Consider the following 122,599-nt stretch of genomic DNA (forward strand, 5'->3'; position numbering starts at 1 on the left):
TGCGGGATCTTTTTTTTTAGTTGTGGCATGCGGACCCCTTGGTTGCGGCATGCAGGATATAGTTCCCTGACCAGGGATTGAACCTGGGCCCCCTGCATTAGGAGCACAGAGTCTTACCCACTGGACCACCAGGGAAGTCCCACATTTCACTCCTTTAAAATGGACTTAGTGAGACTTCTGATTCCAGCCAAGATGAAGTAACAGGGACCAGAATTACCCTTTCACCTTTAACAACTAAAAAATCATACAAAATATGTGAAATAACAGTTCCAAATACATTGGCTGTAATGCAATGAAGGGCCATGACCTCTGAGAGAAAGGAAAGAAACGAATTGAGTTCTGTGGCTGCTCCAGCTTACTGTCTGGAGGATTTTCAGGATGCAGAGCGAGGAGGAGGGACTCAGGCAGAGCCCAGTATTGTCCTGAGTTAAGTGGATGGATCTGGGAGGCCAAGATGGCTGGAGTTTGGGGGGCAGAACACAGAATAAGAAAGAGGATGTGAAGATCTATAGCTGAGGACTGACTAGTGTGTGTGTGAGGGAATCACCAGGCCAAGAAAGGAGCCAACAAACAGGATTAGAGGCAAGACTCCTCAGAGTTCAAGCAGGGCCAGGAGCAGTGTCTCTGACAACCAGCCAGAGTGCAAACCTACCCCCGGGGCACCGATTACACATGTATCAGCTGCTGGAGGTTGCCCCACAACCTGATGCTCTGTTTATTTTTTCTCTTTCATTTTGTTTTGCTTTTCTGTTTCATTTATACTTTTTATTTATATGTCTTCAATTTCACTAACCTTCTCTTCTTCAACGTCTAATCTACCATTAAACCCATCCAGTATATTTTTCATATCAGATATTTTAGTGCAATGTATAAGAGAACAAGTTGGTAAATTGTACTTTATCAAACTTAAGAACTTTTGTCCTTCGAAAGACATTGATGGGAGAACAAGACGAACCACAGGGAGAAAATATCTACATATCACATATCTGGAATATATATACATAAACTTAATAACAACACAATGATAAATGCACAAATGATTTGGACATCTCAGCAAAGAAGACATAGTGACGGCAAATAAGCACTCGAAATTATGCTCCATTTCATTAGTCACTAGGTAAATACACACACTAAGATACCATGAGGTACCTCGTCTAAAAATGTCTAAAACTGAAAAGACTAATCACATCAAATGCTGGCAAGGATGTGGAGAACCTGGAACACTGCTCATGGGAATGTAAAATAGTGCATCTACGGGACTTCCTTGGCAGTAAGACTCCATGCTTCCAATGCAAGGGGCGCAGGTTCGACCCCTGGTCGGGGAACTAAGATCCCACGTGTGGCGTGGCACAGCCAAGAAAATATGAAGGAAAAAAATAGTACATTGCTTTGTAAACAGTTTAGCAGCAGTCTCTTAAAAAGTTAAACGTACATCTAAACTTATGATCCAATCATCCTACACCCAAGCATTAAGCCAAGAGAAATGAAACAATACGTCCATACTAAGACTCATTCGTGGGGACTTCCCTGGTGGCGCAGTGGTTAAGAATCCCGCTGCTAATGCAGGGGACACGGGTTCAAGCCCTGGTCCGGGAAGATCCCACATGCTGTGAAGCAACTAAGCGCGTACGCCACGACTACTGAGCCTGCACTCTAGAGCCCGAGAGCCACAAGTACTGAGCCCGTGAGCCATAACTACTGAAGCCTGCATGCCTAGAGCCCGTGCTCCGCAACAAAAGAAGCCACCGCAACGAGAAGCCCGTGCACCACAACGAAAAGTAGCCCCCGCTCGCCACAACTAGGGAAAGCCCACGCACAGCAATGAAGACCCAACGCAGCCAAAAAAAAAAAACAGACTCATTCATGCATGTTCACAGCAGCCTTATTTGTAATAGCTAGAAGCTGGAAACAACCCAAATGTCTATCAACAGGTTAATGGATAAACAAAATGGGGTACATCCATATAATGGCATACTTCTCAGCAACAGAAATGAACTATTTATACATGCAACATTATGGGTGAATCTCAAAATGATTATGCTGAGTGACAGAAACAAGACCCCCCCCGAACCCCCCCAAAAAAGTACTCTATGATTCCATTTATATAAGATTCTGAAAATTACAAACTAATCTATACAACAGGAAGCAGCTCAGTGGTCACCCGGTGAGATGGGGGGTCAGGTGGAGGGGAGTGCAGGAAGGAATTACAAAGGGGTATGAAGAAACTTTTGAAGGTGATAAATACTATCTTGTTGCTATTTTTTAAAATAAATTTAATTAATTAATTAATTTATTTATTGGCTGCGTTGGGTCTTTGTTGCTGCGCGCCGTCTTTCTCTAGCTGCGGGGAGCGGGGGCTACTCTTCGTTGTGGTGCGCAGGCTTCTCATAGCGGTGGCTTCTCTTGTTGTGGAGCACGGGCTTTAGGCACCTGGGCTTCAGTAGTTATGGCGCGTGAGCTCAGTATAAGGAACGGCACCAAGAAACGGAGGAGAGCTTAAACAAGCTTTATTTGGGAACGCTCCCGGGCGAGGTTCACTGGTCCCAGAGAAAGGGGCCAGATAAGTCGCGCCCGGGCGAGGGTTTGGTAAGAATTTATAGGGGAAGAAGGGAAAGGGGTGTGGTGAATCCGGGAGGGCGCAGGTTATTCCTTATTTGGTGGTCTCTTCGGTATCGTGGCAATATCCGGTGCCGGTTGCATCAGTCTTGGGACCGTTAGTCCCGCCCCTCGAATGGCGGGAAGGCTGGGCCGGATGGAAAATCCCCACTGGAACTGGGTGGTCCGGAAAGTCTCCAGGTCAGTTTCTGGAACTGGGTGGTCCGGAAAGTTTCGGTCTGATGCATCCTGTGAGTCTGATTGCGTTCCCCTGCCTCGGGCCAGTTGGCCTTACAAGTAGCTGTGGCTCGCAGGCTCAGTAGTTGTAGCGCACGGGCTTATTTGCTCTGAGGCATGAGGGATCTTCCCGGACCAGGGCTCGAACCCGTGTCCCCTGCACTGGCAGGCGGATTCTCAACCACTGCGCCACCAGGGAAGTTCCCAAGGCTAGTTATATTTCAGCTTGGGGTTCCCACATCATGATGAAAGTATAAAGTTCATCAGATGCTGGTAGCATAAGCACAGACAGTGCACAGAGGGCTCTGACAACCACCTGGGCACCTTCTCCCTCATGTACCTGCCCGACGAGTACTCAGTGAGTGCCTCTAGAGGAACATTTCTAAATGCACCACACATAAGGCAAAAAAGCCATCTGGGCTGGAAGTGGAGTCCCTAGCCCTTTGGAGCTCAGAGTCTATGAATGCAGTGGGGTAGAGATGCACAGAATGCTAACAGTGTTCAGAACCATAAGAGTTAAGTTGAGGGTGGTACTGGGAGCAGAGAAAGGCCAGCAGGAGAAGAGGAGGACGCAGGTAAGCTTTCTTGAGGCTGGTGACATCTATCTGAATCTCAGTGCCTGGACTACGACTTGAGGTATGGGGGTGGCGTACACAGAGGTAAGAAAGGCATGGGACAGTTTCCAGCTGGTGCTCCCTTAAGTTCTAAACAAGAAGCAGGGAGAGGTGAGGTAGGAGAGCTCGGTATTGCACCGGTACCGTCAGACCATAATGTCTTTGAATTCAGGAGCACATACTGGGGAAGCCATGGAGGGGGCCTTCCTTTCAAAATGTAAACAGCGCTATTATTTGTGGTGGGGATAAGAGAAAATACATGTTCATCATAAAATACAAAGTTAAGGAATTCAAAAAAGTATAACGGGCATTCAAAGCACTGTTAACCCTACCACCCATAAATGCCCTCTTTCCGGGGCGTCCCTGGTGGTGCAGTGGTTGAGGGTCTGCCTGCCAATGCAGGGGACACGGGTTCGAGCCCTGGTCCGGGAAGATCCCACATGCCGCGGAGCAACGAAGCCCGTGCGCCACAACTACTGAGCCTGTGCTCTAGAGCCCGTGCTCCGCAACAAGAGAAGCCACCGCAATGAGAAGCCCATGCACCGCAATGAAAAGTAGCCCCTGCTCGCCAAAACTGGAGAAAGCCCGCAGCCCGCGTGCAGCAACGAAGACCTAACACAGCCAAAAATAAATAAATAAAATAAATAAATTAAAATAAATGCCGTCTTTCCCACTGCCAATTTCAGTGTATGTCTTCCTGGATTTATGTTCTGCATATATTCAAATACATACAGAGCAGAGTGCGGGGAGCGGGGGAAGATGCCCTCATTCGTCCTCATTCATCCCTCAACCCCCAGGTCCTTCCAAGTAAATGCTTCCTTCTTGCAGTCACGCACTGTCCCTCCCATACACTGCGCCCGAGGGTCCTTAAGTATTCTGAGCGTCTGGTTCTCAGCTTTTTTCTCTGTGAAAACATCAGGAGCAATGGTAGGACATCAGTGAGGGTGGGCCCTCACTGCCCTGGCTTCTGAGTTTCTCCCTCTCCAACAGGAAGACTCTCTTCTGCCCTTGCCTGTGGTCACGCTTAGCCTATAGGTATTCAAAAGGCGGCCCCCTCCACACCCTGTTTCAAGTATCCTGCTCTACCACCGTTTGGCTCTGGTGACATTTCTTCCACTGGGATCTCCAATCCAGAGCACACAGTACCTTTCCACTGCCGCCACCCCTTCATGTCCCTTCATGTCTCATCATTTCTGGATCCACGGCGGAGAATCGCCATTCCCTTGCCCCCTCCCTTTGCTGCGCTCCCAGATCAAAACATCAGTTCATTTGGCCATTCCAAGCGGCCGGACGTGGCTGGAGAACAACAAAACCGGGTTGATTAGTTTCACTGTCATATCATGACCCCAAACCTCACGCCCGCAGCGCCTCCAAACCAACCCAAGGATCTAAGTCAATTTGCTCTCCCAACCCGAGAGGTTTCCTCACACCTCCTTACGCCTCCTCTCTAATCATCTCTTCAAATACTTTCACAACATCACTTAAATGTCAAACTTCCCAGGGCTTTCAGAGGACAGCCACGCGCTGGCGTCTGCGCGAGCTTGGGGACGGGAGGCCGGTAAGAGGCCGTGGCAGTCGTCCCAGGAGGGGCGCGGGGGCTCGGCCTAGAGCGGTGGAGGCGCGCAAGGAGCGACATGGAGGATCTCGGGGACTGGCTGAGGGCGAGCGGAGAGCGGGCGAGGGAGGATCGCCGGCTCGGGCGGCAGGTGCGAAAACAACCGGGATGGACGGAGCGCGCAGATCGGTACCTGGAGACGCCGGGCACGACCAGTCACCTCCAACGCCCGCCTCAGGGGCCGCGGCGCCTCTCACGTCACTCCAGGCGACGGCGACGGCGCGCGTGACGTCACAGGAGCCGGCGCGACGCCTTGCGCGTCAGTAGCGGCGACGGCGGCGGGGGCTTGTGACGTCAGGACGCCAACGCAGGGCGCCAGGAGGCTTCCGTGCCAAGCGCCGGCCTCGGCGCTCGCGCCCGAAGCAGCGGCGCGCTCGCTGGCCGGTCTGGCGCCCGGGGAGCTGGGCCTCCCACGGCCCGCGGTCCAGCTCTCTGGGCCGGCGCTGGGAAGCCGCTGGGACGCCGTACACACGCCAGCGCCGCGCGTCCTGACGCGCTACGTCGCCGGCGCCGCCGCTTCGCGTAATGACTTCCGGGCGCCGGGGCCGCCATCTTGCTCGCGCGGAAGCGGCGCGGCTGGGTGGGAGTCCCGAAGCGGGAGTCGCGGACCGTGCGGCCGCCGCCATGCCGTCATCGCCGCTGCGGGTGGCGGTGGTGTGCTCGAGCAACCAGAACCGGAGCATGGAGGCGCACAACATCCTCAGGTAGTTGGGGCCTCCGCCCTGGCCCAGCGCGCCCCGCGGACGCCGGCCGACCGGCCGTCCCTCCGGCCGACCGGCCCGTGCTGGGCGGTTCCGGCTCCCGGCCCGTGCTGTGTGGCGGCGGCCGCGGTTCCCGGCCCCGGTTCTCCCTGACCCGTGCTGGGCGGCCCAGGTTCCCAGGCGGGCGGTGCGCGGCGGCCCCCGAAGGACGGCCGAGAGGCCTCGCCGCCTCCAGGCTCGTTGGCTACAGGGCCGAGCGCAGCGAGGAATCGACAAAACTCGGTCCGCCGCGCGGTCCCCCACGTGTGCTTAGCGTCGCGAAAAATTCACATTCTGAGCCGAAATGTTTCCGGGTCGCTGAAACCTCAAACTGCTAGTAAACCTGAAAGGCTGATGCTGTTCGCGTCTACTTCGTACGCACGTCTGTGTATCTGAAAATCATGGCCTCTGTAAAATGCTCAGCAGTGAGGCGGTAAGTTGCAAGACGAAGGTTAGGGTCCACGAGAGGATAGGCCGGTTGTGTCCAGGGCGTGTCGCCTTTTTATCAAATATGGAAAACATGCGCGACAGGATCTCAGGATAGAACAAGTCGTAAAAACACGGAAATGGCCTATTTTAATTTCATGCATTTGTGTATTTGCTTCTATCTACATTTTTCAAGTCTCATGCAAAAAAATCCTTTCTTCTCCCTTGGAAAATCTCCAGTCGATAATTTCTGAACCACACGTGAGTTTGGTTTCACGTTTCAGTGCTAACTCCCCTTTTGTGACGCCGGTGTTGTATATGTTTAATAAAATTTTATTCCCGTTTGATAAATTTTTTTTCGTTCAAAATCACTTTACAGAATGTGAAATTGACACCTTGCATTACAGTTAAAGTTTGGTGTACATGTCAACTTTGATAGTAAAAGTTGAAACTGCCGTTTCTTCTGAAGTTTTCTTATGTGGACATTACAGGACAACCATGCCTCGCTGCTTCTCCTACTACGGCAGTCAGCTTTGACTCTCCTGGGGAAATCAGAATTCTCCCTCGCCCCTCGTTTTTAATGAAGCTGGACGCACCAGGTGTCCACGATCTGCTAGTTATGAGTTTAATTCTTCCTAACATCTACCACACTGTCTGCAGTATTCAGTTAATGTTGTTTTTTGGTCTAGTGTGATATGCTTCGAACCTTACAAACCAATGTGGAGTTCGTTTCTAAACTAGAATTTTTTAAACTGTAAAGTTGTTTTAAAATTGGAAAAGTGCAAGAATTACAGTGTGCTGGATCTGATCCCCAAACTGCATTTATCTGTTCAGAGTCACTAAAAGTGGTAACTTCAAGGAAAAGATTGCAAGGTTCACGCTCCAGGAAAATTATTCAAGGAAAATAAAATTTAATGTCTTTAATTAGAATGACAAGTGATCTGGAGACCACCTCATTCTGCTGGTTCTGGCTGGTGATCCTTTATTTAAGCTCTTCTCTATCTGCATAACAAAGTTGGGGTGAAATCTTACAAAAGGAAATGTTTTTAAATTTCCTGTAGCAACTTTGTTAGTAAATCAGTTCCAAAGTCTTGCCTATCTGATAGCCCTGAGACAGTCACCAGCAAGATTTAAGCCCTTGCTTAGTTCAAAGTAACTGACACAGCCTTGGGTCTCCTGCGGAAATGAGGGTGCAGAAGAGCCTCCAAATAATCACCAAGTAGGAATGCTTGTGTACTTTTACCCATTTTACTATTTTTCAAATTTACTCATGAGAAAAGTAGATTCAGAATGAGGGCAAAAGGAGGTAAGTTTAGGGTAACATACATTATTTGTACATTGAATGTGAAGTTATTTTAGACGTGAATCTTTAATTTCTAAAATGCTTATATTTGGGGGGTATTTTCCTTTGTTAAAATGATAGTATTTGCTTGTTGCAAAAAATCCTCGCTGTAGAAAATATAGAAGATGAAGAAGATAAGGATCACGGTACCATTTTGGGGTACACCCTTCTTTCTGGATGTTCTTGCAGGCATCCGGACACACACTGAAGGGAGGCCAGAGCACTGTTAGGTAATCTCTCCACAGAACGTGAACATAGTTTGATTTCAATATTCATTTCTGCTTTTATTTTTATACATTGGATTTGAACATATCTATTCATGTTGAGTAGTAGCAGTGGTTACAAAACCATGAGCCAGTACTCAGAGCAATCCTGTGCAGCAGTCACTTTGGTAACCACTCCCCGTAACAGGTGGTTGGTTTTCAGTTTTATAATGTCCACATTCTTGTGCCATTTTAAGTATCTTTGTACACTTTTCTAGTTATTTCCTTGGCATAAATTGCTGAGTCAAAAAGTAGGCATATTTTACATTTTCATACATTCTGCCAAACTGCCTTCCAGAAAAGTACCTGTTTATAGAATTCCCATTTCCTCACAATATGGGCATTATTTATATCTTTTCATGCTGCTGGGGCAGAAGTATCTCGCCCTTTAGTTTTAAAATTGCTGTTGAGATTGAACAACTTTTTGTGTCGTTTTCACTTTTGAAAATTATTTATGGCTTTATCTCTTTCGATAACTTACAGGGTTTAAAAGGATGTTTAAGAAATTTATATGATGGTTTTTGTTACAACTAGTAGAGCTTATAAAAGATTTAGAGACTTAGGCCTTGAAGATGATTGTGAAAAGCATTTAAAAATGGCACGATTAAATAAATAAATAAATTTTAAAAAATGGTACGATAGGGCTTCCCTGGTGGCACAGTGGTTGAGAGTCCGCCTGCCGATGCAGGGGACACGGGTTCATGCCCCAGTCCGGGAAGATCCCACATGCCGCAGAGCGGCTAGGCCCGTGAGCCATGGCCGCTGAGCCTGCGCGTCCGGAGCCTGTGCTCCGCGTTGGGAGAGACCACAACAGTGAGAGGCCCACGTACCGCAAAACAAAAACAAAAACAAAAAAAAAGGTACCATGAGGGGCTTCCCTTGCGGTCCAGTGGTTAAGACTCCGAGCTCCCAATGCAGGGGGCACAGGTTCAATTCCTGGTGGGGGAACTAAGATCCCACATGCTGCAGGGCATGGCCAAAAAAAAAAATGTATAAGTGAAAACAGGAAAATTGTGTATGCAGTTTGGTTACAACTAAATAAAACTATGCATAGGAAAACTTCTGAAATGAACTATCATAAGGAATGTAGTTGATCAAGCATGCACGCTAGGTCATTTATTAGTGAGACCCAATTTTATTTTTGCCCCCTTGAAAATCTGCTCAGGCTGTATTTTTCTGAGAAGTCAAATACAAGTGTTAATAAATGTTGGCGTTTTCTAGAGCTAGTCATAATGTTCCCTGGGGTGATCATTTTTGATCTTTTGAGACTAAATTGTTTGAAATACTAGTCCTGGAGCCATTCAGGTTTTTTAAGGGGTGCAGGAAGACTATGTTTATTTCCACAGAGCCTCCTGTTCTTTGTACTCTGTGGATTAAGGTGTCCCTTTGGAACCAATTAATTTATTTTTTTGTTCCAAACTCTCTGTTAGAGGTCAAGGGGCCTGCTGATTTTTGGAAGCTGGTTTTTTTTTTTTTTTTTTGCTGTACGCGGGCCTCTCACTGTTGTGGCCTCTCCCATTGCGGAGCACAGGCTCCGGACGCGCAGGCTCAGCGGCCATGGCTCACGGGCCTAGCGGCTCTGCCGCATGTGGGATCTTCCCGGACTGGGGCATGAACCCGTGTCCGCTGCATTGGCAGGCGGACTCTCAACCACTGCGCCACCAGGGAAGCCCTGGAAGCTGTTTTTAATCGTAGCAATTCAAAACAGATTTTAAAGAAAGACTTCTCTAAATTACTGTTTTCAATCATAATTTCCTGGGCAGTTTGATTTTGGGAAGATGAGCAGAGAGGCTGCAGATGTGGAAGAAAAAAGGTTAGAATCAGTCTCTTGAGTTCCTCTGTGCCAGGTGCTTTGCAAATGCCATCTGATTTCGTCCTCACAACTCTTAGGATGTGCACACGTACACAGGTGAGGAGATAATACCCAGAGCAAGAAGCCCCAGCTCATGAGTGACAGCAAGGATCTGGCTACAAGGGGCTCCAGTGCTGACGGATGAGTGACAGAACTGATGGGATAGAACGCGGGCTGGAGGAGGATCTAGGCTGCGGGGAGTGCAACAGTCAGCTGAGGTCCTGTGATTCTCCGATTTGGGGTGGCGCGCTCAAGTCTTAATGTCATGAGTAGAGTATGTGGACCCTAGCCACACTGGGATGGAGGTGCTCAGACAGCCTCTCCCAGAGGGGACTGAGTCTCAGGGCTGCTGGGATCTGAACACAGGACCTGAGTGAGCCCAGGCGGCTTGACACAGCACTCTCCCAGACGGTGCTAAACTCTCCCCTTGTCTTGAACACATTTCCAGAAGCCTCTTGTTCTAAACCGGGGAGGGATTGTCCGCTATCCCCTGCGGCCCCTTTGGCTGCATTTTTGATACTTTGTTTCTGGGTACACTTGAGGAAGGTAAACTGGAAACTATCTGGGGAGGTGGAAGATTTGAAATTGTGTGTATAAGGATAGAAGAGGTGCCTACAGGGGACACGTTTGCCATCATAGATTTTAAGGGACTCTGCATTGTTTTTTTGCTTTTTGTCTTCAGGAGGCAGAACTAAGACCAGAAGGCTTGGTTGGAAGAAGGTAGATTTCTGTTTGGATGTGAACATTGAGACGAAACTGGGTAGACCAAGCATGGTATCAGTTCCAGCAGCTAAAACATTTTCCCCTGCCTTAAGGATCATCATCTCCAACCTTCTGTAGGTGAGAACAGGTCGAGCCCAGGGAAGATAGTTGAGCGGGTTCACCATGGTTAGTAGCGCTTAGGGCAGTGCTGGGACTGGAACAGCTGAAGTACCAGATCTTGAGGCCCTACTCTGCTGGCCCTGCACCCTGGGGAGGCCGACAGTGGCCGGCAGAGCAAGCTGGCCTTCGAGAAGCCAGGGTCGAGGAAGAGCTGGCCTGGAGCAGGGACATCTAAGCAGGAGCTCTCTTGCTAAACAAAGTGGCACATTTGACAAGCTCCATGCTGAGAGGCCTTTTGTTTTCTTCTTGACCTATGGGAGGGTGAGAATAAAATAAACCCTAGAAAACATTGGGAAGTGCTTAGGCTGACCGTTTTACTAGGGGTGACATCAACTTTACTGGAATATTAACATTTCAGGAAGTTGATCTTCCCAGCTTGTGGCTATACCACAGTGAAACTGCAGGCAGGCGTTATAGTGTGATGGTGCTTGAGCAGTTGATCTGTGTTGGGTAAGCATGAGGTCATTGTGTAGCTAGAAACGGCTGATTAAGCAGTGGGCGATTTTACCTGTAGTAAAGGTGACTTATGCTCGTAAGCATCTTGTGTCCTACTCAGAGACAGGTCCTACTTTCAGAAGGTTTGCAGTGGTCTAGGATTTCAGTCTTAGCCACAATAATGCTCTGAATTAGGTTAATAACCACACTATAGAAAATAGAAAAAAAATGGTATAATCCATACTGTAAATTTGGGTGTTTTCTTTTTTTTTTTTGCGGTACGCGGGCCTCTCACTGTTGTGGCCTCTCCCGTTGCAGAGCACAGGCTCCGGACGCGCAGTCTCAGCGGCCATGGCTCACGGGCCCAGCCGCTCCGCGGCATGTGGGATCTTCCCGGACCGGGGCATGAACCTGTGTCCTCTGCATCGGCAGGCGGACTCTCAACCACTGCGCCACCAGGGAAGCCCTGGGTGTTTTCTTGATTGGTATTCATTTTAACTTTATTATTTTACCTTTAGGCATCAGGATAACAACTGAAACAATTCTGTTTCCCAAAATTCAACTTTTTTTTTTTTTTTTTTTTGCGGTACGCGGGCCTCTCACTGCTGTGGCCTCTCCCGTTGCAGAGCACAGGCTCCAGACGCGCAGGCTCAGCAGCCATGGCTCACGGGCCCAGCCGCTCCGCGGCATATGGGATCCTCCCGGACTAGGACACGAACCTGTGTCCCCTCCATCGGCAGGCGGACTCTCAACCGCTGTGCCACCAGGGAAGCCCCAATGTTTTTTATGATAGTGTAATCTTTTCTATAACTTAACATTTCTGTATCTTAATGTGTAACATAATTTCTATATTTTTCTGATAGATTTTTGATACCTATAAAGACAAGTTTGATAAATACTTGTCTGGAAGATTTGTTTAACATACAAAATAATTGGCCCCTGAGACAAAGCCTTTCGGTGGTCAGCAATATTTTTACAGCGCTCAGTCCTTTTATGTGAGAAACACATCGTCACTGTACATAGTCACACACAAGATGGGCTGTTTTGTCAGTTGCATGAGCTTAGAAGAAACAGGGCTTCTGTTGTTAACTAGCCTTTTTGCCACTTGTGACCATTTTGTTGGGGGAAGAACAAACTGGGTTTCATTTTGTGTGTGCAGTTTAAATTCTTCTGCCAGTAAATTCCTCTTTTGGGGTTTCATTTTATTTTTAAATATGCTTGAGTAACATTTCAGGCAGTTAGGGAGGGCAGTGAGGAGAGGGCAGCTGCGGCCCCCCTCCCCCGACAGTTTCTAGTAGGAGAGACCTCACCCAGCCTTTCAGAGACCTAGCAGGCATCCTCTTAGAAGCCCTGTTAGGGATCAGCCGTGTGGAAAATGGGCCCAGGTTATCTTTGGGGTGATCTACTTTTAGGGATATGGACAGTGTTTCACTTGGACACCTAGCGCACGCCTCAGCCCCTGTTGTGACAGGAGGTGAGGGAAGGAGATTGTCCACCCGGGCAGTTCAGGCTCGCTGCCCCGGCAGGAGGCAGGGGCATGTGAGACCCTGTGCTGGGACCTCTCCACCTAGGGCCTCTTGGGAACCCTGTGGGCAGTTTTTCAGTGGCACACATGCCCTACGCCAACCCCAGGAACACCCTGGGGTCCTGTCTGGGGCCTGCATTACGGGGTGCAGGATGTGTTGGGAGCCCCCAGGCACCCTGTTTCCCATCACCCCCAGCCCCACAGCTTTGCCATCTCTGCGCTTCCCCCGTCCTGTGTCCTGGAGGGTTACCTACTTTGTTCCCACTCCCAGAGCATCTGAGGAGAGGGATTTAGGTCTGTCTCAATCACTGCTGAATCCCCAGCACATATAGTAAGCTCCAGAAAATATCATTGATCAAAAATGGAATGGCTAACCTGCCACCAGTAGAAGTGGTGGTGGTTTTTCAGTCTTAAAACTTTAGCCATTGGGGATTTAACAGTCTCCTTTGCTGCTGCCTGGCTAAATTAAGACTTATTCAGTATATATTTCATTAATGTATTTCAAGAGTAGTTGTGCTTGGGCTCATTTTAATAAATTTGAACTTAGGTTTAAGAGTTGGGCTCATGTAAATAAGTTCTTTAATTATGAGTAAGTATCTCAAAGGGATGACTGAGATGTAGAAATACTGATTTTTTTTTTAAAAAGTGATGGAGGAACTGTGTCTAAATGAATCTTTCACTTATTTTTGTTGGGAAGCGTTTTGTTTTTCCACTGTTCCCCCAAATGATTTTTGGGACCCCTTTTGGAGCAGGCTTCTTGGGTAGCTAGCTGAGAAAAGTGGTCTCAGCCGTGGTTTCTTATTCTGACCTATAAAGGCACTCTCTCTCACATATTTAACTTACTCATTATTTGGTTTCAAATGATTTGTTTTAAAGCATCCACCAGAAGACAGGCCTTTCTCCCAAGATCTTGTGAACAGATACGTGGCCTTTGGAGACAGGCCCGGGGTGGCCCCAGGAGTGTGTCGAGCAGTTGGATTCACGCAGTCACTGTGTCGCTTCCTGGCAGGGTCACACCTTGGGCTCCCTCTGCAGGGACTGGACTCAGCTCCAAGCCCTCAGGGACCTTGCTTCTGTGGGTTAGTGTTTTTCCATAGCACACGTTCCTCTCTCAAGGACCTGCTCCCTCCAGGGTATTTTTGGGGTGAGGGGCTTGGCACTATGAGGATAAGCTCTCTGTTTCGGGCAGTTCTTGTGGAGTAGTGGCAAATCATGAAGCCAGCAAGACAAGCGTGGCCCACTGCTGTGTGTTCCCATGGCGCCCGTGGCCGTGACCTGTTCCCGGTCACTGTCTTGGGAGAGTGTGACCCCCGCGCGGCTGTTGTCAAGGGGGCCTTCATCCCTGCCTTGTTGGTCCTTTGACAGAGAACATTTCTTTTATTGTACGTACCTGACCTGGTGAGGAAACAGGTTGGGTGACGTGGTCTGTTGGGCACCTGCTGGAGCCTGTGGGTGGAGGTGCCCGCGTGGCTGGGCCCTTGCATCCCAGCCTCCGTGTCCCCGGGGCCCGGAGCTGCACGTAAACTGGGGCTGGGTTGGTTGTTGTCCATTTACAGCTCAGGTGGCCATGGCCCCATTCACTCCTCAATCGTGCCTGTTGTCCCCCGTGTTCTCCATCACAGTGACCTCTGGGGCCTGGTTGAGGGCACAGCTCGGGCCTTCCAGGGACAGAGGGACATTACCAGCTTCAGAGGACTCAGGCAAGGTGTTTGACCCAAACCGGATGAGAAGTGCTTTAAAAACGTGTGTCTGTGAGGCTCTGTCACACCAGGCGCAGTGGCTGCGCTCCTCGCGTCCCTCCCCGTTCTCACAGTGACAGCAAGTGACCTGTGGGTCCTTCCTGTCTTTTGTGGGAGGGACAGTGACTCTCGGGCTGGGCTTCTAGAAGTGCTGTGTCTGCTGGGAGAGACCACGGGTCTCGCTCCACAGGCGCTGGGGGCCGAGTGAGGTTTCCTCCCTTATTTGTCCGCCTTTCAGCAGAGAGGCATCGGTGCCCACGAGGGATTGGGGGAGTGGCGCCTGCAGACCTGGGCTTCCCCACGTGCTGGGACATGTGTGCATGGACACGCTCGCTCCTCCGTGGGCCTCCAGATGTGGCCAGACACCCCTGAGCTGCAATAAAATGTACAAAAAAGCTTGAGACAGTGACCGCGGCCGCCTCAGAGCCTGCGGGGCCGTGAGGAGAACGTCGGGGCTGGTGGGTCTGGGGCCTGCTCCCGAGTTGGCAGGCAGGGATGCTTCCACACGGACGTTTTAGTGATGTATAAACACGAGGTTAGGATGAGAAGGCCGTTTCACGTAGACGCTTTGAACACTCCCAGTGTTGGCTTTCACCGCTTGTGAGTTTGAGGGAACATGGGGTCTGCAGCTGGGTTCTGAGTGAGGATGGCGTTGGGGCCGCAGTGTGTGTGATGATCTTTCTTGCTTAGGGTGCAATTGTGGCTCGTGGACGCTGCCTGTCAAGGAGGTTCCCTCAGTTTATTAGGAGACACTCAGCCATTCCCTTATCTCTGGCCCTCGCAGCTGGCACCTCGAGGTAGGAGGCCGGGGGAGTGTCCCTCTGCTCCGGGGCTCCAGAAACTCTATTCTTGGTCCTGGGAAGCCTGCATCACGGCAGCTGGAAACCTGGACAAATGGTTTCCTTCTAGAGACCAGGACAGGAGTCAGATGACAAGACGTTCTAGGTGAAATCTTCCCTCTACCACGTGTCTATCCTGTGGCCATCACAGACATCCACCTCGTTCCCCTGCGTTCCAGGATCCTTTGTCTCCTGTTGGGATTGGCTTCACCTAGCTTTTGTGTAACGTGCTACAGGATTTTTTTAAATTTGCAAATAAAATACTTAGAGTTAAGAATTGAGAAACGTGTTCTTTGAGACCAACAAAATTGTTCATATAGTCCATTTCCCATTTCATTTTCCTTTTTAGCATTTTGTGTCTCATTTAGTCCAACTGTGATTCTCTGTCGTTTTGTGTCTTTCAGCAAACGAGGATTCAGCGTCCGGTCCTTTGGAACAGGAACTCATGTGAAGCTTCCAGGACCAGCACCCGACAAGCCAAACGTTTATGATTTCAAAACCACATATGACCAGATGTACAACGATCTCCTTAGGAAAGACAAAGAACTGCATCCCAGTGGTTGCCCTTTAACCCTGTGTGCTTGTCTCTGACAGGTGTCACCTGTGGGCACCACTCAGGGGCACCTGTGAGGCAGGGGACGCGGCAGCCCATTTGAGGTGTGCGGGGTCACTGGGTTTCTGTTCTGGTGCTCACGGGACCGTCCAGAGGTTGGAGCCACTCGGGGCCGTGGGCTGCAGTCCACGTGGACACAGTCGGGGAAGGTTGTGATACAGTATTAGAGCAGCTTAGGTGAGGAAGGTGGGACCCCGCCATCCGTGGCTTTGCACACTGCAGGTAGGTGTGGGCGTGGGTGTGCACTGGTTCACGGGCGGCTGCCTCACACTCTGGTGCTCTTTCTGGAGGGTCAGCTCATGAGAGGGCCACATTGGGTGCCGAAGGAAGCATGTTAGAAGCAGGGAATTTGAGAGGACTTGACTTCCTTTCAGGAAGAGACAAAACAGACTTTGTCTGCTTCCTAAGACTCACGGGAAAGGAAGGTATTTTAAAGCCAGATTCGTTTGAATGTGACCCCAGGCTGTGGATATTAAGATCATCCTTGCTGGCTGGGTTTTGACCAGACACTTCATGGTCACCCCGGGCTGCTTTAAATTCCTGGGACACCTCATGTTACCATGAGTGACGGTGGTTCTCAGGATGGAGACCAGACACATCCCAAGCGAGAGGAGTATAGACACCAGGTGGAAAGCTTCCTTCACTTCGGCGTTCTTGCAATTGTGAATAAACTACGAATGTTCTCTGTACACCTATAGATTACTTAGCTGCGAGGGGCCCCGGAGGTCATTCCAGCAAAACGCACTGGACGCTGGTGGTTGCTGCACGCTCCACCCCGTGCCCGCTCCTCCCCAGCTGCAAGGGAAAATGTCGGGTGGGGGCATTGGGGCAGAAATGCAGGTATTTCTCGTCAGTGCCCCAGCCGGGCACTGATGCTGGGGGTCCAGGACTCACGCCCACCAGAACCAGCACCCCCTGCTGCCCCATGCAGTCCCAAGGCCCTCCCGGGGGTGTGGGAGCCCCAAGAGACCCTGCAGCGCACCTTGCGCACACACTCCTTTCTCAGAAGGCGCAGACCACGTTAGGAACAGCTCTGCATACTGCCGGGGAGATGCCAGCCGTGTCCTGGGCTCCGCGTGGCGGTGCCGTGTGGTGAGAGCCGTCCTAACCTTGTGGAGAGGCGCCAGCCACGGCCGCTCCCCTGGGAAAGCTGTGATCCAACTCCAGGCTTTTGGTTCTTGCACTGAAAACTCTCTGTTGATAAGCTTAACTTGAGACCCCATCTAGTGAGTTGGCCAGAAATTTCTTTGGGCTTTTCTGTAGGGTAAGATGTTACAGAAAAACCGGAGAGAACTTTTTGGCCAACCCAGTATTTTTTAAGATTATTGTTCAGTTAGCACCATTCGTTTTTTAAAGACTTAAACTCAACAAGAGAAACGACAACAGATAATGCACTTACTTGTCTGTACTCCCTTAATTATTGTAAGTTAGGTCTTTCACATCAGAGCTACTTCTGGGAATGGGCAGCATTTACACACTGTAGACCAAATCTGGAGGGATTTTGTGCGTGTCCCTGGTGGCTCTAAACGAAGGGGCAGAGCCCAGCCTCTCAGAACTCAGACTCTCCTCTCGGGGTGACTGTACAGGCCCGTGGTCTCCCCAGCAGCATCCAGTCCAGGGGCTGGTTGTGCCTGCTGTCCGAGCCCCATGTAGGGAAGTTGCCTCCGTAGACCCCCCTGCCTTGGCTGCCCTTCACGAGCCTCTGGGAGGGAGCCTTTTCGCTTTGCTGGCTTCACTTGGGTGGGATTTCTACCTTCTGGATGGGGTGGGAAGGGGCAAAACAAGGCTGTGTCTGGCACTATGCTCAGCTCTGCCTGAGTCAGCCCTTGGCCAGTAACAGAGGAGCATCTGCCGGCAGTGGGGGACGGGGAGTCCACTGGGACGCTGGCAGGATGCCAGGGGGTGGGGGGCCGGAGACCTTGCCAACTTGGGCAGGGTTGGTGATCAGGTGTGGGGCAGGGAGCCCCGCGTTTCCCCATGTGCTCAGGACACAGCAGACAAGAGGTAAAAACCTAAATCTGTAGCATAGAATACCTGGACATTTGCAGAAGTGGCTTTTGTAACTTACAGTGCAAAGCTAGGAAAATATTGTAAGATGAAACCCAAGGATAAAACAACATTCAGTAAATGTTTGAATTTTCAGGGAAGAGAAGATGCCCCTTGTTGGGCAGAGCCGGGGAGTTGAGGCCAAGTGGCTGGCAGGGACAGATGGGCCCTGGAGACGTCTGCGGGCTTTGCCTGGGCACCGCTCTGCCCTGTGGGCTGGGACCCTGTGGTTCTTGAGCCCTCAGTGGGTTCTGGTCTGTAGTCGTTAGTAGCCTAGCAGTTTATTTGTTAATTTTTGGCTGTAAATAGGGGTTTTGCTTTTGGTTTTCTCGTCACAAGCAGGAGTGGGCTGGGTTGAGAGGCTACAGCCTCGGTCCTGCGGTGACAGGTGTGGCCGCAGAGCACCTGCCTGATGTCGCCCAGCCCTGTGAGGAGCTAGACAGCCTGGCGAGGTTTACGTTTCCCTCCCCCTGTGGGAATTCTCAACGATAGTGCAGGAAATCTGGGTTCACCTGACCCTCCCCGGGCATGTAAGAGGGTCTTCTCTTCGGACGCCTCTAAGGCGGGAGCTGTCCTTGACTGTGAGACGATCTACCTGCTTCAAGTGCACGGCTTCGCGGGTCCACGGGGCTGTGCGCTCAGCAGACTGTAGGATGATTTCCCCCCAGGAAGCCCCCTGGCAGCTGCTGGCCCAGTCCCCGCCTGTGGCTCTGCCTCTTCTGGACGTTTCTGATCCACAGGTCGTACAGCACGGGTCTTTAGGAGCTAGCTTCTGCCTAACGTCCGAAGTTGAGCTGTCCTTTTGTCGTTGTCGTTGAGCTGTCCTCTTTTATGTGTAAATGTTCCCGTGGACCTTAAGTTTTTTCATCCCTTTGCCTTGGAGTCCTTTTGAATATAGAGCAGCTTCAAACTTGGTGTTCCGTTTGGGGGCTGTAGTGTACCTCCTGTGTCAGGTTGGTAGAGGCTTCCAGATCTTTCCATTTTCTGCCTGAGCCACTTTCCACACCTGAGCTTCCTCCCGGGCTCTCCAGCATCAGTTGAGCAGAATCTGCAGCTGAACCTCAGCCTACTTGGAGGACTTTTGGGGGAAGATAAGTCATTTTCTTCTAAATGTAAGACTGGCCAATCTGTGACCTAAGGAACAGGGTCCCTGGGCCCAGTCACGGAGGAGGGGCCGCCAGGAAAGGTGAGGCTGGCAGTATCCTCACGGCTCCAGGAGAGCTATCTTTCCTTGGTTTTGGATAATTGCTTTCTGAGTTACAAAACCACTTGTCATAAAAAGCAAGTGAATGTGTGGCTCTAAATATAGTTCATGTGATTTTTAATACATGTGACCAATTGCTCCCCAAACAGTGAGTTTCAGTGCAGATATAACTAACACTCGCGCAGATCCTGACTTTACCCTGTAAGTGGAGGCTGCGTGTTGAACTTGTATCTCGCATACTTTCCCTCTTGCTCTTGTGGCTCTTTTGTAATTAAATACCTCTGGGGTTAGATTGTTTTTTAACTATTTGTTTATTCATTTTCAGTTTCTCAATTTCATTGTCTTTTAGGCCTTAGATTAATTTATGTGTATACTCACTTCTCCACTGTGTAATTTTTGTTGTCTTGGGGTAAAAGGTAATAATAAATGTGATTTCTAAGAGTATAAATCCCACAGCCTCTGGGCCTCCATCCTGGGTACGAGGTTAGTGGACACAGCAGCTCCGTCCTGCTCAAGGCCCCTGGGCTTTTCCAGAACCTTGTTCTTGGGGTCTCGTCAGACCCTCCTCGCCTTCTCTTGCTGCGCTCAGTGGCATGGGGTGGCTGCCCGGCCCTGCCCTGAGGACACTTCCTGCACTTCAAGTCCAAGCCCCTTGGGCTCCCACCTTCAGCGTGTCCTGCCTGACGCCCGTCGTGGGCGGTCCCTGGTCACCCTCACTGGCCCCGTGCGTGCCTGGCGTGAGCTCGCCTATCTGACCCCATCTCATTTCACCCTGGTTGGCAGCTGTGGTTTCAAGTGGTTACTGAAAACAGTGTCTGTTTAACATATGAGTGTGTTCCTAAGCCAGACACTGGTTCCCAGGGAAACTCTGATCTAGTTTTACTGATGCTTAAGCTTTTGGATTTTAGAAAAGCACTCAGGCTTAAAATAAAAGTTAAGGCCTTCAGGTATTTCAGATGTGGCCGGAAGAGAAGCTTGCATGTCTGACAGGCATTGCCCCGAGTCGAGCAGCTGGCTGCCCGAGGTGGCTGCAGGGTCGCTCCTGAGGCGACAGGGCAGGTCGGGGTCCCCACAGCCTGCGACAGGTGGGGTGCAGACGCAGCGTGTAGCCGGTGGGTGACGCCGCAGCCCGCGTTGGTGGGTTCACTTTGACTGGGGACCGGGGTGGCGAGGCCATTGCAGACCACGCCAGAGCTCCCGCCGCCAGCCTCAGGAGCGGTGGGGCCTCGTGACAGCTGTGGTGCCTCGGCTCTTCATGTTCGAGTGTCCCAGCAGTCGCCACAACCCTTTGAGAGTATTTCAAGCCTAAAGCTCTTTGCTGTCAGCCTTGCTCATACCCAGGTGTGCTGAGGACGCCGCTCCCACGGCTGGTGGCTGAGTGTTCTCGTGACCACGCACAGCAGCTGCAGCGCCACCCGCCCGCCTGCCGGCCTGCTCTTGCCCTGGCTTCGCCCCCCGGCTCCAGGGAGGAAGGGGCCCGATTCAGAGCCATGGGGGGCTGCAGTTGGGCCCCTGTGCTGCCCCAGCCCCGTGGCTCGAGGGAGACCTCTTGCATCCATGCTGCTTTGCCGTGAAAACACAGACTGGGTGCCTTGGAGGGGAGGGTGTCTCCATCCATAACAGGTGAGGGGTTGTCAGGGTTCCCTGGGGGGGGGGAGCAGTAGTCAGCTCTGGCCCCCTCCCGTTGGCACCTGGCATGTGTCTGGAGTCTGAATTCGAGGTGGCCGTGGCCTGTGGCCAGTGTTGGAGGGCTGGCCGGCTGGTGGGAATCCGGGTGAGCTGTGTCAGCTCCGAGGTCGGGGGCCGGGTGGGCATCAGGAATGCCCTCCCCCCCCCCTCAGGGCAGGGCTTCTGAGGAGGTGTGGGAGTGGGCTGGGCGGGCCTTGCCGTGGGCGGGTGTGGGTCTAGGTGCCAGCACCGCGTGGGTACGGCTTTCCCCCTGGCCCTGAACCCTGACGGGGTCCAGCCATGTCCACCTCGGCACTGACCGCTCCTCATGTGGATGGAGACTGAAGGAGTGCGTACACCAGCGGCCTTGTGCCCAAGCTGCGTCGCCATTAGGTGCCCCAGGCTCCTGCCCCCGAGATGCCCCGTCCACACGTGAACCTGCACCTTCCTGATGCCATCCTCTAAAGCGAGGGACTTGAGCAGGGCGTCTTTGGGGACACACATCCTGGAAACTAGAGAAGCACTGTCATGGGGGCCTTCAGGGAGGGTCTGGGTCGCACGTCCGTGTCTGAGGGCAGGGCCTCTCCCTGGCACGTGGTTGGGCTCGAGGAATCTGGCCCCAAAGCACCATCTCCGCGGACACTTCGTGGAGCATCTCCCTGGTGCGTGGGCGTCACCTGTAAGCTCCTGAACTCCGCCGTCGGCCTTTCCCTGGCTCGTGTGCAGGACCACAGCCACCCCGCCCCAGCCCCATCAGGACAGGCAGGGCGTCACCATGACCACCAGAATAAGAACGGACAGTCTGTCAGGACAGGCTCTGCCAGGCCATGTCGGGCAGCCCTTGGTGTGTCCCAGGTAGCTGGGGACACTCGGCAGCGCTCCTCCTCTCGGCTGCTTCCTGCCTGGGAGGCTTGCGGCCCTTCCTTCCTCTGCTGTGTTTCTCAGAGGCCTCTCGACCCTGGCTGCTCCCGCGGGTCCCCATGGGGAACCCTGCTGGGCACAGGTGGGTTGGTTTGCAATGACCACTGGCCTCTTGGGCCAGCCCCCCACCCTCCCTCCATCTTAGCCAGACGGTTTGGTTTCTTGTGCAAACTGCGTGGTCTCGAGAACGCCAAGCTTGGCCAGGGCTCGGCAGGGAGCACGGGGGGTCATCCAGGGACATCTGGGTCGGTGGCCACCCTGGGGTTGGTACTGTTCCTGCTTAAATCACTCAGTAAGTGGAATTTCAGTGAGGGTGGGGGTCATTTTATTTTTCCTTGAACTCACAGTGTTTGGGGTGGATCTCGGGCACTGCTTGGAGGTGGGCGGTAGGCGGCCAGGAGATCGGCACCTAGAGCATCACCATGTTGTTCCCCACCGCACCCTCCCCACCCCCCCGCCACCCTGTGATGTTTGGGATTTAGTCTGTTTTGAACCATTTATGTAGAAGTGATTTGGTATTTGCAGACTAATTCATGATCTGAGAGTTTTTTCTCAAAAAGTAAGTAAAATGCTCCAGCCTAGGACTTAGGTTTTCTCTTTTGTTTTGAGATCAAAATTTTTATGATGTCACACAGCTGGAGGGTAGGTACGTGTCTATTTGAAACAAAACACTTAGACTAAAGATATTTTTCCCATTGCATTTTTATTCAGCCAATTTATTAAAAAATATTTTCTTGAGCTTCCTCTTAAATTTAAATAAATGTAGCATTTTACCCTATTTGGACAAGTGGTCTACCACTTTTATTTATTTTTAAAAATAAATTTATTTATTATTTTTGGCTGCATTGGGTCTTCGTTGCTGCACGCAGGCTTTCTCTGGTTGCAGCGAGCAGGGGCTACTCTTCGTTGCGGTGCACGGGCTTCTCATTGCGGTGGCTTCTCTTGTCGTGGAGCACGGGCTCTAGGCACGCAGGCTTCAGTAGTTGTGGCACACGGGCTCAGTAGTTGTGGTTCGCGGGCTCTAGAGCGCAGGCTTCAGTAGTTGTGGCGCACGGGCTTAGTTGCTCCACGGCATGCAGGATCTTCCTGGACCAGGGCTCAAACCTGTGTCCCCTGCATCGGCAGGCGGACTCTCAACCACTGCGCCACCAGGGAAGCCCTACTTGTATTATTTAAAGTCTGCTAAAGCCACACCTGGTTAGACGGTGTTGTCTGTCTCTGCCATCTGTCCCCTTCAGGCTGACTTAAGGCGGCTTCTGAGGTCGGGTTTCTGAGGAGGAGACATTGGACTGGAGGGTTGCAGAGTCTGCTTTCTGGCTGTCACTGTTTTGTTTTGTTTCTAACACCATTGTGCAGGGAGTGTTTCCTTTGAAGAAGAGGGATGGCGGGTTCTTGCCTCCCGGGCCCCAGGCCCCGTGCAGAAGAGGCCGGGCGAGCAGAGCCCCTAGGATGCTGCGCCCGTCCCGGGAGGGCTGGTGGAGGGGCCCTGGTCGATCAGACGGGTGAGTGTTCCTCGCCTTCCGGTCCAGGCTGTGTTCTTGGCGGGGGGTGGGGGGGATGGCAGCTGCCCTCCGGGGGGCTCCACACGACCGGGACGTGCTCTGGAAGCCGGGCCTGTGACTAGTGTGTGTAGAACATGATTACGGATGAAACGTATTTGCTACTTCCCAATTCATTTTTTGCTGACTTTGGCCCGACCGAAGCGACCTCGCTGCCTGGTTGCAGTCTGGGGAGTTGTAGTCGCTCCTCTGCTTCGGTTTGTCCTGCCCTTTCCTGGCTGCCTGTGGCCCTGCTCGCCCGGCCCCACGGGTGGCTCACGAGACAGAGGCTTCTGGTCCCTGCGGGCCTCAGGCCGTTTGGAGCACCCTCTCTGCACATGCTGCTCAAGAGGTTTGTTTTTCTAATTTTCATCATTCTTTTTCTACGTGACACCTGTTCCAAAAAGCGGCCCAGTTATGCATCCCGTGGCTCCCTGCGCTGTCCTCCAGGGCGTCCTTTGTGCAGCACGTGTGTCTGAGGCACCCAGTTTGTTCTTAAGTTTTCTGTCTGGGGATGTGGCCGTTTCACAGACACGAGGTTGTCACCCGTCCTGCCCCCCCCAGTGGCCAGTGACTGTGCTTCTTGGGCTGTGCTTTTCACGAGGCCTATGAGGCTAATGGCTCTGACACAAAACCCTGGGGGTATTGTGACAGCAGACTGTTGGCGGCACAGGGAAGGCATGGGTGAGGGCTGGACCCGTGCAGCTGCGGTTGGTGCCCATCTGAAATGAAGGTGGCGAGGTTGTCATTAGGTAGTGAGGCTAAAATTTGAGCAAAATGATTAAATTGTTCCCAAGATGGGTGGCCCATTTCCCTGCAGAGCTGCGCATCCACTCAGTGCCCAGGAGGCTTCATGTGTAGGGAGGGAGCTCCTGGCTGCCCCCCCTTCCCCGGGACGGGCACCCCAGAGGGAAGCCCCACAGGTGGGCAGGGCTCTGGGTGGATTCTTGAATCCAGCAGAGAAGAGCGCAGGGCCGCTGAGCAAGGGTCCGGACTCCTGGATTTGGAGCTGGGAGGCCACCGTGGGCTTCCAGAGGCACGAGGTCCTGCTTACCTTGGTGCTGCGCTCGGCCCAGTGCGTTTGCGGAAGCCCCAGCCCTTGCCCGTGGCTGGCCAGTGGTCACCCGTCCAGGCCAGCGGAGGGCTGGTCCTTGTCTTTGAGGACCTTCCCCCAGAGGCACTTGAGGGGTTTTGCATCTTCTGTTTCAGTTGGATCAAGCTCAGTACTGGAGGTAGAATTAGGTTGGAGGATGCCTGGGATGAGCGTGTTCTGGGGCACAGCCCACTTGGCCAGCTCCAGCCGTGGGATTTGGGTTCACACCCCGGGCTAAGCCTCGAGGCGGGAAACGCCTGGTGCCGTTGGGGGGCAGAGGTGCTGATGCCGAAAGTCCCTGGGCTCCGTTTGGTCAGCATCCGAGGAACAGCTCGGACGAGGGCATCCTCTCTCGGTGAAGCACACACCGCAACGGTCCAGCCAGGGCCTGCCCGAGCCGCCCCCTGCCCGCTCCATTCCCAGAGCCCCAGTGCGGGGGCAGAGCTGGGCTCCCGGGCCTGGCTGTTGGGAGAGAACACAGGTGGTGGCGGCCGGCGGGCCTGGGAGGCCACTTGCCGGAAGCGCCTTCCCGACAGGGCTCGGCTGGCACTGCCCCTGGCCCCCTCGCCCACTTCCTCGGGGTTCTGACTCCACCTGGAGATCCTGCTTCTGTTCTCGGTGTTCCGAGGCTGTCTCTTCCCAAGTTTGTCTCCATCACGTGCGCTGGGTGATGTTTGTGGGCGACCAGGCTGAGGTGTGTCACTTCCGACCCTGGGAAGGGAAGTACTTCTGTCCCTGGGGGAGCGGGAGCCTGGCCGGTCCTCGGCAGAGGCCTGGGCCCTGGGCTGGGAGGGGACGTGGGGGCGTGGGCTCCACTGTTAAACCTCCGAGGGAGCGTCTGACCCCGTATGTGGGTTCTGTCGGCGCCTCACCCCTGCCCTGGAATCGGCGCATCCGTCTCCTCACTGGTCTGGCCCCAGCCTCTGCCCTCAGCCACCTGCCTTCACAGGGGGCATCTCTGCTTTGACCCCAGGTTCCCAGCATGGGCTCCGCGCACCGGGGCCTGCTCTGTGCCGGCCTGGCCCCCTCTGCCCACCTCCCGGGCCCTCCTTGTCCGACGGGAAGCAGAGCCGCATCCTCGCCGAATCCCCCCACTTAGCTGGGCTGGGGCAGCAGGAGGAATGATGTGCTTGCGCTCCGAGGGCTCGGGAAGGCATTGCCTCGGGCGCCCAGAAGTCACGTCTGCCAGACGCACTGTCAGGCCCGTATCTCTCAGCATCACTGTTGAGACAGAAGCGTTCAGCTGAACCTGTTTTCCGTGCTGAGCACACGTATGTAGGATGAACTCGTGGTTGGGGGCTAAACCTCACATCTGAGAAGTTGCCTTGAACTAGAACAGACTGGAGCCCTCGGGCACCCGGGTCAGAGCAGGTTCTGCCATTCCGGACGGGCAGCCTCCAGGCCCAGGTCCTGGCTCAAGGCCGGTCTGTGGTCCCTTTGGGTGCATCTCAGACCCTCCGGTATGTTTGCCTTTTGCCCTTGAACTTTGGACACAAGCCCCCTGTGCCTGCCATGTTCCCCTCAGGACAGTCCCTGGGCCCATCCTGAATCTGAGTGCCCCCCGCGGGGTCGCTCCAGCAGGCTTGCCGGTGCTCATGTAGCAGTTTCGAGAGCACGTGCTCTCCGCTGACAGGGTCTGCATCGTTTGATGGGTAGGACCCCAGAGTGTTTCAGAACGATCCTTTGTTGTCGTACTTCCTGTGGCAGCAGACAGAACCTCTCGTCTTTCTGGGGCCCCCACTCTTGAGGAGCTGCGGATCTGCACCGCAGAGGAGGTGCCCACACCGCCCTTCATCTGTCCCAGGTGATTGGGGGAGACCCGCCCTCTGACGGTGCAGCGGCTCCAGGCGTGAGCTGGGGCGCACAGCCGCAGCCCAGGAGACGTGGGGCAGGGGCAGGGGCCCAGACACCGTGTTCTCTGCCTGCACCCACCTCGGCCTCCGTCCGCCTGGGTTGGGCTCTTGAGCTAGCTTTCCCCGCCTGGGGGGTTTATTTCTGACAAGCGTGTGAGCTCAAAGGGAGGCCCCAGCCAGCTCTCCCTCCCTAAAGGAGGCTTCCTGCCTTGGCAGGTCGGCTGGCCCTTTACCCACTGTGGTCAGCCAGGCCTGCCGCTGCCTCTGGGCCCAAGGTTGCTGTTGGCTGGGGGAGCACCCATGTGGGGTGGGAGTGGTTCTAGGGGCCTAACGTGTCCTTCCCACCTGGCAGGGGCCCAGGGGGTGGTCCTGGCTGCCCGGCTCCCTGGCAGCTCTGGTCCACGGGCTTGGCCTTGATGGGTTCGGTGCAGATGCCTCGAGTGGCCGGGGCCCTGCTGCCTTGGCCCCTGCAGGTCGTGGCTCAGCTAGGAGTGCTCGGCCCCTGAGTCTGCAGCATCCCAGCCTCCGTGGGGTGAGCACGCCCCCTGCCTCCCTCCCTCCCTCCCTCCGTGCACAGAGCGTGGGCCTTCCCTCAGAAGCCAGGCCCTAATGAAGGCTTTGTCTTGGTGGCAGACAGCTGTCGCCATCTTGATCCCCACTTTTCCTGTCTCACCCTGGTGTGAGGCGGGAGTTCAGGCAGGTCCCTGGGAATCCAGTGTTTCGTCGTTTCATCCTCAAGGACCCACACCCGCACCCAGCATGCGCTGTCCTTGGTCCTGCCTGCCACGGCCTGGGCCCTGCGTATCCGGGATTTGCCAGAAAATAGTCTCAAAATGTCCCTGTTACTCCTTCCTTGTTACACTGATGAAGGTGAGGCTTTGATCTCTGAACTAGGCCTTTTGTCCTCAGTTATGTGCAGCTGACTTTCATTTGTTACATCATCTGTGTGCATAACTGAGGGTCAAGGAAAGAAGGAAGGGGCTTTGCAAGACTGCTGGGGACCCTGAGGAGCCCCCCGAGCACCTGGTGGCCTCCCCTCTGAGGGAGCCGTCACCATGAGCCTTGGTGTCACCTGAAGCCGGGCTGTCTGGGTGGCCGGTCTTGGAGCCACTGTGGGAGTGCAGGGAGCCTCCACCACCAGCCCTGCACCACGTGGGGCCTCCCTGGCCTGTGTCTTTCTGCCGGACGTAGATGCCAGGTGTCCGAAGGACCAGGTTCTGGGGAGGAAGACCTAGATGTAGCAGCGCAGCCGCTGTGGGCAGCCAGGAGGCGGCAGGGCCAGCCCGGGGACGCAGGCCATCATGAGGTGGCCGTGGTTATTAACGCTTGTCTAAAAAATGGCAAGAACCAAAAACGCCCCACAGCTAACAGTCAAGTGTCTTTTCAAGTGAAAACTCTTAATTAAATGTATTTTAAAAGCCGTTTTCACCATCCAAGAAGGTAGGAAATGTATTTTGAGTAATACGAGCCCATTGAAATAAACTCTCATAACTTAAAATCTGGGAAAGACAGTAAATGTATCCCTCAGAGTTCCTAAATCAGCTCATCTGTGTCCGAGTAGAGTGGACAACATGCTTGTTTCAAACTATCCAGAATGACCCTTAGAGACCACGGGCTTCGTCTTTGGGGCAGTGAGCCCTCTCCTGGGGCCGAGGACACAGCCATCGGGGTTGGGGGTGGGGGTGGGGTCCTGTCTGGAGGGTCCCAGAGGAGGCACTTCCAGCTCAGGGCCACCTGCTTGGCACAGACCTTGACTGCGGGACCTGTGTGGCCCATCCGAGCTCCGAGGGACTCGGCCCTTCCAGGTCCTGGGGCTGGGCTCCCCTCACTCTGCCCTCAGTTCACCCAAGGCTTCTCCCTCCTGGACGCTCTTCGTGTCCTCCCTTGCGTGGGCTTCCGGATTCTCTCACTGCCATGCTGAGCTAGGCTTGGGATTGGGTTTCCAGGTTAGCTTTGTCTTTGCCGAAGGGCTTGGGTTCAGTATGAGCGTTTGCCAAGACTCTGCAGGATGAAAAAGGCCATCAGTGACTTCCTGGCGGCCCAGTGGTTAAGACTCTGAGCTTCCACTGCAGGGGGTGCAGCTTCAATCCCTGGTTGGGGAAACACGGACCTGGGAGAAGGCTGCAGACACTAGGTCTGCTTTCTGGAGAGGTGTGGGTCCAAGGGCAGCCGGTAGGCTGGGCTGGGGGCGAGCACCCTCACCTGACTTGTCTCCTGCGGGATGGGGGATTGCGGCCCAGCCTGCCCCCACGTGCCTCCGTCGCCCTGATGCTCCTGCTGGGGGGGGGGCGGGCGGGTGGCTGCACCTACGCGGATGCTGGGGGGGGAGCGGGGCCTTTATCCAGAGTTCCTTAACTCGGGCACTCAGCTACACGCAGAATGGCATTTTACACATGCTGGACAGAAATAAGAGGATCAAGCCCCGGCCAGAAAGGTTCCAGAACTGCAAAGATCTGTTTGATCTGATCCTCACCTGTGAAGAGCGGGTGTACGACCAGGTGGTGGAAGGTAAGCGCAACAGCTGCAGCGCCAGGCCCTGTGCCGTGCCCTCTGTCCTGCTGTGCGTCCAGCGCCTCTGAGGCAGCCGGGCCGTCCTGTGCGTGGTGTCTGTTCCTGGCTCAGGGCTGGAGAAGGGTTCCCGGTGCGTCTGTGGGCTCCGGCAGGCGGGGGAAATGGGGCAAGGCCACAGAGAGGTGGACAGAGGGCCCCTGACCTGTGTGGGCCCTGGGAGGGGGTGGGGGCAGGAGATGGTGGCCTTGGGGCTGACCGTGTTCACCAGGGCAAAACCACCTGTGCCAGCCAACAGCACAGTGCAGGTTCAGGGCCTTTGTGGCACAGCAAGAGCACGTGTGGTGCAGAGGGACTAGGGCCTGGTGCTTTGTAAGTGAGGGTGCTGTCAGCTGCTGTCCCGCGGGACAGGCTGGAGTTGGCGGGTGTGACCAGGTGGCCTGGGGTCCAGCTTCATGAGCGCGAGCTTTCCTGCGGTCCCAGCCGTATTTGGCGTGAGGCTCCTCCCGGGGTTGGGGGTGGGGGGGAGTGCTCGGCCTGGTCAGATGCTCTGATGTTGGTCCTTAACTGCATCCCCAAAGGAAGACTGGGCAGCGCACAGCCTCCTGCGCTCTGTTCTGAGGCCTCTGACTTCCGTCCTCTTGTCACGGTCAGATCTGAATTCTAGGGAGCAGGAAACGTGCCAGCCTGTGCATGTGATCAACGTGGACATCCAGGACAACCACGAGGAGGCCACCCTGGGGGCGTTCCTCATCTGTGAGCTCTGCCAGTGCGTGAGTATCGGGCCCTGGGCGGGCCTGCGTCGTGCACACAGGGGCTTCAGCATGAACGTGACGAGCACACCGCTCGGTTCACGGTCCGCTTACTGCCAAACGTTAAAACCCATAAATGCAGAGGTGCCCACAGGTGAGAGTCACCGAGTCAGCTCTGGCTAAAGAATCCACCTTTGAATGTTTTAGGTTGATTGCAGGGGTGAGTGACCTGCCGGGGTCTGGCTTCTGTGGAGATGGCTCCCAGGACCTAGGCCCCCTGCCAAGACCCCAAACAGCTAGAGGAGCCCGGGAGCCCCCAGAGATGGCGTCAAAGGGCTCTGGTCCTCTCTGCCCCCGCACTTCTCATTCCAGACGTCCAGCCCTCCCCGAGTGGCCCTGGGCATCTTCCCTTGTACAGGAAACCCCAAGAGCTTTTGCAGCCACTGTGCAGCTGTGCTCAGAGCCAAACATTTCCTCTTAGATGGGACAAAAGGACCGACCCAACTCATATGTCTGGTCATATCTTTGGCCTGTGGCTTCTGCATTTAGGCCAACTAACTGTGAGTGATAGAAAAGTGAAGAAAACGAGGCTTAACCAAGAAGTCTGGAGACAGGCAGGCCTGGACGGGTTTGCTGTGTGAGGGGCCCAGGCCCCTGCTCTCTTGTTACTTTGCCCGGCACAGCTTCTGTTCCCAAGGTGTCTCATGGTCCAGGGTGGCTGCTGAAGCTCCAGCAGTTGTTCCCATGGTCTGGCCATCATGCAGAAGACAGGGCTGAAGGGGCTGACACGTCCCAGAAACAGCACACGTGACAGCCACTTGGGTCGGGCTGGCGAGAGCTTGCAGAGGAGAGGCACTGCTCACAGGCCGAGACGGGGGGCAGCGAGGGGCCTCGGCCGCAGGCCAGCCCCTGCCAGGACAGGCGGGCTGAGGAGCTGGCCCCGGACCACCCTGGGGCTGTCCCCTGGCAGGGCCACCTCCTTCCAGGGCGGTGGTTCTCCACCAGGGGACATCTAAGCGCACACACGGTGGGCCTCACAGCCGGGAGAGACGCTAGTGGCAGCTGGCGGGTGGGGGCCACAGGCGCTGCTTAACCCGCTACAGTGCACGGGACGGCCCCTAGGCTTCCTTGCTGGCTGACCGGGCCCGCGACGGTACTGTCTGGGTCGGGTCTGCTCATTTTCAGGGTGGGGGCAGTGCAGGCGGCGAGCGTCTGCAGTGCGCGTATGTGTGGCATCTGAGGCCACCCGCCCTGCTGCAGCCACTCCGTGTCCCGTCCCTGTCGGGCTCCCCTCCGCCCCGCCTCGCACGCACGGGCGGCACCAGGCCGGGGCGGGGTGGGGCTGCCTGTTGGGCGCGGGCGGCTCAGGGCGGCTCTCCTCTGGCTCCAGATCCAGCACACGGAGGACATGGAGAACGAGATTGACGAGCTGCTGCAGGAGTTTGAGGAGAAGAGCGGCAGGACCTTCCTGCACACCGTCTGCTTCTACTGATGGCCCCCGCCCGCCTGGAGCCACCTTGCTGAGCTTCCTTTTGTTAATACTTCTTCCTTCCTGATATTTGTTTTTACCTTTAGGTATTCTGCCGATGGACGGACGGTAGCAGTGCCCAAATAAACTGTACATATGAAATGAGAAGATATACATAAATGCCAGATTACAATCAAGTGTTTCCCATCCCACTTTTACTTATGAGTGGGATATTGATTATAGTTTTTTTTCTTTAACCAAAAAAGAAAAAAACGGTTGATAGCACATTTCCCCCCAGCCATCTGCCTCTCACTGAGCACCCCTTTCCCGTCTCCCCTAACTGGCTGCAATGTACAAATCCCTGAATAAAGCAACAGGCTGTACTTTTTGGGAAAGAACCTGCCATTGTCTCATCAGTAGATGTTGCTGGTCGTCCTGGCTTCATCCAGAGTACCCTGCCTGGCCTGGACCTCCCGTCAGGGTCCTCAGACGGCAGTCCGGGCCTGTGGGTCAAGCTGAGCTCTCTAGCACCACCCCGAGGGCCTCCCGTCCACTGGGACTCTGGAGGGATGTGGCACCTGCTCCCTGGGCGGGGACCGCTCTTGCCTGGTGACCCCTCCTGGTCTCCGTGGCACAGAGGTGTTCCGGGGACTCCTCTGTGGGCAGTGCTGTCCCCCGGCCTGTGGATGGTGGGCTGGCTCAATGACCCCTCCCCAGCCCCCAGCAACATGGGGCAGCCACATCAGGGCTACGACGCGGGCCTCTGAGCTTCGTGGCCCACCCCTGAGGAGAGCCGGGGCTTGAGGCTGGCCCTGCCCCCGCAGTAGGGGATCCTTTAGCCTTTGTTGGGCCCCATCCTTGTGCCATGTGGCCATGGCTCCGGAGTGACCTCCCTGGCAGCGACCCTGCGGCCCCTCTGCTAAAGGCAGCCTCTTGCCGGAGGAGGCTGGGTGCTGACCAGTCTGCCCGCAGCCCCTCACCCGGCGACCCCGGGCGGGCGGGGAGGAGGGGCCTCCAGCTGAGAAGTGGGGAGGAGGAGAGCGGAAGGAAGCCCGGGGCCTCTCCGGGATCGCCCCGGCGGGTCGGGACGGGACGCGGCCCGTGGTCCAGGGGCGCTGGGCAGGCAGCCAGGGCCGGCACTGGGCAGATGGGGGCGAGCGGGCCCTGCGGCCCCCGGGGAGGGGTCCGGCCGGCGTCGCGGGGGCGAGCGGCCGCGGGCGGCGAGGTCCCTCCCGGGAGGCGGACGCGGGGGAGGCCGCGGGGGGAGGGGGCCGGAGCCGCGCCGCGCGCAGAGCGGGAGGCAGAGCCGAGGGCGGAGCGGAGCGCGGCGGGCGCGGCGAGCGCGCGGGCCGGGCGGCCGAGGACCCCGGGAGCGCCGCGTCCCCTGCCCCGCGCCGGCCCCGCGCCTCCTCCCCGGCCGGCGGCGGTGGGTGCGCGGCGGGCTGACCTCTGCAGAGGCGGCGGGGGCTCAGCATCGGGCCGGGGCCGGGGGGGCGCCGGGGCCGGGGGGCGGCGCTCCGGCCCGGCCCGGCCCCGCCCGATGTCCATGAGCGCCAACACCATGATCTTCATGATTCTGGGGGCGTCGATCGTGATGGTGAGCGGAGGGGCTTCCCGCGCGCCCGCTCCCCGCACCCGCTCCCGCCTCCGCGCCCGCGCGCCGCCTCCCCCTCCCGCGCCTTGTTTACCGGCCCGGGCGGCCTGCGCTCCCCCATCCCCAGCGCGTCGGCCCCCGCCTGGGGGCGCCGGCCCAGCCTCTCGCTCCTCGGCGCTGACCGGTCATGGGCTCTTCCAGGCCATCGCGTGCTTGATGGACATGAACGCGCTGCTGGACCGATTCCACAACTACATCCTCCCGCACCTGCGGGGCGAGGACCGCGTCTGCCACTGCAACTGTGGCCGGTGAGTCTGCACCCAGAGGGGCACACGCGTGATCACACATGTGGGGTGGAGGTGGGGCCCACTGGGGCTCCAGCGAGCGCCATGCAGGCCGGGCTGCAAGGCCCAGCTGGGCCAGGCCGGTGGGGGCTGCTGAGGCTGGCGCCAGGCCGGGTGGGGGAAGGACCGGCCAGCTTCCGTGGCACAGAGGTGTTCCGGGAGTGGGGAGCATGCCCGAGGCAGTAGGACCCCCTCCCAAATTGCCTTTAGAGAAAGGGCCCGCGGGTGACGGGCAGAACGGGTCCAGGGCCTCCTGGCCCGGGGCGTGGAGACCAGGAGAGCAGCAGCCCAGCCTGGTGTCCCGGGAGGGATCCTGCGCACGGCTATGCCCACAGAGGACACCATCCTCCTCCCTGGGCCCTGAGCTGTGTCCATGAAATTTCCTGGGAGCCAGCTAGGGGGAAGAGCAGAAGGTCAAGGTGGGCAGGGCCTACCTTGAGGGGCATCTGGCCCACCCCCCTCGCTGTCCACGGGAGGAACTGAGGCCGGGGGTAGAGTCTGCTCAAGGTCACACAGAGAGAGGGGAGAGCCCAGGTCCCTACACCCACTTTGTGACCCCCCCCATTCTGTGCACATGTAGTGATGGAGTCTTCCTGGCCATGCATGTTTGTATGTCCATGTACGAAATAAACATCTTCTCATGAGACGCGCATGTGTGTACCGTCTGTGCATATACATGTGCGCACACGCAGCAGCCCCTCAGCCCCACGCACGCTGGGGCCCCCGAGAGAGCGGACAGAGGCTGAGCAGACAGACTTGCCCAGGGCCATGCGGCCGGCAGGGAACTCGTGTTCTTGACCCTGCCCTGTGCTGCTGCTCCAGGGACGTGTGCACACGTACTGGGCGAGGGGTGTGTGAGAGACAGGACAGTTTCATGCCTCACTAAGCATGCTACATGCCTGTGTGTGCAGACCGGGTGTCGAAGCAGAACATGGGCAGCAGGGCAGATGGAGATGGGCGTGTAAACGGCCCTCACGAGTGTTGGCCAGGAATCATCCGGAGTGCTGGCTGGGTGGCCACACCCTCGCGGAGATCCGCGTGTTCCTGCGTGGTGCGCACGGCCCGAGGCCAAGGAGCGGCAGGAGGTCAGCTCCACGCTCCCTGGGCCGACCCAGCCTGGGGGTGTGAGCGGGGGTCTTGAGACCCTCCCGGAGACCGGAGGTGTGCCCGCCACCGGCCCAGGGTTCAGCTCCCTAAACATTAGTGAGGCCCATTTTCCGTGCAGGGCTGTTGCAGTGTGACCTGCACATGTGTGCCTAAGACCTCACACTGAGGCCCTTCTGGGCAGACAGGGTGTGTTTTCAGAGTGTATTTGCTCCGGGGATGTGTGTGGGTCATATGTAGTGTCCAGAGTACACGTGGATTGTGTAAAACAAGTGCCCATGGAGTGCAAGCCACAGCGGGGCCTGAGTGCACAGCTTAGACACAGACAACACGAGAGCCACGCCTGCTGTAGGCGTAGAGTGTTTCCGTGTGTGTATGTGTCCATGTATGTGTGCTTTGTACACATCACTACATAGAGGATGTGTAAATTCCGTGTACAAAGTATTCTTGTATATTGACAACATGCATGTGTATGCGCAGTACATGTGTGTAACACAATATACAGCACCCATGTGCGCCCTGTGGGCACAGTGAATGTCTGCAGGGTACAGTCTGGCATATCAGGCCTCTGTGTACGAACCATGTACACATGTTGCCACAATGGACTCTACTTGTGTGTACACCCCGTTTGCAGAGAAGGCGCACACACACTTGTGTGCCTTCTACATGCCGATACGGAGAATTTTATACAGAGGACACGTGTGTAAATGCTGTGAAGCGTGCGTGCCAGCAGGCTGTGTCTGTGGGTGCACACCCGTGCATATGCCACGGTGCCCACAGAGAGGATGGCTGTGCGCAAAGCCCAGTGCATGTGCATCTCCATGTGACACGCACCGTGCTCGTGCCCGGGCGAGCGTGCACATGCACACATGTGGAGCTCATGGGCCGAGTCCATGGTATACACGCCATGTCCTGTGCATGTGGCCGGCGTGTATACACAACATGCGTCCGACCTCAGGTAGACACATGCAACATGCGTGGCCCAGGCAGGACACATGTATGTACACATCACGGAAATATGTGTGCACGTGGGTGACCTGAGCCCCCACCTGCCCCCCACCCCCACCCCGGGGCCTGCCTGACTTGGAGGAAGGAGGAGGGCAAGGAGCAGGGGAAGAGCGGCAGGTGCTAGGACAGCGATGGGGGCACAGGTCATGACCTTTGACCCCCTGGAGGTCCCACCCCCACCCCCCACCCCCGGGGCAGTCGGGGCCCTGGCCTTGTCCTACTTGCAGGGGCGTTTCTGGCTTCCTCGGTGACTCCATCTTCAAGTTTCCTGCCCTGTCCAGGGGTAGGAAGTCGTGGTCCCGAGGAAGACCCTCCCTGTCGGGGTCCGGAAGGCAGGAGGGCAGGAAATGGCGGCGACGCTCAGTGTTATCAGCTGCTGGAGGCCTGGCCTGGCCAGGGTGATGAAGGGCGTCCTCTGCTGCTACGCATTCCGGGCGCTCATCAATGGTTCTCCATCTCCTATTGATGATTGATAAGGGCCATTGGCGAGCTGTGGCCACATGAGCTACGGCCGCCACCATGTGTCAGGCAGTCCTCTCCAACTAACCCAGGTGTGGTGGTCCCTGCTCAAGGGGCCGTGGTGGCTGAGGCCCCACCTACTCTGGACAAGCTGAGCCGGATGGGCTCCAGGAGTCTCCAGGGGAGCGGGAGGGGGGTAACATGGGGCCTGCCCGCTGCTGTCTCCACAGGGTGGAAAGCACTGTGTGGCCCCCACTGGCACAGGGATGTCGGTGATGGACGGGCAACAGGGGCCTGGGGTCAGGGATGTCCTGGGGGGTTTCCGTTTGTGAGGAGGTCCCTGGGGGGCCGGGGAGGGTGGCTCATGTCCAGTTGCGAGGGGGGGACGGGGACCCATCTCAGCTGGAAACCAGGCAGAGGTGTCGACATGTAACCGAGGGAAGATGGGGAGAAGCAGGTTGGGGAGGGAGGAGCTATTTTTAGGTGCAAATTTGAGGTGTCTGTAGATCCCACGTGGAGACGCCATGCAGGCAGCTGGAGCTCAGAGCAGACGTGGGGTGCCGCGGGGACGTGCTGGGGGTGGAGAGTTGGAGAAGCCAGCTGAGGGGCTCGGTAGGAGGGGAGCCAGGCAGGCGCACCCCAAGGTGGCTCCTGCACTTCGGGGAAGGAGGGGCCCCAGGGTGACTGGGGGCTCAGGGTGCACGGACCCCACACGCCTCCGGCACCCAGGTCCTGCAGCTCCTTCTCCCCGGCCCTCCTGTCGGTGGGGGGGGGGGGGGGGGCGTGGAGCCCAGAGTCTGTTGCCCTGGGTACTGGTCTCTGGACAGGGCCACCCAACCCGGGATTGTGGGGCCCAAAGGGCTTCCTGGAGGAAGAGAGGATCCACGCAGGCCTGAGACTGGAGGGAGCCTTGTGGGGAGGGTTCAGTGTGGCCTCCGCCTGGATTGTCAAGGGAGGGGAGGCTGAGGGGAACGGCCCAGGCCTCAGTGGGTGCTGGGATGCAGGGGACAGACCATGGTCCAGGGTCTGTCCCAGGAGCCGGGATCTGTGTGGGGCACGGTTAAGGGGGTGCCCCCGGGCCTCAAGCACAGAGAACTGGGGCAGGGGAGGTTCCTGCAAGGGACAGAGGGGCAAAAGGAAGACCAGAGGCCCAAGGCAGGGCTCATCCCACGCGGCTTTCCTTGGAGGGGAAGCTGAGGAAAGGGCGGAGTGACTGCAGGGTGGGAGGGAGAGGCCAGAGGGGCAGTACCCCAGGAGCCAGTGGCGGCCTCTGGGCACAGGCCCACGGGCGGGCTGTGACCCTGTCACTGGGCGGGGGCACCCCGCCTGGGCCCTCGCCCCGGTACGCCTTCTCCACCTGCGCTGTGCTCCTGTCACCGTGTCAGGGTTGCCTCTGAGCCCCGGGCTGGGCAGAGGAGGGAGGAGGGTGATGCGTGGAGGCCAGCCACTGGACTTCACGCTGACCTATGACCTCGCACACTCCCATCCTGCGGGCAGCCTCCCACCTGGTGACCCGGGTCCTGGGCGAGTGCGCTGGCCCCTCCCGACCTCAGCACCCCACAAGGTCTGCTTCAAAGACCCCTGCAGGCAAACGGGTGCAGCTTGCCCGCCCCGCGGGACAGGTGCCAGCCCGCCCTGCCGCCCCCAGGCACCACGTCCACTACGTGATCCCGTACGACGGGGACCAGTCTGTGGTGGACGCCTCCGAGAACTACTTCGTGACAGACAACGTCACCAAGCAGGAGATCGACCTCATGCTGGGGCTGCTGCTCGGCTTCTGCATCAGCTGGTTCCTGGTGTGGATGGACGGCGTCCTGCACTGCGCCGTGCGCGCCTGGAGGGCGGGCCGGCGCTACGGTGAGTGCGCGGCGCGGGGACCCGGAGACAGCCTCGTCCGCGCCGGGGCCACGCCCTCTCCCACGCCCACGCCATGCCCACTCCCGGCCCCGCCCACCAGCCCACGCCCTGACCGCGCCCCCCGCCCCGCAGACGGCTCGTGGACCTGGCTGCCCAAGCTGTGCAGCCTGCGGGAGCTGGGCCGGCGGCCACACAGGCCGTTCGAGGAGGCGGCCGGGAACATGGTGCATGTGAAGCAGAAACTCTACCACAACGGTCACCCGAGCCCGCGGCACCTCTGAGCCGCGCGCAGGACTCGCGGGGCCGCCGGCCACCGCGCCCACGCTCACGGGACTGGACGGCCGGCCCGGGCCAGGGCGCCCGCGGCCGTCGGGCGCGTCCGGCGGAAGGTGCTGTCTCCTCTTCTTTTTATAAAGGGGGTCGGGGTGGGGCCGGGGCGGGGGCGCGGGGACAGCGGCACCGGGGGCGCGGGTGGGACCGCCCGCCCAGCCCAGGACCACGTCCGCCGCTGGAAACCGGCGGCTTCCTGTGCGCCCGCGTCTGTCTCTCCGTCCGTCCGTCTGGTTTCCGGAGCCGGAGCCAGTTCTGCCGGAGGCAAGCACGGCCGGGAGCCGGGTGCGCCCACGTCTGCACACGGGGGCACGTGCATGAGGCGTGTGCGCCCGCGGCCCGCAGTGGGGGCGCGGGCAGGGGTCCGGGGGAGGCCCGGGCCCAGCAATAAGGCTTCTGAGCCCCGCGGCGGCAGCCCGGGTCGGGCGCCTCACTGTGACTCCCACCCCTGCTGGTCAGTAAATTCTCTAGAAAGCTCCAGCCTCTGCCTCTTCTTTTTGCCTCTGACCCAGGGGTCCGCACATCAGCCATGAGACAGACACTGAGACGTATCTGTCAGTTTTTATTAGATTCTGGATAAAAAGACCCCCAATTCCAATCCGGGAGAGCTTTGCCTTCCGTGGGCTGGCAGTCCCCCCGCTCCACACATCCTTGGCCATCGCGGGTCGCTGGGCTGGTTCTTGGCACCCGGCTTTATGGGTTCACAGACCTCAAGGGCACTGCCCTCCCGAGGACAGCTGGGCTGCACAGAGGCCAGCTCTGCTCATCACGGGCTCGGGTCTGGCCCTGGGAGGGACTGGGCAAGGTCAGGTCCTTGGCCGGGCCCCCTACTGCTGGTCACTGCTGCAGCAGCCAGCATCTGCCTGGGACGCTGTGCTGCCAGCTTGGCCGCTGCCCCGGGCATGGCGGACAGTGCCTGCTCCCCGTCTGGGCCGGGCTTGGAGGGACATGTCTCCCAGGAGTGTCCTGGGGGCGGCTGCGGGGTCAGGGGAACCAACCCCACCTCGAGGCTGCACCGCACAGCTGATCCTGAGCAGAGGCCTTTAATGCTGCCCTGCCGCCCTGGGCCTGACCAGAGGAAGGTTACACACGCCGGGAGGGGGGCGGCTGTGTGGTGTCACCACGTCCGCTGGGAGCTGGGGCACCTGGTCAGTGTGCTGCAGGTGTCCAGGCCCGGCTCACTCGGCCTGTGAACTTGGGAGCAGGGGCCGGCTCCCCTCTGCCTTCAGCCACTGCATCTTCTGCTTGTGCTGCTGGATGGCATCCTGGACCCGGGCGTCCATCATGGCCTCGGTGAGGACCCCATCCTCAGAGGCATACGCCATGGCCTGGCAGGGGAAGAGAGCACTGAGGCAGGGCAGCACAGGGGCTGCCTGCGTGGGGGAAGGGCCTCAGCCTGAGGCTCCTCAGGGCCCACCAGTCACCACTCACCCGTGTAGGCCAGGCCTGACCCAGGGACAAGGCAGCCTGGCCAGCCCCATCCTTGCTGCACTCGCCGCCCAGAACCCACCTCCTCTGGGGCAGGGGCAGGTGGGGCAAAGCGTGGGCTGCTCTCCTGGGCCTGCGCTCAGCTGCAGGAGGGGCCTGGCCGCTCAGCATGAGGCGCACGCCGACATGCGGCAGCACACATGTGCTCGCAGGCGACCCTGCAGCCCAGAGCAGCCACCATCCCTGCAAAACCCGGGGCCCTGCCCGCGCCCCCGGCTGGTGCCAGTGCTGGCTGCTCCACTGGCTTTCTCAGTGGCTTTCGAAGAAAAGAAACCCAGAGGCCCGCTGTCAGGGGGCAACCCAGCCCCCAACCGCAGACCGGAGGGCCCTGCCCTGTGGACAGCAGGGCTCAGGGCCAACGAGCAGCCAACAGAACCACCACAGGCCACGCAGACACCAGGAGAGGCAGAGCCCCCGGGGCCAAACTGCCCTCCACGCAGAGCGCTCGGGGCCCCACTGTCTGCAGACGGTCCTCCCAGAACCGCGGGCTGCCGCGGTCCGGGCTGTCGGCGGCGCTCTGCACCCGCGATGCCCGGGCTCCCAGGCCGTGCACGTGGGCGGGGTGACCACAGTTTGGCTCACCGGGCCCCAGCGTGGGCCACAGCACTTCAGCTGCCAAGGCAGGTCTCCTCTGGCCAGGCTGCGTGCCTCCTGGGTGACCCCGGGCCCCACTGCTTCCTGTCACCCAGCTGTGGCTCTGACATGTGCACTCAAGTGTCCACCGAGCAGGGAGCCCAAGCCAGTCCAGCTGTTTCTCTCTAGGTCCCTAGGAGCCTCAGCCCACGCAGGACACAGGAAGCAAGTTCCCCCATCCGAGATGACCAGTCACTTTGCTCCCCACACGGCTGTTCTCAGCGCCTGGCTGAAGCTGCAGAGGGAGGGGCCGTCCCTGAGGCCTCCCGCGAGGAGCCCGAGTTCTGCAAAGCAGCTGAGGAGGTGGGGTGGCAGCCAGAGGGGGTCCCTGATGGGGAGGGGCAGGTAGAGGGTGTGCAGCGACTTTACCACGGAGAAGCCAGGTGGGCACCACGGACACCAGGGGATCCAGGCCAATATCCCTGTGATGTCGTGTGGATGTCTGGTGCCCCCTGATACGATATGACCAGAAGGGGCCCTCACCTCTGGTTTCCTCCAAAAACCCACAATCCCATTCCACTCATGAGAAAGCCATCAGACAGACCCAACGAGGGATGTCCTACAGGACTCCTCAAAACTGCCGGGATCGTCAGAAACAAGGGACGCCTGAGAACTGTCACAGCCCAGAGAAGCCCGAGACAGGAGAACTGAATGTCATGGGCATTTGGGTGGGTTCTGGGAGAGATCACGTCTGAGGTGGAATTGAGGGATGTGGTGAGACGGCCAGTGTGGAGGGAGCTGTGCTAGCCTTGCGACTTTTCTGTGAACCTGGAATTATTCAAAAACAAAAAAAATTCACTGAAAAAAAGCTTAAAGGAGAGCTAACACCCATCCTTCTCAAACTCTTCCAAGCACTGGAGAGGAAGAAACACTTCCTACTCACTCTGAGGTCAGCATCACCCTGATACCAAAACCAGACAAAACACCACACAGAACCAGACCCTCTGTGAAAACTGATGCAAAACGCTCAACGAAATACTAACAACCAAACTCGGTAGCGTATTGAAAGGATTATACACCACAACCACGTGGGCTTTTTTTCCCTGGAGTGCAAGGATGGTTCACCTAGGGAAAAATCAACCTAGGTAAGTAATTAAGAGAATGAAGGACAAAAAGCACTTGATTGTCTCAATTAATACAGGAAAACATCTGGCAAAATTCAACACCCTTTCTTGATGAAAACAATAAACGAGGGGGAATTTCCTGGCAGTCCAGGGGTTAGGACTCCACACTTTCACTGCCGAGGGCCCAGGCATGATCCCTGGTCAGGGAACTAAGATCCCGCAAGCCGTGCAGCACAGCCAAACAAACAATAAACTAGGAATACGAGGAAATTTCCTCATCCTGATAAAAGCCAGATAAGAAAACATCAGCAAACGTCGTCTCAGTGGTGAGAGACTGAAAGCTTTTCCTCTGAGATCAGGATCAAGGCAAGGATGCCCGTTTTCACCACTTCTAGTCAACAGAGCACTAGAGATTGTAGACAGATCAATCAGGCAGAAAAAAGAAATAAAAGACATCCAGACTGGAAAGGAAAAAGTAAAATTAACTGTCTGCAGGTGATATGATCTTATCATATATAGTAAATCCGAAGTAATAAATTCAGCAAAGTTGCTAGACACAAAATTAATGCACAAAACCATTTGTGTCTCTACACAGTAACACTGAATAATTGGCAAAGTAATTAAGAAAACAATTCTATTTACAACACCATCGAAAAGAATAAAATACTTAGGAATTACCTTACCTAAGAAGGTGAAAGCCTTGTACACTGAATGTTGCTAGAATTAAGGACATGAAAACACAGAAAAATATCTGCGTTCATGCATTGGAAGACAACGTTGTTATGAGGTCAGTACTACCCAACGCAATCTACAGATTCAACGCAATCCCTATCAAAATTTCAATGATGTTTTTTGCAGAAATTAACACACAAAAAATCCACCCCAAAATTCATATGCAATCTCACGGGGCCCCAAGCAGCCAGAACAATCTTCAATAAGAATATGTTGGAAGTCTCCCATATCCCGGTTTTAAAATCTACTACAAAGCTACAGTGATCAAGACAGTGTGGTACTGGCACTAAGACAGACACAGGCCAGTGGAATAGAACAAAGAGCCCAGAAATAAACCCTCACATATGGTCAAGTGACCTCCAACAAGGATGCTGAGATCACTGAATGGAAACGACAGTCTTTTCAACAAGTGGCTCTGGGAAAACTGGATATTCATATACAGAAGAACAAAGTTGTACCCTATATACAAAAATCAACTCTAAATGGATCAGAGATCTAACCATAAGACCTCAAACTATAAACCTCATAGATAAAAACAGATGGGAGAAGCTTCCAGACATTGTATTTAGCAATGACTTGTTGGCTATGACAGTAAAAGCAGGTGACAAAAGAAAAAAATAAATAAATATTGGACTTCATCAAAATTAAAAAGTTTTGTGCTTCAAAGGACACTATCAACAGAGTAAAAAAGGCAACCTGCAGAAAAGAGGAAAATGTTTGCAAACTACTATCTGAGACAAGGTTAATATCCAGAACACATAAAGAACCCCTACAATTCAACAAGAAAACCTCAAACAACCCAGTTAAAAAAAGGTCAAAGGACTCGAACAGACCTTTCTCAGAAGAAGACACACGCACGGCCAACAGGCTCAAGACAAGATGCTCAGCATCACTGATCATCAGGGAGCGCGAGTCAACAGCACAGCGAGACACCACCTCACACCCATCAGAATGGCCACTACCAAAAAACAGAAACCAGGGCTTCCCTGGTGGCGCAGTGGTTGAGAGTCTGCCTGCCGATGCAGGGGACACGGGATCGTGCCCCGGTCCAGGAAGATCCCACATGCCGCGGAGTGGCAGGGCCAGTGCGCCATGGCCGCTGAGCCTGCGCGTCCGGAGCCTGTGCTCCGCAACGGGAGAGGCCACAACAGTGAGAGGCCCGCGTACCACAAAAAAAAAAAAAAAAAAGTTAAAATAATGAGTTTTATGTTTAAAAAAAAAAAACAGTAGGTCCCCATGATAGGTAGCTGCAGGGTGAGAAGCACGGACCTGCACTGACAAAACCATCGCACGGGGGTGGCAGCTGCAGCGGGGTCCATGCGACACCAGCAGGTGGGCTTCGGGGAGCAGGTGCACAGGTCCCCGGCTGCTCAGCCTGGAGGGAGGAGGGTGGGCAGGAGCCACCACAGTGGCCCAGCCCTGTGCACCTGGGGCCACAGGGGAGAAACTCCAAAGGGACACACTGACATGTCCTGTCCCAGACGGTGGGACCCCCAAGGCATTCTGGCCCTCTCTCACAGGGGGTGGGGGTGGGGACTAGCAGACGTGCCCAGGGCCCGGCTGCCCAGGGGCTGGACACACAGGGAGCGCACCCACGGGCTCTGGGCCTCCACGCGCAAACACTCACCCTCACATGCGCGTGCGGGGGCCACTATCCTCAGCTCCCCACACGCAGGCACACACAGGCCTGTCCCCTGGTTCCCCAACGAGCAGGGAGGGCAGGGCAGGGCGGGGGAGGGGAGGTGCGCCAGGGCGCTCCCCACCACTGGGACTGGGCACCACTGGGACTGAGCCTTTGTCGCCCCCCAGTTCACGCTGAAGCCCTAACCCCCAGTGTGGCTGCACATGGAGATGGGGCTTCTAAGGAAGCGATTCAGGTTGGGTGAGGTCCTAAGGGTGGGGCCCTGATCCTACAGGACTGGTGTCCTTGTACGAAGATACCCCCAAGGGCTCTGCACAAGCACACAGCAAGAAAGCGGCTGGAAGGCAGCCAGGAAGCGGACCCGCATCGGAACCCCCCTCACTGGCATCCTGATTTGGGACCTCCAGCCTCCAGAACCACGAGATGAATGTCTGTTCAAGCGCCTGGCTGCAGCATTTTGTCACGGCCGCCCAGGCTAAGACACCCTGTTCGCCACTCTGTTGGTCGTGGAAACAGCCAACCTCGTGAGGCCTGGTTCCTGAGTGAGGCCAGCCTGGAGCAGGGCACCCTGTGACTCACATGAGGACAGAGTTTGTAATCTGGGGCTGTCCGTTACAGCAGCAGGACCTAGTTCATTCTGACTAATACAGCCCCCCTGTGCATCTGGCAAGGATGTTCAAATCCAAGCAGATGTCTGCGTAGCATTCGTGCTAAGTTAACAGTGGCCAGGTTGTCACGTGGCCACACATGAGCCACTCAGCACCCTCCACCTGGCAAGGACCATGGGGAAACTTGTTCTGAATGGCTGCACCCAAGGCTCCCGGGAGTCAATGGGCTTCCCTGCCCTGGGCACCCATGGAACCACTGCTGGGACGTTTCAGATGAAAGCCTGGCTATTGGGAATGACAAGGGCCACTCTGGCCTCTGTGCCCTGAGCCACAAGGTGAAGATGGAATCACCTCCCGTGGTCCAGCTGTCCTCAGGCCCTCAGGACTCAGCAAACCCATCCAAAAAGCCAGAACGCCTGAGGCCTTCACGCCCCCGCAGACAGCCCCGAAAGCAGCAGTCTGCCTCTAGGGGCTGGGAAGGCGACGCCCGACTCCTTATCAGGTCAGTCGCCTCCTGGCTCCTCACGTCCTGCGCCCTCGGGTGAGCCCACCGACAGCTCACGATGCTCCATCCCTGGCCCAGGCAGTGTCCCCCAGACCCTCCACCCGTCTGCAGTTTGCTGTGCCAACTGTCCTGGGCCCCAGCTTGGGACAAAGCCCAGGTTCCTTAGACCCTGAGCTTGATGACCACCGGACACGCTGCTGATTTGAGAGGGCCACGCCTGACCTGGGCCAGAATGACACTGGGAAGGACCATAACGCGCGAAGCCACAGACGGCCCTGGCCCATCCTCCCTGCTGCGGGGGGCAGAGGGTGGTGGCGGGAAGGGAGGGCATCATGTCACGTCTGTGCAAAAAATCACTCAGAAACACCCTGGTGGGGGGAGGTGCAGGTGCCAGCCCAGTCACCTTTCGACAACTCTGAGGGTCCCTGGCTCGGTCGGGCTCTGGCCTGCGGGGCGCATCCCCAGCTCACCTGCCACGCCACAGCAAGCTGGGAGATCTCCCGGCCCGACATGCCCTCTGTCAGCTGTGCGATCTCTGAGCACTTCTTCCCGTAGTCAAACTGGGCCAGCTTCAAGCGCCTGGTAAAGAATTCCCAAGTGATGCCTGGGCCAGAGCAGAGGCCCGTGAGGGACCCAGGCTCCCACACAGACGGAGAGCAGGAGCCTGTGCTGGGAAACCCCAGGCGGGACACGTCCGACCCCCTCACTTTAATGAGCTACCCCCTGCCCAACGTCCACTGCTGGGGCCAGGTCTGGCTGTTCCACCTTCCTACCCTGCTGGGCAAATGTCCCTTCCTCGTGGAGCCCAAGATGGGGCCTGGGTGGGGCACATGCTGGGCTCAGGGGCAGCCGTGGGGCCGTTCAGGGTGTGGGAGAACGGAGGAGCTCTGGGGGCCTGTTCCCAGCTCCACCGCCTGCCTGGGGGCAGGGACCCCGCCCAGCACTCAGACAGCGGCCAGCTCCTAATCCCGCCCCCGCAGGCGGATGCCAGGCCCAGTCAGGCCTGGCTGAAGGCCCAAGAGAGCCCGCTCAGACTCCTGTGAAAAAGTGCTCAGAAACTCAGGCTGCACGCAGTGTCCAGGCTGCAGCTGGGCTAGGATGCGCCATCGGGAGCTGGAGCAGGGTGGGGAGGTGGGGGACTGGGGCCAGCCAGGGGCAAAAGGAAAGAGACCCAGATAAGAGAGCTTGGGGGCAGCTGTCAGACGGGTGGCAGGGGCAGGCAAAGCCCGCCGCAGAACAGAAGACGGCTCAGCAGCGCCAGGCGGGAACCAGGTCGGTGGGGCTGAGATCTGGTCCCCGGAGAGGGTTACAAATAGACCAGCGCTGGCTTATCTGGAACGCTCCCGACAACAGCGAGAGAGGGCCTGGACGAGCAGGGAGGGCACCCCTGGCCTGGTGGGCCCCGCCGTGTGCTGGGGAGGGGCCCCAGAGGGAGGCTCAGCAAGGCCAGAAGTGGGCCGGCACAGCCCGCCACTGCCAGGGCCTGACTGTGGCCTGGATCTGAGCGTTTCAAAGGCAGGACGGGGCAGCAGGGCCTCCAGTGATGGGCGATCATGACCCCACACGTGAAACCCAGGGGCAGGGGCACGGGCGGGGAGCGGCCGTGGTGGCGGGGACACTTACTGCTTTCCTTCTGTGGCTGGTTTAAGAACATACTTGTCAAAATACAGCCTCACCAGGCGCTCTCGCGCCTCTCGCCGCGGCAGCTCGAAGCCGACCATCTCGCCGATGCGGTCGTTGATGGCCCAGTCCAGCTGCTCGGGCTGGTTGGTGGCCAGGACCAGCATGAACCTGCAGCCAGCACACGGCGAGGGCTCAGGGCTCGGGGCCAGCAGAACCCGCCGTGCGGCGCCCTCCCACGCGAGACCCCGCTGCGCCGGCGCCGCCCTCTGCCTCCCATCCCTCCGTCTTGCCCCAGCTCGTGCCTCTCCCCGACTGGTGGCCCAGCCATGGAAGCCTCCCTGTGTGCAGGAGGGACGGGGACCCAGGCACCCAGGTCTGAGACAGATCCCTGCCCCTCCCACACCAAGTGCTGGGGTCTTGAAGCCTGGGGCTCAGCTAAGCAGACGTGCCAACTCAGCAGGAACTCGACACGCCCCTGGGGGTCTCAGTGGGGGTAGGGTCTCCACCGGCAGCAGCTGCAGCGGGCAAGGCTAGTGAGTCTGGCGTGGTAGCCACGTTGGCTGACCGGCAGGGCTAGATGCCACCAGCGGGCAGGGGGCTGGAGGGACCTCACCCACCTGGAGGAGCAGGATTAGGGGGCCCAGAAAGGCCAGCCCAATCCTAGGGCAACCTGTGACCTGGGGCCCCTGGCTGTGGGGTGAGCCCCTGACAATGTATCTCATGGGCAGCCGGAAATGCCCAGGGCCTGAGCCAAGGGCAGTGGCCTGTGGACGAGCCTGTGCCCCTCGGCTCTGCCTCAGAGACCCCAGCACATTGTTTCCGCAGCTCCACAGACGCCCCACGGCGCCCATCGGGCCGTCCCACTGCGTCCGGCCACGTGGGTCAGGCGTGAGCCTGCTCGGTCGGCCGCCCCGCAGCAGCCACATGAGCTGAGGCAGTGCCACGGCCCCCGCACACGGGCTCTCCTCACTTGCTGCTGTGCTGGCCTGTCCGGTGCAGGAACGCGTTCAGGGTGGCCCTGAGGTCCTCGCTGATCTTCTCCTGCAGAGACAAAAGTCCGGCGTCAGGTCCGCACGCCGGAGTTCTATAAGCAGCCACGGGGGCGCTAAGGAAAGGCTCCGCAGAAAGGCACAGCCCCCGCTCGTCCACGACAGAATGAATCTAAGTTCGAAGGCTGAAGCTTGACTCCAAAGAGGCTGAACTTCCACTTTTCAAATAAAATGGACGAAGAAAGCGCAGCTGAGGAGCAGGTTCCCGGTGACCTTTCCAGGAAGTGCAGACACCGCGGCCCAGGCCGCCCGCCCTGCCAGCTCCCCGCCCGCCCTGCCCACTCCCCAGGCCAGAGGGTGGTCTCCAGACACTCACAGTCGCTCGCTTCCTGAGAAAGGCATCTGCTTCGTCCACGAAGAGCAGGAGGCTGCAAGGGCAGGGCCACGTGAGGCAGGCAGGGCACGGCCCCGCAGGAACCCCAAACTTTGCACTGCCCCCACCGGGACCCAGACCTTGGCCATAGACGGGGGCGTGTGAAGTACCAGTGTCACGAGAAAGTAACTAAAAATAGGCTGGTGACCCCTTGTCTTAAACGGTTTAAAGTCTCTGGGACTGGGCCTCCCTGGTGGCGCAGTGGTTAAGAATCCGCCTGCCGATGCAGGGGACACGGGTTCAGGCCCTGGTCCGGGAAGATCCCACATGCCGCGGAGCAACTAAGCCCGTGTGCCACAACTACTGAGCCTGTGCTCTAGAGCCCATGAGCCACAACTACTGAGCCCACGTGCCACAACTACTGAAGCCCACGCACCTAGAGCCTGTGCTTCGCAACAAGAGAAGCCACCACAATGAGAAGCCCGCACACCGCAATGAAGAGTAGCCCCCGCTCACTGCAACTAGAGAAAGCCCGCACGCAGCAACCCTAACCCTAACCCTAACCCAAACCCAATGCAACCAAAAATAAATAGATAAATAAGTAAGATTTAAAGAAAAAGAAAAAAAAGAAAGAAAAGAATCTGCCGGCCAATGCAGGGGACACAGGTTCAAGCCCTGGTCCGGGAAGATCCCACATGCCGAGGAGCAACTAAGCCCGTGCGCCACAACTACCGAGCCTGCGCTCTAGAGCCCGTGAGCCACAACTACTGAGCCCGTGAGCAACAACTACTGAGCCTGCACCCTACGGCCCACGAGCCACAACTACTGAGGCCGTGCACCGCAACTACTGAGCCTGCATGCCACAACTACTGAAGCCCACGCACCTAGAGCCCGTACTCCGCAACAAGAGAAGCCACCACAATGAGAAGCATGCACACCACAACGAAGAGTAGCCCCCGCTCGCCACAACTAGAGAAAGCCCACGCGCAGCAACGAAGACCTAACGCAGCCAAAAATAAAATAAAACAAAGTCTCTGGGACCAAGAGGCTCCCGGACCTTGGGGACAGGCTGTGGGGAAAGTCACCAACCCCCCTTCCCAGCAGGAGCCCCAGGGCCACCCAGGAGGCACCCAGCTCACCCTCGCCGGCTGGTGTTGGCCCAGTCAAAGACCTTGTGCATGGCGGTCACGCCGTCCCGCCCCATGGGGGCCACATCCCCACCCGTCATGATGGCGTAGTCCATGCCTGAGTGCAGCGCGAGTTTCTGGGTGGGAAAGGCACTTTAACGCCTGCTCCGTCTGCCCTCCAGCCCACCGCGCCGGTCGCTGGGGACCAGACCGCGTGTGGGGAGACGCCCTTCCTGGAAGAGCTGGGCAGGGGCCGCCTCCCATGTGCCCACGGCACCTCTCCCCGGTAGGTGAGACTCCACAACCCCCAGCTACTGTGCCCTCACCTTGGCAAACAGTGTCTTGCCCGTCCCAGGTGGCCCATACATCAGGATGTTCCGGTACACACTCCTGTTCTTCCTGGTGTTCCTCGTGGCAATGGCGATGTCCCGCACACGAGCCTCCAGGCTGGGCTGCCAGAGGACACGAGGTTTGGGGACGCTGTGCCGCTGAGTCCATCCCTCCTGAATGCCTGGGTCAGTGCGAGAGGCCGCCTCTCCCTGGCTGGGGCTCAGCCAGTAAACCGGACTCCAGGAAGGCCGAGCAGCCCCGCCCGGGCAGGAAGGTCCCAGGGACAGGCAGCCCCACTTACGCTGAGAACGACGCCCTCCAATGCGTCCTGAGGCTTACTGAGGAGCCGCCTGCTGACCTGCGGGGCGCGGGGGGGTATCAGGGTCAACGGCGGCGCCCACGGTGCAGCCGCCCCAGAACACGCGTTACCAGCTGTCCTGGAGAAGGCCGGCAGGGGAGACTGTCGGCGACACTGACCTCTAGCGACAGCCCACAGCACTGCCCGTGGGTGCACAGCACCCAGGCCAGGCAGGAAGCCTGGCTCCCCTCGAGGAAGGCAGCCGACACAGGGCTGCTTCCAGCGACTTATCTTACGGGTAGATGGCTTGCTGGAGCCCCAGAAGTTTGTATACAACCTCCAGTCCACCCAGGGGGACGGTCATGCCCACAGACCCACAGAGGGACGGAGCAGACTGGCGTGAGGGTCCCCCCAGTGCTGACGCCACAGGGCCAGAGGAATAGCGTCAGGAAGAGAAAGCCAAATGCAAATCTGTGAGCAGGGGAACAGGGCAGTATTGAGTAAAAAGGGGAAAAGGGGCCACGTGTGCGACTCGGCCGTAAGGCCACACGGACCCAGGAGGCCCGCGGTCACCTGCACAGGGTGCCTCAGCAGCTCCAGCACCGTGATTCGAGAGGTCTCCCGCACCAGGGACGGCTTCCCCAGCCGCGTCTCCACGTAGCGCCCTATGGCCGACGTGGCATTCTTGGCGGAATAGATGCCGACGGCCAGCAGCGTCAGCCCAGCCACCTGGAACAGGGCGGGGGAGGCAGGTGGCGCCCACCCCATCCCCGGCAGAAAAGAGGGGCTCCCCCACCAGCTCCCTGAGTCTCAGCCGGGCCCCACCAGTACCTTTCCAAAGGGCAGGCACTGGTGTGGAGATGAAACGGACGCCTGGCACCCCTCCCACACCCTCCTCCCAGCCCCACCAGGGCCAACACTGAGCTGTTCCGAGCGCCCCAAACCCAAAGGCTGCGTCACTTGTGGCTTTCCAGTGGCAGTGGGGGGCGCGGGGGCAGCGACCGCCTCAGCCGTAGGTCTGTGAACGCTCAGAGCGCCAGGCGCCTCTCACAGCCAGCAGAGACCCCGACACGTGACACAGACCGCAAGGAAAACGGCAGCGTTGTTTACCGTGGCTGTCACTTTGTCCCAGTCTGTCACAAAGGCCTGGAATCCTTCACCAAACACGGTGCCAGCCGTCCTGCAGGGGAAGCAGTGGCATGACTGGGAAGGAATCGGGCTGTGCCCGTGCGCCTAGCCCAGGCTCCAAGGTCAGCCCCAAAGGTCACCACAGAAGGACCGGCCAGGGGAGTAGTGGGGTGCCTGCTCAGGGGAAGGGGCGAGAGGATGCCCGCTGGGCACGGCCTCACCTGATGGACTCCAGGATGGTCTGGCGCTGCTCAGCAGCCTTCAGGCGGATCTGCTCGCGGGTGATGTCAGCATTGTCGCGCTCAGCCTTGGCCCGGGCACGCGCCTCGGCCTCCACCCGCAGCATCTCGTTCTTGTGCCGAAGCTCCATCTCCCGCTCCACGGTGGCTGCCCAGGGAGAGCGGGGAGCAGCGCTCAGCCCGAGGCCCCCCGACCCAGGATGAAGCGCAAGCGCAGGGTACCCCCCGGGTACCCCCCCACCCCCCTCTCCCAAGGGTCTCTGCGCCCGCTGCTTCACGCTGCTTGGGAAGCACAGGGCCTGAAGCAAGGCCCGCGGCCCTTGGCCCGTGAGCTCCCAGGCCAGGGCCCTACCTCGCCGCAGGGCCTCCTGCTTCTGCACGGACTCCTCCTGCTTCCGTAAGTTCTCCTCGTTGAGAAGTTGCTGAAAAGGAGCCACAAGGGAGAGGGAAGGGCTTCGAGTTTAGGAAACGGTCAACATCACACCAGCAGGTTAGCTGCTCTGGCCTCAGAGATGTCCCCATCGCCCCAGGGGCTCCGACCCCAGGGGATGGTCACCTTGAGGCCTGCAGGCTGTACAGCCTGAGGCAGGAGCCGCGGCTCCCAGCCTAGCTCGGCCTCAGAGCAGGCCTAACCCACAGCTGTCCTCACAAAACAGGCTTTCTGCTGGACTGTTTAATTTAAAAACTAAAACGCCCACAACAGGCTCGACGTTTGAATGCCCCCCCCCCACAGACCCGTTTGAATGACCCCCACAGACCCGTCAGTCAGGGTCCCACCCGGGAGACCCTTGGGGCGGTGCGGGCAGATCCCCACCCCTCCAAGGTAGTGGTTACTGCCGGGCAGACCCCAGGCTCTGGCCCCCACCCGCCCCAAGGGATGCCCACGCCCTCGGGGAAGACAGGCGGCTGGGCAGAGTTCACCTGCTGCTTCAGCTGGTCCTCATAGCGCTGCCGGGACAGCTTATCCTGGTACTGGGCCCTCTAGGGAGGGAAAGAGCGGTGTGCACACGGCCCGGGCACAGAAGCCACGGTCCAGGGTGGGACTCGGCGGGCGCGGGGCCCAAGGAGCGCCCCGCGTGCCCCACCCCCGCCGCCTTACGGCCTGGTGCTGCCGCGTCTCCTCACTCAGGGTCTTCCTCCGCTCCTCGGCCTGCACCCGGACCTGCTCGCCCTTCAGCTGCTCCACGGCGGCCTCATACTCCTGCGCGACACACCAGCCGCCCTGAGCCCAGGGCCTGGCCAGGCCTCCCACCCCAACGCCCCTCCCCTGCGTGGGCTCCAAGGAGCCGGACAGCCTGTGCAGCGCCTGGGCAGGGATGCAGCCTGGTCTGCACCCCACAGGCCTGTGGGTGCTCAGCTGTAGCCTCACCTAGGCCCAGGAGGACCCAGACCCACAAGCAGAGAGAAGCCAGGAAAACGGACAGGGCCAGGCCCCAAAGCAGCCAGACGGTCTCCTGGGGCACCTGTCACTCCCCCAGCCCCCTACACCGTTTCCGCTGCGCTTATGCCACGTGCTTGCTTTCTGATTCGCTTTACAACAGCCCGTGGTGGAGGGTAGAGCCTGTGCCTTTCCTACGCTCGCTCACTACGTGCTCAGAGTGACGGCAGGAGTCCCCCTTCGGGGAGACCAGACTCCTCACCCACATGTGCCCTTCCAGATAGTTCTGTACAAAACTCAGGCCACACACCTGTCTTTGATCCCCGCTTCCCTCAAATCCTAGAGGGAGGAGCTGCACCCACCGCCCATGTTCTGTCTGTCTGGGGGCCCCTCAGCCTCGAGGCTGCAGCCCACCTCTGCCAGCACCACACCCACACTCACCTTGAGCTTGGCCTGATGTTCCAGTTGAAGTGTCTGCTCCTGCATCTGTGCCAGACTCAGCGCCTCCTTGGCGTGTCCTGCAGCGGGGGCAGGTGTGTGGGCATCAGGACACTGGGCGAGTGTTCACAAGTGCCAGGGGCTGCTCAGGGACACCACAGCCCACCTCGACCTGAGCGCACGCGTGGCCACCCTGGTCGGACCTGCTCAGCCACCCCTCCCTCCAAGGGCCACCTGTGTATGCTCCATCCCCAGCGGAAAGCGTGTGTGTGCGGTCTGCCCCCAGGGGACTGTCACACTCCAAAGGGTTCCATCAGAGAGGCTGTCCCCCGCCCGCCTGTTGACAGCAGGAGGGTCAACATGGTGGTCGTTTCCCCATTAAACAAAAAGCAAGCCTGTGGCTAGAACGTCCTTTATTTTTCCAGTGCGAACATTTTTCCTGAGCCTCTGATACCTGTTACTGATTCACAGACAGGCAAGCACAGGCAGGCAAGAACGTAAGGGGCAAACAAGGATTAAACCAGAAGGAAGGGACTTCCCTGGTGGTCCAGTGGCTAAGACTCTGTGCTCCCAGTGCAGGGGTCTAGGTCCCTGGTCAGGGAACTAGATCATACATGTCACAACTACGAGTTCGCATGCCGCAACTAAGACCTGGTGCAGCCAAATAAATAAATGTTAAAAAAAAACCCCCAAAACCCAGAAAGAAGCCGATGCACATAGGCTGACAGCTCTTCACAGGCCACACGTTAGAAACACGTGTGTGCGTGATTGACAGCTTCCAGGTGTATTCTCTTCATCAGCGGAATTCACATGTGGAAATATGTGGGTATCCGGTGCTCTCCTTGCTAAAAAAGCCTGCACGTCGGGCCTCTCTAATAGATCCGTGATGACAGAGTTCTCCTGTGCGCCACGCTTCACTACAAAAACTTTCTAACACATAAAAGCACGGAGAGAAGGTTGGGACCCCATGAGCCCACCTCCCTGATGCTACCACGCTCCCAGGTTGCTGCCCACACGTCCACCCTTCTACCCCCCCACCACAATCTGTCTTATTTTTTGAGGCCTTCAAGGTAAGCAGCAGACCCCAGGACCCCAAGCTGCAGCACCTGCATCACTGACTACAGCGTAACCCCTGGGGCTCGCTGGCTCCAAGCACGTGTTAGGCACGTGGTGGAAGCTCTAGGGCTGAGGTAGGCTGGGGCTCGCGGTTTGGCTTCAGAGTATGGGGAGGACCTGCAGCTGGCCTGCTTACTCACGCCGTGACCTTTGACAGGTAGGCTGACTGCTCCGAGCACCTTGCCTGCCAATGGAGCAGGGCGCTCCCTCCCCCGACCCGTGGAGTAGGGTGGAGAAAGCACGTAAATCGCTCAGCACAGGAACCCGCGAGCCCCCGATCACAAGCTACGACCTCAGTGCTGACGATGATGACTGTCACCTCGAAGTCGTCCTACACCGAGAGATGTGCGAGCCGCCACGTTAACTGCACCCACCACAGGCAGGCACCCTGTACGTGCGTGGAGCACACAGCTCAAGGCCAACGTGCTGCTCTGGCGTCCAAGGAGGGCCTGGGAAACCTGGGGAACTGGGTAGCATCAGGCTGGGCCCCGAAGGACACAGACAGTGGTCAGGCTGTAAGAAGCAGCTGGGGACGTCTCTGGTTTGCGTGGAGAGAGCAGTGAGGTGAACAAGAGCGGGTACAGGCCAACCAGGGCAGGCACTCTGGCTGTGAACTGGGAGCATTTCCAGACAACAGGCCTGCAGAGGGGCTAAGGACAGAAGGGGCTCAGGCACCCTGGGAAGGAGGGTATGGGGACAGAAGGGGCGGCAGCCCAGGGTGAAACCTCCCCCATCGGCCAGCAGAAAAGCCAGGAAGGATGGCAGGAACAGAAATGAAGTAGAGTCCACACTTGAGACAGTATCACTGGATGTGGACGCCAGTGGGGTGGACCATGCCTCTAGGTGGTGGTAGCTAGGGACTCTGCAGGAGATGCTGCTTGCTGGGGAAATGGGGGAGCAGAGGCCAAGGCTCTGGGGACCCAGGTGGAGAATGTCCTGGGGCAAGAGCTCTGGGGCAGCCAGTGCAGGAGACCTGGGAGCAATTCACAGGCAGGAGCAGAGAGGAAGTCGCTGCTACCCTCAGACACACCCAAGGCTATTCACACCAGCCTGTACGTACAACTGTGCGGGTTTCAGAGGCCAAGAGTCGGCCTTCACATTTCAAAAGGAGGCAAACTTTGAAATTCTGGGCACGGTGAATGGGCCAACCCCCCCAACAAACCTAAAGTATTAGGTCTCATGTCAGAAGTCTCTCATCATCTGAGGTTTCTTGAAGCCCAACCGTTGTCTCTCAAGCTCCTCTGCAAGCCTCTCTTCAGTCATCAAGTGATAACTGAAATTATCTTGCAAACCTAATACATCTAATATACTTAACACCCACTCTGAACAGGGGCGTGTTCCAGCTAGGCCTAAGGAAACAGGCTGTTCTGTTTTGAATGTCCCTCCCAGGATCTGAGAACCAGAAAGGCTGGAGACCTTTGCCCAGGATGTTCTCGTGGCCCCAGCGGGAAGGTGGGGACTGAGCCACAAAGTGCCAGGCCACCCCCTCCTCAGACAGGAAGACTGTGCTCACCTCTGCTCACAACAAGACTGCTCCATAAAGTCTTGAGAATAGAGCACCTCTGCTTAAAAGTTTAAGAGCTACTGTATTCTTCCAGCTATTACCTACTCAGCATGTGCTATATTCCAGACCCTTAATCTTGATCTTGACACGAACTGTTAAAGCCACAAGAAAAAAGAAGGTTGTGAAAAAACCCATGGGCTTAGTGAAGGTACACTCACCGCTGATGTCTTGAGGGCCTGGGTCAGGAAGGTCATCAACTGGCCCAGGGCTGCTTGATCTGTTGCTTTATAGACCTCGCCTACCTTAACGCTACCTTTTTCCAATGATAAATGCAAATCTGCTTTATTTCCCTTAAGACCAACGCCCCTCAAACACGTTTCCCTTCTTAAGCGGAAAACTGCCCAGCAACCACCACGGACGGATCCCCTACCAGGCCACCCTTGGCCGTTCCGCGTGGAGACGGCAAGAGGCGGTAACTGGAGACCAGGGTGCAGCCCTGCCAGCTGCTGCCTCTACCCTCTGAGTCCCCTCGGCACCAGTTTCCCCACTTGAAGGACGCGTGGCAACTGGGAAGATGCCAGAGGATCAGGGGATCCCGAACCTCCCTGCACGCAGGGTGGCTCCGGCTGGCTTACCGCTGGAGACCGGTTTCCCCCCGACGGCCACTCGCCGCTCGATCCCTCAGACCACTAAGGGCCACCGTGCCCCCGAGCCCGCCGCCCGGCCGCCCTCCCCGCGCCCAACCCCCGCACTCACGCGAGTGCTCCAGCTCGCGTGCCGCCTTGGCCGCGCGCTCCAGGCCCGTCGGGTCGAAGTTGCTCCATTTGTCCTTGGGCGCAGTCCGGTCCCCCGCGCCGCGATCCCCGCCGCCCTCGGCCCCGGGCTGCACGGGCGGCAGCGGAAGCGGCGGCCCCGCGCCTTCGCCCTTGGGGCCCTTGATGCCGAAGAGCCACGACATGGCTCGCGAGCTCCACGCGCCGCCGCCGGAACCCGTAGCCGTGCGGACGCGCGCGACGCAGAGCACGGTCCACGCGCCGCGAGCCGGCGGCAGAGACTGCGCAGGCGCGGCGGCGGCCCTTCCTCCAGGGCGACGGATGCGCGTGAGGTCCATGTCCCCCCCCGCGCGGCCCTTGGATTGGCTGCGAGGACCGTGACGTCACGGCATCGCTGCAGCGATTGCAGGAGCTGACTCGGTGGGGGGGGCGGGTAGGACGTCAGCGGGCGGGGCGAGGTGCCAGGTGACCGCGGTTGGTCAGGGACGAAATTGAGGGTCTGGGCGCGTGCGCGCCCTTGGGTTCGTCATTTCCGCGTGGCAACGACACTGGCCCCGTTGCTATGGGCGCCCACAGAGTTCCGGCCCCCGGGGCCGCAGAGAGGCCAGTGCTGGAGCCGAGGCCACTTGATGCGCGGCGTCCCGACCGAGGGAGAGGCCTACGAGAGGAAGAGTGTGGGAGGCGGCCGATAGGCGGGGGAGGACCCCGCCCGAGGCGGGCGCGGGGTCGGGGGTCTGGGGACCGGGCCCGAGAGCAGGCGCCGGCGCCGCGGGCTGAGCGGCCCCCTCGGACAGCGGAGCACGGGCTGGCCGTGTCCAGCGCAGGGCGAACCGCCCTACGGGCCGGGCGTGTCTGGCGCGGGGCAAGCCGGCCCGGTGCTTAGTGGGTCTCGGTGCTAGCGCATACAGTCAGTGCTACGGAGATGATGGAAGAGCGGAAGCGCGGCCCCGGCCAATCTCCCGCAACCGTCAGTAGAATGAAGGGCTCTCCCGAGCCTCCTCTTCGGCGTCACAACAAAACTCAGCGGTCCGTGGTTGTAGGTAAAGTGGCTCCCAAGGGAGGGGACAGAGCTCTGCAACCCCAGAAGTATGGGACGGCAGAGCCCCCGAGGCCCCACAGAGGGCGCCGTCGCGGAAGGAGAGCTCCTCAAGGCCCAGGGGTCCTGGCTCTGGTCTCTGCCTGGTGAGGTTTCTCCTTGGGAACCCCCAGAGGCCACGTGCCTGCTTCAGGGACCAAGGTGCAGGCTGGACCGCCTGGGGCAGAGAGAGACAAGGATGGACAGAGGCCAGCGTTGCTCTAGAACCCAGTGTCCAAAGTTAGCAGAGTTTGCTTCTTGGGCCAATATCCAAGTTGCCCCTGCGTTCTTTCCCTGATGGAATTTGTTGAGTTCCCAGTATTATACGGAGTTTCTCCACTAGATTGAAAACAGTCTTAATCTTAAGCCTGAAGAAAAATAGGAACAAAAAAATTCTAAGATAATTCTGTCTGGGGTTTGTTGTTTGTTTCGTTTCCCCAAATCAAGAGAAAAACCAAAGATGTCCCTCATTGGCCATAATCAAGGTCTCTACAGATCAGCTACAAACCACACAACCAATAGAACTCCGGGCTGGCTTTGCTGGGTAAAGAAGAAATGGGTAAGAGAAGTGAGGTCCTGGGTCACAGGCAACTCTCTAGCTCCATCCACAGGCCAGCATTTGGAAAGCTTGTGTACTTTTGTATGACAAGGAATAATTGAAAATAAAGTTCTGCGTTTAAAAAGTCAGTGTCAGGGACTTGCCTGATGGTCCAGCAGTTAAGACTCCATGCTCCCAATGCAGGGGGCCTGGGTTGGATCCCTGGTTGGGGAACTAAGATCCTACACACCCCAACTACTGAGCCTGCATGCCGCAACACAGAGCCCGCATGCTGCAACAAAGACCCAGCGCAGCCACAATAAATTAAAAAATAACAAAAAATTAAAAAGTAATAATAATAAAAATTATTTAAAAATAAAGATCCCACATGCCGCAACTAAAGATTCCGCACGCTGCAACTAAAACGAACAAACAAAAGATCCCACACGCTGCAACTAAGACCCAGGGCAGTCAAACAAATAAATAAATTTTAAAGTCAGTTTCACAAAAAAGTCAGTTTCGTTTAACTTGGCTTAAACAGAAATCTTAAGATTTAGGTGCTTGCACCGCACCCCCTTTGATGGAGGGGTTCCTTCCGGGTTCCCTCGCCACAGCGGTGCTGCTCACACTTTCCGGTTTCCAGTGGGCCCACAGAATGTCCGGTCCGCTTGTGTTTGTCACTTAAAGTCTTAGGTGGAAGCCACTAGGCAGGACAGACACCGCTTTCCTAAAGACACTAAGTTAATAAAAGGGAATTAGGATGATGCTTTCTACCTGACGTGTTCATGTTTTGTTCTTTTTTTTTTTTTTGCGGTACGCGGGCCTCTCACTGTTGTGGCCTCTCCCGTTTCAGAGCACAGGCTCCGGACGTGCAGGCTCAGCGGCCATGGCTCACGGGCCCAGCCGCTCCATGGCATGTGGGCTCTTCCCGGACCAGGGCACGAACCCGCGTCCCCTGCATCGGCAGGCGGACTCTCAACCACTGCGCCACCAGGGAAGCCCCGTGTTCATGTTTAATTGACAAACGTGGGGTTCTCAGCCGCCCATGCTGCGCTGTTTTGCTGACGGGATTCCCCCAACATCCCCCCTCCCCACAGGACGTTTTTTTTCTCTGAAGGAGTCCTCCACCTTTGAAGACCTGGAGGACAGACTGCAGAAGTTAAAGGTGCAGGTGGACAGCTTGGCCTCCAGCCTGACCTTGAGCCCAGGGTGAGGGGACACAGCTGCCCCCGAGAGCCCAGGCCAGCAGGAGCAGAGTGGTCCCCACCCAGGCCCAGTGCAGAGGACTCTGCCCCCAGAGCCTGGGCAGCAGGTGTGGTTCCTGAGTTCCCTGCATCTGGCCAGACCCTTGGGGAGCTGGGGCCTTCCGTCAGGCCCCAGGACTTCCCAGCACTGAGGCTGCAGCGCCAGCTGCCCAACCTGCCCAGTGTCTCCCAGGGACAGAAGCCTCTCCACTTGAGTCTGGAGCCCCCCAGCATCACTCTTCGGTCTTGCTCTCCTAGGACAGTTGGGCCTTCAGGGGCTGATCTCTCTCCCTCACCCAGGTGGGGCCCTTCCGCTCCCATTCTCTCTTCAGGCTCCAAAAGGACCTGCTGGTTCCAGTCTCTGGAGCCCCAGCTCATGCGCCCCAGTCCAGCCGAAAGAAAAGCTGCTGGCTCGGCCTGGTCCTCCTGGGCCCGAGCCCCCAGGGCAGGGCCTCCTGGCTGCTGGTCCCCACCCTACCCACCGAAGCCCTCTCCTAGGGCCCCTGCAGCCCCTCCCCTCCTGGCTCCAGGGTGAAGAGGCTAGAGGGGAGGGAGCACGGAGCCCTCAGGGCCTCATTTTCCCCGCATTGTGTTTGCTCTTGGCGAGCAGGCGGCTCTCTCCTCCCCCCGGAGCCGCACCGCACCTCCCCACCAGCTGGACCGACAGGCCCACCCAGCAGAAGGCCAGCACAGCCAGGCCATCCCGAGGCACGCGAGGTGGGGGGACCCTCAGCACAGGGGCTCAGCTGCCTGGCCACCACGCTGAGGACAGGAGACATGCCGTGAGCGTTGGCCTGCCCCTTGAAGGGCTGAGCTGGGACCTCTGCCTTCCCAGGAGAAGAGCAGGGTCAGCTGCATGGTCTGGACAGACCTTGGAAGCAAGTCGCTCAAGCCCTGTGGCACTGATGGAGCCCCGGGGTCGTCTGGGAGGGGCTGGGAGTGGCGCCTTTGGGACCGGCCTCCAGTGCCCTCACGTCCAGTAGGGGCTGGCCCTGGCGAAGAAGCGGGACTGGGAGCTGGCCAGGGCCCCAGGCCCACAGCAAGTTGAGAAGCTCGTGGCTCTCACTCCCTCCCCTAGTAAGTGCTGTGCACCCCACGTGCAGCACCAGAGCCGGGTGGTTGTGGCCTCCGCTCCCGTGGACACTGTGGTCAGGGGCTCAGGCAAGCCGCTGGCCACCCACTGCTCTCCCTGTGCTTGTGCACACACCTGGTGGGCACGAGGGCCTGTCCTTCCTGCTAGGCTTTAGTGTCTGTGGCTAGGACGATATGATCGTCATGGGTGCATTCACAGACACTTCTGAAACATAAGCAATGAGTGGCAGGAGTTTTAACTCCTGGTGAGAACATGTCAGTGAACAGGGTTCCCGCCTGCCCCACCCTGCCCCTGCCTGGGAGACCTCAGCCCTCTCCCTTCCCAAGAAGGGCTCCGGCCTGGGAGCCCCCTGCCGGTGGCCGGCAGCCAGAAGCACACCCTGCCCTCTCCACCTCCCACCCAAGGATTGGGACCTGCGGGGGAGGGTCTCCTGGGGGCCCCTCCTCACCACACTCACCTCTAGGGGGAGCTATGACTTCCATTGGCATTTTTGTTTTAATGGATGTTGGAAGAAAATTTTTCATCCCAGAAGAAAAGCACAGACACACAGCTGTCAGCCTCAAGCTTCCTGAGCTGCCCCCTCACCACAGCAGGAGGCTGTGAGGACACACATCTCACACAGCAGCCCGACACCATTTCTTTCTGTCGCCATGGTAACAGTTGGTGCTCCAGGGAGCTACCAGTGGCTGCACCACCCACTTCTGGACACCCATCTCCAGAGGCCTGATCCAGACCCAGCAGCCATCTGGCCTTCTCACAGACAGCCTTTGTCCATTACCTGGCCCTCGCAGCTTCCTGCCGTCGGGCAAGCCCTGGGCTGCAGGGAAGAGCCCACACGGGATGAGTGGGACATGCAGCCTTGGGGAAATCCTTAGCTTCTCCTCGTCAAGTTAGGAAGCAGCAGCAACCTTCGTGAGTGTAAGAACTGTGCCCGCCCAGCATCACCAGAGGAGCCTCCCTTTGGGGTCCCCTAGAAGCAGCAGGATCCTCCCCTGCCTGGCCCACTCCTGCTGCATGGACCTGGGCTGCCATGTGGATCATAAACTCTCGCACGGCCCTTTCTGACTTTCACGTGCTTCCAGAAGCTCGTAGTTGCCTTAGGAAGTGGCATGTGTAAGTCCCTGCAGGCCTCAGCCTGGGCCCCAGACCCAGAGTGGACCACGGAGCCAGGGCCTGCGAGTCAGGGGATGTAGAGGGAAGGGGTGGAGACCGGGACAAAGCTGTTTCCGGGAGACTCTTTCCAGACGTGGCCCAGACTCCACGACCTTTAAGAACTGCCTGGGATGATGCAAGGGCGGCACTTCCGAGACAAGGGCTTCCAGGAGGGGCGTTCCTTGGCCTGGAGGTAGATTTGGGGCTCTCTCTGGGCCTCAGCGTCCAGCAGAGAGGAGGCGAGGCTGGAGCTTCTTCCAGGGGGTGGGGGCGTGCGTCTTCCAGCTGCTCTGCCTCCTCTCGGGGTTGGAGGCATGTTTGGGGGGCAGGGGCTCACAGCTCAACTCGTCTTTAGTGTGTGACTGAGCCACTAGGAAACGCCCCGCCAGCACCTCCTGCTTTTTCTCCTGCCACCCGCACGGTGTGCTGCAAGCTGGGCTCAGGGGTGCAGCGTGAAAGGGGGTGCCTCTCTGGGTGCCCAGTGGGCTGTGACCCGCGAGCACCCAGGGGATTGGAGTGGGGGATGCAGGCCTCCACAGGGGGAATTCTGCCCATCAGGGATGGATCAGGCCCAGGTCCCAGCAATGCCCTCAGAAACGGGGCCTGCGCTCTCTGAAGAGGAGATGCACAGGGCGGCCGCAGGGGGCACAGTGGCCTGAGTCCCAGCACTGGGAGGGGGAGGCTCTGCCCTCCTCTTCTCCAGCACCAGCCGGGGTACCATCCGTCCTCCACCCAAGACGTTTTTTTTAACTTGCAACCTTTTATGGGGCTGGCGTGTTTTGACAAGGAATACACTCTCAGGAGACTGCAGGACTAAGTTTACATCTGATTTACTGTATTTTAAAGTCTGGAGTGTTAGTGGGGAAAAGGCAAAGTGAGCACTGAGTCAGCGCAGGCGGAGGAGGAGGTGCGGGGTGGGGCTGAGGGAGCGCAGCACTGCCTGCCCTTGGGACTTGCCTGGTGGCCCCAGGATAAGAGCAGTGACAGGAGGTGGGGTCAGAAGGCCCTGCAGAGAATGGCTGGGGTGCATCACCCAGGGGAACCTTGCTTGTCCCTGCCCCTGCCCGGAGGCCCTCCAGCCAGAAGCAGGGAAAGCTCCCTGCAAGTTCCAGCCTTGGGGTCCCGCAAGAACAAGCTCGCCCATCTCCAGGGTCCCAAATGCCAAGCTCCTGTCCCATTCCTCCCAAAAGGCGCCATCTGCGTCCCAGTGGCTGTGGCTGGGCCCAGTGGGGTCCTGGATAGGTAGGAAGGGCCACTGTTCCCAGCAAGCACTTCCCCCAAGCCGGCTGAGCATGCCGGTGAAGACTGTCCCTCCAGCCACCCAGCTGCTGACCACACGATCAACTCCCAGCACTTCCCCTCCCCTTTCCCAGACCCTGCGCCCTCCAGGAAGCCTCTGAGGACCTGGCCAGAGCCACCTCCTTCCTTTCCTATCCAGGACCTGAGTGGCTGGAGGGGACTCGGAGCTGTCACGGAGACCAAGCTCCTTCAAACAAATGCTAGCCTTTGCCACCAGAGGGTGTGGCCCTTAATACAAGTGTGAGGTCCGGCCGCCCCGGCGCCCTGTGGTCCTGGGCCCAGAGCCATCTCGGGCCTCGACGTTCTCAACGGGACCCTGACTCCTTGTCTATCTCCCCGCTAAATCCTGCCCAAGCTCTGGGCCGGGCAGGGGAGGGAGTCGCGAGGGCACGCGCCGCTGCCAGAGCTGCCGCGGAGGGTCAGGCGAGGCCGCGTCCTGGAGGGCCGACGCCGGAGCAGGGCGCCCTCTTGCGCGGGGGTCCCGCGGGACAAAGGCCGGCCAGCATCCCACCCCTGGGGCAAGACCCACCGAGCTCGGGAGAAGGGCGCCCTCGGGTGCGCGGGCGCGGCCTGCTCACGGCTCCCGGCCCCCAGCGCCCGGCGACTGGGGGCGCGGGGCGCGGCTGCGCTCGCCGTCGGGCGTGCAGGCCTTGGCCGACAGCGCCCTCTCGCGGCCGGAGCGGAAGGCCGCCGTCACGGTCACCAGGTAGGCGGTGCCCGGCGCCAGGCCCTGCAGCGTGGTGCTGTTCCGGCCCGCGGGCACCTCCAAGATCTGCGCCGCGCCACCCCGCAGGGGCCCGACCTGCACGTGGTAGCCGAGCGCGGCGGCTGGGCCCAGCGCCGGGGCCCAGCTCACGCGCAGGCTGCGCGGCCTGGCGTGCGAGATGACGATGCGCTCCGGCCCGGTCTCCTCTGGGGGGGAAGTGCCTGTGAGCTGGGAGGGGGCCGCGCCGCCCGGCCCCGCGCCCTGCCCGGCCGCGCCGGCACCCCCAGCCCGCCCGGCCCCGCGTCCCGCCTCACCCGGCAGAGTGCGCACCCGCAGGTGCTGTGGCCTCAGGAGCCGCACGTTGGACTCCGGCACCAGCGCCACGTCGTAGTCCGTGTCAGGGTCCAGGCCGGCCCAGGCCCAGCCCGTGGCGTTCCCTGGCAGCTGCTGGCGGCGCGCCGTTCCCGGCTCGGCGCTGGGCGCCAGCTCCAACAGGTAGTAGCCCGAGTCGGCGGTCAGTAGGGGCGGCCAGGCCAGACGGAAGCCGCTGGACGTGACCTCGGAGGCACGGAGCTGATGCGGCCACATCGCGTCTGCGGGGGGACAGGGCAGAGAACAGAGATGCCTCCTCGCAGCGGACCCAGGGGCACTGACTGTTGACTCCCGGAAGACACCCAGAGGCGGGGAGCAGGGCGCGGGGCGCCCGGCCAGCCCCGGCCACGTCCACCAGATGCTAAGGATCCGCAGAAGGACATAAGTGCAGCCAGCCCCCTACTTTGCCCCATCAGGAGCTTCCCTCCTGTCCTCAGCTCCAGGCTCAAACTAGTGCGGAGGTATAGCAGCCACCTCCCACCCAGTCCAGTGGCCTGGACAAGGGCCCCTCAAAGGTGGCAGGATCCAAACTGATGTCACGATGTCAGAGAACAGAGGACCAGCCCCCCATCCAGCCTGAGAGACCAGCACAGAGTCCGGGGTCAGCTCAGCTCCGAACAGTCAAGGAAAACGGGGCCCACGGTACAGCCAAGAGACGGGGAGCCACTGGAGAATGCCCCGAGGGGCAGGAGAGATGTGACAACCCCAGGAGCAGCTGGACCTGGAGTTTCAGGTGCTGCCGGCGTCCAGTCCCCAGGAGAGTGTGTTGGGAGCACTCCAGGGTGGGACCCCCCAAACGTGTGTTACTCCTGGGCTTTGATGCCGAGCACCACGGGGCTGTCTGAGTGACGGTGCAGGGGGGGTGAAGCTGATGAATGCCTGGACAGGGTTAAGCCCTTCGGGACCCCATGCTGCCTTCTTTACTGCTGGGTGTGCAGCTGCCCGGCTGGCACGCCCCTCGCCCATCCCCCACACTCAGACCCTGCCCCCACTCCCAGGAGCCCCCGCCCTACTGCCTCACTGCCCTGCAGCCTTGGGTTTTTCCTGTCCAGCTGCTTGCCCTTTCTCCTGCTGCCGCCTCCAGGCTCAGCCACAGTGGTTGACCCAGGGGCCACCAGGGCCAGGTGTCCTGGAGTAAATCTTCGGAAGGACACTCTACCTCCCTCCAACCCACAGTTCAACCCCTTCCGGTTTCAGGTGGACGATTAACCACAGGTGGAGACTTGGGAGGACCCTGGGGTTGTTGGCATTTTTCAGTGGCTACAGCCAACCTTGCCAGTGGCCAGGCCCTTCAACACCAGCTCCCTCTCCCGCCAGGTTTAGCTGGGTCAGGGCGTTCCACAAGAAACTCGGAGGGGAGCTGCTAGCCCCCGCAGCGGGCCCTCCAAGGTCCGGCCTCCTCTCCAGCAATCCCCACAACCGCCTGCAGTGCAGTCCCACTCCAACCCCTCCGCGGCTGCCCTTGCCCCTAGCTCTTGGGGGGCAGTCTCGGCCCTTCCTGACCTGGCCCTCCCCCTCCCTCCAGGCTTGGTGGGCCCCTCTGCAGAGTCTCCAGGCTTGGAACCTCCTACACTTCCTCTCCAGGTAGACACATTCCACCAGATGCAGCGCCTGAGTCCCTCAGCCCACACCAAGTCCCCCACTCTCCAGCAGAGAGCCCCACCTGGAGGTGTTTACTCAAGCCTGCCCCTCTGTCCCGCCTCAGCCCAGGTTGGGGGGCACCTGGGGTGAACAGCTGGAGTGTGTCCCTGGAGAAGCCGCGTGTGCACCCCTGTCCCTGCAGCCCTGGCCTCTGCTCCAGGCATGTGAGGTCCTCCTGGAGGCTCACCTGGCCCTCTTCCTGAGTTCCCCACTGGGGCTCCCCGGGCTCCGCCTCCTCCCACCTACCAAGAATGGAGCCCCTCAGCGCCTGGGTGATGATGTGCAGGTCATCCACATCCACAAAGTGCAGATGCTTCTCAGCGGGGGCCGAGGCAGCGGCCGACAGCTCCAGGAGGTTGCCTCGGCCAGTGCTGACGACGAAGACGGTGACGCCCAGGTTCTTCAGCTCCTGCATGGGGGGCCCCACGGGGTCGCTGGAGCCGCCGTCTGTCACCCACACCAGCACCTTGGGCACCCCCGGCCGGGCCCCCGCCGCCTTGGCAAACAGTTGCTCCTTGGCATATGCCAGCGCCAGGCCAGTGTTGGTGTCACCCATGCGCTGGGCTGCAGCGCGTATGGCGTCCTGGATGGCCGAGCCTGAGCTGTGCTGGCCGAAGGGGAACTCGGTGTGCGGCCGACTGCCCACGTGCACCAGGCTGGCACGCAGGGCCCCAGGGCCCAGGGGCAGCAGGGCCGCCAGCCGCCCCAAAAACTCCCGAACTCGGGAAAACTCATAATGAGACACGCTGGCCGAGCTGTCCAACAGAAACAGCAGGTCCCCCTGGGGGGCAGATGCCGGGGGGCCTGGGGGAGAGGGAAGGGTTCAGCCCCAGGTGGTGGCCCCCAGACAGCCGCACACCCAGGTCAGAACCCCCAGGGCCTGAGCCTTCCCTAAGCTGGCGCTTGCCCTCACCCAAGAAAGCCCTGAAAGCCTGCTCAGCCACACCCCAAACGTCCTGGGGTGGCACCCGGGGGAGAGGGGCCCTAAGCCAAGAGGGGTCCACACTCTCAGCAGTTCCAACTCTGCATCCTGGCCGCATGCCTGTGGCACCCCCTGGGCTCCTGTCTCGTCTGCAAAGGAGAGCTGACCCCTCCAAGCCCCCACACCCTCCCTGTCTTCAGCAGACTCTGCGCAGGCTGGACCCAGCCCAGCCCCCAGGAGTGGTGGGTGGATGGGTCTGGGCCACCAGGGCTTGGCTTTCAAGAAGCAGCCTACACCGCTCAGCCTCCAGGTAAAGCAACCGGTGGGGCGTGCGGTGGGAGCACAGAGGCAGCTGGGGAGACTGGGGACAGAGGTGGAGGCGTGTGGGGGGCAGAGGTGGAGGCATGGGGGGAACAGAGCGCTGACTGCAGCCCCTCCCACAGCCCGGAGTCCTGGTTGGAGTCCTGACCCCACTTACAGATGATGTCACCCCTCCCCTGGCCCCCATCCTCTGCTCCACCTGGACCCAGGAAGCAGGTTACCTGCTGCAGCAGCCCGAGGGCCCTATATGCCCCTCCAAGGCCTCCCCCTTCCTCCCGGCACCCCGGGGGGCAGATGGGGCCCTTCGCCACTGTGTCATGAGCAGACAGCGGCCTGGGGTGTCTCGGTTCTGGTCCCGGCCTTGCGGCCTCAGTTTCCCCCAACCCAGTGGGGCGACGCCAACCCTCTCACCATCCCTCTATTAATGGTCACTCCAAGGAAAGGGAAACTGAGGCAGGGACAAGCCTCCCCGACAGGCCCCTCCCCCTCCCCGTCCAGGCCCCAAGATCCCGCGGAGTTGCCGGCAGGGCCCGCGCCGCAGGTGGGTGTGGTCCCCTGCCAGCTGCCCCCGCCCTACAGCCGCGGAAGGAGAGCGTGGCTCGGTGCGGACATGGTGGGGGGGGCGGGGCGCTGGGACCTGAGTCCGGCCTGGCCGCCCGCCGCACTCACCACGCTCCGCGCCGCTCCGCGCCAGCCGCAGGCTCAGGGCCAGGCCGAGCACCGTCCAGGGCAGCATCGCGCGCGACGGGACGGCCACGCTCTGCCTCCGCTCGTGGCTCGCTCGCTCCTGAGCTGCGGGGCGCGCGGCCGAGCGGGTCGGACCCGGGCCCCGCCCCCGGAGCCCGCCCCCGGGAGCCCCCGCCCACCGCGGCCCCGCCCCGAGGTCCCGCCCTGGCGCGCGCGCTACCCCGCGTGCGGAGGAGCACCGGCTCCGCGGAGGCGCGCGCACAAAGGGCCCAAACGTGCGGCGACACGCGGCACTCACCGGGATGCCGCCGAGGCACACGCGGGTGGCACGCACACACAGACACTGCGGTCTCCCTTTCCGACAGGGCCTTGGAGTCAGCCCTGTCCCCTACCCCCTGCCCCCAGCCCCCAGCCAGTAGCCGAGCAGGGAGCCACCAAGCTGGGTCATCCCTAGGCCCGCTGCCCTTGGCTCCGCAGTGTTGGGAGTCCCTGAAGCCAAGCCCAAGAGAGCCCCAGGGGGTATGAGAGTGTGTGGGTGACACCAAAAACAACGTCCCCCCAACAAGTCCCAGGCTCTGGCCACAGAGACTGGGGAGGGGCAGGTGTATGGGAGCTGTGACATGTTCCTCCAAGGAATGACCAACAGAGATTAGGAGGGTGGAACTTAGAAAGGAGACAGGGCGTCGGGAGAGGAAAGAAGCCTGAGACCTTCAAGGGGAGCTTCCGGGGGGACACCTCACCTGGCTTCTTAGAGGAAGAGGCATAGGAGCTGAGGATGGCTGGTTCAGGCCTGTCCAGTGTGATCATGCTGGGCATACCGCTGTCCCCATGGGCCCTGCCCAATGAGGGGCCCAGGGCTGAGGCCAAACTCCAGGACTGAGGACAGAACCCCCCCAAGCAGCCCACTGGGGAAACCCTCCACTGTGACCAGGAGCCGTGCATCTGGGATCCTGGCTAGACCAGAGCAGAGGTGGTTGGCTGCAGGGGACATCCTGAGGGACACTCAGTGCCCCCAGGGCAGATTCCTTGCCCTTAGGCGAGATGGGGCAGTGTCCCGTGGGCAGGAGTGAGGTCCAGGAGAGCCTTGCCCCCCTCCCTCCTAAGATGCCTTCCTGTGGGGTCACCCCCGCCCTCTCCCAGCCACTCCTCTCTGTGCAGCTGGGTGGGGGGCACAGGTCCCCCACGGGGAGGAGGCAGGGCCATCTCTGCCAGGATGTCCCCTCCCTTTTCCCCCTCCCCAGGAGGATGCCCAGCAGGGAGGACGGATGGGACTCAATGGTTTTCCTTCCTCCCTCTGGCAGGTGAGACGCCAGGCTGGGAGACAGACTGGAGCTCTGACTTTGCCTAAAAAAGGAAGCAGCTCAGCTAAGCCTGAGGAGCTGGGGCAGGAACAAGCAAGAACTGTGTCCCCGCCGTCCCACCCCCCACCCCCCCGCCGGGAATCTTGGCAGTGCTGGGGCTGGCTCAGCTCCACAGACCTCAGGCCTCGGCTGGGACCAGAAACTGCCTGGTGCTTCCGCCTGGGCCCCGGGGGGGCGGCAATGGGCTCGAACCCCCAAAGTTCAGGGTGTACCACCCAGAGGGACCGTGCCTGGCCCCCAGCCCTCCGGCACTCGAGGCTGAGCAGGGCTGCTGCGGAGGTGGGGCTGTGAGCGGAGGCAGCTGGAGGAGAGCCAGGGGCCCCGCGGGGAGCTGACCCAGGTGCAGACGGCCCACACGGCCTGGCTCCTGTTCTAGCTCGATGGGCGCCCACCAGCAGGGAGCGGGCAGCACCGGATCTGCCCTGTGGGTCCCCACTCCTGCCCAGCGGTGGGCCCACTGTCACACCTCGGCTGTGCTGCTGGGCTGACGGGGCCTTCTGGAAAAACTGAGCCACTCTTCTTGGCCATGACTCAAGCCCTCGAGGAAGCAGGCGTCCTCCTCCCTCCAGCCTCTCCGTCAGAGGGAGAAGGGACGGGGGCCTGGCCTTGGGAGTGGTCAGCCAGGGCCTCTCCCTAGCCTTGGCCAAGCTCGGCCACCTGCCTTGGCCACCTGATGCTCGTGCTGAGCTCAGGCCTGACCCCCGCAAACTGAGACCACCCCACCCCCACCAGGTCAGCTCTGCCCCCCTCAGTCCCCTGATCTGCTCTGTGGCTCAGCCGGCCACACCACCCCCTGCTGCCAGCATCACGGTGAGTCTCTTCACCCCCCCCGCCGAGGTGAGACATGGGCAGATGGAGGGTCCCCAGAGAACACAGGGGTCAGCCAGGGGTGTAGTGGTCAGGGCCAGGGCTGGGCTTGAGACAGACGCCAGAGGAAGCACAAATATAATGACCGGGAAACATCCTTTCTGAAGCAAGACAGGCCTGGGGGCAGGGGGGGCAGAGAAGGACGGAGGCATCCTGCACACATCCGGCCCTGGCCCCAGCCCCCTCCCTCCCCCGGGGCCAGCCCCTGCCTGGCCCTGTGTTCTGGGGACCAGGAGGAGGGAGCAGCCTGTGGCCTTGGCCCAGTCCGGGAGTCCCCAAGCATCACTTCCCAGAGCTGGCGCACCCTGCCTGTCGGTTCACAGGCAGGTGGACAGGGCTCCACAAAACCCAGGGACAACGTTTGCTCTCCAAGGCACCGCCCCTGCTCCCCGCCGGTCTGCAGGAACGCGCCCTCCTCCACACCGTCCAGGCCTCTGCAGAGAAGAAGGGCCTTTTGTCCCCAGCTCACTGTGGTCATGTTGACCCCTGGGAAAAGGGCAGCTCCCGGGGCCTCTGACCCCACCCCTGACCCCAGCTGAGAGTCCGAGAGGCAGAGTGGCTCGGCCCCACCCTGCCCCGCAGAGATGCCTGTGATGCTGGTTTTCGTGTCAGTTGTATCTTACACAGGCACCCACACACACACAGCTGGGAACACAGAAACCAGAAGTGGGGGTCGGCTGCTGTGGGCCTGGAGGGTAGCGTGGGTGAGCCCGAGGCCCCCTGACTGCACGCAACAGTCACAGGAGCAGAGGGAAGGGGTGGCCGAGAGCGGCAGGGCCCAGAGGCCCCGGCCGACACCCACCCACACATTCTTCTAGGCTCGACTTGCCTGTTTGTGGTCAGGGACGTGCCAGGGCCTGAGGGCCAGTCCTGGGGGTCTGGTGGTCCCATCGTCTCGTTCCCTAGGGGCCCGGGCCTGCCCCTTTCGGCCTCAGAGACGACCCCTGCCCAGTCCTTCAGCCAACAACACCCAGGGTGGCAGGGAAGACAGCTGATGGGGTGGGCAGCCTGGGTGCGGGGGTGGGTGCCACCCCATCTGCATTCATCAGTTATCTGTGTGCTGGGCCCAGCCACACAACAGGCTCTGCACTGGGGACGTGCAGGCACTGGGCAGAGCCCCTGTCCTCCCAGCCCTGCCGGGCTAGAACGAGGATGGGGAGCGGTGAGTTTGCAAAGATGCATGTCTACTTATCTTCCCCTTGGAGGGTGGGGTCGTGTCAGACCAGGGGGCAGGAGCTAGAGGAAGTACCAGAGCCCTGGGGTGGGGGCCTGCCAGTGTATGTGAGGGCAGCAAGGATGCCTGGGAGGCATAAAGGGCAGGGGCAGGCTTCATGGGGGAGGCGAGGGCCTAGGGGCAGGATGGGGACTGATGCCAGGCCTCGAAGAAGTAGAGGCCCAAGGGCACAGCTGTGAGGCAGAAAGGCAGGCAGGCAGCAGTGCTCCTGGTTTTCAGCCTGTGCAGGGAACTGAACAGTGGTGCCCTTCCCGAGGGGGGACCCCTCCCTAGTTTGGGTTCCCTGTGCTGGAACCTTCTGTAACAGGGAGGTGACCCTCATGCCCTGTCCTAGCCCCAAGCAGGGTTCAGGGAGGCTTACATAGGGAAAGAGAGAGCAGGGAGGGACAGAACTGTGTCAGCACCTTGGTTGGGGGGAGTCCCCGGGGTGGGGGTGGGACCATGGGGCAAGGGGAGGGGCCTCAGTCCCCAGAGTCAGCACAGGGCTGGCTCTGCCTGTTCCTCCCCAGCCCACCCAGCACAGCTCAGTTTCTGCCCAGCACCCCTTGCCTGGCCCACATGCCTGGGTGGGGCCGGGCTCACACCTGGGGTACAGACCATGGGGACAGAACGGGCCAGCTCTCCTAGCCCTGCCTAGCTGCTCACCACTCAGAGTGTGCCTGCAGACACCTGGGCTGCTAGGAAATGCTTTGTGAATCAATAAGTGGCCTTGGGCAGATCAGGGAACCTTGCGAAGCCCAGACTCTACACCTGTGGGGTCTGGACAGTGCCCCCCCCCAGGTGTGTGAGGGCCGGCAGACAGAGGGGATGCAGGCACGCCCTCACATGCACACGCGCGCACACACACACAGGCACGCGCGTGCACGTGCTCCCCCATGGCCAGGCACGCTCTTTTGGGGCAGGGGCCTGGGTACGTGCAGAAAGAGAATTTTTTGCCCAAAGTGGAGGTCACCTCTGACCCACCCAGTAGCTCAGGGCCTCTACCCTCCACTTTACCATCCTCCCTGATGGCTGGCCCCCTAAAGCAGACCCCTAGGCTCCTCTGTCAACCTTCCACAGCCTCCCACAAGTATTCCTTTTGTGAGTGGGTGGGAAGAGCTGGAGCTGAGGCAGACTGTCCCCGGGGCCAGCTGGAGGCCACGGCTTGGGCAGGCCTGGGAAGCCGGGACACACCTTAGGAACCAGTGGGCTCAGCAGCTGAGCTCCCCATGGTGGCCTCCCCGCCCCCACCAGGCCCAGCTGTTGTTTTGATGACTCCAGGGCCAGGCGGATCCTCAGGAGAGTCCTCTGACGCCTGGCCAGAGCCTGCCCAACCCTAGACGGGAGGGGAAGGAAGGCGGCTTCGGACCGGGGAAGCTCTCCTCAGGCACGGGGCAGCCAGCCGGGCCCCCATCTGACCGGCCACAGACAATAGGAAAACCCCAAGGACTCCTGCTGGACCTGAATCAGCCCCACTTCGGGCCCTGTTCAAGCCACGAGTGAGCCCTGAGCGCTGATCCTTGGGCACGTCTGGGCCCTGACCTCCTGGTCACAGGTGGAGCCCTGCTGGCCACATGGTGCGCTGGATCCTTTCCAGGGCCTTCCAGCTATTACTAGATTCTAGACGAATTACAACAAACTTTTTTTTTTTTTTTTTTTTTTTGCGGTACGCGGGCCTCTCACTGTTGTGGCCTCTCCCGTTGCGGAGCACAGGCTCCGGACACGCAGGCTCAGCTGCCATGGCTCACGGGCCCAGCCGCTCCGCGGCGTGTGGGATCTTCCCGGACCGGGGCACGAACCCGTGTCCCCTGCATCGGCAGGCGGACTCTCAACCATTGCACCACCAGGGAAGCTCACAACAAACACATTTTTAATACACTGCTGGGCTTACAAGGCAGTAGATATCTTCCAAGCCCCCTCCCCTCCAGGAAACGCTAGAAAGAAGTGTATAAATAAACAGAATAGGGAACAGAAACCCAGCATGATGAACGGAAACAAATGGGAAAGCAGAGAATCCCCTGAACGCAGGGATGGAGCCACAGTGCATCAGGGCCACAGTGGGGGTGCCCTGCACAGCGGGGTACTAACCAGGACCCTAACGGGGGCCCAGGTTGGTCACGGCTCACAAGGGCATCCTCTGTGGAGGGACGTGGCCTCAGAATGTTCACAGGTGTGCGCTGATGCTTAACAAGTACAAACATTCAAAGAAACAATATGCTGTTACTGAGTCAGCAGAAGCAACAAATAACAGATTTAGGCCCCCAAGGGCAAAGGGAGTGCAGTTGTTAGGTACAGTCTGTAAAATAACTATGTGTGTGGCTTCCCTGGCGGTCCAGCGGTTAAGACTCCACGCTCCCAATGCAGGGGGTGAGGGTTTGATCCCTGGTTGGGGAGCTAAGATGTCGCATGCCGCAGGGCACTGCCAAAAAATAAATAATTAAAAGAAAAAAAAAGAAACAACTATGTGTGAAACGTTCCAGAAGTCGAAGCTGGAACCCAAATCACGAGCATATGCACCAAGAGATCATCAAAATCATCAGATTTGAATAAGAAGTGAGTAGTATAACTTTTAGATAGGGCGACATAATAATTTAAGTTAAATGGATGTGATAATCAGCAGATTAGACTCAGCTAGTGCTTAGTGAACTCAAAGAGGGAGATGAGGAAATTGCCCAGAACGCAGCACTGGGAGACAAGGAGATGGAAAACACAGAAGAGAGTTGAACTGACATGAGTGGTGAAAGCACAATGGGAAGCATTCACGTAATAGGTGTTTCCCAGGAAAAAATGTGTAGAATGAATGAGACAGAATTGAAGAAATAATGGTTGAGAATTCTCCAGAACTGCTGAAAGATGTGAATCTGTAGAAACGGGACACACCGTGTGTACCAAGGGGATAAATAAGAACATAGCCACAACCACAAACATGCTTAAAAGCACAGAAAGCAAAAGACGGAAAAGATCTTAAAATTATCCAGAGAGAACAGACAGAGCCCTCACTCTAAACGCTGACCCTGGTCTCGGGCTGAGCCCTGCATGACCTAGTGCTCTGGCCGCTGAAGTTCTGGAACCGTGGAGCGTGGAAGTCTCCCCACCTCTGGGACTCGCTGGAGGCCGCTGCCGGACCAGACAGGGGGCCCGCAGGGACTGCCCGTTGTCGGGGCACAGGAGCCCAGGACAGCCACAGTGGCAGAAGCCAGGAAGGCCGCCTCTCTCCGAGCCTGGCCACGCGCCCCTTCTCCGAGAGCCATCTCCCTGTTCTCTGGGGGCGTCCCAGCCCCTCGGCGGCTGCGGGGACTGCGGAGGCCGGTGAGGGTGGGGAAGGGCCGTCCCGGTCCGGCGGAGTCCGGTGCCACCTCGCGGCCCCTCGGAGCACTGCGCACGGGATTTCACGGCCGGGACCTGGACGCAGACCCTGAGCTCACCAGCCTGGAGCCACTGATGGGGGATACGGGGGGAGTTCGGGGGCCTCCGGGATTTGGAGAGGCCTCTGGGATCACACCCAGGCTTAGAGCTGCTCCTCCCCGTCGGGGTGGCGGCAGGGTCCGGGACTCCAGGTCGGGGGTGGCAGCAGCGAGCGGAGGCGTCGGGCCAGGCGGGAGCGGGCGGCCGAGGCGAGCACCAGCAGCGGAGGCAGCGAGAGGAATCCCGACACGATGAGCGCCGCGGAGCCGCGGTCGGACAGCAGCGCGCGGCACGCAGGGCGGGGCGCCGGGTGGACCTGAGGGCGGGGCGGACGGTCAGGCGGGGCTGTGGGGCCTCAGTTCCGAGACGAGGCCTGGCAGCAGGTGGACGGGGCGGGAGCTAAGCCCCGCTTCGGCTGTGAGTTGGCCGGGGGCGGGGGGGAGCCGGTGCAGATGGACCGGGGCGGGGCCTGGTGACAAAAGGACCGGGAGAGGGCGGGGCCTCAATTCCGGGGCGGGGCCGGGGGGGGCAGAGGGATTGGGGCGGGGCCTGAGAGCCGGGGGACCGGGGCGGGGCCGGGAGAGGAGACAGCGGGGCCTGAGGTCTGGCAGAGCCGGTGTCGGGGGTGGGTGGGGGGGCTGGGGCTGGCTGTGAGGCAGGCATTTCTCAGCCGAGGATGGGAGATGGAGACCCAGGCGGTAAATGGCCCGAGTAGGAGCCCCTTGAGGGGAGGCTCAGAGAATAGCTCTCTCTGCTCTCCCATGGCCCTTTCCTAAGTTGGCAGCTGACCCCGAGGCCCTACCCTGGGGTGTTGCCATCTGGCGCCACCTTGTCTACTGCGGTCCAGCGTTCGGCCCCCTTCCCCCGGCCCCCCCTTCCCCAGATGGGCAGAAAGGGGCCCATCTGCCTATACCCTCCCTATCCCAGACCAAGCCATAACCCCTTCCATACGTGGGGAAACCCATCCCAGGGGAGGAGGGGTCTTCAGGGGGGCTGTGTGTTGGGGGAGGCTGGGAGGATGGGGACTGTGGACTGGTTAAATCTGACAATATCTTTATCTTCTCTTCCTGGAACCCTCCTCCTCTTCCCACCCTGCCCAGCTGTCCAGGCCCTGGCGGCTCCTGGTACAAGGCTGAGAGGCCTCAGGGGAGGGGAGAGAGCCTTCCCCTTGGGTGGCAAACAAAAGCCCTTCTTTTGCTGTGGCCAGTGGGGGGGGGGGGCTTGGCAGGAGAAGGAGCTCTTCAGGGAGGGGCACACGTGCCTCCAGGGACCTGCACTCCCCGAGGACCCCAGACAGTCCCTCAGCCCCGCACCCGTGGACGGCGCAGCTCACCCTTGAGTGGCACAGGAATCCCAGGTACACAGTGGTGGCTGCGGGCAGCAGCAGCAGCAGGAACACGGCTGCGGGCAGCAGCAGATGGAGCACGAGCCCAGCCAGGGCCCGACCCGGCAGCAGCAGGACCCCCAGGCCTTGGGCAGCCAGGCCTGCCCACCCTGGGGACATCAGGTCTGAGGCCTGGCGGTCAGGAAGCCTTCGGGGCAGCATGGGTGCTGTGTCTGAAGCGCCTCCTCCCTCCTCCTCTGTCTCCCTCTCCTGCTCACTCATGCTCTCTTGGCAGTGGGCCTGGTGGGCTCACAGTGGTGGTCACGTGGCAGGACTGATGCCCATCCTCCGCCCCCCGCCCAGGTCAGATTAGCAACCTTTTAACCCTAGGTTGCCAGGTCAGACCTCCACCCAGACCCCAGCAACCAGATAGTGGACTCAGCTGGAGGGCAGGGCCCTGGTCCAGGTAGGTCCGGCCCTGACCATCAGTCTCCAGGGTCACACCTGAGCCTCAGGTCCTCGCTGCCAGGCTGACCCTCTCTCTGCCAGGTTACTACAGCTCCAGCCCTGCCCAGTCTCCCCCGCCAGCCCCTGCGTGCTCTGGTCGGAGCCTGCACAGCTGTCCTGAGAGCTCAGCACTGGGCCGTCCTCACCCCAGGTCCCGCCCTCTCCCCACTTCCAGACCCTGCAACAATGGTTTCATTTTATCAGTCTCAACTCTGGCAACTGCCCCATCCATAGCTGCCACGGGAAGGTCAACATCTGACCTCGCCCCCTCTGGTTCCCTCATCCCCAAACCTGGCCCCTCTCAGCATCAGAACAGCCCCAGAAGATGCTGGGTGCCCACACTGCAGGGCTGTTGAGAGGGCACATGGGTAACGTATGTGAAATGCTTAATGTGGAACTCAGCACACAGTAGGTGCTCAATAATGGCAGCTACCATTACAGGTATCCTTTGTGTCAGAATCCAATCCATCCTGAAAACAGGGGGAGTGTGTATTCTGTGATTTCAAGTAAGCAGGGAGGAAGCATTCCCAGCCCTTCTGAAAACCCCAACTAATTTCTCCAAATATTACCAAAATACTCTTAGCACCGAACAGCCTCCCGGGGTTTCCGTGCATGACATACAGTGTTTTAAACACCACTTACAGGGACTTCCCTAGTGGTCCAGTGGGTAAGCCTCTGTGCTCCCAATGCAGGGGGCCTGGGTTTGATCCCTGGTCGGGGAACTAGCTCCTGCATGCATGCCACAACTAAGAGTTCACATGCTGCAACTAAGAAGCCTGCATGCCTCAACTAAAGATCCCACATGCTGCAACTAAGAACCGGCACAGCCAAAATAAATCAATAAATAAAATTATTTGAAAAATAATAACAAATAAATAAACACCACTGACATTACTAGCTGACACTTAAACCACTGAGTAGGTTGTCTGGGAGCTGGATGAAGGAGGCCGGGTGGCACCAGATGCGAATGTTTCTCTTTCCCTCCCCCTACAGTCCACCTCATCCCTTCCAACTTTTCTTCCAACGTTTTCCAGGCCTCTCAAGCTCACCAGCACCCCTCAGACACGTAGGGATGTGGGACGATGACAGCGACATGCACAGCTTGTTCAAGGGACGCGGTTGGAGACACGCCGGCCAGGACAGCTGCTGAGGCCCCCTGCAATGCACGCCAAGCCCTGCTGCCCAGCATGTGTGCAATTGAACTGCTTGCACTGGCACACGCGTGTGAAGATTTCACGGTAGCTGTTTATTTATTCTGATAGTGAAGTTGGGGTAAAAAAGAGAGTTCAGACAGCAAGTGTATTGGACTCATCTCCTTTCTAAGCCCCACCCTCTCCCCCAGGTCCTCCACTCATTCATTCACTTACTCAACAAGCACTCTGTTGAGCTCCCGCTGTGCGCCAGGCACGATGCATGCCTGTGGATTCAACGCGGAGGGAGGCCAACAGAGGCCTCTGCCTGTAGCGGGACAGCTCTTTGCAGGTCGCTGAGCAAGCTGCAGTGCCCAGGCCGTGGCAGAAGCCGGGGAGACAGGCCCCACGGCCCACTCTCACTGCCTTCTGCCTGTGGCGAGGCCACCAGGAAGCAGTTTCTAGCTTCCGTGGCTCTGAGGTACAGGACGGTGCACGGGGCCCCCAGGGCGCGGCTGCAGCACAGAGGCTGCTCCTCAGCAACGGGGTGCCCCTCCCACCCCGTGTCCTCGTGCCCCTGTCATCTGGCCCTGCTCCTTTCAGCGTCTTCCTGTGTAATCCTGTGGGGACAGAGTGCAGAGGGCTGACACCCTTGCTTTTCTGGCCTTTGCCGGCTGCTAACCAGTAAACTGTCTGCATCCACCCAGAACACCTTGCTCCTTACGGGACGAATCTGCGGCCTGTGCGACATGCTCTCACGAAGCTCTCATTCTAGAGGAGGAGTGACCGTGGCATACAGGGTGGGACCCGTGTGGCTGGGGAGTGGGACGGGGCCTCTCAGCTCCTCGCCTGGAGACCCACCCTTTGGATCTGGCACCTGGAAGGGCTGCCTCTCTGGAGGGCAGGGCCCTGAGGACACCTCGTCCGTCTCCGGAAGCTGGGGAGGGGCTGGGGTGGGAGCCACCACCCCAAAGCCGTGCTGCCTCTTGGTGAGCCATCATGAGAGGCGCTGGAGGGACAAGGCTGCAGAGGCCGCCCCACGTCCTTCTCCCGTCTGGGCTCTGGACGGGTGGCCTCACCCAGGGATTGGGGGATGGGAAGGCACCTTCAGGGCCTGCCACCCACCCCGGCCCACCCTGCCCCAGGGCCCCAGAGCCACGGTGACCAACCTGGAGGCCTTACTGAGGGCTTCCTGCAGCACCACGTCCACCGTCCAGATGTAGCCTGTCTCTGATCAATCAGTCCTCCCTCTGCCTGGCTCCCTCCTTCAACTGCCTGGGGCTCTGCCCCTTCACAGCCCCTGGAGACCTGCCTCAGTCTCCTCTCAGGGGGCTTCCTATCCCACCCCTTGGTCCAGGTTGCCTGCCTGGTGTCCCTGGAGAATCTTCTGTCCTCATGCGGCATCTGGGTGGGGGGAAGGGTCCCACCTCACCCTGCCCACCACCCCAGCCTGGTCTTAGCCAGCAGGTACAGGAGTGGGGCTGGCGGGCAGGGCTTGAGCGGGGGACCCAGGGGAAGGTGTGTGGGTATCTCCTGGGGGCGAGTCGTGGCACATCAAAGGCTGTGCTCCTCGAGGAGCTGTGGTCCACGGGCAAGTTCCTACCTGCCTGGTCTTTGTCTCCCGGGAGGGAGGACAAGCCAGAGGCCCTGGCAGTTGCCAGGGGCTGACGGCTGCTGGGACAGGGGCTGTGGCCCGCAGGCAGGGCCTCCCCCTTAAGTTGCTGGGTAAACAGGTGGAGAACTGGCCCTTAGCCCGGCCCCCGGGAGGCCCCACCGCCACCGCACAACTGCAGCTCCAGCCTTCCACCTTCTGGGAGCAGATACCCCACCGCTGTGCCTTCAGGGGGAGTGTCATGAAAGGGCCACCAGGCTGTGGCTGGGCCGGGACGGTATGTAGAGGACCCCCAGACGGAGGACAGAGCCCCTGGGTGGGCTCGCTTTGGGGGTAACTGAGAGCCAAGGCCGTCAGAAGGCTAAGTGGTAGCCAGGTTCCCCTGGGGAGATAAGGGGTCCGTGTCGGCCTGGGGACAGTGGGCTGGATCCAGCCTGGGCCTCCAGCAACCATGCTGGATTCCTGTTCTTTCCAGATGGACTCTAGGGTCTCTGAGCCCCGGGAGCAGGACCTGACAGAGGCAGGGGCAGAGCAGGAACTGCGGTGGTTGGAGCTGGGCTCCGAGGAGGCCCCAGGAGCTGGGACAGAGGGGCCCAGCGCCCCACAGGCCTGGGGGCGCCTGCTGCAGGCCGTGTGGAAGGGTCACGTGGGCCTGGTGACTCAGCTACTGCGGCAAGGGGCCAGTGTGGAGGAGAGGTGAGCCCAGGGTTAGGACCGGGTACTCCACGGGGCTGGGGGTAGGGATGGTGGCTGGTGTCCCTTCAGTGGGAGATGGAGGCAGCGGTCCCTTGCGGGGTGGAGAGGGTTCCCTCCTGGGCAAAGGTAGCAGGTCTCTTCCCCGTGCCCCGCCCTCGCCCGTGCCGCCCTCCCCGCCCCGCAGGGACCGCGCGGGCAGGACCCCCCTGCATCTGGCCGTGCTGCGCGGCCACGTGCCGCTGGTGCGTCTCCTGCTGCAGCGCGGGGCCCGGGCCGTAGCTGCAGACCGCGCGGGGCGCACGCCGCTGCACGAGGCCGCCTGGCACGGGCCCTCGCGGGTGGCCGAGCTGCTCCTACAGCGCGGGGCGTCAGCGAACGTGCGCTGTGGGGCCGGCCTCACGCCACTGCACTGGGCCGCCGCGCTGGGCCGCACGCTGCTGGCCAGGCGCCTGCTGGACGCACCGGGCCCGGGCCCCGCGGCGGCGGACGCACACGGCTGGATGGCGACGCACTGGGCGGCCGCGGGCGGCCGGCTGCCGGTGCTCGAGCTGCTGGCAGCAGGCGGCGGTGCGGGCCTGGACGGCGCCCTGCTCGTGGCGGCCGTGGCCGGGCAGTCGGCAGCGCTGCGCCTCCTCCTGACGCACGGGGCGCGGGTGGACGCCCGGCACGGCACGGGGGCCACGGCGCTGGGTGTCGCTGCCGACCTGGGCCGCCGGCAGGTACGTCTCGGCCCGGGCCCCGCGTGATCGTGCGGGTGGTGGGGAGGGGCCCGGCACCAGGGCCCTGAGTGCCGCCCTGACGTCACTCCCCTTGGTAACCAGCTCTTGGAAGCCCAGGGAGGGCGCTGGGCCGGCAGCACCAAATATTTATTGGGCACTGGCCATGGGCCAGAGTCCAGCCAGGCCCCGGGCGGCTCAGGACCATTAGGGGGCAAGTGGGGTCTCCAAGTAGAGCCCCAGCAGGTGCCATAGGCGGCACCCACTAGGGAAGCAGTGTGGAGAAAGGGGCGCTGAGGGCAGCTGAGCACTGTGTGGCCCGCCCAGGCCAGCCCTGCCCCTGCCCCCTCCTCTTCTAGGACATGGAGGTGCTGCTTGAGCACGGGGCCGACTCAAGCCTCAAGGACAGGCATGGCCGCTCTGCACTCCACAGGGCTGCTGCCGGTGGACATCTGCTCGCCGTCCAACTTCTGGCCGCCTGGGGAGCAGACGTGGACGCTCGGGACACGTTGGGCCTCACCCCCCTGCACCACGCTGCCCGGGGAGGCCACATGGAGGTCGCCGGCCACCTCCTGGCCAGGGGCGCGAAGGTCGACGCTGCTGGCTGGCTCCACGTGACCCCCCTGCATCTTGCCGTGGAACGCGGCCATGGCTCCACCGCAGAGCTTTTGCTGAGCCGGGGGGCCAGCCCCACCCAGAGGACACAGTGGGGGGAGGTGGCCCAGGATCTGGGGCCTGCCGTCTGTGGAGAGCAGGAGGTGCCCCATGGGCCCCAGGGCTGCAGGGCCGGAGCAGGACCAGAGGCTGCAGGCTTCCGCGGCCTTCAGGGCGTGCAGGCTCCTCTCTGCTGGTCTGAGGCCGCCTGCCAGGGTGCACAGGAGAACACCCCAGAGGTTCCTGGAGAAGAAGGGAGCAGTGGCTGGAGCCCGAGCAAGAAGCGTGTGGCTGGCCCGGAACCATTGCAGACTCCCAGGGCCACGTCAGCCCTGTAGCTTCAGCCCTGTGCACGCTCTTTGGCGGGGAGACTGAGTCGTGGCCACAGAACTGACCAGAACCCAGTGGGCTCCTGTTTGTGCGTCCCCCATCGGGGTGTCAGCCTCTGTGCTCCCCCCGGGCACACTGGCACTCTTACTGTGTTTCCTTAGCTTCAGTATTTGTCTCTCGGCACCCACTCACTAATGACAGGGCCAGTTGTCCTCCTCTCCCCTGCTGTCCCGACCCATGCCCTGAACGGCTGCCTTCTCTCACGTGCCCAGCTGACATCCCCCTGCCCGAAGTCACCCAGGGCCAGGCCTGCCTCTCTGCACCAAGGCCCACTGGATTATCAAACAAACCAATCAGAAGCTGTTTCCCTGCCCTGCCGTGCCTTTCCTGCGGGAACCCCAATAAAGGCCTGAGCCTTCCCCGGGCCCCTGCTCTTACCACCTGATCGAAACTGCTGTTTCTGCCTGTGTCCCTGTGGGGCGTGGTGTGCCCTCCCCTCAGGAACTGTAAGGCATAAAAATCTGCTTTCAGGAGCTTCCCTGGTGGTGCAGTGGTTAGGAATCCGCCTCCCAATGCAGGGGACACAGCTTTGAGCCCTGGTCCGGGAAGATCCCACATGCCGTGGAGCAACTAAGCTTGTGCGCCACAACTACTGAGGCTGCACTCTAGAGCCTGCAAGCCACAACTACTGAAGCCCATGCGCCACAACTACTGAACCCACGCACCTAGAGCCCGTGCTCCGCAACAAGAGAAGCCACCGCAATGAGAGGCCCGTGCACCGCAACGAAGAGCAGGCCCCGCTTGCCACAACTAGAGAGAGCCCCCGTGCGTGGCAACGAAGACCCAACGCAGCCAAAAAAAAAAAAAAACAAAAAACAAACCTGCTTTCAGTAGCTTTAGCCTCTCCCTGTCATCACTCAGCCATCTCTGTAAATTAAAAACCCTGCAGTGCGACAGATACAGAGTGACAGTTGTCTCTGATTGTCCACACCTGCATCCTCATAGAAAATCAATGTCCTTAGATTTTTCTGGAAGAACAGCTTTAGAGGACAGATTTCATCTTTTGAAAGTGAGAGCCGTCTTGCTAAATTAGCGACTCTGTCCGGGGACCCTGGGAGCACTTGGATTTTACCCCCAAGACAACGGAAGCCTTTGGGGAGCGTGAGCTCATGTGACATGGTCTTTCTGGCTCATGGGGGCTGCAAGTGCAGAGTGAACTGTAACTGGGAGGAGGAAACCCGGGAGACCAGTGAGACGGTGGCGGCATAGCAGTGGGGGCGGGAGAAACAGGCAGAATTGGGACAGTTCTGTGGGCACAGCCCTCTGGACCTGCTGATGGTTGGATGTGGGGAGGGACAGGGAAAGGGAGACATAACAATGACTCCTGGCGGGACCTGGGCCCGAGGTGGAGGGACGGGTGGGAGAGCAGATGCACAGGAGACGAAAATGGGGCAAAGATGAGGCCTGGAGTGACATCTCGGGAGTCCTCAGAGTAAGGGTGGGTTTTCTTTGTTTTGTTTTTGGTTTTTTGGGGGCGCGCCGAGTGGCCTGTGGGACCTGCAGGATCTTAGTTCCCCAACCAGGGATCAAACCTGAGTCCTCTGCAGTGGAAGCGTGGAGTCTGAACCACTGGACCACCAGGGAAGTCCCGGGGTGGTTTTTAAAGCTGCAGGATGGACCTCCAGCCAGCCTCCAGCACAGCCTGTGGGCTCGACCTCAGAGCACACCCACAGCCCGACTGCCTCTCACCTCCCCCACTGCATCCACCATGTCCAGGCCACCGTCAGCCTTGCCTGGAATGCTGCCATAACCAGGCCAGCCCCCAGCCTAACTGTTCTTCTCGCCTGATCCCTTGACTCCCAAGGGGCTGTTCTCAGAATAGTAGCCATAATCCTATTCACTCTCCTGCGCAGTCCCCCAGTGGCTCCCTTTCACAGAGTGTAGACCAAATGTGGTGTACGGTGTTGTTCGCAGATGCCTCAGTGACCTGGCCCGTCGCACGTGCTTCTACCTCAACATCTGCTGACAGGGGAGCCTGTGATGACTCCCAAAGTATTTCACTACAAACTATGTATTAGTTCAAACGTAAATGCAGTGGAGAAACCTGGCAAACAATACTGTAACCAAATGGTCAAAGCTGACATCACCCGTGTTGGGACAAGCTGCCATCACGGCCTCCTGGTGCCACGCACCGAGAAGGACACAATATAATCTCTTAAGTATTCTGCTACAAATGTGTAACCTGATTCTCATCACGAGGAAACATCAAACTCAAACTGAGAGGCACTCTACAAAGTAAGTAGCCTGTACTCTTTAAGAATGCCAAGGTCAAGAAAGACAAAGAAAGGCTGAGGGACTGTTCCAGATTAACCCTGAAAGTTAGACATAAGAACTCCACGCAGTGCATGATCCTGGACAGGGAAAAAAGCGGTAAGAATATGTGACAGAACTGGAATGCAGACTGTGGACCTGACAGCAGTATTGCATTAATGTTGAATTTCCTGATTTTGATCCTTGCGCTGGGATTTGTAAGAGAATGTCCTTGTTCTTAGGAAATACACAGTGAAGTATTTAGCTATCTCCAACTTCCTTTCAAATGGACCAGAAGAATACCCCAATAATGTGCTTATAAACATTTACAGAGGGCTTCCTTGGTGGCACAGTGGTTAAGAATACGCCTGCCAATGCAGGGGACACGGGGTTGAGCCCTGGTCCGGGAAGATCCCACATGCTGCGGAGCAACTAAGCACGTGCGCCACAACTACTGAGCCTGCGGTCTAGAGCCCGCGAGCCACAACTACTGAGCCCACGAGCCCCAGCTACTGAAGCCCGTGAGCCACAACTACTGAAGCCCGCGCGCCTAGAGTCCGTGCTTCACAACAAGAAAAACCACCTCAACGAGAAGCCCACGCACCGCAACAAAGACCCAGTGCAGCCTAAATAAATAAATAACTTCATTAAAAAAATAAAGTGCACAGCTCCGCGGCGTAAAGAGGACCAGGCCCCTCGGTGGGAGGCAGCGCTTCTCCGCTCCACCGGACGCCACCCTCGGCTGTCCGCCCTCCAGCTGCCGGGGGTGGGGGGGGCGCGGGGGGGGGCAGGATCCTTTCCTCCACAGCCTAGGCCCTGCCCAGCCCCGGCACCGCCCCCTGAGCTCGAGCATGCGCACAGGAGAGGGATAGCGGCGCGGACCCAGAACGCACGCGCAGAGACCCGGAAGTTCCCCTGGGTGAGGGAAGAACTGACCCGGAATCGCTGGGGACGGGTGGCGGCGGAGGTGCGACGCTCACCTTGGTGAGCAGAGGCGCGGGCTGCGGGCGCCATGGTCTTCCTCACGGCGCAGCTCTGGCTGCGGAATCGCATCACTGACCGCTACTGGCGGGTCCAGGAGGTGCTGAAGCACGCGCGGGTGAGTGTGCTGTGCGCCCCGCGCCCCCGCCTGGCCCGGCGCGCGCGGGTCCCGCCGACCGCCTCCTCTCCCGTTTCTTGACCAGCACTTCCGGGGGAGGAAGAATCGGTGCTACCGGCTGGCCGTCAGGGCTGTGACGCGAGCGTTCGTGCAGTGCACCCGAGCCCGCAGGCTGAAGAAGAGGAACCTGCGGACGGTAAGCGCGGCCCGCTCGGCCTCGCCCCGCTGCCCCAGCCCTCCCGAACCCGCGGGGCCTCGCGGCCGCAGGTGCACCGCGCCCGGCGAGCCGCTCCTGTGCACGCGGTTCGCGCGCAGCCCCGTTGGCACCGGTTGGGCCCGATGCGGTGTGCGGGTGTCGGGGGCGCGAGGGTGGCAGCGGGTCCGGCGTGGCAGCCTCACATGGAACCTGTTGGACAGATGCACGCAGAACTTCCCCAGCCCGGCTTCCCCTGCAGCGCTCAGATCTCTCGCTGCGCCTGGAGCGGACGCCGCTGCCCCGCCATTCTGGCCCTTCTCGAGGCCCCTGCCTCCTCCCCTCCAGGCCTTCACCTCCTTGAAGCTTCGACCTGGACCCTTGCTACGCCCGGAGCTGTGTCTGCCCCAGAATCTCTTGCTCATCTTTGTATCCTCCCTCGGCGCCTAAAGATGTGTGTGGAGTTAATGCTTTACAGCGGGCATTTGGATAAAGAGCACCAGCTTTTGCTCACTGTTCTTTATACTTCAGCCTGAATAGGACACTGACTTTTTGTATTAGCTCTTACAAAAAAACCCTTTTAGTCTAGTGACAACCTTCGTTGAGAGGTGTGGATGTAACATACAGCTGGTTCTTAAGCATCTCAGTGTTTCTCATTTCAGCTCTGGATCAGTCGAGTTACAGCTGCTTCCCAGGAACACGGCCTGAAGTACCCAGCATTCATCCTCAACTTGATTAAGGTATGGTCGAGGATGTGGTCTTGCCGAGACATTAAACGTCTTCATAACCCGTCCAGTTGCCGTGGTCCAGCAGCGCGGGCAGTGGAATGTTAGCAGCCCAACATTGCTTTTGTTCTTGGAGTGGGGTTCTGGTGGGTTCGGGGACGCACCACACTGGCTCTGCCGCTGCCCCGCTGGAAGCAGAATTGGTAATAGGGTATGTGGCACCAAGACATAAGCCCTGGTGTTTCCCCGTCAAGAGAAAAAGGTAGAAAAACTTGGCTTTAACTTTAAAGTTTAATTTCAAAGCTTTTACACTGAATGAATTCTGGTGAGGTAGCAGATCAAGTTGAATCGTAGTCAAAAAGGAGGGAAACATCTTGGAGGGAATAAAGCAAGCATGTGCCACAGAATCTTGGTCACTTGCCTCTGGTGAGTATGGTATTCCCTCTGCTTTTGTGTGCATTTACGTTTTTACTTGAAAAGCTAGGGGGGAATGGGTCCTTGTGCCAGGCCGTGTCTGGCACTTTACAAAGATTCTCAGGGTAAGTGTAGGTGCGACACCTCTGTTTTACTGATGGGGAACTAGGCTCAAAAGGAGAGGGACTCTGCCCACAGCACAGGGGTCCCAGGTGGTAGAACAGGACTGACTTCTCCTGCACAGCTGCCTTTAATGTCAGGAGACCATCCCCTCTTCTTTCTGCACCCCAGACTCACTGGCACTGTCCATCCATTTTCTGTTGCTTCACTCGATAGAGGACTTTGGCTCTCTCATGTAATGAGCGCCCGGTTTTGATCTTCATTCCTCTGCTTGTGCCTCACACACCTTTTCTGTGTCTTATTTTTCATCGTTTGTGAAATGGAAATTGTGGTTTCCTCTTCCCATCTGCCTTAAAGGGTACCCCAGGCCAGAAGTCTGGCTGACAGCCCTTGGTTCCCCCCCTGCCCCCCGCCCCCCTTCTCCTCCCGCGTCCTGCTTGAACAGGACTCACCACTCCCTCTCCCCCACTGGGGCTCAAGTGGTGTGTGCTAAGGTGATTCAAATCACTGGGTGCTTAGCCGTGTTCCAAGTCTTCCTGTGTTTCACTGAAATGCATTTCTGATGCTGATACAGGCTCTAATTTTCTTCCCAGTGCCAGGTGGAGCTCAACAGGAAAGTACTTGCAGATCTAGCCATCTACGAACCAAAGACTTTTAAATCTTTGGCTGCTTTGGCCAAAAGGAGGCGACAGGAAGGATTTGCTGCTGCCTTGGGGGATGGGAAGGAGCCCGAAGGCATTTTTTCCAGGGTGGCACAGCACCTCTGAGAGGGATGCTGACACCCACTGACTGCCCTTTGAGGCTGAGCATCTTAAGAAAAGTTTTTTTCTTCCCCCATGTGATGATTATACTAAAATAGGGACTAAGAGTTATTTGTCAACAATGAGTAAGTTTGACTTGCATTTGTGTTAATTTACATTTCAGTAACAGGCCTGAGAGAAAAGGCCCTATCTGCCTCTTTTGGCACAGGTTCAGAAATCTCACATGGATTGTGTAAATAAAATATTTGTGTTCTTTGGCACAAACACCTTGGGTCGGCCCTGCCTGAGTGCCCGTGTGCTGGGTGGTAATTAGGGCAAGGCTTCCCCTAGGAACCCTAGATCCTCCTGCAGGCTGGGGGGTGGCAGCAGGCCCTGCTGTTGCTTGACCTCCCCCTTCCCCTCCTTGGGTTTCCAGCAGGGACTCCCTGGTGCAGCTCTTCAGCCGCTGGTTTCCCTCACTCCCCAGACCAGCAGGCAGGGTGGCTGTCCGGGTCCTGGGCTTGCCTTAGCCCCCGCAGGCAGGGTGACCATCAAATCACCTGGGGAGCCTTAATGTAAGGGTCTCGGCCCCTCCCCCAAATAGCTGACTTCATTAGTTCCGGAGTCAAGCCCAGAAATCTCTGACAGGGGCCGCCTCACAACAGGTCTACCAGCCCTACTTCCCTTACAGCCCTGTCCTCCCCCTCTGACCGCTCCCACGCAGAGGTGTCCACCCTCCTCTTGGGCTGGAATGGAACTTGTGTGCCCCTCCTGCTCAGGAACAGGGCCTTCCCTTGGCCTTCTCCAGGAGCCTCGTCTGCATTCTGAGCCCCTTCCAGCTCTGGCCTCCTGTCACTGGGTCTGTGAGCAGCTCTGCCACGCCCTGATAACTCTCACCAAAGCCGTCTCCTGGTCCCCAAGTCCAAGCGACACAGCCCTTGCCCCGGAGGACCATGCGCTCCTTTCCTTCCAGGACTGCCCTCCTTCCCCTCCCGCACACGCTCTGCTCTAGGAGAGCTCTTCAGGCCCACCAGAGCAGTCGCTGTCTGCTTGCTGATGACCCCTGCGTTTACCTGGCAATGCCCGCCTGACCGCACTCCGAACCCCCATGCTGGGCCCTGTGGCGATGCCATCCCCCACCCTTTGCCAGCCCTGCCCTGGAAGTCACCCCCCTCAGACAACACCCATCTCCAGCTCAGTACAGAGCCGGTCAAATCTTTTCACTCTGCCCACTTTCCTCCATCCTCATGCGGGTGAACATCTCTTCCAGCTGCAATTACTGCTCTGGCTTCTTAAGAGGCCCCTCCTCCTGGCCCTTGTTGCTGTGTCCAAACATGGCCACTGGACCAAGCACTTGGGGGCAGGTGCCTGAGTCCTGTTCTGCCATGCTGAGTGCAGTGCCTGACTACGCACCTTGTCAGAAAATGGTTCATATTGAAAACAACAGGGTGGAGGATACAAAGAGCTCGCTGGTGTGGCGGACCAAGTTCTGTGCAAGATGCACTGCTGTGAAGGAGCTGCCTTCTCTTCGTTCATCTTGATAAAGGCAGGTGGGGATGTGGCAGACAACTGTGGGCTGTTCCTGGCACCCCTGCCCTGGCCACAGAACCAGGTTTCCCTTTGTGCTGTGGCCGTGTCCCCAGCTCCAGAGTCTGGCCCTGACTGTCTAGAGCCATCAGTTTTTCCCTTTCCTCTGGCCAGTCACTGTTAGGGGATGGACAGGCAGCCCAGACAGGGCCCACAAGAAACAAGTTGTTTCCTGAAGTGTGCTGCTGTGGCCCGCAGAGAGGAAAGCTCCCTGAGCTGCCGGCTGGGGTAGGGGAGGTGGGGCACTGTAGCCACGTTGCCCACAGAGGTGAAGACAGGACACTGGCGCTTCGCACAGATCTGAGCTGCAGGATCGAGTCTCAGCAGGAGTGAAGTCAATGGCAGCCACTGGGTTTGGGCAGGTTTGAGTTGGGTGCAATCACTGGCAGCTCCCAAGTGTTTGAACCTGCCCCCACCGAGGCTCCTACCCTGCAATCTCGTCTCCAACCTGCCCCCCACCCCAAGTTCCCCCTCACCCAGTCTTGCTTTCCCATCATCCTCACACAGGTTCTTTCACTGGTCCTGGTGAAAGTTTCGGATAACTGTTCAGCAACGGATAACTAGATAACTCAGATGCTGTCGCAGCTGAGGCGAGAGCAACAGTGCTGTCAGCTGACGTAAAAACCACCAGAAGCTGGCGGTCACTAATCCCGAGAGCGCCTGATACAACAGATGAGGAAACGGAGGGTCAAACCCCTGTATTGCTCCCCGCTGTTGGCAGGATAAAGTCCAAGCCCCTTCCCATGGCCCCCGGGGCATCCCAACCTGGCTCCTTTCCTCCCAAACCTGGGGGAGCTCATGCCTCTTGCAACTTTGTAGCTGCTGTGGCTTTGTAGAAACATCGAATTAAACGTTTACAGCTACCCTCTCTCTCCTTTCTGGACTCAGCTCTGAAGGCGAGAACTTTGGGAATCTGGCGTTAATACCTGTACCCCAAGACCTGGACTCAGTAAAGGCTAGAGAGTAATTGACCGCGCCGGCGGCCACAAATTAACTCAGGGAAACAGCATCTCGTTGCTGCTGTGTGTGGGCTAGGGGACAACTTACTAGCGCGTGCGCCCATCCTTTCAGGTCGGGGGCCTCGGAAAACTCCGACAACTCCATTCAAGCCCTGGACCACATGCCCGAAGGACGCAATCCAGGCCGAAGGAGAGCCGCCCCCCGGCCCCGCCGCGCGGGTCCTCGGGGCAGGGGGCGTCCCGCCTGGCCCTGCCCACGCGGGGTCGCCCCCGGGCCCCCCAATCCCCCCTCAGCACCCGCCGGACCCCTAAGGAGCCTGGGGCTGCGGTGGGAACCTAGAGAGCTCCCGGGTCTTTGCACGGACTGCACGGCCGGACCGGGGCGGTTAGCCCATAAAACACGCCCGGGGCTGGCACCTGCGACTAGTGCTTCCGGGTCGTGGCCGAGACCGCGGTCTAGCCCGGCGCCGCAGGGCCTCCTGGGTAACAAGCCCGCTCCCGCCCGCGCCGGGTTCCGGCGTCCGCCGCGCCGCTGATGGACAGGCGGCCAAGCCAATCGCAGCAAGGGAGCGCCGGGTGGCCCGCCGGTCGAACCAATGGCACGCGGCAGGGCGGGGCGGGGCGGTCGCGGCCGTAGTGCGTCTCGGGGAGCCGCCCTGTCGGGAAGGAGCCCAAGAGGGAGTCGGCGGCGCAAAATGGCGACGGCGACGGCGACGGCCGGGGCCGGGGCTCCGGGACCGGCGGCCCCCGCGGCAGCGGCCGGCACACCGGCCTCCGGGGGCGCAGCTCCCGGGTCGCAGGGGGTGCTAATTGGGGACCGGCTGTACTCCGGGGTGCTCATCACTCTGGAGAACTGCCTCCTGCCGGACGACAAGCTCCGCTTCACGCCGTCCATGTCGAGTGGCCTCGACACTGACACGGAGACCGACCTCCGCGTGGTGGGCTGCGAGCTCATCCAGGCGGCCGGCATCCTGCTCCGCCTGCCGCAGGTGAGGGAGCGGCCGCGAGCCTCGGGCCGAGGTAACCGCCGCGCTGGCGCCGGGAAGGCTGCCGGCCCCTTTGTTGGCGGGGTGCCTTATCCGGAGCCCACTCCGTGTCCCCGCCCGGCACCCGGGCGCAGCGCCGATCCCCTCTTCGGACCCCGACCCCGCTCCTTATTCTCACCTGGCCCCGGGCCCACCGGCCGACCCAGGCCCAGGGAGTCCCCGCTGCCGCCCACCGGAGGTGATGAGGGAGGCGAGGCAGCGGGACGCGAAGAGCCTTTGTGGACGCGGAAGCATTTTAGTTTTTGACTTTCTGTTAGGAGGCTCGTGAAACCTAATAATTTAACTTTGAGGCCTTTAAATTGGGTTTTGAAAAGGATGGAACCTTTCTCTTGTGCAGGTTGCCATGGCTACCGGGCAGGTGTTGTTCCAGCGGTTCTTCTACACCAAGTCCTTTGTGAAGCATTCCATGGAGGTGAGGCTTCCTCCCGTCTTTCTTTCCCTCAGAAACGTGTTGACAGGAAACCTGGGTTTGTTGCGTTGCCCGTTCCTCAGAGGAACGAGTACTTGTCTTCCAATTGCAGCGCTGTACTTGGGGGGTTGGGAAGCCCCCTGTACTGCAGAGGGTTTTTTTCCAAGTGGCCTTTTTCTCAGGGTGCACGGCTCTTAACCGCCGTTCTTCAGCTGTTGGAGACTGTCGTCCTTGGAACAAACATCTCTGTGTTGCATCGCTTACGTTTCAGCACGTGTCAATGGCCTGTGTTCACTTGGCCTCCAAGATAGAAGAGGCTCCAAGACGGATACGGGACGTCATCAACGTGTTTCATCGCCTTCGACACCTGAGAGAGAGAAAGTGAGTTTTATCAGGCCGGTCGCACATATCCGTCTCTGTTTTCACGGTTATTCCGTTACATTAACGTTTCTGAAACAAGGTTTAGGGGCTGAGGTTTTAAACCTGTGCCCAGGAGGAGGCGTGGCGCCTGTGGCGGGGGTGGGGGGTGTGCCCAACAGATGCTGTTTAATCAGTGAAGGAACCACAGTCAGGAGGACAGGGCGCTGTGGCTGTAGTTTGGCTGTGGCCTTCGTTTCGTGGTTTGCCCACGTCAGCCTGAATGCTCTAGAACTGGGTTCTCAACCTCAGCACTGTTTGCGTTTTGGGCTGGATGATTCTTTGCTGTGGGGACTGTCCTGTGTGTCGCAGGATATTTAGAAGCATCCTTGGCCCAGGCTTTCCAACGCTCCAGCTAATGGAGGGCCTTTTTAAAATGCAGCCTTGGCTGTTTAAATGCCATGCTTCTGTTGGTGTTTTGGTTTTCCCTTCATCCTCAATACATCTGCTTGTATCTTGAGGCGGATGGACGGCATGTAGTCCTTGGGCCATGAGATCGTGAGACCCTCCACTCTGTTCAGGCGGCGTTTATCATCCGTAAAGAAAACAGGGAGAGGGTCATTGAGGCAGGGTGGGTAGGTCAGCGCTGGGGTTTGAGGAAAACTGTGGTTTTGTTAGTTGCAGGAAGCAAACTTCCTGACTCTGTATCATGTTTAGATTGCACTGTTTGGGGGTAACCCGTGGGATTTGATAGGCTTTGTTTTATTTGAGCCTTATGCAGATCGTGTGCTTTGTATTTGTAGAAAACCTGTGCCTCTACTGTTGGATCAAGATTATGTTAACTTAAAGAATCAAATTATAAAGGCAGAAAGGCGAGTTCTCAAAGAGTTGGGTTTCTGCGTCCATGTGAAGCACCCTCACAAGGTGGGTATGAGGCCCAGCTGCCACGTGAGTCCACCAGAGTCATTGCTTCATTCTCACCTAGATTGGAAACTGAAAAGGATTAAATGTGTCCTTCATTTGGTTTTCCAGTTTTTATCTATAATTGGAAAATAACTGTTTTCTTATTAGTCTTCTTGTATCATGTTTATCTTAATAGTATGTTTCTAAAAGTTTTGGAAATTTGCATCTTTTAAGTTTGAGCTTTCAAAAATGGTGATGAACTTGTAAAAATGAAATCTGTCAGTTTACTTTTCTTTCTCAACAGCTGTTTTTCTAAAGCTGCTTTAGTAATAACCTTATTTTCTTTTATTGGGGAATTGGAAGAATTCTGAACCCTTTATTTGGAGATGAACGAAAGCTATTTTGCACTGTGTATCAGTTGAGCATACGATACCATGTATATCTTCTATGTTACACTCAAACGTGAAGAGTGCTATTTTCATCTCTGTTTCCATCCTTTTTTTACTCGGGGTTTCCTCATATTTTCTCTTGGTATTAGTTCAGAATCTCGGTAGATTACTCACCACACGTTTAAGAGCTTTTTCTTCATTTGCTGAAAGTATTTTCACACCACGTTTTGTATACGTTGGTGACTGGGGTACAGCAATGTTCAGGGCAGGCTAATCTCACTGGTGGAAAGTGTGTCGAAGACGAGAATGAGCATCAGCCCTGTTCCGGCCGAGACAGACTTGGGTGCAGCTAGGTTCTCACGCGCGTTCGTGGCACCTGGCTGCAGAAGCAGGGAGCGGGCGCGTCGGCAAGAGCTCCCCTCCAGCTGAGCTGTGCACGGGGCGTGCGACCGGGAGCCACCCCTGGGATCTAGGACGAGGCCCTTATTTGCTGCATGGATGCCCTCAAGATCTGAATTCTGGGTTCTCAAGGTGCTTGATAATAATTGCCTGACCCATATCTTCCAGATAATCGTTATGTACCTTCAGGTGTTAGAGTGTGAGCGTAACCGACACCTGGTCCAGACCTCATGGTGAGTTGGCCTTCCTTGTTTTATGAGACCAGCCAGGGCAGTGCAGGAGTTTGTTGATTTGAGGCACTTGGGCAGTGGGTAGTCGGTCCCATGACTTGGTTGTGGGCTGGAGTTGTCTGAGTGCCCAGTGTTCCTGCCATGTAAATTCCAGCCACACTCCCCAGATATCAGGCACTGGTGGAACGGTAAGGTGGCCCATACCCGCCCTGCCCCTGGAGAGAGCAGTCACTGGGCTGCCCTTTGGGGCCTATGGACTTGGCACGTAGGGGTCTTTCCCTCAGCTGCCAGTGTGGACTTAGAGGTTCACGGTAGCGTGAACTTGCTTCTGACTGCCTCGGTCAAGGGAATCCTATGGGAGGAAGAGGGGGTGTAAAGCCTTCCTACAATCTGGGGACTGATTTTAACAATGCATTTGCTAGAAGTGAAGCCTGAAGTAACAGTTCAGAGCTGGGTGCTTTCCCACAGAGTGAAGTGTGTAAGGGTCATATTTTTGCTGCCTGAATTGTCTGGTGCTGTGCTGTGTCTAATGGAGAACCTATTTTGACTTTTCTTTTCTGTACTCTTTCAATCAAAGGGTAGCCTCTGAGGGTAAGTGACTAAGACTTCTCCTCTCCTGTCCAAGCGCTTCGGTGCAGGGACAGCGGCCGTCCTCAGCCAATCCAGTGCAGGCTCTCCGCCGAAGGCTGGCTCTAGATGGTGGTATGCGCACGATAGTCTAGTGCTGGCCCACTGCTGCTGTGGTTCTCTGACGATTGTGCTTCTTGTTAATCCTCTGTCGTGCTTGGTAATTGTATTGATTAGAGTTGATAACTGTCTTGACATGAATTTTGTCCATTTGAAACTGCTCTACCTGTGCAATAAAGATGCAGTACCTTTCTCTTTAAAAAAAATGGGAAGCTGTGAAAACTGGCTGGTGGGAGTTCAGACAAGTGTGGGATGGTGTTTTTATTTCTGAAAGTCCTAGAGTTGCTCTTTCAGCACTAAGTGTTGACACAGTCTAGTAAAAGGTGTGCATCTTTAAATCATTCCATGGACACTTTTTATATTGTGACTTATTTCAAAAATAGCACTTAAGTTTAAGTATATGTTTTGAGGACTTCATTTGTATTTTTTTAGGACCTAAGAGTAAACGGTTTAATAATATTATCATTATCTGAATACTAAACTTTTTCTTATTAGAACCAAAAAAGTTACTGACGGTTATGTTTATCAAATGTTTGAACCGTTTACTTGCAACTCTCGGGACATGTGGCCTTGGCTCCATCACACAGGCTTTTCCTTGGTCCCCTCTGGGTGCCTGGAGCAAGAGCTTCAGAGCCAGGTGCTGCTAGTGGGCAGACGGAGAATTTATCACTGAGGAATTTCTCCGTGGGTTTGTAGGTCACCTTCTCCAGGATTTTGGGCAGAGATAACCAGGGTGGGGGGTGCATCAGTCAGACCCCAGCACGAGTTGGCTCCCCTCTGGATGGAGCCTGGTACCATGGGGGGATGTTACGAGCACTAAATACGTGACCTGTGCAACTGTTTTCTTGTGAAATTAGTCTTTTGTTTTTGCAATGTTGATAAAGTTAAGGTGAGATCTGATTTTTGGTCTATTAAATCTTAGAGAAATATATCTAAATGAAAATGTTGAAAATGTAGCCAATGTCAAAACTCTTTAATTTTTTTAAAAATGTAAATGTTTTGTATTTTTATATCTTCTAAAATGTGATAAAGTTTTTTAAATGTCCTGATTGTGATGAAACTTGTAGTATTTTGTTGCTTTTATGTGATTTTATGAATGTTCATTTTAAGACTCCTTGTTGAAATGGGACAGTTTGGAAACGGTTCTTTGATAAGCCTGAGAAGAGGATTTCCCTTGGGGCACTGAGCCCTCTGCATGATGTTCCCATACACCCAAGGGCGTTTTCCCCCCTTTTCAAGTGGACTCCCCGTGTGGAAGAAGCCACGCCGTGAGCACCTCTCCCCGGAAAAGGAGTGCAAGAGGACGACTTGTCTCAGAAAGGCCCTCGCAGGCTTTGTGCTGAGCCCGTTCATTTGAGTTTGCATGTTTCTCTGCACCATGGATTTTGAGCATTTAGGTTTCCTTAATCAGATACGTTGAACTGCCACAGTAGACATCTTTCTGAGGCACTGTGTTTTGCATGAGAGCAGGCCAAAGGTTGAGAGGGAAAAGTAAAGTTAAAGTCGGTTCTCTTTCATAGCAACACGTATTGTCTGACATTCAGCCAGCTTTAAAAAATTTTTTCAGTTATTTCCCTGTCTTCCTGTCGTGTATTCAGAAGAAGCAGCTAGAACGTTTCTCCATGAACTTGTGAGATCCACAGGACTGTCTAGCTCTAAGTCCTGGCAGTAGACTTACTTAGTGGAGCAGTGACTTGACTTAGACAGTGCAGACAGGTGGTGTGGGCATTGCCACGGGCGTTGCAATTCTTCCTGCATCTGCTTTTCAGGAACTACATGAATGACAGCCTTCGCACAGACGTTTTTGTGAGGTTCCAGCCTGAGAGCATCGCCTGTGCCTGCATCTATCTTGCTGCCCGGACACTGGAGGTCAGTGCTGGGCCACCCCAGGGGATTCACCGACCCCAGTGAACTTCTACATACTGTGCTTCAAATTATGCTCATTGGAGCCAGTAAAAAGCCTACTTGCTGGTGACCGGCAGGCTTGTTTTTATTGCCCGGAGAATCTTGTCGGCAATGAAAAAAAGTATAACGGTGATTACTTTTTTGTGTTTACAGATCCCTTTGCCTAATCGTCCCCATTGGTTTCTTTTGTTTGGAGCAACTGAAGAAGAAATTCAAGAAATCTGCTTAAAAATTCTGCAGCTATATACTCGGAAAAAGGTTTTGTGTCTTTTCATGTCACGTGTTCCTCTGTGTTTGACTGGAAGCATCTGGTCTGAATCCTGCACTCTGGCTTTTCTAGGTTGACCTGACCCACCTGGAAGGTGAAGTGGAGAAGCGCAGGTACGCCCTTGACGAGGCAAAGGCACAAGCCAAGGGCCTGTTGCCCGGCGGCACCCAGGTGCTGGACAGCACGTCGCGGTTCTCACCTGCCCCCAAGCCGGGTGAGCGTCAGGGTGCGCGTGTGCTCCTCTCAGGGGTGGCCCTCTTCTCCCGATTTCTCTTAGAATCACGTCTACAGCTAGTCTGAGCACTCTGGGGGGCTCCTAGGACGTCTGTGTTTCTGTTTTCAGTAGGAAGGGGTATGGACAGGCTCCTGAAATGGCTGTTCACCCAGTCTAGCCAAATATAGTTTGTCTTTAATGAAAATCTCATAAATCTGGAGCAGTAGATCATGTTGTCATATTCTAGAGTTAGGTGTGACGCCTTTCCCCGGTCCTGGAGGAGCGGGACGGGTGACCTTCCTGCGTCTGGTGGTTCCAAGCCCGGCGGGGAGCAGGGAGTCACGGTCGGCAGCGGCAGTCCTGCGGGAGAGGCCCCACCTTGCTTGGCTGACCCGTTTCTCAGCAGAACAGCTGTCGGGTTGTAACTTCTCATACTTGATTCTAGCGGAATCCCCCAAGGAAGGCCAAGGAGACAAGCCTTCCCCACTCTCTGTGAAGAATGCCCGGAGGAAAGTGGAGGGCGTGAAGAGAGCCAAGGCCGACAGCCCAGTGAACGGGTGAGTGTCCGCGTGCCCCAACGGGCCGCTGGGGTTGGCTGCAAAGACGTGGGGTCTGAAACTCTGCTCTCCGCCCTGTTCTCAGTTTGCCGAGGGGGCGAGGGGCTCGAAGTCGGAGTGGGAGTCACGAGCAGAGTTATTCCAGGTCCCCGTCGCCATCCGCTTCTCCTAAGAGAAGGTGTGTGCTGCTCGGGGCGCTTGGGGCTGCACCTGGCAGGGTGGGTGTCTTCCCTGGGAGGTGGTGTGGCCTCTCCTCAGGACAGTTGCTCCTGACCCAGAGGTGGGCGGGGTGGGCGGTCATCCACCCAGTGGTCTCCTTCACAGGAAAAGCGACAGCGGCTCTACATCTGGCGGGTCCAAGTCACAGAGCCGCTCACGGAGCCGGAGTGACTCCCCACCCAGACAGGCCCATCGGGGCGCTCCCTACAAAGGCTCCAAAGTAAGGAGCTACCGGAGGTCCAAGGACTGCAAGTACTCTGCCCAGAAGCCACACAAGTCTCAGAGCCGGAGCTCCTCCCGCTCTCGGAGCCGCTCACGGGAACGGGCGGATAATTCTGGAAAATACAAGAAGAAAAGTCATTACTGTAGAGACCAGCGACGGGAGCGTTCTCGCTCTTACGAGCGAGCAGGCCATCGCTATGAGCGGGACCACCCCGGGCACAGCAGGCACCGGAGGTGAGGGCAGGCTCCCTGAAGGTCTGCCCTTCGGCCCTCGGCATGCCCACCTCGGCCACTGGCCCTGGGGCGTGACTCTTTCTGGAAATGGTTGTTGACTCGGGACTGTGTGATGAATTTGGAGATGGAATGGAGAGGCCAGCAAGCCGCCCTTTAGTGTGGCCCGGGCCCAGCTCACCCCGCCCGCCTCAGCAGCAGCCCTGCTGGTTGCAAAGGTGGGGTGCGCACGTCCCAGTGGCGTGGCTTGGTGCTACGACAGGCTGTCTCTTCACTTCCATACCGATACTCAATTACGTTAAACCAAGAAAATGACTTTTCGAACCTTTGCCTATATTAGGTTGTACTTATGTACGTATTTTGCAATGTTTCACTATGAGAAAATGGCCTTAACAGCCCCTCACTCTGTCCACGTTGTAAATAAACATGTTTAATACAAGTTAAAGCTATATACGAAAACTCAGAACTTGAATTCTGTCAGCTTAAAACTTGTGTAGAGAATTCTGATTTTTAAAATGTGAAGGTATTTAGATCTGTGTTGAAAGTCGTATATTTTTATCTGTGCAATGCTGAGTGCAGGCCACCAGCTCCTAAATAGAGAAGTTTCCTATATATGCATTTTATGTGGTTAAATAAACACAATTCTCTCTACTCAGGATATTTGGAACGTTAAAGGGTTTGTGGTTTGTCAGTGTGCTTGCTTGCTCCCGTGCACAGCTGGCAGCACCTGTTCTACTGGTACGTCTGTGCTGCCGTCTCTCATCTCATTAAAGCGTTGGGTTTTGTATTGAGTTTTTGTGCACCTGCTCTTCTGTGAGGGTTTGTGAGGAGTCTGAGCTGTCTGCTGCTGGTGGGGTAGAGGGAGGGTTTGAAAAGAACATAATGGTCTGGAGTTCCCTAGTGCCTGAGGGACATTGGTTTGTAATGCGCTTTCGTCAGGTTTTGTCAGGCTGGCAGCAGCCAGGAACAAGGACCCCAGAGGAGCATCACCCCGGTGGGGTCCTCCGTCAGAGTGGGTGGCGGGCGAGTAGACAGGTTGGTGGTGAAGGTGAGCAGGATGGGCGTGGGGCCTGTCTCTGGGTGCTGCGTGTGCTCTGTGCAGATCGAGGGCTGTTGGGCCTGTCCTGTGCCCCGTGTTGGCTCTCCCCAGACCAGCACTGCTGTGTGGGTGGGAGGCGTGGCCTTCCTGGAGCCAGTGGGCCTGGAGAAAGGTGCTTGAAGTCAGTACAGCCAAGGTGTGAAAGCGGCAGGGTCAGTGCCCAGGGTGCAGGTGGCTTACTCTTATGATCAAACCACAAAAGCCTGGGGAGGCCGTGCAGCTGGAGGGAGGGGTGGGCTCCAGGACGTGTTCAGAGACCTTCCGACCTGGGAACCGGAAGCAGTCCCTTGGGCAGAACGGTGTCCTCTGGTGACTCAGTTACGGAGCTGGGCCGGGAGCCTACGGTTTCTGCCTTCCTACTGGCCTATCGTCCACTCCCCGCTTAGCCAGCTTGGGGCCTGGGGGTGTCCAGGCTTGGCCATTTCCTGCCTAAGGCTCACTGGAAGCAAGCAAGCCTCCCAGTAGAGCCAATGAGACTCCCCACATCCCAGTGCCAGCAGGAGCCCCCGCACGTCCATTCTTGAGATCCTGCCATCCTAGCCAACCTCAGCGAGAACAACGGAGCCTTTCTGGCCTAGATGGGTGAAGTGGTGCCCTCGGAGCCCCCTACCCTGAGGAGCAACGCTGGGTCTTAGCCAAACACCATGCTCCACGGAGGCTTCTTTTGGTTTTCGGACAAAAACTTCCCATGGGCACAGGATGGGAGCTTGTTTGCTTTGAGGAAGGAAAAATCTCCACCTATGCAAAAAGCGTTAGACGCAGGGCCTCCTCTGCTTATCCAGACTGGCAGAGAGAGGAGGCTGCAAGCCAAAGGGATGGGGCGGCGGGTCCAAGACCCCCGAGCCCTTCCTGACGGCGCCCCGACTCTGCCCCCAACGCCCGGCACGGCACTCCTGGCGTCCGGGCTGCAGAAGCCCGGGCCGAGCCGCCGTCACCTGTCTGCCAGCTTCCCTCCCATCCTCGGGAGGAGGGCTCGGGGGTGGAGGCCACGCCCCGCAGACCCGGCAGCTCCGGTTCTTCCCCTCCGGCCCCAGCAGCCGCAGTATCTCGGGCCACTTCCGTCGCCCCTGCAAACCCTATTTCCGTCGACGGGAGAACGTCCCTTCCGCAGTCCCAAAACGCCACTTCCGGCGTCCCGGGACAACGGGCCCCTGACCCTCGGGGGGGGGGGGGGCGCGACGGGAGTTTGGGCCACGCAGGCGCAGAGGGGCCCCCCGGGGTTGTGGGAAATGTAGTTTTCTAGCCTCCGCAAGGGACAGGCAGAGCCGGCGAGCCGTGGGAGGAGCTGGGGCGGGGCGCGGGGGGCGGTTCCTCCGGCCGGAAACCGTCGCTTTCTGGGCCGGGTGGCACCTGCACCGACGCGGAGCGGGGCGCCGTGGGGCGCTAGGGGCCGCTGGCCGTAGGAACCAGCGGGCGGCCAACGCGGGCTGGGGGCCAGTTTAGGTACGGACCGGAAGTGCCTTAGCGCGGCGGCGGAATGGCCAGCTGAGACTACCGGTTGCGTCTGGGAAGAGTCGGCGTGAGGCCGCGGCGTGTGGGCTCCAGGGACGGCGGAGGCGACCGCGGCCGGCTGGGGCTCGGGGCCTAAGACCCGAGCGTCCACACCACCCGCGCGGTGGGCGCCTCGGGGTAAAACTAGGTTCAGGGAGTCAGTACCTGCCCAGAGTCGCGCAGCTGGGGAGCGGCGGAGGGTTTGAGGGAGGGAGCCGTGCTCGAAGCAGCGTTCTCGTGGTGGGATAGGGTGGTGAGGGAGACGGGGTGCGGGAATCAGGGCGAGACCGGAGTCCCCGGAGTGACCTAGGCGTGCACCTGTGTTCCAGCTCGGCTGAGTGCCTGGGGCCGCCGCCAAGCACAGACCATGTTCATGGTGCGCCTGACTTCCCAGCTGCTCAGGGCTGTTCCCCGGGCAGGTGAGAGGCCCCGTGGGGGCAGATGGGCGGGAGGCGCACCTGGGTTAGGAATGTGGTGTCAGCAGCTCAGTTCCCCCCGCTGCTGTGCCTCACCAGCTGGAGGCGGGGCCCGGCCACAAACTACCTCGTAAACGTCCGGATTTCACAGAGGGGAAGTCTGGGCCTGAGAATGTCAGCAGGGCTTCAGGAGGTTCTGCTCCCCAGGCCCGGTGGCCGTGCATAGGTCGTGTAGCCCCACGAGCGGTAACTAACTGCCATCTTGTCTCCTGCAGGTTGCAGTGGGCCTTGGCCTGTCTGCGGGGTGTTGGGCAGGCATGCCTGCAGGCCTCGTTACAGCATGCAACCAATAGGCCCAAGTGGGGTTGCCTCCCTTCCTGACCGGCGGGTCCACATGGAGCTTGAGGAGATGCTGGTCCCCAGGAAGATGTCTGTCAGCCCCCTGGAGAACTGGCTGACCGTTCGCTACCTCCTGCCCAGACTGGACGCTGGGGCCCCAGGGATTGTGTCTCCAGCCCAAGTCTATGAGTGTCCGCCCAGCCAGGTGGGGGAAGGGGTCGAGCAGGGGGGTAAGGACGTCTGGGACGCACCCCAGATACAGTGCAAAAACGTGCTCAAGATCCGCCGGCGGAAGATGAATCATCACAAGTACCGCAAGCTGGTCAAGAGGACCCGGTTCCTGCGGCGGAAAGTCAGGGAGGGACGCCTGAGACGGAAGCAGGTGAGCATGGGCCCTCGGTCCAGAGCTGGGCAGGGTGGTTGAGGTGCGTGGCTGTGCCGCAGACCTGTTGGTGGTCCCTCCCTCTGCCCTCGCAGATAAGGTTCGAGAGAGACCTGAGGCGCATCTGGCTGAAGGCAGGCCTGAAGGAAGCCCCCGCAGGCTGGCAGACCCCCAAGATCTACCTGAAGGGCAAATGAGTCTCGTGTGTCCCTCCCCCAGCCCTGTTACTGCTGATGACCCATTGTAATAAATATTCAGAGAACTTAGTCATTCTTGCTGGCCTGGACCCTCTTCTGCCTGGGGTGAGTTGTCTTGGGGTTGAGGCTGGCGCCAGCGTCTGCTGTTACAAGAGACACAAGGGCCCTGGGTGGCAGATTGGCAATCCCTTCCCCGAGCTGGCCCTTGTCCTGGTGCCAGGGCTGCAGGGGTGACAGCCTGGCTTTTCACGAACTGGTGCCGTGGGGACAGCTGAGCAGAGTCCCAGCCCTGCCTCTGAGGAGCACGCAGATGGGAACTGTGCCAAGGGGACCAGCTTGGAGGTTAGGGAGTGCCCCGATGGAGGTGCTGATGTGATTAGGGTACACGGTTGACTCTCTGTGCAGTCGAAAAACCCGAGCAGAGCTCATAGTCAGCGCTCCTCTGTGGTGCCAGGTTCAACCAACTGTGCGTTGTGTGGTGCTGTGAGACCTACTCACTGGAAAAAAAACATGCGTGCAGCTGGACCCGCACAGTTGAGGGGGCAGAGAGGGCCTCACTGGGGAGACGGGAGGGGAGGCAGGAAAGGACCTCAGAGATGATGGGTGGGGTCCTTCAGACCCTGCTACCTGGGCCTCAAGTGCAGTCCCCTGCTCAGCTGCAGCTGGGGACCCGTGGCCTGCTGTGAGCTCCTTGGCCTCTGCCACTTTCTGGGGCCCTGAAGGGGGGTGGCGAAGGGCTCACCAGGAAGGGATGGTCCACTCTGGAAGGTTCAGGGTTGGGCTGGCTGAGGAAGGGGTGCTGTTTATGGAGCTGGGGAAGCATAGAGCCTTAGTGTGAGTTAGTGGTCCTCAAAAATTTCAGGTTTCTCCTGCATGGAGGGGAACGTGTTATCGCTAATAGTGAGGGGCCCCTGGGCCTCTGTATCCAGGCTTGGGGGGCTGGACTGCAGGCGGAGGAGCCTGGTCAGAGTCCGTGAGTGCAGGTGAGGCTCGTCCTCATCCTCAGCGTCTGCCCTGCTCCTGATACTGGGTTCAAGGAGGGGAAGGTGGGTACGTCTCTCCTGAGCCCCGGAGTGGCGTCTGCGAGGGGCACAGTTCTGTTGCTGATGCCCCCGTCCCGCTTCACACCAGGGCCGTGCGGTCTCCTCGTGTTTTGTCAGAGATGCGTCTGTGGCCTGGGTTGGGTTCCCTGCAGGTTTAGCAGATCTGGGGGCAGGGGGTGTGCTTGGACACGGGCTTCCCAGCATTTCTCCTGGAAGGGAACAGACGACCCCGATGCTTCAGTGAGCCAGGTGGGCCCCTGTCCTGTGCGTGCCTGCCAGCCGGGTAAGCAGGCGTCTAACCGTGGGGCCTGTCTGAGTCCCTGTCCATCGGGGAGATGGGCTCATAGAGTGGGCGTGAGAAGCGTGAAGCTGACGCTGACCTGGAGGAGACTAGAGGCCCTTGAGGGCACAGGACTGCTTCTATGGGTGGCCACTAGGGGGCAATGATTAGGCTCCCGGCAGCCCTTGGGGTCCCGGCTGAGGACCAGGACACGGGCATCCTTCCTGGGTCTCAGTTTCCTCAACTGTGGGTGGGGCAGGGACCCCAGGGCCAGGGTCTGGGCCTCAGCAGTGGAGCCTCCCTCGGGTGGAATTACCATGCTCTCTTGGTGCCAAGTCCGGCCCCAGCTCCACCAGGCCTCCCAGCAGGGCCTTGGCCTGCCAGTGACGCCCTTGGCTGACGCCCACGGCCGCTGAGCAGCTGCTCCCGGTGTTTCTTCCAGCCCCCGTGTGGGAGCTGCCCCGTGGCTCACCCCACCCTTCCCTGGCTGAGTCTGGAGACAAAGCTCAGCTGGGGCCATGAGTGCTGGGGATACAAGTGGCCGACCTGTGCAGGGGGGTGCAGACCCAGACGCCTGGAGGCTGCCAGCTGGCAGGGCGCCACAGGGCCCTGGCACCCGGGTCACCTGCTCCAGCCGCCTCCACCGTGAGGTGGGTGCCAGCTGGGGCGCCCCCAGAAGGCAGGCTGCCCAGTGGTTCCAAGCCACGTGGCCTCACCATTCCTTCACAACAGTGGTTCTTAAGTGGGCATTCGGCCACATCTGGAGGCAGTTTGGGTTGTCACAGTGGGGGTCACAGTTGGTGGAGGCCGGGGATGCTGTGAAATGCCCTCCAGTGCACAGGGCAGCCCCTGCCCAAGAGCAGGTAGCCCCGGACATCAGCGGTACCATGGTCGAGGCCCCTGTTCCTGAGGTCACCGATCCTGTCGGGTCAGCTCCTGAGCTGGCCCAGCCCTGCTCTGTCTCCCCAGTCCCTGTCCCTTCCCCTGCCTTGCAGGCCCTGCACCTTGGCAGCCCTCTCCCTGCCCCAGCTCGTGTGTGCAGACCTCATCCTGCCTGTGGCTTGGGTGCCCTGGGCCCCAAGCATGATCTCAGGAGGTGGTTTGGGGGTTTTATTTTTACTCTAGCTCCCCCCGGACCACCAGAGGCCTCTCCCCACCTCCCGACGGGGCCTCCACCCTCCCGCAGCTCCTCCCCACGGCTCCTGTTCTAGCCCTGGGCACCCCCTGAGGTGGGGCGCAGAGGGAGGGCCCGTGCTGTGTGATGTGGTTCTGGCCTGTGGTCTGCGCTTAGCCCGTAGCAGTGCCTAGGGCTTGGGTTCAGCCAGAGGAGGGCCCCAGCGAGGGCTTGAGCCGATGGGGGTGGTCTTGGGCACTGACTGGGGATCTGCCTTTTGGACCCAGTGTGGAGGCACCTAGGTGAGCTCAGCTGCCGCCCCTTGTCCCTGTGCTCTTCCATGCCTGGGGCACGGCCAGTATCTCCTGGCCTGGGCGTTCCTGCCCACACAGTGGGCCAAAGAGGGAGCCAGGCCGGGCTCAAGCCCTGCGGGAGGATGTGAGGCTGGACGCTGGGCCCTGGGAGGGGCTGGCTGGGGCCCTGCCCCAGTCAGACACGCACATACGTGTGCGCCCCCAAACTGCATGCAAATAGCTGTGCTCCCCGCCGTCCGAGGAGCCTGCAGGCTGGCGAGGGCGATGGAGGGCCTCGGCGTGGGGCAGAGGTTGGCCTCACTCCCCTGGCCTGGCCATGGCCCGCTGAACTTGCCTGGAAGGATGCTGGAACCTGGGGGGACAGAGGAGGCAGGGAACATTCCTCTCCGGGTCTGAATTTTGGAAAAAGCCGCTGAAGGGCTCTTGAGCTGCAGCCCCAGGATGGGGCAGAGGAGTCCAGACCTGGGTCTGGAGTTAGCCTGAGGGTGGGGGCCAGGGGGCGACAGCCCCTGCTCCCTGTCGGATTCTGTCTAGTGCTGTCCTCAGCCTCACAGGGCACTGCTGGACCATTTTTGGATGAGCGGACTGAGCCGTGGCATTGGGTCCCTCACCTGACCTGCGGGTCACACGTCAGCCGAGCAGCAGGGCTGGGGCTCAAGTTCACCCCAGCTGAGACTGCCACCTCCCAAATTGGAGTTCTCTGTGTGGGGTGTGGGCGGCCTCTGTGTATTTTGAGGATCCTTCCCGGCTGAGTAGGGAGGGAAGCACCGCAGACTCAGGTGGGGCAGCACCAGGCCGGCAGCCCCCTTGCTTCACCTGTGCAGCGGCGGGGCTCTCAGGGCCCCTGAGGCCAAGAGGAGGGACGGCCTCAACCTGCAGGCGGGTGGGAGTTGTGACACCTCCGTGGGAGCCTCTGAGCCGTGGCCAAGACTCACGATCGGGGTGAGCCAGGTCGCCGGCATTCATCGTGCCTGTGTGTGTGGAGTGTAGATTGACCCAGTGAATTTGGGAGCACAGGACAGGGGTGACTGCCCCGTGACCTGGCACCCCACACCCTCACCACCCCAGTGTAGGTGATCTGAGGTGCAGGGGAGGACACTGATTCAGCCTGGAGTCCTGCCGAGTGGACCTGGCCACCCCGAGGCCCCTCTGGGTGGAGGAGGCCCCAGAGGCCACCAAGACTGGGGGTCTATCCTGGAGTCCCCAAGGCCTTGGAACACCAAAGCCCTCCCGTGAACAGGGTGGGTGGGTCACCCCCAGGTCCTCTGGGGCTCAGACCTGAGCTTCCCTGTGAATCCTGGCAAGGGTACCCTCTCCCCGTCAAGAGGAGCCTGTTCGCTTTGCTTATTCCTGTTGGTTTTGTTACTTTGTATTTACAGTTGAATTCTTATTTGTTGATTTGCCGGCCAGTTAGGATTGTACGTGGCTCAGTGTGGAGTTGTCAGCTCCTGCCTCACCTCGCCTCACCCACCCCGAGCCTGCGCCAGGGCAGCAGCTTCAGCTCCTCTGCTGGCCTCGGCCTCCTCCGGTGTCGTCTACCACAGTTTAAATGGCCCCACAGCTCAGCAAGCTTGTATCTCCTTTCTCATTCAGCTCTTTATCCTCCAGTCTTGTTTTTTCTTCTGCATGTTTTTCTATGTATCACTAACTCAGCTCCAAACTTGCTGGCGGAATTTAAAAACTCTCACTTCCGTCCAGCTCCTCAAGTGATTTGTTCAGGTGGAGCCGCCCTCCTGGCGCCCTGTCTGGGCTGCCCTGGGCCCTTGATGGTACCAGCAGGGTCTCCCTGGGATACCCTTGGCGTCATCAGCTGGAGCCTCTGTTTCTGGAATGCCGTGTTTCCCTGCCTTGTGGTTTACTTTCTTGTTTTCACAGAGTACATCCTAGAATGGCTTTCTGAGAAAAGGTGCATCAGAGATAGATTGTAGAATAAGAATTATGTTTTTAAACTATTAGTAATTGACATGTTTGAGTGATTCCTTCCACCACAGGCATTGTGCTAGGTTCTTCACAGGACTTACCTCACAACAAATCTATAATGAACCTTGTTTGATAAGGGAGGACCCTTAAGTACAGAGATGAACTTGCCCACATGGCTGCGAAGCCATGATTCAGCTCTATTTGACTCCAAAACTTAATTTTTTAAAAAATAAATTTGTTTATTTACGTTTGGCTGCATTGGGTCTTAGTTGTTGTGTGCGGGCTTCCTCTAGTTGCGGAAAGCGGGGGCTACTCTTCGTTGTGTGTGGGCTTCTCATTGTGGTGGCTTCTCTTGTTGCGGAGCACAGGCTCTAGGCACGCGGGCCTCAGTAATTGTAGCGTGCGGGCTCAGTAGTGGTGGCTCGTGGGCTCAGTAGTTGTGGCTCACGGGCTCTAGAGCGCAGGCTCAGTAGTTGTGGCACATGGGCCTAGCTGCTCCACGGCATGTGGGATCTTCCCAGACCAGGGCTCGAACCTGTGTTCCGTGTCGTGGCACTACATTTTGTTTTCCTCGTGGGTGTCATGTGCTGCCCCTCCTCACTGCCCCTCCTCTGACTCGGTGGCCTGTGAGTTGGGGGACGTGTCTGTTCACGTGGAGACACTGTCACTGCTTTTCCTTCCCTGTGAGTTTTTGTTTTCCCTGGCATCAGTAATTGTGTTGTTTTTTTTTTTCTTTCTTTTCAGTTGCTTTAGTTTTCTGTACCCTCATCAGAATTTCAACACCAAGTTCTCAGCCCAAATCCCAGAAACAGCTGAGGTTCATTCATCTCAGAGTGAAGTCTCTTCCTGGATTTCTCACCTGTCCAGCTGGCTGTTTGCCCATCACATCTAGACCCAGCTTTCACCCTGGGGATTCTCTCAGACTCTCTGCTCCCCTGATCCCTCATCTTCCCTTTTCCTTACCTTTTTTTTTTTCTTCATTTTTTACTTTTTTTTTCTTTTTTCCTTACCTTACTTTGAAAGAGCACATCCTCCAGTCTCCTGCGGAAAGAAACACAAGAGAAAATTTTGAAACCTTGCAAATCTGCAGACATCTTTATTGGGTCCTGTTTCTTGGTTCACAGTTTGGCTGGATATGGAATTCTAGGTTGGAAATTATTTCCTATAAAACCCCATAGGTGTCACTCTGTTGTCTTCTGGTTCCCAGCGTTGCTGTTGAGAAAATTGAACCCAATTTGAGTCCAGAGCCTTTGTGATTTTCTCTCTCGAAGCTCCTCTTTTCCTTCACTGGTGGAGATACTCCCAGTGACATATATACTTTGGTGTGGATCTGTTTTCGCCCCCACAGGAGCCCATTTCAATCTGGAAACTCCTAACCTTCTGGGATTCAGTTTGGGGACGTTTTCTCGAACCGTTTTGTTATCATTTCTTCCACTCTGTTTCTTCTCTTTTTATGAAACGCCTGTTGTTTGGATGACTTTCTCTTCTATATTTTATCTCGTTGGCATATTCAACATTTTCTTCTAATCGATTTAATGAATTTCTTTTATTTCTGTTACCTTCTTAATTTCTAAGAGACTTGATTTTTGAGTGTTTTTAGTGGTGCTCTGTTTATGTTTCATGGGTGTGGTGGCATCTCCTTGTGGGGATGTTAATGCTACATATTTTCTCTGCCCCCCACGGCCAAGTCTGGTTTCTGTTTCTGCCAAGTGCGTTCCTCTGTTGCCTTTGGCCTCTGTTTCCCACATCAGTGGGCTTCCTCTGGTGGCACTTGGCTGTGTGCTTACGTTTGAGAGTGAGGTCTACCAACCAAGACCCCCAGAAGTGGCTCTAAGTGCCCTCCCCCACTTCTGGTGGGAGCCAGGACTCTTTGGAGACATGGCTAGTTCCTGGTAAGGTTGCCAACTTCAGCAAATAAAAATACAGGCCCCTAGTTAAATTTGAATTTCAGATAAGCAACAAATAATTTCTCAGTATGTCCTGTGCGATGTTTACCTGGAAACCTTAACGCCAGACCTGTGGCAGGAAGTGCATGAGAACCTGCCGTGTCTCCTCATGTCAGAGGCCACGGGAGGCGCCAGGAGGGTGCAAAGGGCTTCACTGGCCAAAGATGGGACAATATGAGGGCTAAAGCACACGAAGCGTGTTGAGACCCGTCCACACTGGGCTGAGGCACACGAAGCGTGTTGAGACCCGTCCACTGGGCAGCCATGGAGGATACAGAGGCCCAAGTCCCAGGGTCTCGGCTGAGATTCTATTAGGTTCTTGGGCCGTATGACTGGGCACATTCTCTGAGCATTTTAGTATAACTTCCTGGCTTCCTGGAAACCAAAATAATGTATATTGATTATAAAGCTCCCATGCTGTTGGCTTAAATAGACTAATGCATGCTTTCATAGATTTAAAATAGAGAACGTTAGACTTCCAGAAAGAAAAAAGGAATTGAACTTCTAATGCTTTAAAAAAAAAAGTCATTTTCTTGCAGAATCCACAGCTAAAAAATTAAAACCTGGGACAACTGTTCATCGTTGGATAACAAGCAGAGAGGTGTGAATTCTGGCAGAGAGCAAATATTGCCAAGGAGACTGTGTCATATAAACATTAATATTGTTTAAATGTTGGGCTGGAAAATGTGGAGTTTAACAACTAGTATTAGAAAAAGTCCAGGTAATTTTTTTTTTAAAGACTCAATTTTATTTATTTATTTTTGGTTGCGTCGGGTCTTCGTTGCTGCACGCGGGCTTTCTAGTTTCTATTTGCGGTGAGCGGGGGCTACTCTTTGTTGAGGTGCGTGGGTTTCTCATTGCGGTGGCTTTGCTGCGGAGCGTGGGCTCTAGGCACGTGAGCTCTAGAGCGCACGCTCAGTAGTTGTGGCTCACGGGCTTAGTTGCTCCATGGTATGTGGGATCTTCCCGGGGCCAGGGCTTGAACCCATGTCCCCTGCATTGGCAGGCAGGTTCTTAACCACTGCGCCACCAGGGAAGCCCCCATCATTCACTTTTTAGCACTTCCTTCCTTTTCGGCACTCCAGGCTTATCTCGTGTTCCCTCCCGCACCCTAAGACCCGCCATTTCTCCAAGGAGCCCGGGTTCCTTGTGTGGGAAATGGTCTTAGAAACCATTTTGATCTGGAGCTGGGTGTGCTCACTGCTGCTGGGGCTTCTCAGATGACAGAGCCGACCACGCATCCACACACCTAAAACCGCTGCCACAGGCGTCCGCCTTTATTTGTGTTGCGCTGAACATGAGTTCACAGCAGTGTCTCCAACTGTGATCCTGACCTTGCGGGTCATTCCAGCCCCTCTCTTGCTTTTCCATAACCTGGTCCACGTCCCCTGCGGCAGTATCAGAGCCGATAAACCCCAGCCGGTGGGAAACACTCGTGTCAGCTCCAGCACGGTGCTGCGCGCAGGCCCCTCTGCCTTCAGTCACAGGCTCGGCTGACTCCCGAGGCCCTCAGGTTGGTACTTCCACACCCCTTCAGTGGTGTTGCCCCGTTTGTGAGTCAGCCAGATTTCTTGGCCACGTTCTGATGACCTGACCACCTAAATGAGTTGTTTAGACTTTTCACACATTAAGATTCCCTCTTTGTGCCATGCCGTTCATTGGATTTTGATAAACGCATAGTGCCGTGAATCCCCCTAATGGGGGATCATACAGAACAGTTTCGTTGCTCTGAAAGATCCCCTGTGCACCACCTCTTCATCCCTGCCCCCGGGTTGTGGTTTTAAGGTGCTTGTTATGCAGCAGATACCTGGAGCGTTTCTAAAGATAGTGAAATTCACAAAGAGAGCGATTACAGAAATAGTGTGTTACTATCTAAAAAGAGCCCTTCTTTGTCCAAATTACGTCTAATTTGGATGGTGAAGTTAAAACATACGCTGTGTGATATATACAGTTACGTAAACTAAAGCTCTCCGTTTAAATTTGTCAATAACAGTATAAATATTTGTGTACTTATAATAAACATTCATAGGTATATCAATATCGGTAAGTGGAGGAAGCGTATATATTATATAATAAAGAGAAAAAGAGTTGTCTTTTACATGCACAGCATATTCTAAACAAAAAGCAAAGCTGTTGTTTCCTCTGCTGGGTCAGGGAGTGCATTTCTCTCCCCCAGGCTTATCCCCATTTGGGCCCTTATCCCCTCAGGTTCCCACCACGACTTGACTCTGTTTTACCAGATGGTCCTTGTTTCTAAGATGGCAAACGCTGCCAGTAATCATTCAGTGCTGTGCTTGTTTTAGATGCTGTCACCCGGATTGGTTAAAACTCTAGCCAACGTGATCATCATGTCTTGTGTGTGGTCAACAGTGACGATGTGCCTGCCCAAAATCCAGGCCTGAGATCCAGACTTGGAAAAACTGACAATGTGTCTTAAACCTCACCTGTCTTTGGGGTTCCCCCAGACCGCCAGTGGCAACACAAAGGCCTCCTCCCTTGGATAAAATGAAGAGCAGTGCAGACGGTGGAACATATTTATCACTACTGTATTTCACCACCTCTTCGCAAGTTGGGAAGCCCCCCTGTTTACGAAGCCCGTAATATGGGAAAGTCAGACCATTTATACACAAAAGGAATGTTGTTCTGACTGTGCTGGAGCAACTTTGCGATCTCGCGTTGGTGGGAAGCTGCCACGTTCGCGTGTGCGGCGAGGATGGCTCTGATTGCTGTGTTGTGAGGCCCTCCCCGCCAGTACCTGCAGGTCGGAAGGCTCTATAAGGTAAACACACTCTCGTGACTGAATCCTGGGGAAGTACGTGACACCTTAAAAGAGATTCCGCTCTCTGGCCTTTGGACATGCTGTGCAGCCGGGCGGCAGTGGTGGCCTCCCGGGGGCCGTCTCCGGGGTCCCTGACTGTTGACGCGACAGGAAACAGCCTCACTAGACAGGCCGACACTTGCCACACTGTCCCCAGGGGCCAGGTCAGGGCCGGGGGCCCCTGTGCACCAGAAGCAGATGACCCGGAACTTGCAGTCTGGCCCGAGTCCACAGGACAGGCAGAGGAGTTGGACGTGTCTCGCTGAGGTGGTGTGGGCATGAGACAGCACAGGCTGTAATGAAGTGTCTGTAAATGTATCTCATTCAACTGGCCCTCAGAGTTCAGGACAAAATATCACAAGAAACTCTTAATACAGATGTGAAGCCAGTGATTCTTCAGATAAACTGAAAATTCTGTAGGAAGTGATAGAAGGGAACCACTCAGGACGGTACCCGAGGGGTGGCCCTGGGTCCAGTCGGGACCAGGAAGCTCGGGGAGTCTGGTGGTTGGTTCACCCCCACTCCTCCCACCCCCCTAACCCCGACAGCAGAGGAGTCCTTGGGCTGGCAGGCTGGGCGGGCAGGGGAGGTGGGAGCCCTCCAGGCTGCAGGGCCGAGGGGCGTTGGTGGCCATGCCGAGGGCCGCAGGGAGGCCAGGTCAAGGCTTCGGGGTGGCTGAGGGACTGTGTTGCAGGCAGGACACCATGGACCACCCTCCCTCCCTCCCATGGCTTCCCCCACACCCTCTGTGGGGAGCTCGAGCCCCTCTTCATAAAGCAGAGCTGCTGAAGGGAGCCTCGCTGTCACCAGAACCCGTGGTGAAGGGGCGCCCTTGCTGGAAGCATCGCATTTAAAGGTAAATCTCCTTGGTGAGGCGCCAGGGACCCAGGGCGCCCGTCCACATGGAAGCAGCGCTCGCGGCCCCCAGGAAGCCAGCCTGGTGGCTGCTCTAAGCTTGTCAGCCCTGGCCTTCCCAAGGCGCCAGCAACCAGCTGGACCTGGGGACTCTGTAACTTTGTTAACTCCCGCAGTGAGAGGCACCACGGGTGAAATCTGCTAGGAGTCAGGTCTGTGGTCCTTGATTCCTGGCTGCAAAACTGATGAATCGATAAGGGCGGTAAGGAAACACTTCTGGCGTGATGGGAGAGAAGAATATACAATGGCCAACCTCGGAGCCTGAGGTCATGGTTCGAGTCTATGACCCATACAATCCGGCCGGCGTCCCTGCACCTTCACGAACAGAACGAGCCAAACAGGATGCAGGCAGGCGTCAGAGGTGCTGCGGGCTCGGTTCGGGCCACCGCAGGCACGCGAGGCACACAAACCTTTTGGTTTCCCAGCACATATAAAAGTTATGTTTAAAGTGTAGGCTATTAAGTGTGCCATAGCATTATGTCTAAAAAACGTACATGCCTTAATTTTTAAAAAAATTTGTTTATTTTTGGCTGCGTTGGGTCTTCGTTGCTGCGTGTGGGCTTTCTCTAGTTGCGGCAAGTGGGGGCTACTCTTTGTTGCGGTGCACGGGCTTCTCATTGCAGTGGCTTCTCTTGTTGCAGAGTTCAGGCTCTAGGCACGCGGGCTTCAACAGTTGTGGCACGCAGGCTCAGTAGTTGTGGCGCACGGGCTTAGTTGCTCCACGGCATGTGGGATCTTCCCAGACCAGGGATCGAACCCGTGTCCCCTGCGTTGGCAGGTGGATTCTTAACCACTGCACTACCAGGGAAGTCCCATATATATTTTTTTAAATTTTACATGCCTTAATTTAACACTACTTTGTCTCTAAGAAATGCTAACCATCATCTGAGGCTTCAGCGAGTCAGAATATTTTGCTGGTGGAAGGTTTGAAATAATGTGAGAACTACCAAAGTGTGACACAGACATGAAGTGAGCAAACGCTGTTGGGAAAATGGCACTGATAGACTTGCCTGACAGAGGGTCACCCCAAAACTTCAGCTTGTAAAAAGGGCACAGTCTGCGAAGTGCAGTACAATGAGGGGTGCCTGAACCCTGTTAATGCCACGCAGGAAACCACTGATGTGGGTTTGACCACGACCGCTAAAATCCTTGATCTTGGCTCCCTGACATTTTCTCAAGATAAAAGGGTTGGCTGGCCCATGAAATAATGGATCTATATTTCCAGATTTTCTCGTCTGTATTTTCGAATCAGTGTCTCAGTGGACTGATGATCTCCCAGCCTCTGTCTGACCTGTGGTCTCCACCGGAAGGAGAAGAGAGCCTCCACGGGACACCCGGCTCTTCGGACATGGGGCCTGCAGAGCCCCTGCCTCACGGGGTGAGCCCCGGCACCGGGCAGGTCCCCAGGTCCCCAGAAGAAGGACCAACACACTCACAAGTAACCTGGTGCTTGTACGAGACCTGGTCAGAATGAGCATAAAAGCAGCGTGAGGGGGACATGGCGAGTGCCGTGGCCTGTGACACGGCCCCACGCTCTGGCCTCACCTCGTCTGATGATGGGTCAGCGCAGCTCCCAAGGACACCCCAGGGACCCTGCTGCTCAGCGACCTGCCCACAAGCCAGTCCCTAACAAGACACCATCCCTGAGACCTGTGCTTTTGTCCTTTTAAGTCCTGCCCCTGCTTTGCTCAGGGAGGCAGTCGTATTTGTCTCCTGTTACTGCATCAAAAATCAACGCGAATTCAGCAGCTTCCCTCAGCATGTCCGTTACCGCACGGCTGCGTGGGGCACGCGTCTGGGTGTGAGTTTGCTGGGAGCTCGGCCCAGGGTCTCACCAGGGGAAACCTGTGTCGGCAGGGCTGTGTCGTCACCTGGGGTCCTCTTCCAGGCTAATCTGGTGGGTGGCATAATCCGTTCCTTGCGGTTGTAGGACTGAGATCCATTTTCTTCTTGCGGGGGTGGGGGGGTGGGGGGGTGGCTGGGGCCTCAGGGTTTTGCACTTGGGTCAACCCCATGGGCCCTTTCACAGCCCAGCAGGCAGAGAAGCTGAGGCTTTTTGTCCAGCTGAGATGCATACTCTGCCTCAGGGAGCAACTTGCAGTCACGTCTGTCACGTGGGTGCGAAGGGCTATCCCGCCAAGGTTGGTCACACTCTGGGGGAGAAAACGGGCTGGGTGCCCTGGGGAGCATCTCAGAACTCTGTCCATTTCCCTGATGTGTTCGTGTAAATCCTGACAGGTCTAAACTAACCATCTTGGCGTTTCCTGCATCATCAGACCACATCTCTCCCGCATGTAAACCCCCTTAGGCCTCATCGTACTTCACGTGAGAGCCCAGCACGCTCTCCCCTACCCGGCAGGCAGCTTCCTGGGCCCCAGCCTAGCTATTCACTTGTGGGTATGGGTCCCCGAGGGGCTGTCCTGGTCGGTCTGGCTGAGGGAGCCCCTTACCTGCGTTAATCTCGCCATGTTTAAAATGCCCTCATTCATCAGCAGCTGGGTCTGCAGGCTGTCTGCCCTCTAACAGCTACAAGAGGGCAGGAGCTTGGCAGCCGGTGCGGAGCTGAGTCCCAGTGCCTGGCACACAGCAGGTGCGCAGCGTTTGCTGCATGACAGCGTGTGTGACCACGTGTCTGTGTGTCCGCTTGTGCCTCTGAGTGCCTGTGGTTTCTCCTCCCAGTGATCCTGGCTGCCTGGAATGTCCGGGTCCCCAGGATTGGAGCCAGAGTCTGAGTCTGTCTCAGTGGGGCTCGCTGGCTGACCCGCCTTGTCTGGCCTGGACTCCTAGGAGAGGGGGATGTGGGTCCAGGGCTCTGGTCTGGCTGGGGCTGGGCTGGAGCTCAGGAGGACCATGGTGATGTTGCAGCCGTTTAGTTCCGGTCTGTTCTCTCCTGGGCCTCTGTTCTCATCTGCGGCTATTTCCTGCCAAGGACTGGGGAGGTGGGCTCAAGCAGAGAGAACAGGATGGGGCAGGGAGGAGGGGTTTGTAGCCTTCCCCTGCCCTGTCCATCCTTGCCCAGTGGTGCCAGGAGTGTGCTTCCTCCTTCAGACTTCTGTACTGGGGCTGAGCCGAGGGCTGGATCTGCGTTGCCAGGAATCCACCGACCTCCACGCAGGGCTGAGAGAGGGAGGGCTCTGCAGGGAGTTAGGGTGTGGCCCGGGTGCTTCCAGGCTCCTAGCTCAGCGCTGGGAGCTGACCCTGCTCCCCTTCCAGACTGAGGGGCCGGACCTGGGCCGTCTCTGCCTCCCTCCAGCCCTGCCTGGACATCTTCCCTCTATGGAGGAGAGACAGCCTGGCAGCCAGAGGCAGGAACAGAGGCCTGAGATGGAGCAATAGAGCGGTCGAGGCTGATGGAGAGAGACAGACAAGGGTGGGGGCGCAGAGGAGGGAGGAGGGCTGGGAAGGAGGCCACCAGTGCTAATATAAACCAGTTAGAAAAACAGGAGGAGAGGCCAGGCCTCAAGGCCAGCCAGGCAGGGCTTGTTTATCCAGAATGAAAGGCCCTTGAGGAGCTGGGGGTGGGGTGCGGAGACAAGTCCTGATTCCAGTTTGGAAAGGGGGCTCCGCCTCCCAGGGTCTGGATCCTGCTGAGGAAGTGGGTCCGTTAGGTTGGGGGTGGGGCGTCCTCACAGCCCTGTGTCCTCCCAGTGGGTCCTACCTGTTGTCAGCCCTCATTCCCTCTTGCTGCAGTAGCAGCAGCCTCCTCCCCTTGCCCGGAGCCCAAGAGTCTGGCTGGGCTGGGCTCCTTGCTTGTCTGAGGACTTGGGGACCAGGGCAGCGTTCAAGAGAGACTCCAGCCCACCAGGGCCTGGGCCTGTGACCATAATTCAGTCCAAATGGGCAGTCCAAAAATGCACCGTGGGTTTTTGTGGTAGTTTGGTGGATTTTTTTTCTTTTTTTTTGAGGTTTGCTTAACTAGAAAGAGTGGGTTTGATGCACATGCATGCTCTGTTATTTCACATTTGTTTACGTGACTTTGTAAGTTTTCCCAGAGCTTCAAATTTGTGCCTTCTGTTGGGAAGGCTCCCATACCCCACTTCATTTCCTCCCCTCTGGGAGGGGTGGGGGGTGATCCTGGGAGCACCGTACCCGGGTCTGGGTGGTGTTTCTGCTCTTGATGGTGGGCAGATGGGGTGGGGGCACCAGGACAGGAGGTCACCTGGCTCCCCGCTCAGCTCTCAGGGGCCTCACCCCTCATCCCCCTGGCTGGCTGAAGATGACTGATGAACAGCAGTGCCCATCATGCTCTCCGGAAGGGGCCCCCCTACCTCCCTAGGGCCCGTGCGACTCTTATCCCCACCTCACAGTTGAGGAAACGCAGCCCCCAGAGGCGAAGGGTCACCACAGGGCCAACGGGAAGACCTGGTGGTCTGGCAGCCTGGGGTCCTTGGGGTCAGACCCAGGATGCCTTTCTGCTCTCCTGCAGTGGGGGGATGCCTTGGCCAGTGTTCACTTACAGAGATGCTGGTGAGGAGATACTCCCCCCAGAACCCCAGACCTGCAGTGGCCCCAGAAGGGCTCCGTATGTATGTCACAGACACCCACGAGGCATCTGGGGCCATACCCTCAGGCCCCCCTGCCCCTTCTGGGCTGGGCTACTGCCACCTTCTCCAGGACCCAAGCCAGAGTGACTCCCCTCACCCTTGGGAACACAGTGGCCAAGGCCTGACACCTCCCACCAGGCCGGCCAAGGACCAAGGACCGGGGGAAGGCGGGGAGGCCAAGGGGCCGGGCAGGAGCGGAGGGGGCGGTCTGCTCTGATGTCACAGCGGGTGCTGGGGAGGGGAGGGGGAGGGGGAGGGGGCCGGGCTGTTTTTCTGGAGAGTTAGAGCCTGAGTGAGACAAAGCGCCGGCGGGCCAGGCGGGCCAGGCAGGCGCCATGGAGCTGCGGGCCCGGGTCCTGCTCTGGAAACTTGTGCTTCTGCAGAGTGAGTTCGGGTGTGGGGGCGGGGGCGGGGGCGGGGGCGGGAGCCGCTGGTGGGTCTGAGCCCGAGCCCAGGGTTGGAGGGGGGGTGCCTCAGCTGGGAAGGGGTGGGTCTGGGGGCCTCAGAGGGAGCTGCTCACCACGAGAAGGCCCCCAGGACGTGGAGGTGGTGAGGCCTCACGTCAGGTCCCACAGAACTTCCCCTCACTGGACGCTGGAGACGGGCCGGGCAGGGAGGGAGGCCAAGGCGGGGGCTCCTCCTGGGCTCCCTGGCGCCCCCCGACTTCTCTGGGACGCCCCTCAGGCCTGTGCTTCTCTGTTGTCAGGAGGGGAGTGGGTGGGGGACTGAGGGGGGCTCGCAGGGTCTGCTCCCAGGCCCCGGAGCTCACCCCCCCCACCCCACCCCTGCCGGGCTGGCCTGCTGACCCGGCACATTCCTCCATCCGGCTGGGCACCGGGCCACATCTCTGGAGCAGGAATTTGGCGTGTGGGGTGGCAGATGGTGGGGGTCACTCCCCACTTCCAGCCTTCTCGTGCTTCAGACCTCTGCCCTTCGGGAAGGCCGAGGGGGCTCCTGGGTGGGGCGCCAGCCGTCTGAGGACCCTGGAGGGCGGGCTTGTGAGGCATGGCCCCCGGGCAGGTGCCACTCCGGATATGCACGTGCAGAAGCCCCGCAAACCAGCCCAAGGTGTCAGGCGCTGGTACTCTTGTGGCCTTGCTGCAGTGATGGTTAGGGTGGCCACCATTCCTGAATGTGGCGCTTGGTGACAGGCACACATACAGAGCTGGCCTGGCCCCACCACTCACCCGCAGCCTGGGCAGATGGCCATGAGGATTAAGCGGGGGCCTGGGAGAGGTGGGGGGGAAGGAGACCCCCGCCTCTGCCCTCCCGGCTTCTCTGGATTTACCTCCACCTGTTAAGAGGGTGTCACTAGCACCCACCTCAGCAAGGACTACCGAAGGGGCCCAGGGAGCCAAGTGGGGGCCGGTTCGGGTGGGTGACCCCTCCACAGTATGACTCTTGCTTCCTCTCCTTCCAGGCTCTTCTGTCCTTCTGTCCTCAGGTTAGTGACCACCCTCCCCTGGGAACCCTTGCTAGCCCCATCCTGTATCTGTCCCCTTGGGTCTCACCCCTCCCGCGGTCACTTCCCCTCTCCACCAGGGCCAGCCGGGCCCGCGACCCCCGGCAGCTCCGTGGTGTCCGAGTCTGCAGTGAGCTGGGCAGCCGGCGCCCGGGCGGTGCTGCGCTGTCAGAGCCCGCGCATGGTGTGGACGCAAGACCGGCTGCACGACCGCCAGCGCGTGGTCCACTGGGACCTCAGCGGCGGCCCGGCCGGCGGCTCCGCGCGCCGACTCGTGGACATGTACTCGGCGGGCGAGCAGCGCGTGTACGAGCCGCGCGACAGCGGCCGCCTGCTGCTGACCCCCACCGCCTTCCAGGACGGCAACTTCTCGCTGCTCATCCGCGGTACGGCCCGAGGGACCGAGAGGGGGCGGGGCTGCGGGGGCGCGGGCGGGGGCGCGGGCGAGGCCGCGGAGCTCATTGCTGGGTTCCCCCGGTGCGTAGCGGTGGAGGACACAGACGAGGGGCTGTACACCTGTAACCTGCACCACCATTACTGCCACCTCTACGAGAGCCTGGCCGTGCGCCTCGAGGTCACCGACGACCGTGAGTGTGTCCCACTCCCGGCCTGTGCTCTCCCACCCCTGCCCCCACCCCCCGCCCCGCTCCCTCCGGGCACCCTCCCGGCCCGGGGTCCCTGACCGGCCTCGCTCCCCCAGCCCGGGCCGCCGGCGCGCACTGGGACGGCGAGAAGGAGGTGCTGGCGGTGGAGCGCGGCGCGCCCGCGTTGCTGACGTGCGTGAACCGCGCGCACGTGTGGACCGACCGGCACCTGGAGGAGGCGCAGCAGGTGGTGCACTGGGACCGGCAGCCGCCCGGGGTGCCGCACGACCGCGCGGACCGCCTGCTCGACCTGTACGCGTCGGGCGAGCGCCGCGCCTACGGGCCGCCCTTCCTGCGGGAGCGCGTGGCGGTGGGGGCGGACGCCTTTGCGCGCGGTGACTTCTCGCTGCGCATCGACCCGCTGGAGCCGGCAGACGAGGGCACCTACTCCTGCCACCTGCACCACCACTACTGCGGCCTGCACGAGCGCCGCGTCTTCCACCTGAAGGTCACCGAGCCCGCCGCCCGGCCGCCCCCGCGGGACTCGCCGGGCAACGGTTCCAGCCACAGCGGCGCGCCCGGCCCAGGTGCAGGAGGCACGGCTGTGGCCCCCTCCGGCCCCAAATCAGGGACTCCAGCGTTGCGGGGGGAGGGCCCCGCGGGCTGAGGCCGGCCCGGGTAGGCGCGCTGCGCGCTCCCTGACACGGTCCCCGCCCGGCCCCCGCAGACCCCACGCTGACGCGCGGCCGCAGCGTCATCAACGTCATCGTCCCCGAGGGCCGGGCCCACTTCTTCCAGCAGCTGGGCTACGTGCTGGCCACGCTGCTGCTCTTCATTCTGCTGCTCATCACGGTCATCCTGGCCACCCGACAGCGCCGCCGCGGAGGTGAGCGGGGTGGGGTGGGGGGGGACTCGCGACGCCGGGGCTGAGGCCAGCACTGGGAAGCCTTTCCCGGCCGGAGGCGGGACTTGGGGCGCAGTGGTCCGAGCAGAGGGCCCCATGAGCCTCGTTGCCTGGTCTGCGAGGGTTCCTGTGGGCTGGGGGGGGGTGCGCTGGGGAAGGGGGAGGCTGCTCCCAACACGACTCTCCCTCCCCAGGCTACGAATACTCCGACAAGAAGTCCAAGTCCAAGGGGTGAGTGCCCCTTCCGGCTCTCCCGGGGACCAGGCAGACCTGCCCACCGCTCTAACCTCCCACCACCCTCCCGCTTCCAGGAAGGACGTGAACATGGTGGAGTTTGCTGTGGCTGCCGGCGACCAGCCTCTTTACAGGAGGGAGGACATCCGACTAGGTGAGGGAGACCAAAGGGACAGACTGTGGCTCCCAGGCCTGGGGTGAGGGAGGCACGTCTCTGAGACCTCACCTTGCTCTCTCCCTGCATCAGGTTACAAAAACAACCTCCTGAAGGAGAGGGTTGAGCTGTCCCACAGCCCCCTGCCCGCCAAGAGCATCGACTTGGACAAAGGTGAGCTGAGGTGCGGGGGGAGACCCCTGCCCATCTCAGAGCTGGGCTGTATCCCTTGCCACCCACTCAGAGCCCCAAGGCACCAGCCAGCCCTGCGGGCAGGAGTCCCCTGCCGCCTCAGTGCCCCCGAAGTCCCTGGGCAGCCCTGATGGTAGTCTGCCCTGTTTCCCCCGCAGCAGAGGGGCAGAGGGCAGACACCCGCCTGTCCCCTTGGCTTCCAGAGTTCAGGAAGGAGTACTGCAAATAAGGCGACCCCGGGCTCCTGGCTGGGCCAGCAGCTCTGCCAGCTCTTGTCTGTCCACCTCGGAAGACTCTTCCTGACCCCCATGCAGCTCGCCTGGCCCCCCTTCCAGCGGCTGGTCCCGCTGTCCTGGAACTTGGCCTGGACTGGTGCAGGGTGAGGCTGCCTCCAGACCCCTCTTGGGGGCCACCTGATCCTCATTTGCGATCGTGGGCTCCTTAGGACTCTGCCGGCACTGCAGCCGGGCCCCTTCCGCAGCCCTCGGCCGGTGCTCTTCCCTCCTCGCATGGTCACGACCCCGCTGATGTTCACCAGTCTCTCAGGCTCTCCTGGCCTCTGCCCACTGGGGGCTGGGAGCCCCACCTCTGCAGGGAGAGGGCCGTGAGGGGGCTCAGTGGGGATCCTTGGAGCTGGGGTCAGCCTCAGGCCTGGCACTCCCACCCCTTCCTTGCCCTGTCCTTAGGGGAGCTGCCTGCCAGCTCCCCTCGACGGCACCCCGAGTTTCGCTGCCAGGCTGTCTTGGGCTCTTCATGGTAACCCGAGGACCGCGCACTCCAGGCCCGGGGCTAGTGTCCCTCTGCGCTGCCTCCGGCCTCCTGGGGCCCCCTCTCTGCTTCCCACCCTGCTTCGGCCCTGTTTCCAGCAAGCTGCCTTGACAGTCACTAGGCTCCATGTGACTTCCGAGCCTGACTCCCTTCCCTCGGCCCCTCCTTGGGCTGGAGTCCAGGCTGAGGCCTCATTGGACTGCGTTTTGGCTGAGGACGGGGGGCGGGGGGGGGCGGTGAGGATGGTCTTAGAGTGGCTGGTGCTGCCACTCCTGACACCCCACATTTGCTCATCCTGGGGAATCGCTATCATCTCAATAAAGACCACATCTGATTTTAGACTTGGCCCCAGCTGTGCCTCTACAGCTCCCGTCCATCTCCCCGGGGGGCAGAGTCTGGCCCTTGGGGACCCCCAAGTGTTCTCCTTCATCTGGAGTCCTACTGTCATCACCCATTCCTCTGGGTGGGAAGGCTGGGGCTGGGTGTCCTGAGAAGGGCAGCGTCGGAGCTGACTGTGTGCACTTGCTCCTGGCTGTGAAGCAGTTTCAGATCCTCTTCCAAGGGCTTACTGGGCGCGAGGACAGAGGGCAGACTGAATCAGTTCAGTCCTCTGAGAAGAGAAGCAGATGCCAGGACGGGCCCAGCGAGTGAGGAAAAAGGGGGAGGAAGCAGGTAGCGGGAGCTAGTGGGAGCACCCTCAGAGGGGTGCCAGCAGGACAGGAGGGGGAGGGAAGGGAGCCGCGGTAGGAAGAAGCCTGTTTCTCCAACCCTGACCCCATCCTCCAAGGCCCTCAGGGACAGCAGGGGGCAGGAGGCGCGACTGTCACCCTAAGTTGGAAAACCCAGAGCGATGGGCTGAGATCATGACCTTCCGAATGAGGAAGCACGAGCCACCCACACGGGGTGGGGGGGTGGCCCACAGGGGGCTCCCTCTGCATCCGAGCTCGTACCTGGGGGAGGTGAAAACCCCGGGGTCACTTTGATGAAGCCCTCACACAAAGAGTCACGAAATGTGTTCCTTACAGATCCTGGGGGGGGGGGGGGTGCGCTGGGTGTGTGTGTGCGCGCGCGCGCTGCGTGGCGGTGTGTGTGCTCAGGGAGCCAGGGGAAGGGCAGTCCTCCATCCAGGTCACCAGTGACCAGGAGATGGCCAGCAGGGTAGCAAGCACCTAGAACTTGTAAGGTGGTTGCAGCAGCAGTCACTGACTTTCATGGGCTCAGCTCTGAGTGGTTATTTTAAAAGGTGCCCAGGAAAAGCAAGGCAGGAACTTGGGGTGGGAGTCCTGAGCGTTGGTCCTCATCTGAATGTCCAGGCTCTGGGTGTAAGCAGGACAGTCATACAGTGAAACACCTGGGCAGTAACTCAAAATAGCTGCTCTCTCGTCACACCCCCACAAGGACCCCACAGTGGCAACAGGAGGGAGGCTGGGGCACGGAGCTGTGACTCCCCCCAGCCCAGTGACCCCCGGCCCCAGTGGCCCCATGCCACTGGACAAGGCCCTTCCTGTCAGGACTCAGGTTCTGGCCACAGACTCAGGCCCCTTGCAGGGCCCCAGCCCGACCACATGAGCATCAGTCCCGGGATTGGCTTCTGGCTACCAGCCTCTGTCCTGTGGCTTGGGCTGAGGGGCAGGAGTGCAGCTGAGGCATCAGAGCCCCTGCATCTGTGTGACTGGCAGCCATTTGTGCCTGGCCTGGGGGATCTGGTCCCCTGGTGAGCTCTCAGGGTCTTCCTCCCTAACCCTGAGCACCCAGAAGAGAGCCATGGCGGACCCTTCCTCTAAGGCAGTCCTGCCTGGGGAAACTGAGCCCCGAGGGGAGAAGGCCCAGGCTTGGCTGAGCGGGTGCCCGCCTCACAGAGCCCAGGGGAGTGGAGGTCAGGACCCCTGCCTAGGCTCACCTGGGGGTGGTCCCCGGCCTGGACTCAGGGACTTATGGCCAAACTCTGGCTCCTCCAGTCAGTGATGGACTAATGAGGTCTCCTCTTGTGCTGGCCCACTGCGTGAGGATGGTCGTGACCCGACAGATGGGAGAGTCTCAGCTCCAGCCAGCTTCAAGGCGGGGCGCTGGGGACGGGCCTCAGAGCAGCATGTGCCGCCCACCGGCGTAACTCTCAGGCCGCATCCTAGGGCCTCTCCCTTCTCACTCTTGCCAGCGTGGGCCTCCTTCTAGTGGCCTCAAGTTTTCCTCCTTGGGTGGGGGTAGGGAGAGCCGCTCTCCCCATTGGGCTGGACCCTTCACAGCCGGAGGGGCGCTGCTCCGCGTCTCCCTTGACCCCAGGCAGGAGGACCCCAGGCAGGTTCGATGGAGAGCGGCCGGGAAAAGAATCCCTACACCTGCTGCCAGAAGCACCGTGCCCCTGCGTGCGCACACCTGCCCGCGCTGACCCCGCTGTCGCCTGAGCATCACATGCACGTGCTCACACTTGCATTCCCTCGTCCACGGGGGCACCGGCATTCCCTTGGCCCGTGTTTCTCGGAGCCCCCGTGTGACCCGGCAGAGGGCGCGCCAGCTCGGAGCTGGCGCGGGGGCGCAATGTGACCGACTGTCCTCGGCTCCGGCCCGGACACAATTCTGTTTCCCGCGGTTCCCCCGCACCCCGCCGATGTGACCACGGCGCCTCCGGACTCTTAAGAGGAGGAAGACCGGAGCCTGGCCGCGCGGAACCCCTCCGAGGGCTCCAGGCCGGGTGCAGAGCTTCCTGAGGGCCCCCACCCACCTCCTCCCCGCGGGGCGCGCCCCGGCCGCCCAAGGGCCGAGAGCCGGGAGCCGAGGGCTGCCGGCCTGTGCACGCGGCGGCCGCGGGACGCGCGCGCCACGGCTTCCCGGCCTGGACGCAGGCAGGGAGGCCCCGCCCTCGCCGCGCCCGCGCGTGCGCAGCCCCGCCCCTTGCCGCGGGCAGCCCGGTGACGTCAGGCCCGCCGCTCTCTGGCGCCCCCCACGGCCGCGCGCAGCAGGGCCCGCCGTCCCTTTAACGCGCGGC

The 122,599-nt window shown here is 58.8% G+C and overlaps 10 protein-coding genes across 19 annotated transcripts; 7 read left to right on the top strand and 3 right to left on the bottom strand.

Annotated features, from left to right (window-relative positions):
* Positions 1-5,419: 5,419 nt before the first annotated feature.
* SSU72 (SSU72 homolog, RNA polymerase II CTD phosphatase) lies at positions 5,420-31,166 on the top strand. 3 transcript variants are annotated; one of them, XM_082833356.1, is made up of 7 exons: positions 5,655-5,765; positions 10,367-10,524; positions 11,320-11,486; positions 15,509-15,652; positions 28,409-28,548; positions 29,203-29,321; positions 30,691-31,166. In XM_082833356.1, the coding sequence occupies exons 3-7, from the start codon at positions 11,353-11,355 to the stop codon at positions 30,790-30,792; spliced, it is 639 nt and encodes a 212-aa protein (XP_082689482.1). In that variant the 5' UTR covers positions 5,655-5,765; positions 10,367-10,524; positions 11,320-11,352; the 3' UTR covers positions 30,793-31,166. The 3 variants fall into 3 exon arrangements, with proteins under 3 accessions (XP_082689480.1, XP_082689481.1, XP_082689482.1); XM_082833354.1 differs by lacking the exons at positions 10,367-10,524; positions 11,320-11,486 and having other exon boundaries at positions 5,420-5,765; XM_082833355.1 differs by lacking the exons at positions 10,367-10,524; positions 11,320-11,486 and having other exon boundaries at positions 5,420-5,765; positions 30,876-31,166.
* A 1,142-nt stretch (positions 31,167-32,308) lies between these two features.
* Positions 32,309-37,415, top strand: TMEM240 (transmembrane protein 240; the record flags this gene model as incomplete). Its single annotated transcript, XM_082865173.1, has 4 exons — positions 32,309-32,365; positions 32,564-32,670; positions 36,926-37,134; positions 37,267-37,415. The coding sequence occupies 4 exons, from the start codon at positions 32,309-32,311 to the stop codon at positions 37,413-37,415; spliced, it is 522 nt and encodes a 173-aa protein (XP_082721299.1).
* A 641-nt stretch (positions 37,416-38,056) lies between these two features.
* Positions 38,057-55,663, bottom strand: LOC309979093 (ATPase family AAA domain-containing protein 3). The gene is made up of 16 exons (XM_082865704.1): positions 55,436-55,663; positions 52,063-52,139; positions 51,343-51,444; positions 51,165-51,224; positions 50,596-50,665; positions 50,226-50,391; positions 49,987-50,056; positions 49,450-49,605; positions 48,880-48,936; positions 48,575-48,700; positions 48,261-48,385; positions 47,125-47,176; positions 46,730-46,800; positions 45,760-45,927; positions 44,607-44,715; positions 38,057-38,792 (listed from the first exon to the last, which is right to left on the bottom strand). Exons 1-16 carry the CDS (start codon positions 55,635-55,637, stop codon positions 38,643-38,645), a joined length of 1,761 nt encoding a protein of 586 aa, XP_082721830.1. The 5' UTR covers positions 55,638-55,663; the 3' UTR covers positions 38,057-38,642.
* A 6,764-nt stretch (positions 55,664-62,427) lies between these two features.
* Positions 62,428-66,582, bottom strand: VWA1 (von Willebrand factor A domain containing 1; the record flags this gene model as incomplete). The annotated part of the gene is made up of 4 exons (XM_082856952.1): positions 66,485-66,582; positions 64,819-65,376; positions 62,874-63,152; positions 62,428-62,765 (listed from the first exon to the last, which is right to left on the bottom strand). Exons 1-4 carry the CDS (start codon positions 66,549-66,551, stop codon positions 62,428-62,430), a joined length of 1,242 nt encoding a protein of 413 aa, XP_082713078.1. The 5' UTR covers positions 66,552-66,582.
* A 6,869-nt stretch (positions 66,583-73,451) lies between these two features.
* On the bottom strand, positions 73,452-74,954 carry TMEM278 (transmembrane protein 278; the record flags this gene model as incomplete). The annotated part of the gene is made up of 2 exons (XM_082865187.1): positions 73,452-73,664; positions 74,682-74,954. The coding sequence occupies 2 exons, from the start codon at positions 74,952-74,954 to the stop codon at positions 73,452-73,454; spliced, it is 486 nt and encodes a 161-aa protein (XP_082721313.1).
* Positions 74,955-76,261: 1,307 nt separating this feature from the next.
* On the top strand, positions 76,262-80,325 carry ANKRD65 (ankyrin repeat domain 65; the record flags this gene model as incomplete). The annotated part of the gene is given in 7 exon segments (XM_082860361.1): positions 76,262-76,417; positions 78,207-78,260; positions 78,262-78,300; positions 78,303-78,355; positions 78,357-78,617; positions 78,802-79,336; positions 79,693-80,325. Coding segments are annotated over 7 exon segments (1,731 nt in total).
* A 3,239-nt stretch (positions 80,326-83,564) lies between these two features.
* On the top strand, positions 83,565-86,203 carry MRPL20 (mitochondrial ribosomal protein L20). Its single transcript, XM_082832633.1, has 4 exons — positions 83,565-83,726; positions 83,812-83,922; positions 84,582-84,659; positions 85,772-86,203. Exons 1-4 carry the CDS (start codon positions 83,640-83,642, stop codon positions 85,943-85,945), a joined length of 450 nt encoding a protein of 149 aa, XP_082688759.1. The 5' UTR covers positions 83,565-83,639; the 3' UTR covers positions 85,946-86,203.
* Positions 86,204-89,131: 2,928 nt separating this feature from the next.
* Positions 89,132-97,214, top strand: CCNL2 (cyclin L2). 4 transcript variants are annotated; one of them, XM_082865705.1, is made up of 11 exons: positions 89,132-89,453; positions 89,848-89,922; positions 90,191-90,300; positions 91,080-91,200; positions 92,136-92,200; positions 94,654-94,753; positions 94,943-95,047; positions 95,130-95,271; positions 95,717-95,828; positions 95,914-96,006; positions 96,138-97,214. In XM_082865705.1, exons 1-11 carry the CDS (start codon positions 89,160-89,162, stop codon positions 96,505-96,507), a joined length of 1,587 nt encoding a protein of 528 aa, XP_082721831.1. In that variant the 5' UTR covers positions 89,132-89,159; the 3' UTR covers positions 96,508-97,214. The 4 variants fall into 4 exon arrangements, with proteins under 4 accessions (XP_082721831.1, XP_082721832.1, XP_082721833.1 ...); XM_082865706.1 differs by having other exon boundaries at positions 96,153-97,214; XM_082865707.1 differs by having other exon boundaries at positions 95,130-95,170; positions 96,153-96,264.
* Positions 97,215-99,010: 1,796 nt separating this feature from the next.
* AURKAIP1 (aurora kinase A interacting protein 1) lies at positions 99,011-100,488 on the top strand. Of its 5 annotated transcripts, none has more exons than XM_082833468.1 (4): positions 99,011-99,042; positions 99,420-99,509; positions 99,782-100,227; positions 100,323-100,488. In XM_082833468.1, the coding sequence occupies exons 2-4, from the start codon at positions 99,458-99,460 to the stop codon at positions 100,422-100,424; spliced, it is 600 nt and encodes a 199-aa protein (XP_082689594.1). In that variant the 5' UTR covers positions 99,011-99,042; positions 99,420-99,457; the 3' UTR covers positions 100,425-100,488. The 5 variants fall into 5 exon arrangements, with proteins under 5 accessions (XP_082689594.1, XP_082689592.1, XP_082689593.1 ...); XM_082833466.1 differs by lacking the exon at positions 99,011-99,042 and adding an exon at positions 99,083-99,214; XM_082833467.1 differs by lacking the exon at positions 99,011-99,042 and adding an exon at positions 99,115-99,228.
* A 15,135-nt stretch (positions 100,489-115,623) lies between these two features.
* On the top strand, positions 115,624-119,798 carry MXRA8 (matrix remodeling associated 8). Its single transcript, XM_082861340.1, has 10 exons — positions 115,624-115,702; positions 116,739-116,762; positions 116,861-117,166; positions 117,266-117,367; positions 117,481-117,951; positions 118,092-118,250; positions 118,463-118,499; positions 118,580-118,656; positions 118,750-118,830; positions 119,052-119,798. Exons 1-10 carry the CDS (start codon positions 115,654-115,656, stop codon positions 119,075-119,077), a joined length of 1,332 nt encoding a protein of 443 aa, XP_082717466.1. The 5' UTR covers positions 115,624-115,653; the 3' UTR covers positions 119,078-119,798.
* The last annotated feature ends 2,801 nt before the right edge of the window (positions 119,799-122,599 follow it).

Source organism: Leucopleurus acutus (assembly GCF_964270905.1).
Source record: "Leucopleurus acutus genome assembly, chromosome: 2".
NCBI lineage: Eukaryota > Metazoa > Chordata > Mammalia > Artiodactyla > Delphinidae > Leucopleurus > Leucopleurus acutus.

What these genes read in the sequence shown, in the direction of transcription:
- SSU72 (XM_082833354.1), top strand. Translation starts at nt 5,587, where the DNA reads ATGACTTCCGGGCGCCGGGGCCGCCATCTTGCTCGCGCGGAAGCGGCG. An exon ending in GAGGCGCACAACATCCTCAG is followed by an intron (nt 5,766 to 15,508) that starts GTAGTTGGGGCC and finishes TGTGTCTTTCAG; the next exon opens with CAAACGAGGATTCAGCGTCC. An exon ending in CTTAGGAAAGACAAAGAACT is followed by an intron (nt 15,653 to 28,408) that starts GCATCCCAGTGG and finishes TCGGGCACTCAG; the next exon opens with CTACACGCAGAATGGCATTT.
- LOC309979093 (XM_082865704.1), bottom strand. Translation starts at nt 55,637, where the DNA reads ATGTCGTGGCTCTTCGGCATCAAGGGCCCCAAGGGCGAAGGCGCGGGG. An exon ending in GCAGGAGGCCCTGCGGCGAG is followed by an intron (nt 50,392 to 50,595) that starts GTAGGGCCCTGG and finishes CTCCCTGGGCAG; the next exon opens with CCACCGTGGAGCGGGAGATG. An exon ending in GCAAGACACTGTTTGCCAAG is followed by an intron (nt 48,386 to 48,574) that starts GTGAGGGCACAG and finishes TTTCCCACCCAG; the next exon opens with AAACTCGCGCTGCACTCAGG.
- MRPL20 (XM_082832633.1), top strand. Translation starts at nt 83,640, where the DNA reads ATGGTCTTCCTCACGGCGCAGCTCTGGCTGCGGAATCGCATCACTGAC. An exon ending in AGAAGAGGAACCTGCGGACG is followed by an intron (nt 83,923 to 84,581) that starts GTAAGCGCGGCC and finishes TTCTCATTTCAG; the next exon opens with CTCTGGATCAGTCGAGTTAC. An exon ending in TCATCCTCAACTTGATTAAG is followed by an intron (nt 84,660 to 85,771) that starts GTATGGTCGAGG and finishes TTTTCTTCCCAG; the next exon opens with TGCCAGGTGGAGCTCAACAG.
- CCNL2 (XM_082865705.1), top strand. Translation starts at nt 89,160, where the DNA reads ATGGCGACGGCGACGGCGACGGCCGGGGCCGGGGCTCCGGGACCGGCG. An exon ending in ATGTGAAGCACCCTCACAAG is followed by an intron (nt 91,201 to 92,135) that starts GTGGGTATGAGG and finishes CATATCTTCCAG; the next exon opens with ATAATCGTTATGTACCTTCA. An exon ending in TTGCTGCCCGGACACTGGAG is followed by an intron (nt 94,754 to 94,942) that starts GTCAGTGCTGGG and finishes TTGTGTTTACAG; the next exon opens with ATCCCTTTGCCTAATCGTCC.
- AURKAIP1 (XM_082833468.1), top strand. Translation starts at nt 99,458, where the DNA reads ATGTTCATGGTGCGCCTGACTTCCCAGCTGCTCAGGGCTGTTCCCCGG. An exon ending in CAGGGCTGTTCCCCGGGCAG is followed by an intron (nt 99,510 to 99,781) that starts GTGAGAGGCCCC and finishes TGTCTCCTGCAG; the next exon opens with GTTGCAGTGGGCCTTGGCCT. An exon ending in GACGCCTGAGACGGAAGCAG is followed by an intron (nt 100,228 to 100,322) that starts GTGAGCATGGGC and finishes CTGCCCTCGCAG; the next exon opens with ATAAGGTTCGAGAGAGACCT.
- MXRA8 (XM_082861340.1), top strand. Translation starts at nt 115,654, where the DNA reads ATGGAGCTGCGGGCCCGGGTCCTGCTCTGGAAACTTGTGCTTCTGCAG. An exon ending in CCGACAGCGCCGCCGCGGAG is followed by an intron (nt 118,251 to 118,462) that starts GTGAGCGGGGTG and finishes CTCCCTCCCCAG; the next exon opens with GCTACGAATACTCCGACAAG. An exon ending in AAGAAGTCCAAGTCCAAGGG is followed by an intron (nt 118,500 to 118,579) that starts GTGAGTGCCCCT and finishes TCCCGCTTCCAG; the next exon opens with GAAGGACGTGAACATGGTGG.